The 144179-nt window shown below is 43.3% G+C and overlaps 3 protein-coding genes across 7 annotated transcripts in view; 1 reads left to right on the top strand and 2 right to left on the bottom strand.

Annotated features, from left to right (window-relative positions):
- The first annotated feature begins 26827 nt into the window (after positions 1-26827).
- On the top strand, positions 26828-117886 carry adgrl1a (adhesion G protein-coupled receptor L1a). 4 transcript variants are annotated; one of them, XM_047571651.1, is made up of 26 exons: positions 26828-27661; positions 64597-64789; positions 76309-76522; positions 77870-77979; positions 84862-84876; positions 92338-92545; positions 92740-93004; positions 93659-93986; positions 94973-95266; positions 96522-96625; positions 98629-98814; positions 98971-99009; positions 100677-100857; positions 101038-101160; positions 102002-102210; positions 102298-102471; positions 103020-103223; positions 103709-103929; positions 104241-104307; positions 104485-104576; positions 104717-104885; positions 105161-105316; positions 106337-106433; positions 109036-109158; positions 111412-111429; positions 111522-117886. In XM_047571651.1, the coding sequence occupies exons 2-26, from the start codon at positions 64720-64722 to the stop codon at positions 112436-112438; spliced, it is 4584 nt and encodes a 1527-aa protein (XP_047427607.1). In that variant the 5' UTR covers positions 26828-27661; positions 64597-64719; the 3' UTR covers positions 112439-117886. The 4 variants fall into 4 exon arrangements, with proteins under 4 accessions (XP_047427607.1, XP_047427610.1, XP_047427609.1 ...); XM_047571654.1 differs by having other exon boundaries at positions 109036-109185; positions 111522-111635; XM_047571652.1 differs by lacking the exon at positions 26828-27661 and adding an exon at positions 41918-41986.
- A 2077-nt stretch (positions 117887-119963) lies between these two features.
- On the bottom strand, positions 119964-123979 carry LOC124997350. 2 transcript variants are annotated; one of them, XM_047570997.1, is made up of 13 exons: positions 123865-123979; positions 123648-123754; positions 123436-123564; positions 123297-123339; positions 123153-123200; positions 122997-123063; positions 122770-122880; positions 122552-122617; positions 122370-122459; positions 121855-121911; positions 121412-121501; positions 121040-121139; positions 119964-120953 (listed from the first exon to the last, which is right to left on the bottom strand). In XM_047570997.1, the coding sequence occupies exons 1-13, from the start codon at positions 123923-123925 to the stop codon at positions 120915-120917; spliced, it is 1008 nt and encodes a 335-aa protein (XP_047426953.1). In that variant the 5' UTR covers positions 123926-123979; the 3' UTR covers positions 119964-120914. The 2 variants fall into 2 exon arrangements, with proteins under 2 accessions (XP_047426953.1, XP_047426954.1); XM_047570998.1 differs by having other exon boundaries at positions 123648-123779; positions 123865-123950.
- A 9986-nt stretch (positions 123980-133965) lies between these two features.
- Positions 133966-144179, bottom strand: part of ppap2d (phosphatidic acid phosphatase type 2D) — a 15023-nt gene continuing 4809 nt past the window's right edge. Inside the window, exons 2-6 of the mRNA XM_047572133.1 lie at positions 137883-138040; positions 137473-137759; positions 137315-137372; positions 135647-135823; positions 133966-135452 (exon numbers count right to left, since the gene is read on the bottom strand). Coding sequence (XP_047428089.1) covers positions 135348-135452; positions 135647-135823; positions 137315-137372; positions 137473-137759; positions 137883-138040 — 785 coding nt within the window. The 3' untranslated portion in view covers positions 133966-135347. The remainder of the gene's footprint in view (positions 135453-135646; positions 135824-137314; positions 137373-137472; positions 137760-137882; positions 138041-144179) is intronic.

The raw sequence follows: 144179 nt of genomic DNA, 5'->3' as shown, positions 1-144179 counted from the left end.
AATGATATATGAATCTTGTGATTCTGCTTCCTCTGCGTAGAATATGTCTCTGTCCACTGCACATGCCAGATGTGTCATACGTCCACCAGGTTTTCCGCCATGCGTAGACTGGAGCGGATATTTATCTGATCTACATATGTTCTTCTGCTCTTACATATGCAATTGTGCATTGTTGTGCCCTCGCATGAATGTGGGCATTTGTTTCCTGTTTCGCGCTGGTGTGTGCGCTGCGTTCGGCTTCGTGCACGTGTGAATAAATGCACAGATGGGACTCGAGTGGCTAGAGCAGGAAAGGCTGCAGTGGGAGTAGCAGCCACGCTTTGCCTGTCTTTCATTTCGCAGGCGGTGCAAAGGAAGTGTAACATGACATGAAGATAATTAAAAAGGCTCATCTATATTATTAAAGAAAAGCAAAGCCCACAGCAGGAGGGATCATTAGGATTCTGTCCGTGTTGTAAACTTAAACAGGAGAGTGGATATTTCATTACTCCAGTCTGGAGGGACTGGCCACCGCCACCTTCCCAGCTTTCAGGCTAGATGTGTACCTGCCGTATAGAAGGCTGGGTGCTCCCTGTGGGAGCTTAGCACAAACTGTCTTGACATTTTCATTCCTACCTACATATGACATGACTGAGCATGTGTGTGCGTGCGCTACCTGATGTTCTCTTAACGTGTAATATTAAATGTTTTCCAGGAAAATAAATGAAGTACAGTGACTCTAATCTAAGCCTCGTGCTATGAACACCAGGCAACCAAATAAAGATAAGATTGATTTGATTTAATTTTAGGCCTGAATTCACATGAGTTGTAGAAATCTGAGCAGGAAAACTGAGTGAAAATTAGAATAGTGCATACGTACAGCCGAAAGACAGCTTGTTATTAACACGGAGCTGTCTGTGCTCCAGATTGGGTTCGTTTACTGCTGTAAGCAAAGCTGCCACTTTCACTTCCAGCTTGCAATCATTGTTCAGTAACCTTTCTACGGAATGCATCTCTCTCTCCTTAGTGTGTACATTTCCTAAAGTGGACTGTTGGGTACATGGCAGCCCCTGGCCACCCTTAGAGCAAAGGAATTGTCTATGGGAACAGCTGTAACAACAGAGTATATGATCTAATAGGAGCCCAGTTGTTGGGAGGTGAATATATTTCTTGAGGGGATGATTAAATGAGAACATTGCAGAGGAGGTGATAGATGAAGAAGAGATAGAGATGTGCTGGGAAGGAGTGGGAAGGCAGCAGATAGTGAGGGAGAGAAGAAGGCAGGATGAAGTGAAAATTAGCAGGTGGGAGTAGGAAAGCTGAAATATAGAAAACGAGTGAGACAGGTTGAAAGAAATAGACAAATCATGGAGCAGAAGGGACGCAGGGAGGAGAAGAGTTCGATTGCCGGCCAGAGATGGCACAAGACTATTAGCTGTATCATCATTCCATGCAGAAAGGTTTGAAAAATCTTCTTGAAGAGAGCTCTCACTCACAAAATACACTCTGTTATATAGCTCCTTTTTTTGACCCTAATTTTTCCTTCCATTCACCTTGAAAGCAGGGTCACAGCAGAGTGGTAAACAGTCCCACCAGCCTGTGTGTGTTCTTCGGTTATGAATTCAATACATATTTATTGGTACATCAAGATATTTAAAAGTTATTCTGTGAAAGTAAAGTTCTTGGCATTTCAAGAGGAACTACTGTTTATGAGGATACACCTATCTCAAATCGATAAGCGGGGCAGATATTATGCAGTTGAAGCCGGAGAATGGTTTTGCTGGTGTGTGTGTGTTTCTGTTTTATTGGATCTGTGAAAGAAAGCGAGAGAAGGAGAGCTGCAAGTGACTTCATCAGTCAGAGAGATGGGTGGGTTCCATCAGTGTGACGGCCTCGTCAGCGGCCCATATTAAACACATTAAACACTGGGCCGAGCTTCTCATTAATCAGCCCAGAGGGATGACAGCCAGCTTAGCTATCGGCCCTATACATGCACGCATGCCCAGGGCTGTCTGGGCCCCAGGTAATATACCCCTTCCGCAGATAACATCATGATAAATCGACTGTAGCTGTTCTGATTGGGGCTTGCTAGTGTAATACCACCTTGTCTGGCTTTATCAGAAAAGTCCAATGAGCAATCATGGCATATCTGCCTTTCAAAAGCTCCATGATTCAACCAGTTTTTGACTGGAAGGGAGTGTCTTGAAGTTCAACTGATTTAGTGTTAGACCTATCAGGTGAGACGGCTGCTTTAAAGGTACCATTCAATGGTAATTGTCATGTCTACACCCTCTTGGAGAGTAATGGCATGCTGTATGCAACCTGTCACATTAATTTCAACAGTGTTATTAACCCTTCAAGAGACCCTCTACCAGCTTGAGAGGCGTGATTGATTAGTCCTCTTTTCTACATTTTGCCTGTCTAAAGCCACACTGCAGAAGCTGGAATTATTTAGTGTAAAGTATAAACTTTAAAACCCTAGCAACTATCCATTGGCTTTCCAGTAACACAAAGCAATTCAAGGAGAAGAAAATGTTATTCTACATGTTAACTTTTGAGCACAGCTGTTTGGGAATGCCCAAATTTAGATTTAGTTGATTTTAGTTGATTTCTAATTACACCACCTACCTTAAGGATGGCTTTTAATCGTTCCTGGTCAATAATCTGAGTCCCAGCCTTCTCAGGTACCAACCTGGTCATTACTCTGTACCTACCCACCTCACAGCCTCCCTGACCTTCCATCCCAAAACCTTTATTCCCCAGGAAAGTTGTCTGTGGCTGATTGCACGTTATGTGCAAATCACAGTAATAATTGCTCCAGTTCAATTTGGCTGACATGGCATTGTTAAGAGGATCCTAAAAGAAAGGAGAAAGAAAAACAGCAGTTTGTGTTGAAGTCGGTTGGGATCATGAAAACGTGTTGTTGAGATCCAGTGGTAGATGGGAGTTTCTTTTTTACCACTAGGGGTCTCTCTTCAGATAGGTTGGAGTCCAGGCTTAGTGCTCGCTGAGGGGCTGAGAGAGGTCAGACTCAGAGAAGAGGACGGAGAGGAATAAAAGAGGAAAAGAACGAAGCAACGACAACTCTATTAGGTCTTCAGCTTCTCTTCGCTCTGTTGTTTGTACACAAACACGACTGCATGAGTATCTGTGGTTGCCGAGGCTTTAGGTGTATCCCGCTCACCTATATATTTGCCTAAACTCATTTGTAAAATTCACAACTGATGTTTTCTAAATTTGACAGAATTATAATCTTCATAAAATGTTGTTGCCAGTGAATCTCCTTTTCGCAATTTAATTTACTCAATGTACTTTCTATGTGATATTTTTCGCCCTTTTCACCTCCTCAGGCCTTTTGTTCTGCAACATGCATATCCACGTTCCCTTACTCGCTGGTTTTCTTGAGATATGCTGCCCTGCTTTTCTATTCCTTTGTCCTCCCCCCCTAGTCGGGAGGAACTCACACATTTCCTCCATGCTCTTTATTGTCTGCACTCCTATTCCCTTGTATCAACCACAATCCTGAGCTGCAGAGGTTATATCGTTTTGTATTGAAGGGTCAGAAGTGCAGAATATGTTCGCCCACAGGCAGCTTATCTCAGCAACACCATAAGACTAGATTCCAGCAAATCCCACTGAAACCACATAACATATTCATAACATCTTGGCGAAATACTTGCAGAATGAACCCGGAGTGAAAACTACAGCACAGAAAATATCCGTTGGCTCTCTGTCATCCCTTTGCGTATTTGGTTTTCTCTGTCTGTTCAGATATTCTGTACGTTTTATTTGCAGGTATCTGTGTTTTTCCATGTACCCTTTAACTGGGACTCTCCGGAGCATGTGGGAATGTGACCAAGCAGTAGTGGACATCATGTTGCCACAGTCTGTCAGTGCTGCTGTGCTGTGAAACAAACAAGGAGCCAGTGTAATTACTTCCATTATCAATGCCACACAACACAGCGCAGCAGAGACAAGAAAGACAAGAACTGGAAAATGGGAAATATCATATGTCAATACACCAACTTGTGCATGACGGCAAAATGAGAACGTGTGAGGGAGTCATAGAGAGAAGTAGTGTGGTGAGAGGGATGTAAACGAAGCTAAGAAAAATAAAAAGTATCCTGGTCTCTGTGTTTGTGCTTTTTGTGCTTTTTCATGCTTGCAAAGAGACGGGGGGACGCAAGCAGTGTCTTCCCTCAGCTTGTAATCAGCAGGCATGTCAGTAAACACTGTTAATGGGGGTGGACACTTTCTCCCTTCTCACCCAAGACCCCTGCAGTAGCTAATTGGAATAAAGGCAACTCCATGCTTCATTTACCCTCACACTGTCTATTTATTTCTGCCCCCCACCCCCCACCCCCCGACACACACACACACACACACACACACACACACACACACACACACACACATTTTCCTTTGCTCCTGCTTTAACCTCTTCTCTCCCTCCTGTCCTCTTTGCCTGCTCTCTGTGCTTGTTAAAAGCTTCCTAGTTGCTTGATGTCGTCGTCGTTTTTTTTTATACTCTCCACAAGGCGCTGCCTTCTCCGCCGTGAATGACTGAAATGAGACATTTGCTGCATTTAATGTTGATGGACAAACGAAATGGGTTCTGAATTGACCGATGCGCGAGATACCATGAACACGTAGTAATACAAATCGCTTGCTCTCATTTTCTGAGATTAGTGTAAACTACCCTGCAACAAAGACACACATCGAAAGCTCCGGCACTGAAGGATACTTCATGTACCTAAAGGAAACGACTTGATATCATTTATTATGATTTATTAGTTTACTCCCATGCTCTGTGTATATGTGATGTTATAATGTATTCATGGGTCTTACTGCACCATCATTGCTTTTGTGATGTAATCTCTTTTCCCTTGGCTTGGACCCCACCTGTGGGAGAAGGGGAGAGAGCTGTAAGTGCTTGTGTGATGTAAAATGCCTAATTTAGGGGGTGATTGATGGTTTAATATTGCAGCCTGCAACCTTGCTGCCCCCACCTACCCAATGAAGCTGCAGGCAGGTGTGAAACTGTAGCACTGTGTGAGTATAATGTCACTTTCTATTCTCACATTCAAACCCAGGCGGTGGAATTAAACCAATTTTGAGTTTGTTTGTTTTTGTGTGTGTGTTTGGATGTGATTGTGTTTGTGTGCACATTGTGGGCATGCTGGAGCCTTTATTCTGCCGAGGCACAGCTAAAATTCACTTAGATATATTAACTGTGGTCTAAAGTCAGTGGTCAGTTATTGCAGCCATTTCTGTTTTCCCCCTTTTAACAAATCTTCACTCATCTCCTCTGTCTCCTCTCTTTTCCCCGAGATACAGTGCCAGCTCATAGTGTCGTTACCGTTTTCTTAAAATCATTTGCTACTTTGCACTTTCATTTCTTTTTTTTCTATTTCTTTACTTTCTGTGCTTCTTTCCCAGTGTTTTTACCGATCTGTTTCTTTATGTTAGGATGCTCCAGGTTTTCATGCCCGGATGAAAGCAATCCAAACACTATCGAACACAAAATGCTTTAATTAAAAAAACAGACTGAGCATTGACCAGTTCTACATGAACACAAGAATACTTATAATCCAACAGGTAAATCGGAGAAATAGCAGGGACATTATGAAAAACAACACTGATGGTTAATTTCAGGATCTTGTCCAAAGGAAAGAACATTCCATTTACAAAATCGACCTAAGTCAAAAACTCATCATTATCCAAACATGAACTTGCAGGCTTCCAATGGTACTGGGTCACAAGCGCTTATTGATAATATGACAGAAGACCCAAGAAGCCAGATGAATTAATAAGTGGGTGGGCCTAGGAATAAACTGTATCCTCAGATTGAGCCAGATGAAACAAAATTGGTTGGGCAGTGCTTCCCAGCACAGGTGGACAATAACTCAAAGCATACTGTGAAAACAACCCAGATGTTTTCAGTGGTTAACAACTGGAATATTCTGCCAAAGTTGATTCTTAAAGGCTTTACATTTAGAGTTTTACTCTTTGTTTTATAGTGCCGTTACTTACTGAGCTCCTACAGTACCCAAGGAGGTGATAGAAAAATGAAGATCGCTATCACTTTCAAAAGTTGAAATGTGTTCATCACCACGTTGTTCATCTGTATTCTATACGGTTCTCTGTATGGAAATAAATCACGGTACTATGCCTCTGAGTCATCAAGCCGTGCAGAATTATACCGTCATTATGTTGATATTTTGTCTACTATTAGCCATTAGGAAAAACTGCTTACAGTGATATGCATAATTCCAGCCAGGGTGGACAAGTGCTGGGAAAAAACAAGAGGAATACTTTTTCTGAAAGTCACGCACACATACATCTGTATGGACACAGTCTCAAATGGTTGTTGTGCTAATATGTTTTTAATGTCTTTGGGTTGCAGTCGACAACTCTAATTTGTTTTTGTCTAAGCTATGTGCTTATGCGGATGGGGACATCAAAGCAGTAAAAATAGCATTTCTCATTAACCATCCTTTCCTTCTCATTTATTTCCCTCGTCCTCACTTGCCAGTTTGTCCACATGAGTGTTTTTTTTAGCCACAGCTTGTGAAGTTGCGAGGAGGAGTTGCTGCAGAAGACATAATGGGCCGATGCTCAGTGTCCGTTTACTGTTTCCTACATTCAGTCGTCAGCGGGCTTTCATCAGGAACTCCTCATCATTTGAATTATCAACTGTAAAAGGTTTGTGTCATACCAAGTCATGTAATTTGAATGAAATATCCAGTTTTGTTGTTTGGACCGACAGATCCTAGTATGAGATGAATAATACGCGAGACAACCAGAACTAACTAGTGAGTGCTTTGATAAATGAATTGTGACTTTCAGTACAAGAAATCCATTTCATTTCAATTCAGGGGGTTTTAGAGGAAGAGAACCAAGACATTTATCTTACCTTAGTCACCAGTAAAGTATAGTTAGGATGTAACGTTATTACCCGAATAATGTTTTATTTTAAGTATATATTACACAGAGTCAATAGAGACATTCACAATAACATAGAATACAATATATTCGAAGCATGTTTAAGTTTATTTTAGTATACCGACTCTAGCAGTGAGTGACACTATATATAACAACACATCCTGCACCATAAAGGTATTTGTAGAAAATTACAAATATAAGGGTATAGGACGGTTTCTGTCAGAACAATAGGTAGTTAATAATAGACAGTTAATATAATGCTGATGCGTAGTTAAGCGTTAAATTTTCTGATAAGGTTTGTTCAAGTTGCCATGCCCTGAAAATACTGTCACTTTGGCCAATACAAGGAAGTGGGGATGCATTGTCCATATTTATATACAGTCTATGGTCTACTCTAATGAACCCCAGTGTTGGAAGTCTGTGACTTTTGAACATATCTTGCCCATTAGCTTCAGTGTCGTCTGAATGAGGATTGTGTTCGCACCAGAATGCAGGTGTCTGTGTCTGTGTCTCTGTAACGTGAAGCCTTGTTGCAAATGGCAAATGAAAAAAAAGGTATAAATAATATTAAGTTTGTTTTCAATCTTTGAAATAGAAAGAATAATAAGAAAAGGAAAATCATGCGGGTGAATTGCCACACTACAAAGAATCCTTTAAATAGTGACATGAGTAAGGATTACTGAATATAATTGAGCGATCCCTCCTGCTATTTTGTCAGCAAATCTGATTTTACCTGTGCTACACTAAATTCTTCTGCTGACTATAATAAAAATGTTTTTGTCAAATTATCATTGAGGTGAGGAGAGAATTCCATTTGATTGCTTCAGTTGCTGATGAAAAATATTTCACCTCCACTAGGTATTACAGTCTTGTTATTCAGTTCATTGTGACATTTTCCTGTCACCTCTGCTGTTAATTCGCTATTTTCTTGGCATGGGAGAAATGTGATGGAGAGAAGCCTGCAGTGTTTATCACACCTTTAAAGAATTAACAAAAGGGATTATGTTCAAATTTCCTTTGTTTTAACACATCTCCAAATCTTGATTTGGTTGTGTGTTAAAAAAGAAGGCCGTCACAGCACTGATCCTTGGTTTTATGTGGCCGTCATCTTGTCATAGCTTGACTGAAGTTTAATTCTTTCAACACGTTCTGTTATACAATTCTACATAAAGGTTTTCAGACAACGTGTTCTACAAAAGAATGGTTTAAGAAGACCAAATGAATGTTGGCCATTTGGTCAAGTCAAAGTCCTGACCTTAATCCAAAATACATGCTATGACCTGACCACATGACCTGAAGCAAACATGTGAGGAAACATCTCTGGAAATGCTGGAGCTTTGGTTCTGTACTGAGGAACCAGCTACAATTCCTCCCAGACACTGTAAACGACTGATCAGCACAAACTGAAAACGTTTAGTTTCTGCCATTGCTACACAAAGGAATCACACCAGATACCAAAAACAAGGCCTCACTTGCTTTTTCAACTCACAGATATGTATACATATAAAATTCATGTTTCATTTGATTAATCTTGTTCTTTCTGTCTTGGTTGGTTGTGTTTTGAACTCCTCACCTAGAATGTTTGTTTAATTTAATCATGGGAAATTGTAGAATATACTTTCATCATCAGCTGAAAAGTGATTGAAATGTTATAATTAATTTTCAACAAGAATTTAAGTAAATTGATTAACTTCACAATTGAGAACAAATGAACTCACTTGTAGTTAGCAGCAGTGAACCTGTGTTCAATGAGCTCAATGCGAATGTGTTGGAAAGGCATTTCTTCTTCTTCTTGTCAGTGATTCAGTCTGATTGTGAGTCACGCAGTAATGTCATGTTGCTGCTGGAAAATAGTCAGCTCTGAAAGACGTGATCTTGGCCCGTATTTCTGAATTGGATTGGATGAGGTTTCCATAGTAATTGCCACGGACTGGTCCATCCTTTTAATGGTGCCAGCGGTCATGGTTTTTTATGACTATTCAGCCAGTAGACATCGTTGCACATGCCCTGCAAAATATCACTCATTTTTATCATGTACTGTAGCCACCGCAAGACTGGTGACTTGTTGTTTCATGGACTACACTACTGATGTGCCTCTCAAACGGTGTGAGTCTAACACTGATGTTGAAACAGAACAAGAATACATTATTATTAGACATAACAGAATACATTATCTTAGCTACTTCATGTTGCTGTGGAAACTGTTTTAGAGTCAGTGGGTCTGCCAAGGGTGAGCTGATAAACACGCCATAATATGTGTGTGTGTGTGCGTTTGTATGCTTGGCATACTATCTTTTATCAATTGAAATGACGCAATACCCAGAGGCAATGTATGTTTGACGGGTTAATTTGAAAAACAGATGAACAGATTCACAGAGATTCATGGTGGGTGAGAAAGAAATGAAAAAGTAATGATGGAGAGAACAGAAAGTGACAGATGATGATGGGGGTGGCAGGGCACATTAAGAGTGGCAAGGAATACAGAGCCAAAGAAGGACTGAAGATTAAAAAAAAAAAGAAAATAAAGAAAATAGAGACAGTTTGAAAAAGGAGCAAGTGTAGTTGTGACATGTACATACTGTATATATAAATTGTCATGGGGGTGTGGATTAAACCATCTTTTTGAGGTGCGATGAATTGGCTCTATTAATAAAAGTGTGAGCCACTGTGTGGTCATGGATCCAGGACAGACACACAGATGCACGCTATGCTCCCTCTTCAGGCTCATATCATTACCCATCATTACACCCCCCATTTGGCATCAGCGGGCCAGATCGATCACGGCCGATAGCTCTGTCTCACTCCGGCCCGGCCTATCTATCTCTATCTCACCCTCTCTCTTATCTGTATCTCTTTTTCACGCCATATCTCCTCTTTCCCTGTCTCAACCCCCTCACACAACTCACTACTGCCCACAAACTGTATCACTTTCAAAATTACTTAAAACGTCCGCCTACCTTGTTCCCATTGCTTTTTGGCTTTGCCTTCTCTGAAATCTATCTTCTCTTAACCAAACCTTGCCATCTAACAACCAGTAGCATTCCTGCTGTCTCTTTTAGGATTTGTATTTCATATTCCTAACTCACACGTCTCGCTTTCACCTGTGCCACCGGCACTACTCTCACCTTGTACTTTCATTTGTCGCTGACCTGTTTTCATATTCACTATAATAGGAGTCTCCTTCCACCGTACCCTCCCACATCCTTTCATCTTTCTCTCAGTCTCTGTCACCCATCTTGCTCTCACTCAGGCAGCATGATGGTCACACCAACTGTGTATTTGCGAATGACTCATTGTCGCTTCTTCCTTCTTGCACTCCTCTTCCCCGCTCAAAGTGCACACCCATCTTCTTCTTCTTCTTCTTCTTCTTGGCAAAGTGGTGCTCACATCAAGGCTTGAATGCTGAAGAGTAAGCTCAGCATTCACGAGGAGGTTTTTGTAGTTGTTACTGCTTGTGTGTAGACAGTGTGACAGAGCATGTGAAATGCAGATGTAAGGATGAATACATTCAGAATACTGAAAAACAACAACAACAACAAATAAAACAAACTGATTCTAATTTCATTTGAAGTCTTGATAAGGAGGAAGCTGCTTTTTGTCTCCTTCTCCCTCACTGTCCGTCTCTTTGCTTACATCTCTTGATCTAATGATGCTCTTGCTTGTGTATGCTCCACATTGATTCTAATTCAATTTGGATGGAATGGGTCTTTCAGACAATTGTCTGCAGCGATGGCCCCAGATGGATTTTTAGCTTCTTCTGCAGGCATTAGAGATTAATGGGAGGAAGGCCACGCAGGACAGAAGAGAGCAACAATCAATTTCTCAATAATTTCATATTTACACATTCTCATGTAAAGCTAATAGTAAAGAAAAGAAGAGAAAGGAGAGTACGTATTATGCTTAGAGTGGAGCACCTCTCATGGGATTAAGTATTGTGGAAAGAAATTTACGTCAAGACAAGGTGAGTCTGTTGTGCCTGTGGTGTTCGTTAATAATGGCATGTCCACATTATATTTCCATCACACATGGCCAGAGAATCTTGGTGAATAAATAATCAATTCTCTCTCAGGATTCACTGTAACTTAGTAATCGCTATAGTCATTTTAAAATCTGCAACTGACTTTTTCCTGTCCACGAAATGGGTTTTGGATTTAAATAGCACTTCCCTACCAGTTGGTACTCAAAGTGCTTTACAGTCATGATGACACAGCCTTTGTGCTCCTGCCAGGAACCTGCTGGTGTCGTCCAAAGGGGGTCGACCCACTAACCCTCTGGTTTGTGGACAATCAGCTATGCCCGCTGCGCCACAGGCAACATTTATTTTCATGTTAACCGTCTTCTTTTTTTTTTTTTCTCCACAAACATTTTGCGTTTTTTTTAAAACATAAGCTGTCTGTGGATAATCCAACACTACAAAACAAACGCATACAGTTTCTAATCGGACAAAATCTCTTTGAACGCTTCGCAAGAGAGAAAGTGCTGTGGCTATGATTTCACATGAATGCCATCATGCAACGACATGCAGGCTTTGCCCAGTAGATACACTGTTTCTCATATCCACTCTTATGACAGTTTTGCAACAGAGAACTAAGGACGAGCGCGTTAGCAAGAATGTGCAATTTTTCTCAGGCATATTATTATATATATATATATATTATTATATCGCGTCACAACATTGGTGACTTGCCTGATGTGAGCTGTGTGGTGATGTCACATAAAACAGCGAACAGCAGTGCAGTATAGAATCCCTGGCTCAATAATGTCCCGGCTGTCTGTAACGGCTATTGTTTTCGTGCTTTCCAACTGTTTGAGCATCTGGCTGAGATGGTCTCTGGAGGCCGCGCTATAAGCCCCCTGACTTGCTCCCTGCAGGCCGTCTCACTGACAGGAGATCAGACTACATCAGTATGTGTGAGAGGTACAGTGGGATCTGAGGGATGGATCCTATTTCAGCTGATCCAGCACACTGAGACATGGTTGCCAGACACTCACAAAAAAAAAAAAAAAAGTACTTTGTGCACCTTTGTGTGTGCATATGTGTGTGTGTGTGTAGCTGCATGTGATGTGAGTGGGTTTTTAGAAAAAGAAAGCGGTGAAAGACAGTCGAGGCTGTGTGTGTGCGTGTGTGGGTGTGTGTGTGTGCGAGACGGAGAGAGACAGACACGGAGAGTGAGAGGAGTGAGAGAGATATGGAAAATATGTTTGCCCTGTTCACACCGATCTGTTTGTGTGGGAGTGCATTAACATCTATGTGGGCTGTGAGTGAGGCGGAAAATGCAAAACAGTTTGAACAAAGGCTAATAATTCTGGAGCTGCTGTGCAAAAAGATGCAACATTTCCTTGACTCTTGTGGTAGCCAAAAAAGCTTTATTTGGTGGAAGAGCGGGGCTTTCTCTCATGGCCAGATAGCTTATTTGCACCACAGGAGGATAGATTTAGAACTGATTCTCTTTGATTCAGGTTCATGTATTATCCTCTAAAATAAGTTTCAATCCTTTAACAACCATAAAACGAAACCATCATTTTTTCCCTTAAATTCTAGTATCTATAGCAAGAACCAAAATAAATGAAATGAAAGTGACAGCAAAAGGAACTTATACTTAGAATATCTGAAGGTGCAAATTAATTTCACTAAAATAAGCTGTTTGAATTAGTTCAGTAAGAAAAGTCATCAAGTGACCATATTAGTAATCTAATGGGACTCGTTAATTCGGAAGAACAAATAAAAATAATTTTTAGAAATATCTTCCAAAACCGTTCGCCTTAGAAAACAGTCCACCCAGACATTGTTTTCATTGTCACTTTTGAAATGCCAGTGTTTTCTGTTAATGCCACGTTTGTGTGAATGTGAGCTAAAAACCTTACGGGTTACGTTGTATTTTGTATGTCATGTATCGGCTCAAGTTTGCTAGAAAATATCCAGCAGAGTGTAATGACGTGCGTGTCTGTACATCTGTGTGTGTGTGTGTGTGTGTGTGTGCCTTCCTTTATTTCAGTAGTTGAGGGTGCTGCCAGTAAAGGGATTTGAAAAGTGCGATTTTGAACTTCTTCATGTTAGAAGTCAGTTTGATCAATGTCTGCTGCAGCTCTCACTTGCTTCAGGGCACAGTGAACCACTGATAGATGAATTCCTCTGTATGAGTCCATGAACTGCTGTGTAGGTGTATAGTGAGAAAAAGAGAACAAAAGCAAATCAGTCTAAAAGTACGTGTGTGTGTGTGTGTGTAGATATCCTTATACTGTATCTTTTAAGTAAAGAGGCGTGGGCGTTGTGTATCTATGAGCTTCTGCATCTGTCTGTGTGTTGTGTTTACTGATTCAATCACAGATTCAAAGCCTCTAATTAGTATCATGTTACCCGTATACTCGTGGTGGTCTAACAAAGACACCAATGCGTCTCTGGACTTTATCAGCCAGCCCAGCCACAGAGTCCGCCGAGCAGTCAGGCCCCAGTGCCCAGTCTGGCCCCGGAGCCCAGTCGCCTTTAGAGGAACCCATGTGCAGAAAACCTTTTAGAGCTCCAGCAATCCGATTAAGGCAGATCTTTTTCTGCTGCACTGTTGATGCTAAGATAAGTGTTCTAGAGGACTCCTCGGATCCACTCTAAAAGCTCTATTTAATTAAACCACAAACTTTTGGGGTGGATCATTTTGGGTTTCCACACACACTTTTAGGAGGCGAAATGGGGTAGAGACGCTTGGAAGTGCGCGCACACACAGACACACACAGACATGCAACCGCCACCAAGATGTGAAACAATGATGCTTGATAAAAGCTACCGCTGACAGAGTGAGCAGAGCTTGATGAATAGCAATGGAAAGATTGCTTTTTTTTCACACTGATTTGCAGAAATAGATGAGAATTATGAGGGGTGTGTGTACTACGCGGGTTTATCATTGTGTGGTTTCTCGGAGACAGGTACAACTTGAAAAGCCTCCATATTTATCTCCAAGTGTTCTGGCAGAGCGTCAGTGGGATGATGGATGATGTCTTCGTCGGTGGCCAATTCTCTGAAGTTGTGGTTTGAGCGCCGGACTGAAAAACAAGATTACATTTAATGGACATTCACTCTCCTCCAGAATTAACTGCAGGCTAAACACATAGAGCTGCTCATAACACTGCACCCAATAAACCTTCTCAGCATCCACTGTTTAAGGAAAGAGACAGATGAATAATATATTTATAAATGAATATATCAATATAATGCTTCTTTGGTTATCCTCCCTCTTCTTTTGTTAGGCCTGTGTGAACGATCACTGCATGTAACACATCTGATGAAACAAAGGTGTCTTAACTTGTGGCGCAACTGAGTAATAATGTTTCAGGTCAGTTAAGACACCAAATAGGTATGCATGGCCAGTTGCAGCTCCCTATCTCCATCAAAGCGTGACCTTTAACACAGCCTGTTCCTGTATAGTTTTCCTCAGGGTGCAAGAACGTGGGCAGAGCTCGGCTATATACAGTGGGAGTACTCAGTAGGATCAATAGCTCTCTTTAAAGCTGTTCCCAGACACATCTGCAGTACCTATGGTGGCCTTTGTGACACAGAGATAAAGAGAAAACACTCCCCAGGCTGTTAGTGTCTGCCGATCTCTTCCTGTCACCGCTTTCCCTCATTCTCCTCTTCAACCCGCTCTAAGCAAGATGGATAAATCAAACTCCCCTGACAGAGGGGAAGGTATTGCTAATATTTTTGTGATCCACAACAATATTGTCGTGACTTAACCTTTTCTTAAAGGCAAGAAAAAACGAATACCACCATCCATCCACGCCAGACTGTGCTGAGACAGCTGAAAGAGCTGGAGGGTGGGGTCCATGTATATTTACTAACTCTGAGCTCCATCCATCAAAAGACACAGCATGTCAGCTCCATGTGTCTGTCAGTGTCCTCTCACATTCCTAGACAACTTCCTCTCCCCCAGCCAGTGCGTGATCTTTTTCGCTTGATATGTGCATGTTTAAAGAAATCGCTCTCCACTTTGTGTTCGCTGACTCTTTCCTATCCCTGGTCTTTTGTTGCTGACTCCATCTCCCTCCCTTTTCTCTCTTTTCCTCCCTTTCTACTTCCACCTTCTTGTCTAACTTCTGTGTGCGTTTTCCCGGGGCTCGACGAATGACAGAAGTGTCTTGTATGAGTGTGCTGTCCAAGCAGGTTAGAGAAGGGTAATTCGAGGCCCTGAAGGTGCTGTGATTCTTGGATTTAGTTTTGGAAGGTGTGCTGACAGTCAGCTATCTGGTACTGATCACACCAAAGGCACACAGATTGGTAAGATGTGTAAAAACCCTGGTGGGAGGAGGTTAAGTGTAAATGAGTTAAGGAGAGACTGAAGAGGAAGGAGAGAGTGTAATTTTATCCACACAGACAGAGATGTCACTTTCACCGTGGGCCATGTTAGCTTTTGAGCTGAAGTCCATTTGCACCTGACACAATGGAAAGGATTTGTTCTACCCCAGTCCATGAGCCCTGGTTGGTCATAGCCTTTGTGCAATGTGTGTAAGTGTGAGCATATTTATAAAGAAGAACTCTGATTGGGTTTATTATTTAAATGAGTTTGAGGAAATGATAGCACACCTCAGCTAAGAGCTTTGTTTTGACAGAACAGTTGACACATACACATTTGTACAAAGCATGAAGATGCCCAGAATGAAGGAGAGTTGGAGTTAAAGTTGGAGTTTGAGTGGAGTAGACAAACGTCTGGTATAGAAGCAGTTTTAATATGTTAGCCTGCCTCCCTGCTGGCCTCCCCTCCCCCTTTCAGGGACGGCACTAATGCCATTAAGTGTGGGACAGATCTGTTCCATGTCTGCAGGCCTGCCAGTCTACTGGTCTGCCCCGAGACCACTCTCCATCTAATCCTATCCTCTCTCTCCCTCTATCCTCCTCCTCCCCTCCACGGCAGAGACAGGAAGAGGCGGCTGGGAGAAAAATCTAATAAATAAATGAGAGGATGCAAGAGGAAAAAAATATATAAATTAAGTTCTCCATTCTCGTAAATCATGTTGCCAACTTCCAGTAGACAGGAGGGCGGAGCTTAGGGGGGAAGAGGGAGACCATAGGTTGAAGAGGGAGGGAGAGGCAATGAGTGTAAGAGAGAGAGAGAGAGAGAGGGAGAGAGAGAGAGAGAGGTGCGGGAAGCGTTTCTATTCCACCCTGGACCTAGGCTTGGCTCTGGAGACTCGGCGGCGAGGTGTTTTTAATTGATTTTTGATTAGATAGACATGGGGTGGGGGTGGTGGTGGTGGTGGTGGGGTCCATTAGCATGAGGGGAATGGGCCTCTGAGAGGAAGTGAGTAAGAGAGGAAGGTACAGTGACACAGAGAGAGAGGCTGAAAAAAAATTGGGAAAGATGCTGAGGCAAATGACAAGTAAATAAATATTATGCACATATTTGATGTGCACCATTGGGAGATTTGGGAGACTTTTCCTTAATTCAAACTGCTTTGTAGCTTCATTGACTAAATTATATGCTTTAATTACACCCTGATACTTAGGGACTCTAGGTTTCTGCTGGTACAGAACATTTTAGACCCTTTGGCAGATGCATTGCTTTTCTCCAGATTCATCCTGGTAACTTGGAATTTCAGGCCCTTTCTCCAGGGCCCTTCCCACAGAGAGACATGTTGAGGTCAACATAGCTGGATAATGTGTGTATGGTTACATTACCCAGCTGTAGCTTCGCCTCTGGCGACACCCACCTATTTTCGTATATATGTTAACAGAAAGGTAGATGTTTAAGTTCAAGAAGAAAGCTCCAAGGATTCTGGTGGCTGAGAGCTAAATACATCACACTGAATAACATTAAATGTGTTGATCAAAAGTGTTACTGGGGGGCATTATTATTCCACTGGATTCCAGTGGTCTTCGCATACACAAGAGATTTACAACAAACAATGTAAGAAAGAAAACTAGCTTTACGGCTTTTAATTTCATCTCACTAAAATCAGCCTAACATCAAAGCTGTATGAAGTTAATGATAACTGAAAATGAAAGTGAAAGCTATAATGGGGTTGCAATACAAGACAATTACAGTTTTCAGCAATTTATGGAAGAGCAAAGAGTAGAATCTGTGAACTTAATAAAGGTGCAAACTACCATGTGCTATGTGCTTAGTAAAAGCACATCATCTATGTCACCGTTATTTTCTTTGTTTTGTCTTTTGTAAAATTTCTTTTTTTTTTACTCTTCTGTTCTGACAAAGCGTTTTCAAAAAGTGTTGGCCCCAGTCACTCAATTGATTTGCATCACAATGGGTTGTGAAAAAAATCTCTTTTATCTAATCTCTTTTAACATAACATCTATCTCCATCCCGCCAGAGTCAATCAGATGGGTCCCTCCATATGAGCCTGGTTCTGCTCCAGATTTCTTCCTTTTAAAAGGAAGTTTATCTTTGCTGCCGTCACCTTTGTGCTTGCTCTGGAGGTTTCAGAACCAGTTGTGTAAATCGTCTCAAGAACATTTGTATTGTTATAGACCAAGGTTGTCAAATTCATTTTAGTTCAGGGCCCACATACACCCAATTTGATCTCGAGCCTACTAAGATAATAACCTTTAAGTGATGACAACTCTGATTTTTCCCCCATTTGTTTTAGTGCAAAGAAGAACACTTTTAATTAGGACAAAGTTTATATTTAATTAACTATCCTTCAAATAGTTTATTGCTGTCTACTGTTTAGTCCTCAAATAAAAAAATAAAACTAAACTAAAATAGAAAAAAATGTATGTGATTTCCACACTTTACAAATTAATGTTGCGGACCATATTTGTTCTTCTGGTGGGCTGCGTGTGGCCAACGGGCCATGTGTTTGACACATAGACGCCATATAAATATAACTGAATTGAACTGGATCTCAGAGTTATGACCATTTGTAAAAGGATCTAAAACAGTGTCTGAAATCTGTACTCCAGCTTCACAAAGATAGCCTCGACTAAAACGTGAGCCAACAAGTACACAGCAATTATAGAAAGTGTCGTGTTCTGTTTCATCGTCAGAACGCCCTCAGTCGCGGAGTAGTTACTGGCTAATATTGGAAGCTAGATTGCATTGTTTTTGCCTGCGATAACTATTCCACTGTTCCAATAAACTGCTCCAAACATGTTTGGTGTGATCACACTTTAAGTGTCCCTCCATGCCAGTAGCAATCAACACAAAAATCTCTCTTGCTAACTGAGAAGGTGATGAATCTAAAGCCTGGTCACACTATTTTGTGTAATTGTTTTTAAGCAGTAGACATGTGTACCCATCATTAACTTCATGAAACTTAAAGGTTGTGTTTGCCTTCTTAAAAATGGTTTGTTTTTGAATGTGACTTTCATAGATGAAGATTTAATAAATGAGGATGCATTATGGCCTGTTCCTTTATTATAAATACAATAATGACATGCATAATAATCAGCAGTTCTTCACACCGTCAATCAGTCATATTATAAACTGTGAGGCCGCTTATACTCAGATATTCTATGCATGCAAAGGCTCTGCTCTCATAAGACAAAAACACAGGGGGATCTGTTACATTTATTAAAAATCCTATAGGATCACCATATTGCCATCAAGAAGAAATCATCACACAGAATATGAAACTGACTAAACTTATCTCCCACATGTTGACCACTGCATCGGCTCACGTGCAGCATAGTGATAACCAACAGTGAGCAGCTGATATTTGTTGTGTGTGTGTTTTTTTCATATATAAAAATGTTTCATATTTGTCCTCGGGTTTAGTTTTAATGGCTGAGTGAACCGAGCAGAGAAACACAACACGGTATTCTCAAACCGTAAATTAGATTTGCACCTCCAGCAAACTTTCACTTTGCTACTTGGTAACTTATCTCAGTTCTCATAAGTTTTCTGGTCCCCCCACCCACCCCCCACCCCCCTTCTCGGCTCTCATCCTCTTGGTCAGTGAAACTGGTCCCAGCTGCACTTAAACAGAAACCCAGAGCTGCGGACGTAGACACATTCACACACTCCCGCTCCCTCACCGATTCCCTTTGAGGCACATAGGGTTAGAGTAATATCCAAAGTGCAGGTGGGACCTCGCTTTTGTAGCGTGGCTGAACAAACCAGGGCGAGAGCATGAGCCAAGTAATGGAGTGATGATCACTGCAGAGATTGAACAATCAAAGTGGGGAGGCCGTTGGTGGGGGCACTCATGGACTTAGGGAACTTGCGCACTAATTGTATCTTATGACTAATTGGTAAATTAGTGAAACCTATTTCAAGGCGCCAGGCTTAGCTCTGGGGGACACCCACAGCTCATTATAGACTCATATTCTGGGCAGAGGAGGAGAAAAATAAAGGAAATTATACAATTGCTCAGGTGAGAATGGCAATTAAGCAAGTGCTTAAGAAGAGCAGGAAATGAAGCCTCATACACGCATAATTTACTATACTCTCTTGTGTCTGGCTTTAAATCACCACTGATCCAGGGCAGGTATTTAAGGAAGCATCAACAGGGAATAAGCCCTGTATAGGTTTCTGTGTACTTATTTGCACATCTTTTTGTACATCTTTGCATCTGCATATGTTTGTGTGCATGTCAACAAGTACTGCAGGAGTAGGTTTTCCTCCACTGTATGAATACAAACATGTTTAATTCTGCATAATAACTGACTGGTCCGGATATTCAGGAACTTTTGACTTAATCACCAGTCCCAGATTTTTTCATAATGTCCCTTCAAGGTCTACAAATGACATGTATGCTCTCCTAGTTACAACTGCACATCTTTCCTGCACAGGTTTTATTTGCACATCAGTGTTGTTCATCATCGTTTCGAACAGTCTGGGCCGTGTTCTGTGGAGAAGCTTTTTGTCAATTCCTGCAGGGTTAAAAGCAGAGGAGGCCAAGTTTGTTGAAAAAGATACACTGGCCAATGAAATTCACTGGAGATATGACCATATTTTTAGATCCAGGGCCAGTTAGCTTGGGGGAAAAATAAACCTAATTTAAGTCTCAACTAAACAGTTTGAGTCAATGAAGATGGATGGCTGCATAGATGAGAACATTGTTCTGTTGTTTTTTTAAATATTAATTTACCCGTGTACACAGATTTCACTACAAATTGTAACAGTATGTTTAAGTACACCACAAGGCATAACATTATGACCACCTTCCTAATATTGTGTAGGTCCCCCTTGTGCCTCCAAAACAGTTGTGACTCCTCAGAGAATGGACATATGCTGCCTGCCTTCTCTTATGTTGCCTTTGTACCATGCCTTCACCACCATTTTGGGACATTTACAGTATTTCCACAAGGACACCACTGATTCCTCCAAAAAACCCACACCCACCCTCCCTAACCAATTTGCGAGCAGTAAAACTAATATTGTCTTTAATCAGATGCAATTAGGTCTGCGAGTTAAGATCTTCTCCCAATTAAAACTCATTAGGCCTTTAATGTCATTAGCGGAGTCATGAGTAACCACCACTTGCATAGGGAGCCAATTCGTCACAAACAACGGCGCCAAAGCCAATAGCTCGGAACCACATGAACGGTTTATTGCAGGATATTGCAGAGAAAAGGAAAGTGAAGTGTGAAGCTTGAGGTTCTTATCCCACTCAGTCACTTGCACTAAAGCCAGAGACTTCCCAGACTTTCTTGATGCAGCAACAATTGTGCTATCGGAGACAGACAAATTGTGTGATGCTATTACACAACTCTCATCAAAAATAATTTAATTGCTAAAGGAGGATTTGGCATAAACGCGGTTTAAAGTAAGCAAATCAGATGAAGGTCTTACCAACCTGCAGCATGCAAGTCATCATACTGCTTATAAAGTGGTGTCATTTGATGTGTTTGTTGTATCCTGGAAGAAATAAACAGTCAGTGATGATTCAGCGTTTAGCAAAAATATCATGGTGTTAGTCACTGCTGTATTTGCCATCAATTCATTCTTGGACTCTTGAAATACAGTGACAACAAAACGTTGATATGTGCATGTGATCTGTAGAATGGGTGCATTTTCTGAATGCCACTTCTAATAGAAGTATCGTGCTTACTGCACACACAGTATTACAAAGAGAGAGAAAGCTGTTATGACTTGTAAGTTAGCAAAAATGGAACACACTAGTGATTAAGCAGTGATCATCACCTTTGTTTTTTGACTACCTTTTCCAAAGTATGTGTGTAGTAACTGCGTTATATATAATCATCTTTTCTCCAAGAATAAACAATTGATACCATGGGTTTTATGTAATATAGCTATAAACAACTTCGGTACATTAGCAATGTCAAATTTCTAATTTTCACTATTAACCACAAAATAAACTAATATATGCATCACAGAGCAGAAAATGTAATTAAACAAACCCTACGTCAAGCTCCTATAGGCTGTTCAACAAACTCAAGCAGCAAAACTGTTGAGGGTGGTTGAATATGTGAGTCTCACAAGCAGTTCATCATTGATTACCACGCTCACTGCTGACAAGGTTTTCTGTGGCCTTGAGCCAGAACTACCTTGACGTTAATGTGATAAAGAAATGTTAAACGAGATACACCGATCAGGCTTAACAATATGACCATCTTCCTAATATTGTGTAAGTCTCCCTTGTGTCTCCAAAACCGTTGTGACTCATTAGAGAATGGACATGGGCCTTCTGAGGGTGTCCTGTGGTGTCTGCCAACAGAATTTTGTTAGCGGAAGCCTTTGGTCCCTAAGTGTTGATCAATTTGGGATCTAGTGAATTTGGAGTTCAGATCTTGCGCTGTCTTCTTGTGTGTCTAGTAAGGCTGCTGTTGGAGATGGCTGCTGCCATCAAGGAGTGTCATTGCTATGGGGTGGGGGTGTCTGGTCTGGTCTAGGTGGGTTGTACGTAAGTAACATCCACATGAATGAATGCCAGGTCCAAATTTTTCCCAGCAGCCGTGAATTGTCACAAGATGTTCAATGTTATTTACTTCTCCTGTCAGTGGTTGTAATGTTCTGGCTGATCGGTGTATATAGCACTACTGATAACATAGAAGTCCACACTACATCTAAAAACTGCCCTTTTCTTGGACATATAAAGACATCTTTAAGCATATTGTTATGCAAACTTTAAGAGTCGAGTACTACACTTTGTAGTGTATTGTCATGAGGCAAAATTAATGGTGAAAAGGGGCATTTATCAATACAAGGGCTTCAGTTTTGTGTGTACAGGGCCTGCAAAATGTCAGTGTGACACCAATCAGCTGTAATTACCGTAGGGGTTAGAGTTTTCCTCCTGCCTCTAATTGGCCTTTGCTGTCAATCAACAAGTGATTTCTGCTCACTATTGAACTAAGGGGAATGATAGAAGCAGCGATGGCTGGATAATTGAAAATAATTGAGCAAATGGTGGATTTGAGAAGTTGGCTTCATCAGCACTGCGGGGGCGGAATATGAGCATGTGGAGAAAGGAGAGGTGAGCAGAGGCAAAGCCAGATCTTAATGATAATGAACAAAACACTCGTCTCCATTTTGCCTCCACCCCCGAGGATAGATCAGCTTATCTGAATAATCAGCCCGTACATGTCTCAATGTCACATGCATGGGAGAAGATGAGCACCTTTGATCTTCGTATCCTAACTTCAGCAGATATTCACCAGCCTGAGGGCTTACATCATGGCCCCGGTCTGAAAAGACCCTAAAGCACAGAGGAAGTGGAAGTCTCTGCATCTCATTTAATGTGTGAATTCATCACTGGGCATGTGTGAGTTTCCCAATAAGAGAGTGTCCATATATGGAGCATGTGTGCGTCTAATGACATTATCCAACATAAAGTCACACTTGGAAATTTACAGTATCACAGCTAATTCACTTCATTTATTTGTGTGTCACATTGGGTTTTTTATGTGTAGTAGTAAAAATAAATCGATTTCATTCTATGAGATCCTCTTCCGTGGGTGGATTCCTATATCTGATGGAGTAGCAATAATAACAAGCTTTTGGGACGAAAGGCAGCCCTTCGTTTTCATTTGTTTGTTCTCTCTTTTCTTTCTTCCTCCTACTCTCCCCATCCTCGAGAGCTGCTTACCTTACACATCTTTCAAAAAAAAAAAAAAAATCTTGCCTGTAATTTACATTTCCATATGCTGCCAGTGGCGCCAGCCAGAGTGGATAATTGGGAGCAAAGTGGTGACGGTGAGAGCAGGATAGAAAGGGATACAGAGAAGGCCAACAGAAAAAAAAAAACAAGCCATTACAGGAAGGTTTCTTTTTTCCCCCCCTTCACTCGTCATTTTGCCGTGCTGCTCTTAACCACTTGTGCAGCTGAAAAGATTTACCTTGGCCTCCCATTCTCTCTCGCTCTGCACTCGCCTCCCTGTGGCTCGGGCCCTCTCTGCTCATGCCTCATCCATATTCATCCTGTGTCTCTCTCTCTCTCTCTCTCTCTCTCCGTCTCACTCTCCCCTCCTCTCTCTCTCTCTCTGTGTCACCCACAGCATGGCGTTAATACACCAATTAGTACTAAGAGCAGATAATGGACTATGTCATATTGCAAAAGGGAAAGAGAGACACAGAGACAGACGGAATGAAAAAGAGAAAAAAGAGCAAGATTGAGATTGTGAGTGAGAGAAATGCGAGTCACACACACAGAGAGGGGGGATGGGGGGTGGGCGGGAGGAGGTGTCTGTATGGGTGCAGTCTCTGAAAATGTTGAAACGGTGCATTTACCGTGAACATCCCAATGGGAGCAGTGCTCTGGTGGTCACAGGTCGCTATATAAAAGCAGAGGTGTTACACCAACGCTTTGCTGGCGTCTAATACCGATGTCTGTTTGGCTTTGTTGGACTCTTGAACCGCTTTCATTTGTTTCCCTCCTGTTCCAGCACGGAAAATATGGCTTCTCCAGTTTCCTTTCCTGCCATTTGTGTTCATACCTCCGCCTACAGGCCTTCTACTCCGCTCAGCCACGTACACAGCTTTCATGAAAGGCTACAAAGGCTTCCTCCAGTAGCCGTGGTGGTGTAGTGATGTTTTTATATTATATTATATTATATTTTGCTTTAACGATATAGCAGCATGCTGGGGAAAAGGGCAGGTAATTGGTGTGTTCCATATACACAGTAGCTAGTAATCATTTGTATGAAAACAGATTAAGTAATGCATTCGTTTTACTATATAAGAAAACTTTATCAGTTATAAAACTCTTCGTTTATCATGAATAATAATCTTACCTTAACCAAAACACACGTTATTCTGTTGATTATCTTATTTTTACTGAAATCTGAAAATGACTTTTTTATGTGTCTTGGTTGTAAAGGAGATAATTTGTCAATCAGTGCAAAACAAGAAGCCGTACAACTGAAAATAGGAGCCATTTGCAAATGGGGTAAGGTGTTATGTAAATAATGGTGCCGCATAAACATGAGCTCTGACTAGAAAGAATTGGCATTAATCAAACATGAGCTGGAACAAATTAAAATATGCCAGCTGTATGAGTCCATTTTCTCCTCCTTTTGAGAAGAAAACAAGAAAATATTCAGGCAAACAGCGATGCTTTGTTGATAAAGGCTGTCTTATCATGCAAGACATCGCCGCATTGAGAATATAAGCACAACACAGAACTCAAACGAACAAAAAGAATGGTTATTAACAATGACAAAGATTTTCCGAGTCACGGTGGAGCCCGCATGAATATATTCTGTGCTAAAAATCCTCACAAAATAGTACAAAACCATCACAATGCTACGCAGTGGCAGGCTGTTATCTACATGTTTCTTTTTTTCTTTTTTTAACGTCTTTGGTGTATTTTAACCAGCACATTTATCAACACTTATCTGGATCATTTTATTTGGGTCGAAAGCAGGAAAGTAATTACGAGGTGGCGTCTAAGAATTGAAGTATATTTTGGAAAAGCCGGACTTTTGATTTGTATCTTCACCCAAGAAAATCTAATCTGTGTTTAATTTATTGTAGAAGCACATTTGCAACACATACATTCAGAATTATACTTTAAAAAACATGGTATCTCTACTTAAGGTATGCATATGGATAAGTTTTATGATGAACTGATGTGTTTATAATGTAATATATGTAATTTCAGCTGGTATCCAGCTTTGTAATAAATTTCTGTTTTATCCCACTGGACTTCCAGAGACCACTTTCTTAATAAAGTGAGTAGTGAGGGCTGCACTCTTTTAAAAGGACCATTGCTTGTGTTTAGTAAGCCAGCTCACACTTCATAGTAACTCCTTGTTGTTGCTAAGAGACTGGGCTACAATGGAAAAAGTTCTCCAACTTTGCAAAATGCTTCCAAATCTGTCCACATTCAGGTCTGTACAGTAGGTGTGGTGATGAGGTTCGCAGAGCACATTGCGACTTCGCATGGACGACACTGGCTCTTGACAAAAGGGAAGAGTAGAGTGTGAGGCAGCCACGTAGCAAAACTACCTACTGCTTGCTGCTTATTGATACAATGAGTCAGATAGCCCATGAAGGTCAATTGTCTACGTTTGATAGCAGTATAACAGAGCAGCCACTGTGTGACAGAAGGGTAAGTGGCAAAGGCGTGTAGAGCCTGTTCAGTAAAATAGGTAGTCGTAGCAGCATTAGCTATCATAATAGAAAGTGACAAATACATTTTCAGAAGGTAGATAAATATTGCAACATGAACTGTGCAGTGGGGCAATTGTTGTACAGGATAAAGAAGTTAGATGATTTCACCTGGTGGTATCTCAGATTAACCCAGAGCTACTGTGTCCAGATCAGTTTGGTAGTTGCTTCTGAAAGTATTCTGTAGCCCTATATTTAAAAGGTTTAAATCAGATACAGCAACACAGTTTAAACTACACACATAGACACCAAAACATGGGCAATTGAAGTTTCATAGTAGATTTTCAGGTTTCAGTTACTTTACCAAAGCCAGTCACTATTAGGTGACCTGAAAACTAGTGGAAATGGATCTCTGTCTGAGAAGAGTTGGATGTCCAGTTCTATTTTAGCTCCCTATTGTTTTGATATCAGGTGTAACACAGTGTGTACAATAGGCAGAATGTTTCTTTATCCTTGTTGCATTTTCTTCAGTGTTGTGAAGCTGAGGTAATGTGGCACTTTATATGATAAATATACAAGATACATACTTGAGTGGGAGTGTATACCCTGCAGCTTGTGCCATAATATATATATACACACACATATGCTGCTGTATACAACGTATATTTATTTATTTATTCTGAATTAAATTACTTCAGATACTTCTACACTAGGCAAGTGACAATTACTAACAAATGGTGTGAGTTAGTGTATTATTGATTTGTCACACAATGCTCAGTTCCTGTGTTGTCCAGTTTCAACTGTTGCTGTTTGTCATCACGCCTCATTCTGTTCCCACAGAGCATCTTGTAGATCGCGTTCCAGTGAAGGCCTTTAAGTTGTTCATGTCTTAGTAGTCCAAAGATTATATTCTTATTCGCTCTCATCTGTAAACATCACCTGAACTGACAGTTTACTTTGCACTATGCTACTAATGTTATTTTAATAGCTGTGAAACATGTGGAATAATGAAATTCATCATGCACAATTGCAACTGTTTTACTGTTTCAGATACTGTTTTTAGTAGTTTTGTGGGCAGAGCACCGTAAATATCTGGCTTAAAAATACTGCCATAAATTATTCTCATTTGCAAAAATGTTTAAAAAGAACACGTGGGCCAATATGTGCATCCATAAGAGTTATCTTGTGAATAGAATTGCCTATTCAGTATTTTGTTAGCTTTTTCCCCCAAGGGCATGTAGTTTATTTAATGCACACCACTTCAATTAGACTAATTTTGCAGGGCAATCACAGCTGGGCATTTTTAGGAACTGGCTTTTATTGAACCCCACCTTTGGAAACCACGTGGGTTAGGCAGTTCGGGAAAAAAATGCCCGTGTTATTTCAAGAAAGCTATTTAACGGAAGGGGCACATATTCCTGCACAGTCAGGCAGGGTTATTGCTGCATTCAAAGTGTCTACAGGCTGCTAAACCGTATGTGAAAGGCAATGACGAATGTGCTAGTTTGTGCTGTGCCCGATGCAGAACTGCAGAGGTTGAAAATACCATGTGAACGGTCCCGACCAGAGTGTGCGCTGCCTGCCGTCAAAGAGGGAAACTAGACACGAGCGATCCGCTCGGTGCGTCAGGACGCATAAGACAACAGCATATGGCCCGTGTAGACTATCCTAATTCCAACGGGCGATTTCAAACAAGAACTGCGCGAATGTGACCAGTCTTCAATTTGGGGGAAAGGCGTGAACAGAACAGAGACACATCTGACATTCAAGAGTCGGATTTGCCTTACGCAGACGTTTTGCGACGGTGACACATTTGCTCACATGCTCACCATCTAACCAGCGACGGACGAAACGATTACAACTTTTTTTTTGTTAATACTCCACCATAGTTTAACATTTCACTCCTCCACAACGCTGCAGCGAGTCGCATTTCATTATTTCTTCCTAACAAGGACAATGGTGTCCTTACTGTTCATTTTGATGCCCAAACGGGCGCATTTTCGTGAGAATCTGCTCCTTCCGTGAGGATTTTTCCGCCACTGCCTTGATCATATTTTAGACGGGTGGATTTTGCCCCCCTTCTCCCGTTTTTGTCGGTTTGTCTTTAAGATAGCCGGCCATTAATTTTTAATTCTTATGCATCTGCACGAAGACGGTACCAGAAAGGAGCAAGCGAGTGATAACCTGAGGGGGAGAAAGGGAGAAGGAGGCAAGTGAGGAGAGAGGCGAGAATGAATGAGACACACTGAGCAATCAAGGAGAAGGAGATTGGCGGAATCAAGGTAAGACGCACCGCTTCAGTTTGATGTGTTCTTAATAGGCTGCATTTCATAATAGTGCGACAATATTATACGTGTAATGTGCACCAGCCAGGAGTCCCGTGTTTGCACGCTTGGCGTGTTCAGGCGAGTAATCCGATGTATGTGTTTCGATTTTATGATATGACAGAGAGTTCGTATTTACGGTGCGTCAACAGCAGCCGCTTATATTTTACAGTGCGTGCTGGATGTCCTGAAAGGGTCGAACCTTTGAGCAGGACTCTCGTTTGTGGGCCTATACATTGCACAGCGGCCTGCATACTAACAGATTTTTTGCAATTTTAATTAATGCACACAGGCTGGGAGCTTGGAAACGACTTGTCGTTAGCCAAGTGATGGAAAATATTCTGTTGACGATGGAAAAACCAAGACGAATTATCCGAGACGAGTCTGTTAAATAGCCCATAACACAAGTGATGAACTGTTTATCGCCCCTACCAGAGAAAGTAGAAACAAAGAGATCCAGGGATGTTGGATGGATACATAAGTGGGTCCAACAAGCGTTCGCGTTTTTCCTCCCTCTTTAAATGTGAGCACAACTTCCTTTCAGGAGAGAAGAAAATGAAGTAGCTCACTGGCAATTAGAAGAATAAATGCATGTGAGGAGAGTGTACAGCCTCAACTATTCTAGTCCAGTGCTCCATTTCCAAGACACAATCGAATCATTACCTATACTGCTCTCAGAGTTAAAGTGAGCTTGAATAATGTCTAAGTGTGTCCCCACCCAAGTAAAAATTTCCTTTAAATTGCAGTATTCCAATCTGAAGATGTATACAAATTGCATCCCAGAGGTTCATCTGTCACCTCCAGACAGTAGCCTATAAAACCACACCAGCAAAAATATCCTCATACAACCAAATTTAATCAAATGTGACCCCATAATATTTAGGGCTTCATGTCATGTGAAAACTGAGGGGGTATTGTAATACGGCCACGCTGAGCTAATTCCCAATTTAATAATAAAACATCTAATAAAATAGCTTATATTATAGTTATGAAATTAGAGCTTTTCTCTTTGTGTGTTATTATGATAAGATTGAACCGGAGGAGGCATACAATAACGACCCCGAAAACAGTTATTTTCAGCTTGCGAGGCTTTTCTTTATTTCATCGGGGTGCATTGTGTTTGTCCTGCCAGTTCTTGGGGAAGAATTGGCATGTCTGCTATTCTGATGGGGCTCAATGAAATTCAAATTCTTCAGGTGGTAAAACAGCAATATTCCAACTGTCTGATTGTGTTATCCGGCCATTCAAGAAGCCAGACTTGGAATTGGTTTACTGCCAAACACTCCCCGGGAAGACAGAAGGATTTATTTCCCCCTTGTATGTGTGTCACATCACCTTCAGTACAATTATTCTTGGCTTTTCAGTGGTTGAATATTAGTCATATATTAGCATGGCATTAATGATCATGAGATGTTTAATAAGTCGTATTGCAGTGTGAGTTTATGGAGTTACTGCAATGCTGTGATAAGGATTAGATGACCAATTTATACTATTAAAAGGAATTTTGTGTACAGAACCCGCTGGGTTGTCTGCATGGAAAATGGAATAACTGATATTCATAAATGAAATGTTGTTGTTTAAAGAGTATGTGTTCAATGCCTGACAAAAGCCAGACTTGTGCTGTAATTTTCAATACACACGCACACGCGCACACACACACACACACACACACACACACACACACGCACACACACACACACACACACACACAGCTCTTACATTTATTTTGCCCTCCTTTGTGTACGTATGTCACTCATGTATGTTCCCTCGCAGCTGTGTGACAAGGTTAACTAAAAGTCTGTGTTATAAATGTTACATACATTGTAAAATAAGCAGAATGACAAAACACGCAATTTCATAAAAGGAATTACAGCGTACCGCAGTGTCGAGAAACCTCAATGGATTCATTTTGTTCTGGTTCAAACCAAAAAGTATGATTTAAAAAAAAAATGCAGAATGCGTTTGCTATCGTGGTAGCGATTCACAATGTTCAGATTTTTGTCACCGTGGCTATTAATTAAAGCAAGCATCACATACTGAGCGCTTCATGACGGTAAAACCATTGATTCTGACACGGCATGGAAATGTATCCTTAACCTGTGAAGGACACCAACGTCTTTTTCACACATAGGATGGTGTGAAATGAAAATGAGTGTCGCTTTTAGTAACACCATAACAGTACATTATTCTACAGTGGCGGTGAGCAACCGGGTCTAACCATATTCAAAACGAATATTTCTTATATTTCGAAAGTCAATATTGTTCAAAAATGTCTTCATTTTAATTACATTGTGTGCATTATTTTTTAGCATATCATGTTTAAAACATTTAACAAAAAAAAGCACTAAGAAAAAGAAATAAAAACGCCTAAATAAAAAAGCACGTTGGGTACGGCGACCATTAATTAAATCCGCCCGTCAGTTCGGTACTGCTCTATTTAAGCTTGTGTACAACAACATGGAAACCATTCCTTAACCTGAGTTAAACCTGCATATATTTACAAAAACAAATCATGTAGTATTTAAGTATTGATCCTGTGTCTATACTTTATAGTAGATATCAAATCCTTTGCAGCCATTTTAGTCTTCAACACACATTCACACACACACTTGTCAGCGCACATTTCAGTCTACACGCAACACACCACTGTAAGCTTGTTCAACCTCTGGGGAATTATTGGAAAACATTTAGTCCCAGTACCAAACCGAGGATTTCTGTTGCAGCACTGCAGTATATGTGGATGATAAACTTAATCTTAGAGTTGCCTTTGGATGATAAAAGGTTTTCCCGATAGGATATACGATTAGAACTTAGAGCCTTGCATGCTCGTCTGTCCGTCCTCGTCCTCGTCCTCTCATACGCCACAGAACATGGCTGAGTTTTCATGTTCACGGTCCACATACGCTAAGTGCATTGTAACGCTGAAGATTATCTGCAGTGGTAATGAATGAAAAACAAATCCTCACAAGATTGAATTGAATCTGGATATGATTTTTTTTTTTTACCTTTTTTAAATAATCTTTTTTCTGTATTACATTGCACGAATCATCAGTCTGTAGCATAATTTCTATATGTGATTACAGATCTTTCTTCAGCTTATTCCATCCATCTCATTAAGTTTGAGGTAGCCTGGTGGATGCAGCATATACATATATATATATATATATATATATATATATATGCACTATATTTGTGTAGCAACTCAAGGGACTGTACCCCTTGTGCATCAGCAAATACCCCTTTCTGTTATGCTTGTGCTGGGCAAATCTTCTCCGGACTGAGCTAGAAGCTGTTTTTTTTGTGTGTAGTGCCAGGTAGTTTTTCTGTTGCCCTTCCGTTTTTTGTTGGCCACACTGTTTACCTGGCCGTGGCAATTCTGTGGTTGTCACCAGCCTGATAAGACTTGTCCTGACGGGGAAGCCATTATGATTATAATGACAGTCATTGTGGTTCAGTGTTTTACCACTGTGGACAAACACATTGGAAATGGTTTTTAACAGCTGTTGTCGGACTAATTATTGAAATAAAAAAAACCTATTATTTTTTCTATGGAAATTTGTAATGCGCTGGCTGTTTCCCCCTTAAATGCTAGATTATGTTTTGGGAGCAAACGCATTCAATAATGGATTGGAAAGAAAGAGACAAGGAGAGAAAAAGAAGAAACAAAAAAAAATAAATACAGGGCTTGAGGAAAGAGTGCAATAGCAGGGGCAGAGGTATTGTACATAATGAACAACAAGCAGTTGCTGTGGCAAAAAGATGCAAAAGCATTTGACAGTGTATTTTGAAGCGCGCCGTTCTCTGTGGACGTAGCCATGCACTCATGCAGCGGCCTATAACTGGAGGTTATGTGCCCCGTGCTACATCTGGAGAAAGTCTGGAGGTGTGGGCTTTGAGAAGTAAATGTTACAGGAACCCTACCACGCACTAATTCAATCCAATTGCTACCAGGCTTGAGCACGTGTAGGCGCCTGCATGGCGAAAATGAACAGGGGCATTAAGAGCACATGAACAGAAAAAATCGATGAGGACTCTTTTTCATAAATGGAGTGGGTGTTAAATTAGCTGGATTGGCCCATGTAGCAACACATTGGATTGAGTGCCTGTTGTATTTGGGTTGTGTCTATCGACTGAGAGACAACTTGGTGTGCAGCAGTGAAAAGACTCAGTGATGCTCAATCAATGGGACCAATCAGCCCCACCTGCAATTCATTCACTTTTACACGGATTTGTCAGGGGAAAAAAGTGTGTCACTGCAATTTCAATGACCAGATGATGACAACGACGGTTTTAATCTCTGGTTTAAGGTCTCACTTTACGTTTTTCATCAACCCAAGATATGGTCCTAGATACACCAACTATAATGTAAAACTAATACAAAGTTGGCCAGATTTAAATTCTTATCAGAATATGAGTTGGTTCCATGCAATATGGTTTTGCTTTGTTTGTGGGTTGGGTTTTAACCAGTACAGAGAAAAAACAACCCGGTACGCAATCAGAGCTGATTTGTTGTTAACGAATTCAACTCTATGGTGCTCGGGTTATGTGTGTGACTACGTCATCCAATGAGGCCTGCCTAAATTAGATGTATTGATTTGCTCTGCAGGTCTGTGCTGGAGCATAATCAGTTTGCAATGGAGGGGTAACAGGCTAAATTTCCGCTGCAAAATAAAAAAATTAAATAAATAATTATAAATATATATAGGGAAGTTTGTCTGGCTTTCAGGCTCCAGCTGTGCAAGAAGCAGAACACAACTCAAGTTCAAAGATGAATGCGACCCCGTTGCAATATTATCAATATTTTTTTTGTTGTTTGGCATTTTCTACCTTAAATAGATAGTCACAGTAGAAACAGCTCGTGCAGGGAAAGATGTAGTCTAATCATTCAGCTATCCAGCTTAGTTTTTGTAAATCCTCTGAGCCTTTGTTGATTTGTTTGATGTTGTTAGAAGCAACTTCAAATACCAGTTATCAGCTCACTCTGTTTGCCGGTTTTCATTTCTTGACATATATCTCATAGGTTTTAAAGGCCTTGTGTTAAGATACAATGCTCAATGCATGTAAGAACAATTGTCAAGAAAAATGTATAATCCTGCCCTGTGGGTTGTCTCAAGTTGGAGGAATTAGTTATGGTGGCTCCTGCCAAAAGTTTGTGACAATGATGTTGTTTTTAATAACACTGTAATATCGAGTCTTTCTGTAGCTATAGTAAACCACACATGACATGATGATAAGTAATGTTTGAATACTGCAATATACTGGACAGTAACACATCTTTGGATGCAAGAATGAGCTGAATGAACTGAAAACTACAATCCCAGAAGGGTGGAAGGATGCAATTTTAAAATGAAAAGGCTATATACACAAAGAGACAATTAGCATGTCCACTTAGTTAAACCCTTGTCCTCAGGTAATTGGAGTGGATTTCCACGTCTATCTGTTTCATCTGAGAAAGGAGGAGCACACAGATGAAAGGAAACAGGGATCAATTGACCTAATAGCTTGTCCAATCAATCCTTATGTTTTGCCTCAAAGTTTGATAGGATGTGCGGACCAGAGTGGCGGTGAGCTCTTCTAATTGGCTCGACCAAAATGGACAGAGTGGGAGGCTGAGTAGTAATGACAGGAGTAGTTGTCACTCCTCCTCACACCTGATGTTCTCATTCTACCACCGTCGATACTGACACCTTTATCCTCATTACCTTCAGCTTAGTGCCATGTACGGACCCTTCATCTGCTCCGGCAGGACTCGGGTGTTCCTTCATTACTCCTCCATTTACACAAGCCTCCTTCTGCCTCGCTTTCTGCCGCTGACCCATCACACTCACTGGCTAGGACAAGAGTTACTCAACGTTGTCAATTCCATCAACACATCTTGTAAACCAGTAGAATTATGAGAGACGGGTTTATAAATAGGACCCTTACAAGGGATGATCAAGGGAGACTCGCCTGAGTTATTCCACGGAGGATGACTGGTGGGTTTGTATTTGTTTAGGCAGCGCTCCCCTCGGAGTATGTGGTGTTGGACTGGTGTGAGCATGTTTGTGTTGATATGTCTTTGTGTTCCATGCTGTGAGCTGGGAGAAGAGGCAACAACCAAGAAACAACATGGGACCAAAGGAAGCTGCTTATTTTTCTGACTGCCAAGATCGGAGTTGGAGGGGAGCAGATAGAGAGAAAAGATAGATGAGGTAGAGGGGGGAGAGGAGGGGGAGGGGAAACAGAGCTCCTAGAGAGGTGTGAAAGGGCACATATATTCATAAAAAGCTGCAAAAACACAGCATTATATATACAGTAGGCTAATGCCAGATTAGACGGAGAGAGGGAAGTGCACCATGATGGAAAAAGTCCATAAACACCTAGAGCAATGAACTTCAAGGGGGAGAGAGAGGGAGAGAGAGCATCCGGGGTGGTTTAATTAAGGATTATAATTATGTTGGGACTATGCATGTCTCACCTGAGAGTATCTTGTGCTGCGCCTCTCTAATCCTCATGCCCTCTGTACATATGGACACAAACCACAGGAAAATATTATCCACGCTTGTGGTATCATAGATTCACCTTTCTGACACTGTGCACAAAAATGAATGAGTCCATCGGCGCATTAACCTTTTTGCTCCTGTTTTTTTTTTTTAATCAGTCCACTACAACATTGACCTAGCGTTATCCTTCACGCTGGAAGAGTGGCAAATGAATCGGTGTGCTGTGCATTAAATTACAACTTTTTTCGAGCTGACACTGGTTCAAATCCTCATTATTTGGTTGATAAAATGAAGTTAGTGTTGGTCTTCACAAGTGCTGGCGTTAAACAACATCCACATATTTTGCAATCTACACCTGCTATAGTCAGTTGAGTTCGAGCTGTAATCACTGCCGTAAGGTTGCATTATGTACACATGGGCTGCGAAATCCAAGACAGCACAGTACCAGTAATCTACAGAGTGAACTGATTCAATTACAAGTAACCAGCTAAAAATACATGATCCACACCTGACATTTTAAATGTGCCTCCAAATGCACCCAGAGGTATGACTGTAGTTTGTGTGCAAATAAACACCTACAACACATAGAACATTGTAACAGCTTCAGCCTTTAACGAATCTCTACCTACTGCCGTATCAGAACCAGTTGTTTTTTTGAGCGTGTGTGACAATGACAATTGTCATGACAATTACACACATTGTGGAACTAGAGCTGTGAAGTTACTATAGCACACTATAGCAACCTTCGAAGCACCCATGCAGATTTTGATTTTACCACCGTGCTGTATGTAGAAGTGAAAGAAAAATCTCCAGTAATAAAGGTAAATGCTGACGCCGGTCGTTGCTGAGGAACTAAAACAACTCTACTCCACATGTCAATCTATATGATCTCATCTCATCTTCTACTACCGCTTATCCTCACTAGGGTCGCGGGATTTGCTGGAGCCTATCCCAACTGGCATCGAGCGAGAGGCGGGGTACACCCTGGACAAGTTGCCAGTCTATTGCAGGGCCAACACAGAGATAAACAACCATTCACACTCACACTCAACGGTCAATATAGAATCACCAATTAACCTAATATCTTTGGATGGTGGGAGGAAACTGGAGTACCCAGAGAAAACAAACGCAGACACAGGTAGAACATGTGAACTCAAAATCGGACCATCTTGCCCTGGAGGCATCAGTGCTAACCCAATCTATATGATCACATAGATAATTAATGAATGAGAATAAACGGGAAAAACAGCCCTGTTGGCTAGGTGGTCTTTAATGTGAGGCAGGACACATTGTGTGTTCACACTACCAAAGGAATGCAGCGACGCTTTCCTTTCATAGTGGGAAGCACCTTTAATTGTGATCTGAGGTTGATCGCTCAAATGCGTTCTCAGTGTGTCCTGGGTGCGTTCACACTTAATCACTCTGAACTGCCCACTTGTAATGAAATTATTTAAATAAATAACCCACTCTGAACGGGCCCATTGTGACATTACAAAGATAGGATTAAGACTATAATGCCTCCTTAAGTGCATAGAGCTTTGTGTTGAAACCTCTCAACGGTCACCTACTACAGTAGGACCCAGGTGTTGTTTTAAAAGTATAAATGTGAGCCATAAGATGCTACTAAAAGTCACCATGCATGCTCAGCAAAGTGTCTGCGTTATGTTATTTTCTCTTTTTGTCTGTTTCTAAAAACTACACTGCAGTGCAGCAATTTTTAGACACCTACTGTTTTCCACCTTCCTTCTGAAGCAGGAACAACAAATGTGTGTATGAAAAATGTGAATGTTATGGGTTACTGTGAAAGGCTACATGCTGGATGGCTGGCTTGGTTGTCGGTACATTAATGTGCTCGTAATCCAGTAACGATCACTATCACAGCAATTGTCCTCCTGTTTAGTGCTATTAGGGTATGAACATAAACCACACATGATATGTCATGTGACCACAAAAGACGGTTGCTAGACCACAGCTTAACCTCTGGTCACCTCACACACAACATAACGCGAACCAACCGCACGTACACATGCTTTCTGGAGGCACGGAGGCATTTAGGGAGCAGAATGGGAAAGGATTTAATTGAGTCTTTGATCATTATAGAATTACCATGTGCCTTCTTGGCACCCTGGTTATTGTTTCATGGATTAATCATTTTCATTCAACAATTTGTGGAATCCACACAGCAAATCAGTGCGCTGCCTGCTTCACACAGATATGCAGCTGGAGCAAGGGAATTTTAATGCGTTCTTGTCCTCCAATTGGCTCTAGTCGTCCATGCGACTTGATTTATTTGACAGATTGGTTTTATTGATTTACTGAATTAATGTGGTGCCAGTTTAATCAGTGTGCTATGGAACTATGTGGAATTTGACATCTCTGTGAGCTCAAATGAGTTGCGTGTATAATATTGATCTTGTTATCTACACTATTTGTTCAGCTATTTGTCTAAGAGCTGATTAATTCAGTGCGTACAAAATAACCTAGGTATGTGTTTATGTGATTGTGCAGTGTTTATATGTGTGTCTTTCCCCCTCTGCATATTTTGTGGCTGTGCATCTGGACTAAAGCAGAACCTAGTTATTGTAATAGTAGTTTTTAGAATTCATCTCTTTGTTTTCTGCATATGCAAAACAAAAATCTTTTCAGCATGCGTGTGGGTGTGTGCCGTGTGTCAGGTGTTGTGGTGTAACAGCAGTATATGCTGTGATTGCAGACCGTATATTGGAGGGTTGGAGCGGGTTTCCACAGTGTGGTGATTGAGAAGTATCTGTCAAAGGGGCCTAGAAGAGGGAGAGCAGTTCTCTAATTAGAGCAAACTCCGGACGGATATGGATGCTTTCTGACAGCTGTCTCATCTGATTCGGCTGCCTCTGGAAGAAGAGCATTTGTTTGGAGATGTCTGTTTAGGCTTATTATGGATAAAAGTAGGAGCTTCACACATCTCTTTCATCCTATTCCATGTGTAATGGAGGATCACCAATGCTGCTATTACACAGACTCTCAGTTGCCAATTGGTTGGCTGCATTTATAGAACTAGTCAAATCCATGAAGACATTTTGGAGTTCTAGATGTTTGTGTGCTGGGATTGGAATCGGGTTATTTTTACAGGGGCACATTTTTAAAGGGGTAAAAATAAAGGACTGGATTAAAGGCATCGTCATGATTCATTTCTGTGGCTTGGCATGCATCTCTATGGAAGAAACTGAGGGGGGTTGTAGGCCTTGTAAGTTATAAAAATTAAGTGGTAGCTTTTAACAGAGAGTAAACTCAACCATGTGTTGTAATACGACAGAGATCAAAGCTCTTTGTTCATGTGTTTACTTAATCACATGACATGGACTACAGCTCAGGTCATAATTACCATATAAGTTCTGACAACTGCAAAGGTCAGCATTCTATATTCGGGTGACGTTTCTACTGTACTATGTGCAGTACCTTTAATGTCAGTATGTATTGTGTTACTGATTGTTTCACAGAAACATGCTACATACACATACACACTACATGAACATTTAGCAATCCTGGCCTCCCATAGGTCCACATCCACAGTATATTAATATATTCATATCCACATGAAGATGGATATGGATGAGGACACTGATCGAACAGCAAGTTCAGCTTCAAATCCCTGCAACTTGCCTCTCTCAGCTTCATTATCGACAGATGTCTAGATCCGTATTAGGAGGGCTGTGGTTGAGGACAAGGCTCAGTGTGGGTGGAGCCCCGCGGAGGTGTTTCCAGAGCATGCAACACCTGTGGTAAATCCCGCTGAGGTGTCCTTTAATAGGATTCAGTATTTTCCGACGTTTGGCATGGAGTCCAATGGATTTGGCGATCGTTCCTCCTTGCACCTACGCTAAAGTGCTCATCAGGTGCCAGGCCCACAGCTGTTGGCCTCCCTTTTGGAAGGAGCCTTAGACAGTGCGTCACTGCACCAAGAGAGCTGCCACAATGTCCCAGCAAGCACCTGCACCATGTCTGGGAACAATTGCACACATTTATGCATTCCAACACAATGACTACTAGGGTCTCCTGCTGAATTTGTGCACGGTGGTAAGGAAGTAGGGGAATTGAAAGAAAGGAGAGCTCTGACCTAATGTTGATTAGCATCCACTCCCCTTTGTTGACTGACTTGTGCATTCATGGTGAATGACAGTGTGCATGCTGCATTCTTTCATGAGTTGAAGAGATCCACTTCCATCTACCCGGATCTGTCCCACAGCATCTGAATGAGTGTGGGACTCAATTTCCCCTCACTGATGGAGGGACCACACTGACATCAGGGCAGTTCTGTAATCTTAGGATGTACACCAATTTGATGGAGAGTAGGTGTTTCTGAGGTCAGATATGTATATCAAGAAGGTGCCTTGTATTTCCAGTAACCATAGATAGCATATGGCCCCTGGCAGTTGTTCTTATGACAACATGTCTGATTGTAACCAGCAGCATGAAGTGTTTCAGCACTTTCAGGACCTTGGACAGCTACAGACAATTTATTTAGAGAGCTAGAGGCTTCTTCCACCTTCCTCTGACAACTTGACATGTCACAGTCACCCCCAGCCCAGTAGGGATGTATCCAAGAGTGCTGCAATGTGTGACGTAAGCCCAGAGCGGATCCTATGGATGTTTTTTCTAATATGCTAGCTCTGAGTGAAGTGAAAGAGGAACAGATGCACGTAGCCTATTAGTGGTTCTTGGAATTTTATTAATGTGGTGGTTCAATATGGAGAAAACACTTGACTTGCATACCCTGTGCCAAGCAACTAGACACCATGTGGGGCAAGATGGACATGATGTGTCACAGAAGAGAGTTGAGCTCCTCCTGTCTGACTGAGGATAGCTTTGCTATCATAGTGGTGGAGGTGAAATGCACACTGAAATAAATTATAATGACTGATAAATGGCTGAGAAGAGGAAAAAACAGCTCCAATAAGTGCAAGTTAAAAATAAATAAAAGTCTACTGATGCCTTTTATTTGTAGGATCCACTCCATAGCTACACATTCTGAGAATGTGTGTGGGGACAGAAGTAAGGTACAACAATTCAAAGGTAAACATTTGTACTAAGACAACACTTTTTGGAAGGAACTTTCTGTGTCGATACCACACTTTAGCACACGTATTCACAGTAAATGCATCTCTAAGGATGATAGATGTGAACCATCCTCCTGGGGGATTACTGTTCAAGTGTGTTGTCATTAAGTTCCACAACACACATTTGCAGTTGGAATTAGTGCTTCTTAGTGAACAAGTGAGGATGGAAAGAGTTGCATCTGTCAGACTGTGACGCAACTGTGGTTTGCTGGGATGTGTGTATTAGTGCAAACCTAAGCAAAATGCTCTGTAGAAACCAAGGTGACTGTGAGGGAGCTGTTCTGTAGAGGCAGGAGGCCGCCCTGAAAATGGTCATTGTGACAAAGACGCATTTAGGATGTGGTGAGGGTCAGCACAGCCATCATAGCCTCATCCAAGTCCATGGCTAGCTCCAAGAAATGACCCCTGACCTTGGTGGAGACAGAGGAAGATAGCAATGAGATATCACTTAGAGGTCACATACCGGTGTGAGGGAACATTGAAGCAAGCACAATCATGATCCGAGAGGCACAGTAGTGTGGACTTGCTTGTTTTGGAAAGCAGGATGGATGGACTATGCATGAGAATGCAGGGAGCCCTTTTTGTTGTAATGGTCAGAAGCTCCTGGTGATAGACATACCACAAGGCTGCACGAAGATATTGACTGTTCTGCTGGCATTGATTGATATTTGATTAGTCAGGTTTCTTTGCCAATAGCCATCTTTTAATATTTAGTAGTGGCCGATCCAAGTTCCAGTCTGATCTTAAGTAAACAAAATGTCTTTTCCTGGAGAATAATAAAGGGATTTCTTATCCGTCTTGTATTCTCCCAGAACTGGAATTAGTCCAATAAATAGGACTGTCAAAGTTAATGTAGCGAGGAGAGTTTAGCTCGTACCTTGGCTCCAGACAACCTGTGGTCTCTACTACAGAAATGGGATGGTCATCCAACACTATAAACTCTTTTTTTCTCGCTGATGCTCTCTCCAGGAAACCTTTATTTTAAATGCAGTGTTCAGTAAGTGTTCCTGAGTGTACTATACACTGTATTGCATTTATTTGTTTCTGGTGGCAAATCACGTTGGTAGTGTTGATTAATGATCTCCTACTACCACTTTGCTAAACATCCACATTACAAAATTTACAAATGTGTGAATGACTTTATTTTTCAGAGCAAATTTTTTCCACACAGTAGACACTGGATTTTGGTTCCTCTTTTTCTTCTTCATTTAGATGCTACAGGGAGATGGTTTTGGTTTGTGACAGACCTAAAATTAACAACTACAAAAGATCAGACCTAACTTAAGGCTGATAATGATCCAAACATTTGAAGAATGTCTTTGGAACCCTTGTTGCCAGACTCCAGTGCTTCCAACAAGGAAAAGTGAGACCTAGGTAGAGGACTCAAGATGGACTCTTGCTTAATGAAGGATGCAGTTGAAGCTTGAAGTTGAAGAGGTTCAGCTCTGCTCCCTGAGAGGGTTCCTCATAGTCTTCCCAGGTGCCGTATGTCCTCATATAACATAGGCAGCTCTTCCACATGCAAACAGCCTGAGGAAAGACCAGATTTCTGTTTGTGTGCTGTCAGTGCGGACTGACGGGACGAAGCCAGTATTTTTTTTGTGTAGCAGTCTGAGAGCATCTACATAATTGTATTTCTCTTTCTGCTACCCACTAAACATTTTGTACCTCCCATACAGACTCTATTTGTCAACTAGTCTAAATAATTACAGTGCTTCAGCCCACATACATACCTGTTTGCTTTCTCTCCATCTGCAGTTTACAGACCTAAATGGCTATGTGCTCACAGGTTGTCCTAATACATGCCTGTTTACACTGTCTTGCTCCTGCACCCTGCACTTACATGCACCTGCGTGGACTCTCTTTCCTCTGTGAGTGTACTAGCGTTTGTTCTACACTCACCTTCTCTCCGGCTCGCGTGCCCCCCTCACTCACCTTTCGATGCAAGCAGATATGGATGGAAATACAAATGACCCCTGATGAACCCAGATATTGAGCTGTTTTAGAGCCAGAGGCTTTAGACAATATCCCTTCCTTGCTCCAACATGCAGGAGGAGGGGCCAGGCTATTTCACTACAGTGGGGTTTTATGGGATTTATGACCCTCTTCCCCAGCAGCCATTTCTACCTCCACTGACTCTTCTCCCACTGGGTAGAATTAGCAGTCGAGGAAAACAAACAAATTATAGGGAAACAAACACAACATCTAATAAGCATGCAGTGACATGAAGATAAGACTTTTAGTTGGTACTGGCTGAGAGGGCGAGAGGAAAGGCAGAGCAAGGTATAATCTTCACTCCCTCGCCCATGTCCTCTGTTTTTGCATCACCCTCTAATTTCGTCCAGCCCCGCTGTCCCCTCCATCCTCTATGACTCGCCAGTGGGGCTCTCGGAGGAGATCATCGCTGAGCATAGGCAGTGGGAGACAGATGGGCGGATGATGGATCTGACGTGATAGACAGCAGGGTGATGGATGGCTGGCTGGCTGATAGGGGATTAATGCAGTGCTGAGGCCGCTGCTGCACAGCGGATGGCTTAGTGATAGATAGATAAAACTGACGAGCAGATAAACAAGAGAGCACTAATCCACGCCCCCTTGATGGACAGAAAATCAAAGCGAGGGAAAAGAGCCACAGAGGGAGAGTGAACCTTTATATTGCCATCGCAGGGCGTAGTGCTTCCATGGGAGGGAAGGCAAGTGGATGCAAGGTGAGACGAAGTACGGTGTTGGGGACAGTTAAGGAGGGGCATTGTGTTACAGTAGTGTGAGGACGGTGTGTCAGTGATAGCACGTCTCTGTTGAAACAGTTTTTTTTTTTTTTATTGGACAAGAGCATGAGTTTTGGTGATACGGCATGGCGGGTGACAGTGACAGCTGGTGATCTGCTATTTCAAGTGACGGCGAACAGTTGGACTGCAGAGGAGAGATTAGGCATAGCAGCGAATTGGCCATGTTGGGGTGTGATGGGATGAGTGGACAACAAAGAGTGTGCTGGTTAGATAGAAGACAGGAGATACTGTTGCAGCGTTTGGTATTTTTTAATGCGCTTCCCTCTGTGCAGCAGTTTAATCTTCTGTACAGTGCTCAAAAGTAAAGGTTTGGGGTTTGTGTTTATGCAATTTTGGTAACTAGTGTGTGCAAAAAAATACCTGTCGCGATGAGAGGACAAGAATAAAATGTAAAGGGGAGTGGAGGACAAGCCCAGGGAGAGTTACTCTGAAAATAGGGAGCAAGTGGCCTATCCTTGCGTTATTATCGAGCGCTAAGCTTTGTCTCTGTTCGCCGTTTCAGGGGACCCCAGGGGTTCTGGCATCGATCCCCTGTGCTTAGAATGCACTCCAGTGTCACCTATTTAAACACACTGAGCCACTAGCCAACAGAGACAAGCCTTTATTTATCAAGCCTCTGATTTTGGCTGCACGGATGACAACCTGATTAGCACTTAAAGGAGCTCCTTAATCTTATTTTGCAATGGGTTGAAGCGATCTATACAGAGAGGGAGACAGCCGGGAGAGATATGGAGGATGAACAGAGAGGTGAGGGACTGTGTCATTCACGAAGTTAATGAAAGGGGAGGACGGGCGACTGACTAGATGAGAAATGTGTGACAGCGACAAGCAAAATAGGAGGAAAAGGAAAGAGAGAAATTGTATGAATGGGACCAGTGGGACTGGAGCAGAGGAAGAGCAGATGAGAGCAAGAGGAAGCATGTGACCTGAGCGTGGTGGCAAATATCCGAGGGCCGGATGAGAGCGAAAGTGGCTGGAACTAGATGTTGAAATGTTAAGCGAGTAGGAAAAAATATCGTCAGCAAGTGAGGGCCTGAGCAAATGAACAAAGTGCTGAACAAATAAGTTGGAGATGACTGCGTATTTGCGTGTGTTCATGCAGACTGTGGGGGCACCGGTGCACATGCGCGTGTGCGGGCAAATGAATGAGTGAGGCATGATGGAAGAGACTAAGTGAGTGAGTAATGGAGGTTAGTGATGGGTGTGTTGACAGAAAGTGTCAGCTTTAACCACACTGACCTGTGAATACAGGCTGCATGCACAAGTGGCTGAATTTGAGTGCCAGCTCGGACGTGAACCGACTGTAAAATTGGATGTGAATTTCGGGTTGGATGTGAACCGAATGTAAATAGGAAGAGTAGGTGGATGGTGTTTTCACATTTATCTCTGTATCAATCCCCGCTGTTTCTACCTCATTTTAGATGAGGCCAGGGGAAGAGCATCTGTCTAGTCTTCTTGGCACATAAACGCAGCAACATTTGAACATCTAATACTGTCTTCTGTGTAATTATAGCCAGTGGGTTTGTACAGTGTCATTTTTCAAGGGAAGCCTTACAAACTTGCCCTTCGTCATCATCGCGGTGCCGAAGGCTTTGTATTTTTAGTTAAGATTAAATTCTATTAAGTTATTATCCCAACCATCTTGGCGCGCTGCGTGCGGGAACCATTTTGTTTTATGTAATAGATGAGTATATATACTCTCATACAGAGAGGAGCAGTAAGCGATGCCACTGCTCAATTAGTGAGGAGCTGTTACTAGAGAGCGCAAACATAATTTATTCTTGATTTTTTCCCCTTCAGGTGCCAATGGACAAGTCGCTTTCAGTGGAAAGAAGTATGTGTGCAATTGTTTATGTATGGGTCACTGGTAGTGGGTCAGTGTAAGGACATTTGTGATGAGGCTGTTTTCTGTCATACAGCCTGGGATACACTCAAGTCCTCCCCCTTCTTCTCACCTCGGCTTCGTCAGTTGCAGTAGCAGCTAAATAATGCTACTAGTGAAATGTCAAGAGAATTTGCATGGCATAAATACGCAAGTGTCCCCCTTTCACCTCTTTCTGCTTGCTTGTCTCTCTCACCTTCTTGCCTGCCATAACTCTACTTCATGCCCTCTCCGCCATCCCTCCTTGCAGCATTTTTGTTTGCCCGGTCCGTGTCTCCTTCAGGGTCTGTCTCTTGGTGATTGAGCTCCATTATTTATGTGCGTTGCGTTACCATGAATTCGCACAATGGAACAACTGAGACAGATTTCTTTGACTGTCACAATGGCAGTGAAACTCAGCAGAGGTTGGAAATGGGATTAGCCTTAAACGGAATTTAATTTTCACCCTTGTTGTCTCAGAATCCTGTCTACCACACAGACACCGCGACTCCCTTTGCCAGTGCTTTCACCTCTGTGTGTGCTGTGCGTGAGTTTGAGACGAATTGCTATTTCACCGCACAATGGCAACTGTGGAATTTGTAATGTGCCACTAATGTGCGACCGCTTCTTTTTGTTTTTAACGTTCCATAATGCCGATGTGCCGCAGTTTTGCTCGGGTTTATTGAATAAAGTCTTACACTGACAACTTGCAGTTAAGACTGCACAATGCCAATACCTCGAATTCTGCGGTTGTTGTTTCTTTAGAAAAATACGTGGCCTAGCGATGTCTTCCATAGCAAACAATAGACATTACTGTGTCCGATCGATAGAGAAAAAACATTCTACATGAGTCAGTCAGTTACCAGGTTTCAGCCGTGGCAGCTGGCGCTTCTTTGATGAGAAACGTATAAACGAATGAATGAGTAAATAAATAAATGAATAAGAGCTGTCGAAGAGTGAATCAATGTTTATGGATCGGTATCCCAAGACCTGCTGCGCTGCAGATGAAATGAATGTGCTAGTAGTTGTGTGCATCTCAGTGTGTGTTATCTGTGTTGGGGAAGCTGTGGGGATGCTTTGAATCTTTCTAATCTAACCGCTTGTATGTATAGTATATGTATGATGCATTTGTCCCTGGGCACTGAGGTATGTGTGTGCGCGTGTGTGTATGTGCGTGTGTAAGCAGCGTTTCTTTTTCCTTAATGGCGACGGGCGGACTGTTGTTTCTGATGAATTCTATTCTGTGTTTCGGTGTAATGACTTCTCCACTCTCCTTTTCCCCACATTTAACACAAACATGATCAATACTTGAATTAATGTGTAACTAAAGAGGCAAAACATGTCGCACTGGCCTTGGCACAAGCTGTGGCCCTGCCCCCACCCCAGCAACCTCCTAGTCAGCTGGGCCGAGCTGAAGTCAAGGGGAGGGAAGAGAAAGGAAAAGCCAAAGTGATGTTGAGGAGAAGAAGTAAATGTAATGAATGTGATGAAGTCATTGTGGAGGCAAATTGGAATACATTAAGAAGACGTCTTTTTTCACTTCTGCATTAATTTGACTAATTATTAGTGAAGAGGTAATTATGTCTTGTTGCATGGGTGATGTCTCTTGACAAGGAAGGCAGCAGCGTGATGAATGATCTCAAGTGCTGAGGCCAGTGTCTGATACAGAGAGCGCTGGCTACAATGTGGTTAGACATGCCACAGGTGTGCGCGGCTCAAGGTATGTTGTGTGTCTATATGTGAGCATTAGCATTTGTGTTGCGATTACATGCATGTGACTGGGTGTGAGGCTCAAGAGGGAGAACAGTGATTTGTGAGTATTGTATTCCTGTAATCTGCTCAGAGCAGATCAACCAGAGCCAATAATGCAACACTGAGCCAAATAACACACTGCTCTTTCTTTATCTCACACTTTTCTTCCTTTCTCTCAGCCTCTGTGCCCTCATACTCTCTCCGATTTTTTTTTCTTTTCACTGCAGTGGGAGCCAGCTTTGCTGCAGAGGGAAAGATGGAGTAAAGATGGAGAGAGACACAGAGAGAGAGACAGACTAGAAAAGAGTTGGGGAGATTGATGCTTAGAAATGGAGATAGGACTAAGAAAACGGGGAGAGCAGAGGAGGAAGGTGGTCGGGATTGAACAGTAAACGATTACTTCTCTCCTTGTGTGTGTTCCTGTTAGAGCCTGATACTGAATCAAACAGTGCTCTTTCTCTCTATTGACACACACACATACAGGCGCAGACAGACACAAACACGCACACACACAATGGCCACAAGCATTTGAGTTTGTTTTTGGCCGGTGCTGGGTGGTGCTTGGCAGAAGAAATTAAGCCTAACAACCATGGCATCTGTCTCAGCAGCAGGAGAGTCCCGCCTCCCCACCCACACATGACCTGCCCTGCTTTCATTCACTGAGCTGCCTGCTGCCAGCCACAGGATGGGCCGCTGCCTCCGCCACTGCCCGCCACCCCCTTCTACCCTGGCCTCTCAGTGCTGCCAACCACTCTGTGCCCGCGCCCATGTTTGCCCCTTGAGCAACAACTAGGAGCCTAGCGATATGCTTCAAATATTCATAACAGCCACACTGCAACACAGAGCTCCCTGCTCCCCTCCATTTTGAGAGGTAATTCTCATGTTGTAGCTGCTGTGGTCCTGAGCACAGTATCTGTGCTCTCAGTCAACTACTCTGGTCGGTGTGTAAGAACAGTTTGCACTGTAAGTATTGAGCAGTGCTTTCAATCTCGAGCCTAGCCTCCCAATTGAGCATGTGTGCAGCTATTAAAATGCCCCTTTTCTCTTTTCCACCCTCCCTTCATCCACAAGCAAGCTTCCCTGTCATTCAAGGATGAGCAAAAACAACCAGCCTGGTAAAGGGGTTGTGCTGTTTTACACTACACTGAACCCCAGCCAGAGCCAGGAAAGAGCAAACTAGTACAGAGGCAAAGGAGACTGCAGTGCTATATTTAGGTGCAACCATACCACTGGGTCTGTGCATAATACATGCAAAGACTATTGAGAACAGAAATGTATCTGGGCTTTTTTTCACACAAATACTCAGGTCCATATAGTGATGTGAGAAGTGGTTTACGGTGAAAGAACTTCTACTGAGTGTCTCCCAGGGAGCCACAGGCTTCGTAAACATCCATGTGGAGCAGCAGCAGATGCCTCTGTCTTCCTCCAGTGCCTTCCTTTCTCTCCACTGCCATCCCTTCACATCCTTCCACATACTCTCTCTTGCTCTTTCCTTTCTGCATCCTTTAATGAAGGACATCGCTTTACTTCCTCTACCCTTTTTTCATTTGCATTGAGCCTACTTGAATTGTAGCAAATGTTCCATAATTTTCTCTCCTCTGCTCCTGCTGGGCCAGGGTCCTGCTGCTTAACCCCCATATTCGCTTGCTGTATTTTCAGCTTATTCCTCGGTATCGTGTGTACACACTCCGCCATACTGTGTTATCTAGCTCACCGATTGTAGGGTATTGGATCAGAATGGGTGATCCATAGGGACAAACACCAACAGCGATAAGTACAAAGGCATGGGAGGATACGTTTCTGCAGCAATCTCTTCTGAGCTGGCATGGTTTCCAAACAGCAAACCATTATTTGTTAAGGCGTTCCATCAATATCGCAAAGTTGTGAAGCACAGTGGGTGCACAACCGCCACTGAAACACAAGGTGGGATGGCAGCTGGAACAAATATGCATTTCTGGGCATGAGCTTGAGTAATATTTGGCTTAGCACATAAGTTCTAGTGATCGCTTTTATGTGACCATTTTAACTGCAATGGGGTTCCCCAAATTGGCATTGATCATTGTTGGCTGGCAAGTTTGGCCACTGTTTAATGGTCCAGTCAAGGAGGGGTTATCATGTAACCTGTTTCTCCTGTCTCCTGTCTCTACTTCTTTCTAAGAGAGAAGGGGAGCGAGTACAGGGCAGTACAGGGCCCTTATTAAAGCTGTCCTCCAAGGCTGCCCTCACACTGATTCCCCCTGTAAATTTCCCCGTTAATTGGAGACGGCCCAAGAAGAAAGGTGTTCCCTCAATCACAGTGCATTCTGTCAATCTCTGTGAGTTAATAGATAAGAGAGACAAGCAGCGTGACAGACAGAGATGCTTTCAGAATGGAAGGATGGATAACCAAACTAAAGTAAGATAAACACGTTGAGAGTTTGAGAAGTACGGTGGCATATTTACATTCACTTGGGAAGTGGGAGGCGGAATGTGTTGCAGATGAAAAGGAAGCATTGTAATGGAGAGAGACAGGCAGAGAGTTGCACCAGGGGTGATAAAGGGAGATGAGGAGAAGGACAATGGGTAAGAAAGAAAAAGTAATGGAGGGAGACAAATAGACAGGAAAGGAAAGGTGTGTGTACAGTATGCGAGTGAAAGAACGTGAGAGGAATGTAGAAGAGAGACAGGCTGATTTCACCAGAGTTGCAGCCTGACTGTCCTCCCTTAATGGGGTTGCCATGACAACAGTGTATAAGAGAGTGAGGCTCCAGCAGAGTGTGTGGTACGTGGATGTGGATGTGAATTTGTGTGCGCGTGTCTTACTCCTCAAGTGATTGATTGTCTGTGAGACAATATATGGTACGACAACACAGGTGCAACTTGGGTAGTTCTTATGAAAAGGTAGGCGGAAGTTTATTTCCTTTACCTGTTTGTTTGGGTTTATGACCTTGTTTGATGAAAGGAGAGAGGAGGAGAGGGACAATGAGAGGAGCAGCTTCTCTGTCTGTGTCGTTGCCTATCTTGACAGAGCCAAGTAGGTGTGCAGTAGCTGTTGTGTAGTGGCCATGTCACTTGTACCACTGGCAGCCATGTTGAATGAGGTCAGGTGATATCATGCCAGTCAGGTGACGTTGGGTGGAGGACCCATCTGTCACTGAGCAGAGGCAGTCCCACAGGAACTCCAATCTGTCATCATTATATTAATGACACGCGTAACACTGCAATGTCATCTCTTGTGTGTGCCAAAGCTAATGAGCAGCGCCTTAATTGTAAAATTAATTGAAAAACATTTTGATTAAAGACCACTTTCCCCACCTAGACCTTACTCTGTCTTCATCAGAAGCCCTCTCACTTTCTGCTGCCATCTTTCTATCCCCTTGGTTGTGTCCTTCTGAGTTTTTTCCCAAGCCTCTTTCATTCACACATTATTCTCACTTTCTTTGTCTCTCTCTTATTTGCATCTCTGACCTTCCATTTTCATCTGTGCTCTATTTCTCCTTCAGTCCTTTCCAACGCACCAACATGTTCCCTAGCCCGTCATTTTCTTTCAACGCACCCATTTTGTGCTGTCATTCTCTTCCTTCGTTAGGCAAATTACAACTCTTTTATGTGCTCAATATCCATCCCCATCCCTCCCTCCATCTCCTCCTCTTTGTCTTTTCCCCTCAGACTCGCCTCTGAGCTGATTTCTCTCTTGCCTCCGTTACTGTCTCCTTTACATCATCGGTACATCAGGTTTCTGTGTTGCGGTGGTATAAAGATGGAAAGGAAGGTCTAGGTGGGTGGCACAGTGATGTGGTGGTTGGCACTGATGACAGGCAAGAAGGTTCTAGGTTGGTTCTCTCCGGGTACCTCTTCCTCCCACCGTCCCATGCTCTGTATGTTCATTGGTGATTCTAAATTGGCCACAGGTGTGAGTGTGAATGGTTGTCTGTCTCTCTGTGTAAGCCCTGTGATAGACTGGTGACCTGTCCAGGGTGTACCTCCCCCCATCACCCAATGACAGCTCCGATGGGCTCCAGCCCCTTCGTGACCCTCGCAGATATGGATGACAAATGAAGAAGGTCTTGGTGCTTGGGTTTCATATTCTCCCCCTTGGCCTTTGGTATCCTTAGAGATTGGTCAGTCTCTTGTGTCTGCCTCTGACTCATTCATCCACTTTCTCCTTCCCCTCTTAAACCCATAATTCTGAGGGAAAAAAGAAAATCATGATTTATCGTTCACACCAAGATGTATACCTTTTGTGTGCGCTCGGGCGCATGAATGCATTTGTGCTTTTGTTTTCTTTGCATGTCATGATCTAATTAAGTAAATGACACATTAGTTATTGAAGTTCCCTGTGCATGCCTGAGAGTGTGGAGTGCAAGTAAGTGCAAGACTCAAATGTGTGAGAGTATATATAGGCCGGAATAATGGGAACACCGGGGCTCATTAAGCAACTCGTTGGATAATTACACAGACGGGGAAGAGGCACTGATCATCAGTGAATGATCAATAATGGGCCGTATCAATCAGAACAGCAGTTCATCACCATGGAGAACAACGTCCCTGCAGGACACCAGTCTCCTAAGGGAGGGTGTTACTGCTTCACCACAGGCTCTTATGTTCATTTATTCAAGAGGTAACACAGGCACCAGACTGCCAGCTTTGTGAATTATTAGGTACTCAGGAGCAGAAAGGGTTCATGAAATAGATCTTTCTTTGTCAATAATATGCCCTGAACGTGGGTATTAATTAGTGCAGTGCATCCCGAAACTATTGTATTAGCCTTAATAGCTAAGCAGAGAACAAGAGAAAAGGAACATTAGGGAAAATATGCCTGTACAAACAGTACCAGTTCCCCAGACGGGAGAATGAGGCCTTCCTTTGCCCAGCTCACTATCCACTGACCATTCCTGTTGGTCCCTTTTCCAGGGACCAACAGAACTCAGAGAATAACTGCCAGTGAAAGAAAAGACAGCAAAATGACTGTAATACCGGGTGGAGTGTTGCCATAGAAACACACCGTCACAGCGCCTAAGCAGATAACACATTCAGTGCTATTCCCTTCATCGTGATTCCCACATCCGAGAATGAAGCGAGAACAGGTGTGATCAACAGCTTTCTCAAATGAAAGAGGGGACGGGTACGGGGGTGTTTGGCACCAGGAGGCACAGTCTCTCTCTCAGTGTTGAAGCTTGTACTGTTGGAGTGGCAGCCTCGGGGAAAGGGCATGAGATGAGCCTGAAGCTGTGCCAGCATCCACTGAAATGCACAGCAAGGTGACGTAAGTGATGGGACAATTGCAAAGTCAATAGTTAAAGCTTATATTGTGTATATAATCATTTCAAATCAAGGATCTATTTAACAGGCAGTGTTTGAAATTAGGGCTTCAATTGTTAACTGTGGCCGTCATTTCAGTCTTTTGCCTCAATATTTTCTTCTCTAGAGTCTCTAGAGAGAAATGAGGAGATGGGAGTGTTGGCCAAGATGTACAGTGTGTTCCTCTTCCACAATAATGTGTGTATGTTTGTGTGTGGCTGGCCCAAAGGCAGATCACAAAACAGCTGTGTGTTACTGCCAGTGAGTAGACATTTGGTCCACTCGACCTGTAACGCTGGCACAGAAGGTCGAGAACGGTGTCCAAGTCTTCCTCTCAAATCCACCGTCCATCCTTCCATCCCCTCTCATTGTCCCCGGGGCAGCAGGCGGCCTCGGCTAAATACTGATCTGCCTGAATAGACACAGGTGCAGCAGGGGGTCTGTCCCACTGCCAAATGTTGTGCCTCTGTTTCCTTTTGGCTTATGAGAGGGTTGTGCTTCTCCCTCCCTCACTTTTGGATTGACTGAAAAAGACGCAGATGCAAGTGTTTGATCAGCCTGCCAATACAACACAAATGAACATAAAGAAAGCAGGAAATATTGAAACAGCAGAGGAGAAATTGTGATGGGGATTTCTGCAGGGCTGGAATAAATAAGACCAGTTATTGAAGAGTGTTCACGATGAGATTCACGAGAGGTAGAGCGACGATCTGGTTGCATGTATGGACACCACAGAATGCCTGCAGCTGTCCCCGGGGAATTGTGTTTGGTGTGGATCTGTGTGCCAGGGGTATCTTTAGAGAGGCAAGCTGCAGGCATCCCTTTGGGAATGCAGGAAGGGGAGCGAATAGAAAAGAGCTCTGGTTTCATGTCTCAATCAGAGAGCCTTCAGGAGTGCCTCTCAAGGCTCAAGGAGAAGCTAACATCCATTTGTACTGTATTTAAAAGAGAATGCCTGCACTTAAGGGTTGCTGATTGGTTCATGTAGCTGAACAGAGACAGTGAACGAAAGCAGATACATGCGTAAAAGCCTTGATACACTTAGAGATGGACACATAGCACAGCAAACATCTCTCTCTCTTTCTCTCTCTCTCTCTCTCTCTGTCTCTCTCTCTCTCTCTCTCTGTCTCTCTCTCTATCTCGCTCTCTCTCAGAATGCCCTTGCTTTCTCATACACTTTATGTCTCCCAGGACGGTGCTCAGTAATCTTGAAATGGGGCCTAACCCACGAACCAAAGAGGGAGAGTCATTTAAGCTAAGTTAAACAAGGGCACTTAGATTTTAAAGGGTCATAATCTTCAAAAAGGGGCACTTTAAAATCAATTGACAAGGCATATAAAAGGTAAAGGCAGAAGGTACAGTTGGCAATTAAGTGACTTATTTTTATTAATGAGCACGTCTAATCGAATGTTACTGACACATCCGTGCATGTGCCTTTGCCGATGTGCCGGCCTGCGTCCCTCGCTTCTGTGTGGAGTGTGTGTTTGCTGTGCAGGGCAGGTGGGCTGGATCAGCATCCAGAGTAGCACTGAGCCAGTGATTCAGTCCGCACAGTTTGGGCCAGAATCCAATCAGGGCAGCCATCTGGTAACCAATCAGGGCCCTGGCTGTGATGTCACAACAAAAGAGATCTGGGTTCCATGGGAGTTGGGAGGGGTAAATGCCATGAATCACACTGGACCTCTGTGCTGCTGAAGCTGGATAGTCGGGGCATAGAAGAGACTATCAAGCAGACTGAGTTATGACGCATGAGGTTGGCTAACTGTGCTGCTGACCAGTACGCTGGGTCACTGAAACTAGACTGTTGTGATATAGGTGTCTGAAAATGTGGGACGTGTTGCACATGTCTCTACTGTAGATGGCATTCCTGTCTTCATTTTTTAGATTGTGTCAGCGTCTGGAGTCATGGGACTCGGTGCAGCCGGAGCACAAGGACAATGTACTCTAGCAGGTGTGATTGACAGCTTTGGTAATTCTAGCACGATTAATATTTCAAGACTCTTCTCCATATGAATGCCTTTATAATGTTAAACAGTCTCACAGAGTGCAAATAAGGTGTCTAGGACCAAGTGAGTCACCTCACCCGGACCTACAGTGGAAGTATTTCCAGCTTTCACACCATTTGCAGTTAGCAGGGCAGAGGGGTGACTGGGTGACAGAAAGAAGGAAGTCACAGGAGAATGACTGTCACTATCGAAATGCCCTCTACAAGGCATCAGAAGGGAAGCGGGACAGACTGGCAAGAATTAGCTGACCTTAAAAAGCTTCACAGCACCAGATATTGTTGTAACAACAAGCAGGTTGAAGTCACAGATTCTGTCTCAGGCTGCATAGAAAACGGTGCTTACAATATTAATGCAAGCCTCTCTGATGGGATGTACAGCTGCATGGATATAGGAGGATGAACTGTTGTGATTACTAAAACCAGTTAAATCCACCCTCATTCCCTCTGGTGCTTATCTGATCAGTCGAGCAACCAGCTTGCCCCTCAGTACGGGATTTAATATCAAACAGTGGGCATAAGCCGCGTTCAATAGGCATGACAAGGATAAACATCAGTGGAAACATGCAATGTACTGATCGCCGTGCCTGCCGTAAATGGACAGCAGGGGTGAGATGAGTGCAGCGTCTTGACATCAGTGCATACGTAAGTAAACAAGGGCGACCCACAAACTGCACCTCACGTATACTTCACACAGGGAGTGTGGGTATATGATATGGAGAAAAAAATGTAGGAACGACATGCAGAGAGAGACAAATGAAGGCCGGCGGTGTAAGAGCTTGTGGTACTGGTTGTGCATGACTATTTGTATACTCCATGTGTGTATGCCCACTCTGCCACCCTGGTGGCTTCAGGTGTTATCTTCTTGGTCACCAGACGTGACAGTGAGATAATTAGAAATGTTAACACTCACTGGAGCTTGTACTTCTATTAATTCTCAGTTTCTTTCTCCCCCTCTTTCACTCTGCTCTGTTTTTCTCAAATGCACACACACACACACACACACACACACACACTTGAATTCTATTATCTCCCTTAGTCCGCGTTATGAATAACACACTTAAAGTCTGGAATGACTTGGCCACGTGGCAGTAGATCACAATTAACACCGGTGTCAGCATATGTGGAAATAATTGTCACAGCTTAATTTAATATAATGACTACATTTTTTTCTTACATTTAAAAAGAAATACTTGTTCGAATTCAGTATGCATATTTGTACATAGCATTGATAATTCATTGGACACATTTGTTACATATTTGACTTGAGGAAAATTCTGACAAATGTCTTGGCTCAAGGAAATGGAGAGAGATACAGAGAAAGACATGCTCACTGGAGTGTTTCACATGGAAAAATGAAAAGTGACAGAAGGCTGACAGAGGGATGACAACCTTGTTTGTCCTGTACCGGATGATCAACATGTGTTACGTGGATTTGGGTCCCCAAGGTGGACATGGGCGGCTGATACAGAGAGTTCCACGCTCCACTGGAATCCCCCTGCCTTCAAATTAGCATTCCAGCTCCGCTTACTCAGCTAGCAACACAAGCTGTGGAGCAGTGTGCGAACACCAGTCATAATGAAACTGCGCACCGTCAACATCATTAAAGATAATCTTGGCTCATTTTGTGCTGGGACACATAATCCTAGGAAGATGCCAACAACAGGAAGGCCTAAATCTGCCTGAGCAAGCATGGCAAGACTTTTTCCTGCTAGCATCCTACTGGCTCTCAACACTCTCCACACCTCTGATGCTTTGTTGGAGGGTTGAAGTACAATAAGTGGGTTTGGAGGAAACATCCCAGGTCAAGGCAAAGGCTTGGCTGGAGGCGTCTCCAGCGTGTGTCTAATTGAGCGTTGTGTAGTTAATTGTTTGTGCGTGGGAGGGGAGAAATCAATCTGTTTTCTCATCGCCATGACTTCTGGGCCCTGGGGTGAAAGACTGAAGCTGGCAGACACAGATGCACACACACACACCAACAGCACTGCCAACCCCCCCCCCCAACTCACCAAAAGCATGCCTTGCAAGCGCAAACTTGCACATGCAGACCCACAGCCTTCCTCCGCTGGCACACACAATCAAACACGCACATACGCTCGCGGTCCTTAGAGAAAGGAGATGCATGAAAGGTTATTGCGTCAGGGTAAAGTCAGATCCATGTATTGATCGGCTGCTCGCTGAGAGAGGAGTCAGGAACGTGAGACTTGCACAGGTCAGAGGGCCAAGAGACAGTGGGGATGAGAAAGACAGAAAAAGAGAGATAGCGAAGCCGGCTGAGCTCACAGCTAGCAGCACTCTTTCCACACCCATCCTCTCTGAATGCAGAGCCAGTATTCTCCTTTGGCGTGGATATTCAGAGAAGCTCTGTTCAGCTTCATGAATATTAGGATGAGATTTCTTCAGTTTGTTATTTAGGTCAGTGCCACATGTCAGAACAGTGCGACAGAAAGAGATGTATGAAGGCACCTAATTGTTATGTTTATGTTTTTATCTGTATGCATTACAATAGATTATTTTATATTTAATGTATGATATATATAATTAATCTACAGTGAGCTACTGTGTCAATTAACATATAAATGCCTTCTACAAATAATGAATTGCTTTGCATATTCAGCTAATCAGCTCATTTGCATGTGTTTAGTTATCTTTAAGGGTGTTTCAGTTTATGACTGAGTGCGGCTGTCAGTGAATTCCTATTTGCATTTTAAATCTTTCACCGTGTGGAAAAACATCGGTTTTCTTTGATGAACCAGTCTTCCCCACAAAGCAAAAACAGGGCTTGTTTAGGGGGAATTTGCAGCAAAGTGAGTGCCATCTGAATAATTTACTTTTTCTTTCAGTGCTACGAGAGCCCAACCTCACTTCTCGTTTCTCTTAAGGCACCAGAGCTCCTTCGGTGAAAGCAGCCAGTGGATTGCCTTTAAGTTCCCCCTTAATTTACTCAGAGAATTATTATTTTTTATATTTATTATCATAAATGCTTCTATTATTGATGAGGATGAAGCAAACTGTGATCTGATGATGAGATGCGATGATAAAATAAGAACTGCAGAGAGAGGGAACATGAAAGCACAAAACAGGGAGTGTGGTGGTGAGGGTGACGGGTGGATGGAGGTTGAAGAAAGATATACCAGGAGGGAGGGGCACCTAAGGTAGACGGGTACACATGGTGCCATCCTTCACTCGGATAGCAGCAGCAGGCATCATGAGATGTCTGTTGATTTATCTCCCTTTATGCGCTTGGTTCCTTTTCTGCTCTGAAACTTTTTACCCGAACAAAAGCAGATGGACAGAGCAATTCAAATGCCTGAGACTCCCAGAACGAAGGGGGGAAAGGTCACATGGAACAGGGGGCTCCATAGAGACCACGGCCACCATCATGTACTTAGGCCTCTAGGGACACAGGGGCATTAAAGGACAAACATGTATTTCAAAAAGAGGCAGATTGGTATGTGTGTGCAATGCTCCAGTATGCATAAAATCTCAAAAATGTGCCACCCGATGTGTGAGATGAATGTTTGCAGTTTTTACGGGTGCATTTTTTCTTTGAGCTTATGTATGTGTCCTTGCTTAAAATATGCATGCAGAAAACGTTAACAATTTCTGTTAGAAATGCATATTCCCCAGAAATATTCTGGATTGTAACTTCAGTCATAACTTCAGTCATACCAAAACAGCTCCGAACCACATCTTTGGTGCAATCTGTAGAAGAAGAAGAAGAAGAAGAAGAAGAAGAAGAAATAAATGGAAAATACACTTTTCTGTAGTGTCAAATTTGAAATAGGAAAATGTAAGACTTCGAGCTGTGGTCCCATTGTGCTACACTTATTTTAAAGGCAAATATTATTGGAGAAAAAAAAATAGTCCGCGTTAAAATCCTTCCTTTTCAGTGTTCAGTCTCCTATTACTCAGTGCCAGTAGCACTAAGCCAGGTTAAGAAAAAAAGAGTGCTATCTTTCAAAAGAGACCAAAACTTTGTACTCCAGATAGTTCAAGAACTACTTTCAATACCTTTCTTAGGTGTTTCAGGCAAACATTAGAGGAATGTTAAGGGGTTAAGCAGCCAGCATAAAGCAGCACCAGTCAAGGCCTCGCTGACTGAACGCCCTGAGCTCTAAGGTCTGGGTTTTTTCAGACCACTACCACATATACCCCATCCAGAACCTCAAAGCCTGAATATATATACATACGCTACTTCATTGTGTGTGTGTGCGTGTGTGTGTGTGACCTGTGTGTGTGTGTGCATGTGACAAAGGCGTACAGAGATAGGAAGACAGAAAAGAAGTGACTGACAGACATGTTTTGGAATGGGGGCATGCCAGGCAGGCCTGCAGTGTCAGAATATCCCGATGCCCATTCTGAACATCCAGATGCAGGATAACCTTGGCAGGCAGATTGGGGTCACTACTATCAAATTAGATATATCACTCACATGCACACAAACATGTATACAAGCCAACATGTGCATTTGAAGAAAGGTAGATGCTGGAGGTTTGCATTGTTATAACACCCACTCACTCACTACTCTTACAATGTGCAACAAAACCTGCACTTTTGACAGTTTGGCTGAATTGCAGAAACCGGCTTAAACTAGATAATCTATTACCCAGCTGTGATGATGAAAGAATTGACATGAGTTCATATACACTAATATAAAATGGAATTAGACACACTAAAAGTGAGTAACACATAGCATATATAATTATTTTGCATGTATTCTTTGTCAAAAACCCAAGCCATGAAAAATACTAGCTTGGAAAATGAAGAAACCATTGACATTATACAAAGGTAATGACCAATTTGTTAGTTTCGACCAATACAATGGCTGCTCTTTATCAAATTAAAGCTTATTTTTAAATCCTTAGTGTTGGTACAACCTTTGAATCACCACAACAATGTACAGGATGCATATCAGTACACTGGACCAAACCAATGCAAGTTGAAGATGCGATGGAATAATTAGCTGATCATGCCACTGACACAAAAGATGGATGCCTCCATTGTACGAGTCTCAGCAATGAGATGAAAAGAATGTCAACCTATTTTTAAATGTCACTGTCTCTTTTTGTTCTGAATCCCTGCTCCACTTTGTGTCACAGATCTAAACTGGGTCAACATCACATGTGGTGCCCCGGTGGGCTCTTCGCTGTGTGTAAATGTGAGTGTGTACATGCGTGTGAACACGTTTGTGAATGCTTCAAGCCATGATCATGTGCATCTTAGCATACCAACATCAGGGGTTGGTGTCTACAGTTTGCCTTGAGTGAATCTCAAAAGCAGCTAAACGTGTCATTATTCTCTATCTTTCCCCAATCAGGAGTGAAAAACGCTTTATCTGCATAGGATAGGCTGCTGTGCAAAACTTAGCCTTGCATGTGTTTGTGCAGTGCGAATGCTGTGTTTGCACATCGGCGGGTGGTTTGTTATTGTGTATTGTAGTGTAACTGTTAGATGGGGGTTGCCCTGCTAGAGCTTTCAGATTAATAGATACTGATAATAACACACACAACTCACAGTGTTTCTGCCCTTAATGAAGATGGATCTAGCTGGGCCTGGCTGTGCACAGGCATTCGGGGTGGCAGCCTGCCAGTCACAGCCCAGTGACATCTGGGAACAAGCTCATTGCAGAGGGTGGGAGGGAGCTTCACCAGAGAGAGTACAATTTCATAACATTATCATGTTATATCATAATCCATTGTTGGTGGCTCATAAGATTAATGTTAGAGCCGGCAGTTATCACTCTTGTTGTTTGGGCTTAATGGTCATAGTGAATTATTCATTTCATTTCATTGATTTGCGACGCAGCTCATACTGACAGTTGACAGCCCAGGTTGACGTATATGCAGTCTATCTAATCTGATTGCTGGGTTGGGAAACATGGGGAAGCCAATACAGTGGAAAACATGACAAACAAGACAGAGTTATATGAAATGAAATGCCATTTGTTATTGTAAAATTCTCGGTTTGAATCAATGTGTAATTTTTCCACTGATTAGCAGCCTGGTGTAGAGATGACTGCCGAATTGGCTCAGAGGTTTCATCCTCTGTACGATATTAGAGCTCATTAGGAAGGGGCTGCAACCGGGGTTTGCGTGAGAAGACAGGTGGGTGCTAAGGTCACTTCCTCTGGCAGCTGTGGCGGGCATCACAGGGCAAGCCTTGATGGGTGGTGGCATTGCCGCCTGTTGCATCAGTAATAATGAACAGTGACAAGCTCTCCACAGCCACAATAAATCACAGGCCGTGCTGGAGACTCAGAAGAGCGGACCGGGTAGCAAGCTCTCGCCGCTGTGTTGTGTCAGCGCTGACGAGCAGACTGGCTGGCTTGCTGGCCAGGGGCAGACTATCTCTATCACTCATTCACAGATGCAACGCCGTGATCACACGCAGTCAACTCCTGTAAGACGCTCATGCTCTTTGATTAGCACGCACAGCTGTCACCCATGGTGGACTCTTAGTGGCTACTTTTTTTTTTTTTTTTAAGACCTACTACGGCTTCAAAAATAATAATAATAGTAATAATAATAGGCACTGTCACTCTAGTGATGAGGAAGTGTGTGGGTTGGGGTTTGTGGAGAGCTGCATTCAAGGGTGGATACTGAAACGGGAAAAAAAATGTACAGGAGTGTCTATTGAATAAAGTGAGAGGAGCTCTTTCACTATCCCCCCCTCCTACATTCCGTTTGCCTTTACCTCTTTGGCAGGCACACTAGCCCTGTTTGATATCCCTTCGCTGGTTTCTTCAGCACTGCAGATTCCCTTGTCTCATTTGCATTCCCTTAAAGCACGCTTCCATTAAAGTCTCCCCCTTTTTGTTTCTTCCCTCTTTCCTTCTGTTTCTTCAAATAGGTCTTTTTTTTTTTTTTTTTTACTCTGGGTTGCTCTTTTGGAGGGAGCCTTATTCCCTGTTGACTACACAGCCTATCCTTGCTCTCCGTGAGTCAGTAATCAAACACATTGGCCCTAATACACAGGCCATTACAAGAGCTCTGATGTTCCATCTGCACACAGACGGCACAATGGTGTCATTATATAAACAGCCCTGCTGCAGCAGCCAGCGAGATACTACCACACCAGAGCCCCGGCCTGAACTGACCTCCCCCAGTAAATGGAGGAGTGTTGGGATGATCTGACCTAAATGTGCTTGTGTAGTTGCTGCTAGCTTAACAATATTATCCATCCCAATTGACTGTTCTAGTGTTAACATTACAGCAGTCCATCACTTCTTACTGTGGTTGAGACCATGTGAGTCATTGATGCAAGTTGTTGTGAAATATTAATATATAAGCACATTATGTTGTTGGGAGGGTAACAGCTACAGTGAGAAGAGGGTAATGGGGTTTTTAAGGTGGTATCCCATTTTTTTCGGTTGCAGTGACAATAAAAAATGTTTTCTTCTGTCAAGCTTTAGATGTAGAGAGCTGGGATTTTAGTTTATGGATGATTCTTTTGGCTTAGCTTTTTTTTTTTTTTTTTTTTTTTTTACTTGAGAACGTTAAAAAAACTAAAATGCTGTGACTTCTTTGTTGTTTTTAATCAAATGTATTTCCCCGATGTCTCTTTTAGCCGTGTGATTTAAGCAAACTCCAGTGTACGCATCATGCTCATTATTATTGATCCGAATCCATGGTCTCAACTGATGGGCAATTGTGACACACGCGCTGGAACTGTTCACTCCTGGGATAATTTGAATAATCATTCAGCTGTCATATCTCAGTATCCCTGAAGGCAGGTTTGACAGTAAAAACACAACCTCCCACTCACCATAGCTTGATTGCAGAGGTTGATGGTAGCAATATTTCATGGTGTGTCTGTGACATTATCAAAGGAAAAGTAGGATAATTATATTCACTTTTGCAAGTGATTACTTTTATGGAGGTGAGGAAGTAATTAATGAATTCTACCCTATTCCTCATTTATTGTTACACTTCCTTCTATGGCTCCCTCTTGCCTAACTCAAGAGAGTACAAAAGAGTATTGAGTGTGACAAAGCTCCTGCACAGATGAGTCACAGGGAGAATTACTTAAAGGCCCCCGGGCAAAGCATAGGTTTTTGTCATTCTCTGCAGTCTCATCATACTCTACACAATACTTCACAGCTAGCCTTCACCGACTCTTATGATAATTTCCTCTGAAATAAAGTGCCTGTCTTGGACATGAGGGATACCAAATAAAACTGCTCTGAGTAAAAACAGTTGTTTTCAGATTTATAGAAGAAGTCTATTTGATATGAATTTTGGCTTGGTAACATATATTTAATGTGGTAGTTTGCATAACTTTCTGATTTGTAAGTGAGTGAGTGCCGTTCAGTTTGCCACGCTTGGCTGTGTTGTTTGCCAAGAGGCTGTCACTTCCTTCCTAGTGCGAGCTTCGCTGCTGAACCAACTATTCGCTGTTGAAGCATTTGAGGCATCAGTCCTAATAGCACGCGCTACGCTGGTGCTTCGTCATATGACAAAACTTGTCTTTGCATAAAGAAACTGACTGTCAGGATGTATGACTGTCAAATCCTTATATGAGTGTTTTCCCAATAGAATAAATTTGTGTTTTCACGATCCTACTTGCCCCCTATTGGCCTGCATGATTTTAACTTGTTCACATGGAGTACCTCATTTTTAAATGCACTGAAATGCTAATTAATATGTCAGATGTTACCAAAAACACTTATTGCATGCAAAAGACCTTTTGCAGGCTCTCCGTAGAAAAAGATATTAAAACCTGCACATTTAAAGTTGTGTTAGCCCAGTCAGTGAGGTGGATCTATAATCTGCCTGTTCATGAATTTTCAAGTGACTCACACTTATCATACTTGTTTCTTCCACCTTGATATCAGCTTTCATTGGTGGGGGATAAACAAGAGAAAAAGCTGTAGCAGCTCTGAGAGTTGCACCAGCCTTTCTAATGATGCAGTAGAAACTGTCTACGTAAACTCTTTGTTCTCTTTCCTTTTGATTCCGGTTGGGTAATGTTCCTAAATGCCTCTCACTTGTGCACAGAAATGATTGGAGTGGTGGGGTTAACATGAATAGTTCTGGTGACAGACACACACAGCCTGTACTAGAACCCTCCACACAGCATAAAAAGGACTTGTGACACCCTGTTCTTGATGAGCATGTCTGCTAAGGCAAACAGAACCTAATGATCATGGTGATTATCGTAATGATCCAATAGAAGTGGATAATGAGGTTATTTGCTGGGGATCAAGGCAGCTTGTAAATTAATGGCTAAAGAAACAGAGTGTAGCATTTGAAACAAAATGATAGCGCCGTCTACTTGAGCGTAACTCTGCTGCTATTCCATTTAGACAGCTGCGCGTTTGTCTTTGTGGACACAACTGCTGTTTGCCTACCTCCCACTTTCTCCCCCGCGCGGTCGCTGTCGTCACCTTCCGCCACTCTTGTGATATTGCTGTCCGTTCTCTCATTTTGTGAGCTCAGGTCTCGCGGGATATGATGTTCTGCACTATTCGAAGAGAAACAATGATGGTAATAATAGTGGATGTGATCAGTGCAATAGGTCAGCCTCTGGCCTCAGGCATGTAACATCCTCCAAGAAGGGAGAGCACGAAGGGTGAAGACACCCATTTCACACCCTCCAAAGACTCTAAACTTTTTTCACAAAGAGGCTGATCCACTCATAGACGCAAACAGAAATCTCCATTCTCTTTACCTCCTGGTATTTAACCATTCCTTTGCTGTTCTCACGAGGTTATTTTCAGCCTTTTTTCCTCCCATTCTCTCACAGTCATTTTCTCATGCAGACAGAAAGTCGTCTTTCCTTACTTTGCTACCTCGTCTGCTTGTATGTTAGTTACTTAGCTGCATGATGCTTCTTCTATTTTTCATGACTTCTTCACATCATTACTTTGTTTTATCTTGTCTTCATTTCTCCCTTTGCCTCCACCCCTCCACACACACACACACACACACATACACACACACACACACACACACACACACACACACACACACACACACACACCAGCGGTTTGAGTAGACTGTTGTGTAATGCCAGCTTTCTTTTTGAAAAAAAAAATTAAATTGATTTATCCCTGCCGCATTGTTTTTCTTCTTCCTTCCATCAATCCGCTACATGTCCTACTCATTTTAAGAACCTCATTGAGAACACAGGAGAGCTAGTCAAAAAAGACAGAAAAAAATCTAAACCAAAAACTAAACAGGTGTCACGTGTTGACCATTAGTATTACAGTAAGATCTGGAGAGAAGTAGTTCTGTAAAAGACTTGGATGCTCGGCACTGCATTCCATGTTCATAGCAGCTTGTTTACTGCATTTTTACACCTTCATTGTTTCTCCTGCCCTCCCTCTGAGCGTGTCCTTTCCTCTTAGCTGCTGGTCATAGAGGGTGGTCCCAAATAAACCCAAATTAAGGTAGAAGCTGCATCAGTGCAGACATCGCCTGTGTGTGTGTATATGATAGAAATAAACCATGGCGTAAAGGACAGCTGCTACATATGCGCCTTGCGCATTCTGTTCTTCTTTTGTTCTCTCTCACTCTTCGCTGCATGCCCTCCGCATCCCGCTCGCTCTGTTTCGCTTGTACCCTACGACATCCAACATACTAATACAAGCGGCGGCGCCAGGGCAGGTTGATGGCTGTGGGCCGGCGTTGCCACCAGGGAGGAGGTTAAATATCACAGAAGGTCATGAAGAGGAGGGGCTGGGGAGATCGAGGGAAAGCCAAATCAGTGGTGATGAAGAGAGGGAGGGACTCAAGATCTCAAGATCTCTGCTAACAGGAGGAGATGGCTTAGCCATGCCTGAACAAATTTGTAAAGACGAGAAAACAAACAGAGAAATAAATTAAGATATCGTATTAGTATTATTGTTTAATGCTTTTTATTATTCTTTATTTGAGTGGTTGGGCTGAGCTGGTGATTTCATAGGTGGGACATGTCATATTAAATGCGTGATCAAATAAAGGGACAATCCAACCACCTGTACACACTAAAAAAAATCTGTCACACACATACACCCACACATACAGACTGCCAATCTGTCTGTTTCATCAGCAAACTCAGCAGGAGGAATATTAGCTCTAACAATACTGTCTCTCCTGTTTTATGTCGTCAGCCCCTGGAGGGCCGGAGCAGGCTCTACTGTCAAAAAATCAGAGCTCAAGTTCCAGATTGTGATTTATTTCATTAGGCAAATGAGATGTGTGAGCCCTAGAGCGCTGCTGACTGAGTCACCACTTTTCACTGTCTTGATTTGCATGCATGCCTGTAAACACCACACACACACACACACACACACACACACACACATTAAAGACATGTATTTTTCACATGAATATGGCACTGTTAACAGCCCCAAAACATATGTAGCATGTCTGATTCAATCAAGCATCCAAATACTTGAGAGTGATGAGCTGGTAGTGGCAACAGCTGTTGCCATGCCATTCTGCACAAAATGGCCTCAAATCTCCCACTCTACCTGACCACCACACGGGGAGCTTTTCGCCTCCCCCTCTCCTCTCCTCTCCTCTCCTCTCCTCTCCTCTCCTCTCCTCTCCTCTCCTCTCCTCTCCTCTCCTCTCCGTCATCCTGAACACCGTTATGTGACATTTTATGTATATACCACTAACCTTATTGTAACCTCTTTGCCTGCAGGATCACCCCCACACCCTCAGGGAGGGTGTACGCTGAGGAAGTGCCACCCCACTCTCTTGTGCCTGCTGACCGCCTCTAAGCTTTAGCCCGGTCTTTTGCCCTGCACCCTTCTCAGCCTCAAACATGGCTCTTGCAGCCTGGATCATCTTCATCTGTGCTGTGGCTCTCAGCAGCATTTCTCCGTCCTCGCAGGGTATGTAAATATTCTCTTTATGTTGATTCACCGAGCCAGTTCGTAATGTTGCACACAAGTCCCTGTCGGTTTCACTTTTCCCTGTAACTGACCTGGCCGGGTTATTGCAAATGAGGATGTAATATTTATACGTTAGCTGTACGTGATGGAGGTTGCAAGTATATCGACTTGCTGACCAGGCTAGAAACACTGCACATGATTAACCAAACTGTCTGTACAGGATACCGTGAGGGATTGAGGGATTGAGGGAGCGAGCTGGAAAGTGCATGTGTGAATGTCAATAAAATCTTTTGTCATCTCGATGTTAGGTGGAGCATGGCAAGTGAATGAGGGGGAATCCATGCATGTAATGGCGCCATATGTGTGACCTCCTTGAACATGCCATGTAGCATAAGATATTTAATTTTCTGTTTGTATGTGCGGTAGCTGTTGTAAGCCTGGCAGCAGGTGACCTGGTTGGGCTGCTGGAGGGAGTGCGCGTGTGTGTGTGCACGTGCTGGAAGATGTGTATGAGGAAAGGAGCAGGGACTGCAGGGAGAGGCAGTAGGTTTTTGGAGGGAAAGGAGGGGCTGTTGAGTGTCCTGCTAGTGGCCTGCCACACAGACAGCAGCACACCATCTGCTGCATGCTTTCAGTCAGCTCTGTGCCAATGAGCCGCTGGGTGATAGACAGCTAGGATGAGGAGGAGGAGCGTCAGGGAGACATGGCCTCTGCGAGGAGGGGCTAGCAACGAAGCAGGCAGAGTGGAAGAAAGCGAAGCGGTGAAGGTAACTTTAAAATGTGTTGCCTGTAGCATTCCCACAGTGGAAGCCCTGTTTGACTGGAAAATTTTAATTTGAGAAAGCCTTGTTTGTTTCCATATTAATTTAGCTGCTTTTGTAACATTGGATTTGTGTCGTGTAAACTCTGTTGAACATATTTAGCCTCTGGTGTCGCATGCTTTGTGTTTGTGTGTGGGTGTGTGTATTTGTATGAAATTAAACCTCCAACTATCAGTGTGACCTGGCGCTTTAGGAGTAATACAAATGCATTAATAATCAATTGACTCTTATCTAAATTTAGCCCCAAAGCACACGCACAGCATTTGGTTTTTATGGAAGAAACATTTTTTTTCTTATTGAAATCAGGCACATAGGCATGCCTATTGACACTCACTTAAGCACACCCACATCGTTTTGGTGCACACAGTTTTGGCAGTCAGGTGTTGGCTGAAACACATTCTCTCTATTGTAGTATTTCCAGAAGAGCAGGAGAGGAAGATAAAAGAGGCCAAGTGAAGTAGAATTTAAAGGAACGGGACAAGATTTTGATGTGAGAGCTGCAAAGATCCCTCTCCCACTAATCAAAGCTCATTTGAAAAACTGCATGATCATCACACATGGCTTCACTGTCTAATGTGTGCTCCTGCTCCTCCTCAGTGTCCCCACTAATCTGCCACACTTTAACCTCACTCTGCTTTTGGCTGCACATTCTAATATTTACCAGTAACGTTCCCACATTGATTCCCTGGAAGCAGTTCTTTGGTGCAAATGTTCCTAACCAGCATGAGCTTTATACACACAATTCTTTCTTGCTCTTCCCCACAAAACTCCCAGATTTGCCCATGTCACATGTTGAATATTTATCCCTTTATCCCTTTATCACAAGAAGCAAAAACAAAATCTTCCCATGCAAAGTCACGCCAATGAAAGAAAATAAAGTCACGAACACGGTGGTTTATAGAAACGCTACAGCTCCAGACAGACGGGCGCACCTCGACAGACAGAATGTCCCGCCGATTCCACAGAATGCTCAAGTATGTACCACCCTTCATACGCAGTGCTCTTGATCTGAAGGCCCATTAGGCCTGCTTAATGTGGCAGGCATTGCAGGCAGCTGTGCTGTACTTGATGAAGCCCCGATCTACCGTTGGTTTGGCCGTGTGTGTTTGTATTTATGTGCACCAGTGGTGGCAGCCAGACCATTACATGGCTATTTGTAGGTCCTTTCAGTTTGCAGTGTGCATGTGATTTGGGAATTTTCAGTATACTGCATGTATGCATTTGCAGTATGTCCGTGAATACACGGTTATGTGTACATGCAAGTGTCTGTGCGGATCATTGTGTTTACATGAGTGTGCTCACATGTCCAGATGGGTGTGTGTTTGTGTGTGAGCATTTGTGTGAGGATGTGTGTGCGACTTGTACTAGGATGACAGCGCCAGCTCTGACTGGTTGAATCTGTTCTCATCTCCCCTGTATTTAAGCCTTTGCTCTCAGATCAGTCACATGGAAAGGCCCCTGGTCCTTTAGTGCGCACACAGACATTTTTATCTGTCTTCCCCTTCTCTCCCCAGCCTTTTTCTTCTCTGCCTTTTCCCCTGAATGGTAGCTATTATTTAAGGATCGAGGACTAGCTGTTTTTACACATCTTCCCAACAAAGTGCTTAGTCTCTTGACTGTCCTTGGGCAGTGACAGAATGTCTGAATGGGGACCAGCCTCAATGTAGTGTTTTGCTTTATATAAAGCAGGGGTGAGAAGCTATTTTTTATGTGGGGACACATGAAGAATTCACTATGTACCTGCAAACCAGGTGCTTTTAGATGACTGGGCTGACAGTTATTTTGGGTCTAAGTGTTGCTCAACCCTTGGCTTAAAATTTATGGTGAAAATCTAAAAAAATGTTCATCTGAAACCTTATCAGTATTTGATTTTTGCACAAGGAACAGGAGAAAACTTTAAGTCTTGAGACAACAACAAGATGGATAATAGTAGAGCTTTTTGAGTGTGGTACTTAGGATGCAGATATGATGCACGCTATCCCTCGGGTGGTTCTTCTACCAGCTCTGTTGACCTTCGCCTTCTGTGACCAGCTTTCTTGGATGTTGTGTAGTTTAACTCAGATTAAGGCATATACATTCTGTTGAAAATCAGTTTCCAATCTCATTATCTGGGTGTCGTAGTCATATAAGGAGAACTCCAACATTAATCAGAGTAATACATTTACGTGCGCTGTCCAAGATGTCCAGTTAGAGTCGGATTAAGGCAATAATTCACTTTTTTTCGTGTAAACATACTGACTGTATTAACAACATAAAATGACTGAATCTGTCCTGAAAAGTTGTAGTTGCCTATAGTTCATCGTTTTAGTTTGGCTCGTCCACTGACATAGAGGAGGTGGAGCTTATGACCTATACTGAAGCTAGTCACCAGGGGGAGCTCTACTTAATTTGCCTTCACTTTTGAGGAGCTGTTCCATCACCCATCTTTATACTGTCTATGTATAAACCTCACCAGAGTTGGGAGTTTGGATGTAAGCTCTGCACTGAGAAATCCTTTGCTTTGTTTGCAACCCGTGTACCCTGGGCACGACCGTGGCAACTGTGGTCTAGCTTATAAATGTTTCACTTTGAAACATTGCCTTTGAACAACACCAAACAGTGATCATATACATTTGCAACTGCACTAAAACTGGAAAAACAGTTTGGTAATATCAGTTATGTATGTATTTCCCATCTGTGATGTGTGAGCTCTCTGAGTATTGAATTTAAATAGGAAGCATTATGGAATGTAAAGTTTCTTTTTGACTCAATGTAATGGTTCATCTATGGATGGCTATGGCCCATTCTACTTTGACAGAAGTATTATCTGCAGAAACAAAGATAGCCAGATGTCTTATGCTGGAATGATTTTATCTGCATTTTAAACTTCACCGACAAGTTACATTTTCAAGTTTCTAATAGCTCAGACTTTTATGGACTAAGGCCATCAGAGCTGACTGGTTGCAAATAATGCTCCTATTTTGTCAGAAAATGACCTTTGAATATGTTTTACCATGGTTTTTCTCTTTCATAAAGCTCAAATCCGCAGGCTTCACTGACACTAATTGCTAATCTAGTGGCTTGTGAATATTGTGTATCGTCTGGATTTCGCAATAAAGAACTCCTGTAAAGCCTTTTTTTTTTCCTTCTTCACTTTCTCACTGTGGCTTGCGCATTTTCAAGCTTTTGTTGCTTCCCCGTCTTATTAGCAACAGTCACTGCTTCTCACTTCTCTCACTCCTAACACTCGCCTCTCATTTTCATCCAATCTCTCTGCTTTCTCTTCCCCAACACCTTGGCTAGTAGCCCCCCCTCCCCTTATACTGGTGGTCCATCTCTCTTGTGGCTCCTCTTTCTGTTCAATCTCTGATAGTTTTAGCTTTCCTCCTTTTTCAGCCCACTTCAGCCCATCACTTTTCCCTTCGTTCAATCCAGCCTACTTACTCGAGAGTAACCCTGATGCCTTCCTCTAGCTGTTCTGTTTTCCAGTTTCACCCTCTTTCTGCCATCTGTTAATAGAGCACATCTCTTGTTGTTGTCATTCCTTTTTCTTTCCCTTTACTCTCTTTTGCCTCTTTTTGTCTTCCTCTCATCTCTCGTTTGCTACCTCCCGCACCCTCCCTGGTGCTGGAGGTTGCTGTGCTCTTCAAAGCCCTTGGCTGAGAGCAGTAGATCACAGCGAGTCCTGTGTGAGTGAAAGGTTAATGGATGGCCTTTGAACATATATTGGGAGTTGGGGGTGGGTGAGGAAAAGCGGGAGAGGCCCAGGCGGTGTGACGGTGTGTTCTTTCAGACCTCCCTTTGAAGATGACGCGTGCCTCTCTCATGTGCCTGTGCCTGTGTGCAGGGCTGTCCATTTTTGTTTATTCATTAGTTCACAGTATTTGCAACCATTTTGTTTGTGTGTTTGTTTGCTTGTAGTTGTGTATGTGCATGGGCAGTTCATGTGCATTGATTTGTTTAGCACAAACAAGCTCTTCCATAAAGAATTGGGGACTGGGTTCCTGTTTGTGCAAACATGTGATAGCTGTCTTTTCTGTCTCAGGGGCCTCAGTGTGTAACTTTGAGGTTTCATAGCCGTGAAGGACTGTGTGAGTCTATCTGAGTGTTATTTCAGTGTGCAAGTGTATCTGTGTGTCAAAAGCGTGTTATATGCTTGAGAATGTGTGCATTTGCTCCTCGTGTGGACCGCTGATTAATAATTACCAGTAGAGGCTTACAACTTGCAGCCAAGGGCAGAGAGAGTATAGAAGGGGGACCGGGCGGGGGGTGGAGCAGAGTGGAGAGGCAGATGAAATGGTGAGAGGAAATAAAGGAAAAGGGACGGGAAGGGAAGAGGGGAAAAGTGAAGGTGAAGGGTTAGGACGACACAGAGAGAACGACGGGAAGGTGAAAAGGATGAGCGGGGAGGGTAAATGAGAGAGTTTCCGTGTGGTTGAAATTGGATGAGGGATTGAGGGATGGTGCTGAGGTGAAAAAGAAAAAAGCACAAACTGAGTAGGAAGCATATGATACATGTTCATTTCACCGCTGCCGATTAAGATGGCATACAACAGGAATTAAGTTTTTTTTTTATAGCTAAATGCATTTTTAATTATATATTGATATAAAAAATGCGGGATACTGTAACTAACTGCAAAGAACAGACTGTCTGATCAGCTCATACACCAATACACTGATGCATGCTGTCCACGTGTCCGAGCTGTTGGCCTAGTGTATAAGGAGGTTAATTAAGTGTCTTTCCTATCAGGTCTCTGGACGCAACCTGCAACTTTTCCAAATGCACACACTCATCTTTCTGACAGCACGCCTTGTCTCCCACTCTCTCCTCACTCATTCTCCTTCCTCTCCTCCTCTCTTAGCCGCTCCCTTTTCGTACCTTTTCACGTCACTTTCTTTTCTTCTCTCTCTGTCTCTCTCTCTTGCTCCATTCTCTCCTCATCCCTGTGGCTGTTTCCCTGCAGCACCTGCATTTTTACTCAACCACAGTGTTTATATAAATCTAGGTCTGAGTCACTGTCTGCTGGCCTACCTCCTATGATACGTGCTGGAAACAGAGAGCAGAATAGAGTTGTCCTGGGCCTCTAGCACTTTTACCTCCTTGGAGAGATACAGGATATTTTACACTGGGTGAGTCTCCTAGTTTGTAGGCAGGCTGATTTTTATTTTGGGCTATGCCGATTCCCCCCGTTGAGGCGCTTTTATTGCATAATTAGACGCCAGGGCCAGCAATGAAGTGGTTTGACAGTATGAGCACGTCTCGTCTTGCCTCCATCTCAAGTTTGTGTGTATTCGTGTGTGTGCGTGCGTGCGTGTGCGTGTTGCTCAATGTCTCAGTGACTTTTTTTTTTTTACCACCCGTCTTAATCTCCCTGCGATGCCTGCTAGTTCCCCCCGCAGCAAAGTTTGTCAACACACACTGAAGAGTTTTTGAGGTTACGGATGGATGAGGATCAGGGCTTCACTGGGTCTGCCTGTGAGAATTTGTGCGTGTGTGTGCATGTGCATCATTGCAAATGCATGAGAGTGTGTGTGTATCTAATTTCCAGTGGGGGCATGTTTAATTCTCTTATGAATGATGTAATGTTATGGGCTGTGCTGTAATTCGGTTGAGTTAGAGGGCTGGGCTGTGGAGAGGGATTGTCTGTGTTAAGCAGACCCAAATAATAGGAGGTCTCAAACTTGTCTGCCTCGGCCCTTTTATCTCAGTGACCTTGTCCCTCCACAAAGAGTGGCCTTTTGCTCATCTTCTGCCAGCATCTCATTTGATGCGTTCCATGCTTTTTTGATTGTTACCCTGTCCCATTTGCCCTGCCTTTCAATTTCTCCCCTTCTGTATTAGCTTGACTACACTCCATCACAGTGGATGTGTGTCATTTTGGTGATGCTTTGTGTTCTGACCTTATAGCAAGGCTGGTGACTCCCCGTATAGTCACTCCTCATCTCATCTCCAATGTCTTCTTTGCCTGTAGCAGACAGGCGGAGGAGTCAGAGATGAGATGCCATCCTAGCTCTGAGGACAGAGTTACCCCATCCCATCCGTACACGCAGACGCACTCACACTCACACTGTCCCACAGCCTCCCGCTGCCCCCACCCCCCACCCCCTGCACCCTCATGTTAGGCCTTTAGGTTTGTCTCACCATGTCACTTTGTCACAATTCCTCAGCTTGAAGGCTGCCTGGATGTGACAGTTCTGGCCGCGTCGTCTGTGGTGACAGGCCACGCTCCAGCAAGTCATTACGCTAACTCGCAGTGCTAAGTGAGTCGCTAAGATGCAGCGTTAAGCTGATAAAGGGCTGTAGAAATTGGTTGGGACGATTCTCTGCCAGAAAGGGATTCCTATCACTGAGATCTTTCAGTTCTATCCAGTGACTGTAAAATGACTTATTCTTCCTGGCCAGCTCTACTAAGGAACTAACCTGAAACTCATAAGGGAGTATTGAAGTTGAGGTTATATTTTATACTTTTAAAGTTGCACTGCTATACCTCTATAAAGAGGATCATAACAGTTAGCTACAATGCCTTAACTTAAAGTTAATTTGCAGGGCTGTCAGCAGCATGCCCAGTTTCTCAGCTATTGATAATTGTAGTCATAAAGGTTCTCTGTACTGTGCTAATGAATAGCATTAGAAAAAGAATGCTGTAACAGATAGAGGGGTTGATCACATCTCAGTCCCCAAAGACAGTCTGCCAGCCAACAAGTCAGCCACAGACCTCCACAAGTGCAATCTCCTACTTTGACTCAATAGCAAAGTCCCGGCTACCTGCAAGGCCGCATCATTTTAGTCAATTACTGCTGAGAACACACACCACAGAGCTTCTATGATACCATAGCTCAATTTCAAATGGCTTGAGATTTGCTCTTATATTTAAAGTAATATTTCTGATCACAACATTCGATAATGTTTTCCTGAAAAAAATATCTCATCCATACTGTGCTCTTAAAGTACAGGATCATAAATACAATCTGCCCAGTCTTGACAAAGAAATATTCATATATTCTAATGATAATGTTCATATACGTTGGATAGTAGGTAACAGTGTGCAGCATTGTTAGAGCTTTCATTATTTCCAACTGTGTACATTAAAGGAATAACTGATGTGATTAGATGTGACAGAATGAGTGTGCGAAGACCAGTTCGGTTGCTGCAAAATGATGTTCTTGTCTGATGTCTTGTCTGGTCCAAGCATCTATCCACCCCCAGGCTTTAATTACTCTGTGAGGATAATGAGTCAAATCCAATCAGTTTTCTCTCATACTCGTAATTTGTATGGAGCTTCTATTTTCAAGCCGACTGGTTTAGCCTCTTGCACCAGCTGCCATGGAATGACACCAGGCTCCTGTCTGTGTGTGTGTGTGACCCCTGTTTCCAGCTTGTACGATGACTGAACTGACTCATATCATTATCAGTATGTGTGAAAATTGATTGCCACTTCTGTCAGATGACAGATATTAACAGAGTTTTACATATCATAGGCGATGAGTCATGGTCTCACCATGGGGGATTGCAGCTACCTACACATATGGCTGCTGCTGAAAAAGACCTTTTGTCATTCAGCTTTTATGAGTCTGAAAGGCAAGACTAAATGGCCACGTGTGTTTGTGTGTGCGTCTTTGTCTCTGTCTGTTGTCTAAAGAGACCCTGAAACCTTAATGGATTCCTGCAGAGTGAAGGACAATCGTAGCCCATGGCCGTTCCAAGCTTATCCCCTCCTCATCTCATCTCAGCTCAGAGCCAGCCACAGCTCCAGCTATGCCTCGGGCCATCTGGCTGACATGTTACCTCACTTACACACACGCATGCACGCGCACACACATACATGCACACACACTACCTCAAGTAAATTCTGCACTTATTTATATATACCATAAATGAAAGCAGCATCTGCACTCAAGACATTTTATAGACACTTTAGACTTTAGATAACACCATACTAACACACTTTGGATCTGCACTGAGTAACTTTGGGACTGAGACACTATGTATATCTCATATCTGTACATAAATAGGACTGTAGATTGGACTGTATATTTCTTTTTATACAGTCATACAGTCTTTTTTATACAGTATTATTTTTGTTTTTATTTTGTTTTACCAAGTTTTATTTTCATTTTGACTCTTATTCCTACGTCTGTGTCTGGTTCGCGTATGTTCTTTGTTATCCTGAGACTCTTGGACAAAACAATTTCCCTGTGGGGATCGATAAAGTGATCTGGAATCTTGAATCATCTTTCTGCATTCACACAGTGAAATCCAGAAGTCCACATTTGACATGTAACACGTCCGAAAATGTTGGGTTTTTTTGTGTGTGGGTGTGAAAAATGTTATAAACATTATACAATATATCATTCTTTCTGCAACCATCAAAGTGGCCTAGTTGCGGTTGTACTCAAGTATGACTAAAGGTAAATTGTAAATATCCACTAAAGATCGTGGAACACATACTGCACGAGTCCAAACTGGCTTTCATAACCAAGTCTACATCGTTGTGATTCAGTAGAGTTTAGGCACATACTGTACAGTGATGAAAAAACCCATTATTGATACGAGGTAGTGCACAAAGGTTCTAACACCATTGAAATAAATGGTGAAAAGTAACTCGGCTGGTATGTGAATTTGTTTTTGCTAGTGTTCAAGAGTGTGGCCTTAGCTGGCCCTGAATAGCCGGACACGATGCCATGTGAGGTGTGTGGGTGTGATCAGCTACCTCTGATGCAGACTAACATTCCTGCTGTGCAAGTCTACAGTCTAAGTGGACTAAGTGTGATCACTCCTGGTGGCCTCCTTCACTTTTACTCTCCTCTTGGCTCATTCTATAGTTCTAATCGCTGGGCAGCTGTTCGCTGTTGTGTATTCGCACTACAGGGTAGTTCAGAGAACAAGGCCACACACTGGCATTACGCATTGTAATCCCACTATGACACCAGAATCTTGTGTGAATGTGCATATTCATATATGTATGTGCATATTCATCGGCTCAGTATGCCCACATGTGTGCTGCTTTGCTTGTGTGGGCTTTTGCATTTGAGTGGACTTGTTTGTCTGGCCTTGCCTGCTGTTTGCATCTCTATGTGCTTTAATTAGTATGCGCTTATGCATCTAGGCCTTTGTGATTTGGCTCTGGCACTGCATGCTGGCGAGGCATAAAAGATGTGAAGTCTGTCTATGCTAGTCATTCAGCCTTAATGGCGCTAGTTACACAACTGAACTGAAGTCCCCACCGCATAAAGGGATGGCATTTAGAAATATGAGCAAGTCTGATGTCAGTGAGTCATGTAGTGCAGTGCTGCAGAGCATGTCTGGGATGACTGACATTGACATTGACCCAAATGGACATTCCTTCTGAATGGACAGTGGCTGAAACTTAAGCAGTGCGTGCTCAGTGTCAGGAAGGGAAAACAGACTCGCTCTGTGGGTTTCAGCATTAACAGTAGTGGGTCCCTTGTCTGCTGCTGAGGCTGTCTGGTAGGGGGAAGTACTGTGCGGTGAAAGCCTTAGTTTGTAAAGCACTTCTAAATTCTACCCTGTTAAGGTGAGCTAGCACTGCTCTGCTTAGAGGTGGTACTATCCCGACCGTCAGCCTCGTATGTGTCATGTCCTCCTGACTGACATGGTTAAGGAGATCTCAGTCAAAGGCCTCTGGTCCTTCAGGACAGCGACAGCTCCCCACCTAGCAGTCTCTGATGCAGCCTCAACTCGTGGGATGTTATTTTCCCCAAAGAAGTGTAGTCAGTTCAGAACCATGGACAGCAGCTCTCCCAGCCACTGACATGAGCCTCCCCACAGAGGAATACTTGCTCTCCTTCAACTTCACTTCCAGATCACTCACTCTCTTTCTGCTTTTATTCTGTTTCTGTGCCCCTGCCTCCACATGAGCTGTGAAAGAGGGAGGAGGCAGCCATTTTGTTATTTTTGTGCGTGAGGCTGAATGTAAAAGCAGTTGGAAAGGTATGCAGTTATGGAGAGAGTGGGATAGACAATGAGTGTCTCTCTCAGCACCTCTTTGCAGCCCTCTTTCATGCCACTCAGCCAAGCTTAGCGATTAACCCTGAGTACCCTACTGTCCCGTCTGACCCCTCCACAAAGAGCCAAAGCATTACATTGACTTGCCTCTCAGACAGCTGATTACCAGCAGTGGATGTGCAAATGGTGTACATACCAGAGGTGAAAGTACGCACAGATGCTATTTCTCTCTTTTTTTGCTTGTTCAGCCATTGCTTCCTCGCTCTCCTCGCTTTTGAATCCAAAGGTTCTGCTCTGATTCGCCGTTGAGGTGGAAGACACTGAACGGTGCTAGAAAGGACATACAGTTCCATTTGGCATGTGGATGAGGATGAGAAGATGCCGCAATGGTAGTGTGTAGGAGTTTGTTAACGTTTGAAGCTCTCACAGTTTGTCTCACAAGTGATGCAGTACCTCATTGGAAAAGCTGCTATGGCTGAAAATCTTTCGTACTAATATGTGATCTGTGATCTGTGTGGAAACTGTGTGCTCAGCCTGTGCATCCAGAGTACTGAATGCATCAATAACAGCAAGTTAATAAATGGCATTATTGTTCCACATGAGGACAATAGGGACTACTTTCATTCCACCGTCTCCTGTTAAGCATTAAACCTAATATTATAATAAATTACAACAAATTCGATAATAAGTGCCTCCTTAATGTGTAAAGGTTCATTGAATTGTCAGTAACTTTGCACTCTCCTTCTTTCTAGCCCTGAGCCGGTCAATGATGCCCTTCGGTTTGATGCGTCGAGAGCTGGCGTGCGAAGGCTACCCGATTGAGCTGCGCTGCCCGGGAAGTGACGTCATCATGATTGAGACAGCCAACTACGGCCGCACCGATGACAAGATCTGCGACGCAGACCCCTTTCAGATGGAGAATGTGCAGTGCTACCTCCCCGACGCCTTCAAGATAATGTCACAGAGGTAAATATTGATCTGTTTAGATCTTGTGTATGTGTTTGAGTCAGCGCCTATTATTGGCAGAGGAAACGAGATACTATTTCACAGAATAAATCCTCCAGGATTTCCTGCTTCTCCCCTTCTGAGATGTATAGTTAGGGCCCCCCGTGGGAAAATTGCACATTTCACAACCCATGCAGAAAACATGGGCAAGGCTTCTGTTTTTAACCTTTTCTAAGTAGAACAGTAGGACTTTAACATTCAAAGAAAGGCTAATCATTTAATGCCTGTTTGCTGCAGAAAGATCTCCTTGATGTGTAATTTGGCTAGAGGTACGCAAAGTTTTGCATTCAGCTTTAGAGTATCTTGTGGGGAAGTCAGCCTTCTGCCTGTGTGCAGAACGTGACTGTACATTAGTGAGACATTCATTCGTATCGCAGCATAGGTGTGTTCGGTTGCGTGCTCCGTACAAGCACGGAGTGGTTGTGTGAGAATACTAATGCCTGGGATTGTTGCAGTTCGTGGGACTTCCTACAGCTGCTCTCTGTTTTTACGCTCAGCATCTGCTTCCTTGGAGCACAAATCAATGGGAGCCCTCTACCAGCTATCCATCACACATGTAATGGAGGCACATGGTGTTGGCTGGGGGAGACAGCGAGGAAGGGAGGGGGGGATAGCAGGGGATGCTGGGGAGAATTGTGGGGGTGAAGGAAGAATTCCAGAAACGATGGGATGATAGAGTGAGTGCAGCAGAGATTTGAGATGTGAGGGGAAAGAAAGACAGCACAAGGGAGGAACGCTCAAAGCTGGATAGAGGAGGATTACGGGTTGAGTACATGCGTTCGTGGATGCGTGGTTCTCCTTCGTGTGTGTGTGTGCTGCTTGGGTGTACAAACATCAGAAGGCATGCAGCGATGCGGTTTAGATGGAGGTATTATGTGCATGCGAATGTTTTCCCTGTGCATGTGGTGTAGAGTATTTGCCTTAACCCCCCTTGTCCTTCCCTGTTCTCTCACCTCTAATTGCTCCCACTCACAATCCCCCAGGAGGGGAGGCTCTTACGTCACTCGCCCTCTCCCTGCCTCTTCCCTCCCTCTTCCCTCCCTCGCTGGTACTCTCTATCCTTCATCCCACACCCCACCATCCCATTCTCCCTCCCTTCCCGTTTCCCACCTCCCCTCGGGTGCAGCTGTCACATGATCTAGTCTAGTGTGAAATTACTCCCTTCCCTACCGTTCCCTCCGTCTTTCAGAGCCTGAAGATGTTTTTTTCTATAAGCACTCCTCTTTGTCTTTCTTACGCTCATCATTTTTTATAGCTTACTTCCTCTCTCTTTCTCCCCCCCCCCCCTACCCTCGTCTTATCTCGCAGGTGTAATAATCGCACACAGTGTGTGGTGGTAGCGGGCTCGGACGTTTTCCCAGATCCCTGCCCAGGGACCTACAAGTACCTGGAGATCCAGTATGAGTGTGTCCCCTACAGTGAGTACTGCCACCCCCTTCCCGCCTCCCCTCCGCCCTCACCCATTCGCCACCCCCCCTCCCACCCCCTCCTCTCCCCCCAGCTCAACCTCTTGTCCCCGCTTCAACCCGTCCCCCCCCCGAGTACCCTCAAAAAATGACATTCTTACACTCACATGTGAACACTTGCTCCCCCTGGATTCTCTCTAAACAACAAAAACAAAACAAGACAGCCATCCTCACCTGCTCTCTCTCTTCCCCTCTCTTCTTTCTCCTTTCGTACACTGCACATGCACACACTCGCACGGCGCTAAATCTTTTTTTCTTCATCAACAGAGTGACGCACCAGTACCTGAGAGGGATTTTCACATGGGGGAAGGTTCTCCACTAACGCAGGGTCCGATAAGCACTTCGCGCACACCCACAGGCAAACGTGGGGTCAGCCCTTATTGGCAGTCACAGCAGTGGAACACATAGCGCCCTGCACTCATGCAGTGATTAACCCAGGGGCAGGCTGCTGCCTTTATCTGGTGCCAAACACCTTTGCTGCCCCTCTGATTTCCAATAAAAATTAAAATTGGATGCAGTGAGACTTTGAAGCAGGGGGTGTTGTGTGTTTGCCGCAACTCACAATAGGAACGTTAACACAAACAGCAAAGGGCTTATTTTAGACCACATGACTTGGAGCGCGACACATTTTAATGTCCCCATGGAAACGGCTGACTTCCTCACTGCACTACTCCAAACTCTGTGGCAGGTGTGACACACACACATGCCTGCACACACACACACACACACACACACACACACACTATCTCACACTTTTAAAGGAGAGGGCGCACACTTGCTCTCTTTCTCTATCCCTCTCTGACTCTTCCTTTCCGAGCAATCATGTGCACACGAACAAGACACACCTACACACAGTCAGAGGAGCAGACACATGCGGGATTATGTGGTGCTGCTGTGTTGATCCTCGCTCATGTGAAAATCTCCACTCAGCCCCCCCTCCTCCCCATCATGTATTATTACTCAGCATCGATCGCCTCACGGTGCAGGAACACCTGGCTGGAGGGGAGGACATGTGGTGCTCCCCTTCACTGGGCAGAAGCAGTGGGGTGCTGGGAACGGTCAGGTGGCTGGGGCAGGGTTAGGTGGGATGAGGGGCTTGTTACATTTATTGGGGCTGGGAGTGAGATGATTGTCTCTACTTTTTCCTCAGGTGCAGATGTTGTGGTGAGCCACAGGACAGACAAACCACACCAAGGCTATAACTTCATTTTCTTTCCCTACAACTCTTCATCTCTTCTCTCTGAGGCTTTCCCTCACGCTCACCTCGCTTATTATCTCTCACAGTCAGCCTCACATCTTTTCATCTCCTGTAACTTGTTTTTTTTTCTCCCTGTGTTCTGCTTTTCTCTCTTTCATTTTGATCGCAGTCCAACTTCTAAAATGCTCATCCATCTTCCTGTTACTCATTATTTTTATCCTCTGCCTGTCAATCTGCCACACTATCTCATAATCTTTTATATTTCATCTTGTTCTTTTTACAGGTGGGACAAATATTCAAATATGCCACCATCCATGGACTTCAAATAACCTCACCTCAATGTCTGCTCTTCCTCTGCTCAGTGCTTTCATGGCCTCAGTTTACCCCATGAGAGACAGTCAGGCTACAGCCACAGTCAGAGATAGAAAGGGTTTTGTGCATTGGACATTATTCTCTGGTATGAATCTGTTCTTCAGAGCTTTCCAAGTGGTGATGAGTGTTATTTGTGATTGCCCTCGAGCTTCTGTTCCTTGCTTTCCACTCAGAATGAAGGGTGGTCACATTAACCATCTGCAGTGGCATTATTAAGTATTTTAGAACCCAGATATTCCTGCAGTTTATATTCTGTGTTGTATAGAGGGTCAAACTAGCATTGCTTAGCTGGACCTGCTCTCTTTTGCTCATGCATTCTAACCCTTTTCCTTCTGACTGCACAATAGAGCTTGTTCTCATTCTGCAAGGCAATCAAAGGGACGATTAAATAGCTGCTGACTTGCATTTTTCTTCGCCGTGTTTGGAAAAAACTTTGTTGATTGCGTCTGAAGCGTGGTGCAGCTTAGAAAATTGGAAGCTGATCCCTCTCTGATGAAAAGTCCCGCTTGTCTGAGGTGACAAAGAACGAGCAATTACCCCTGTCCTCTGTCACACTCCACCACTAGAGGAACGCGAGCGTACTATACTCACTCACACACCTACGGAAAAATAGAAACAGGCCCGTGTATGTGGGTGTGCACATAACTCTGTCTTCCAAAGGGTGTTGAATAAGGGCAGCTGGACTTAATTATTATTTAATAATAAATCTAATATAAATGAAATAATAATAATTTAATATATTATTATTATTATTTAATCCTCAATTTCCCACTAGGCTCTCAGAACTGAAGAAGAAGTAGCCTTTTGGATTACCATGACCTGGATGGCTGAGAACCTTCACAGACATAACTCTGTCTTGTAGTCTTTGAGAATGACTCTGTTGATAACTCATTTACACACAGGTATTAGAAATCACACCGAAATCAAAGAATCAAGCGTAAGACGCAGACTTGTCCGTCTTCACAGCCTTAGCTGTTGTTTATTTGTGACAAAGACGAGGTCTACGTGACAAAATCGTGAAACAACTCGGAACAAACACATGAGTGCAATTTAAATGACCTTAGTGTGTGTGCGTGTTCGGTTGATGCGTGTGTTCTGGGAACACATTCGGTTGCTCAACTTTGTTCTGGCAGTAGAATAGTTAGGACAGATGTTTGTTGTTAGGATCAAATGAGGTTCAAAGTACAGCTCAGTGCGTGTGAGGTCGCAGTGGCCTGAGATGCCCCGCCACACCACACACACACATGGTATAACTGATGTGAGGTCAGCCTTACCTGTTATTATCAGTATTTCCTTACAACCTGTTTACTGTATGTGTGTGTGTATAGAATTAATCTAACAGTCTCAACACTGCAGTCTGAACTATGTATTTCTGCTGCAAAACAAAATACAAAATGACACATTCTGACTCAGAGCTGGAACTGCTCATCCCAAAACCTAGTCACCACCGCGCCACACGCCGCTCAACTCGGCCAGTTTTAATTACCAGGAGAGGGGGCGCGTCGCTCTCTTCAGTTCTGCCTCAGTAGAGATTTGTCAAGATTAATTGAATTTGCTGCTGCTAATCGCTCTGTTAATGCCCCATCGTTCACGTCTGGCTGGGATTGCTGGCGACTCTGGTACCGTCCCAGGCTGACGCATGTCTTTCATCGGTTGCCTCTGCGAAAAGGTGAACAATTGAGAGATGATATGTAAATGCTGTGTAGCAGATGAGATGGTGTGCAACCATGTTGATGACTGCGTGGGATGTATTCCTCTGACAAGGTCCTCTGTGTGAGTGGCACCTGTGTCACACAGGCACCACGTTGCCAGTCACCTGAAACAGCAAGGTGACAGCTAGAGCCGAGCTGACGCACACGCACCTCTGCCAGCTGGGCTCAGGCGAGGGTCCGTAACATGTGTTTGTGTTGCTGTGTGTGGGCTTGCCTTCAAAAAATACAACATCCGCCAACAAGTCTAATCATATCTCATCGAACCAAAAAGCCCTGCAAGGCCTCCCTGCCACGTAGCGTTGTTTTTTTTCTTTTTTTTTTTTTGTCATCCGAAACAGAGCAAGACAAAATGGCTCAACTGAACTCTCATTTCACACTGTCACAGCCGGCTGTATCCTGCTGGATTCCATTAAGACATCACAGATACATGGCTACAGATGCACCGTGTGTTTGCTGCAGTGAAAACCCTACTCTGCAGTGTTAACACAGATGTATTCCGAGTCAAAGTAAATCTACCCCAGAAGAGAACTCTGCCTGTATCCCCTCCTCCTCCTGGAGACAGTGCTACATCATTATTGATTCCTCGTGTTATCCAGAGTTACCAGCCATGCTAGCCATGCCAGAGCCATTACACCTTGTGTTGTGCCTCTACTATTTCACCAGCTGTAATTTATCTTGTTAATATGCACTGTGCAGGTAGTTATATACGCTGGACAGTAGACGCCTTGGGGCTTCTTAGGTTTACTCCATACCCTGCACTTTTCTAGCCATTCAATTTTGTTACACTGCCACTGTTTTACTTTATAAAATTGATTCATCACCACAAGTATATTCAGCCCAGCCTATTCATTATGAGACGTTGCTTTTTGGACTCAAGGCTGCTGGAAATTATAGGTGACTTGTCATGAAGAGTTTGTCAGTAGAAGGAATAATGGTATTGTAATATGACAAGTTTTGAGGGGAGGAAAGGAAACGCTTTGATGTGGCTGAAAACGAAATGCTATTAATATGTACCGGGACACCATTGGACATGGGGCTCATGAATGCTTGGTGAATGAGAAGCGGGAGGCTTCGCTCAGGCCAAAGGGACGACTCTTTACCGTGAAAAATGTAATGTGCGCGAAGGTGAAAACAGAGACGAGAGGGGACAGAAGATGTGGGACAGGACGCACGGTCTGTCAGTACTGTAAAACAAACAGCGGAGGCTAAGTTCACCTGCAGTCGTGCACCGATACGTCTGCGTATTCTCAGAGTGTGAGTTTCTTGCTGTACTCATTAGTGTGGGAGTAATTGATAGGGTTGTAGAGAGCACTGAGCAGAGTGATTAAGGGAAGAGAGGGCAGTGGCTTATTTCTCAAAAGAACCCCGAAAGAGAGATGTTGAATGAATCAAACAAACAACCCGAGGTGGCCTTAAACTAACCTCCAGCTGACTGCGAGCGCAGTTTGATGAGTTTCTGTCTCTTCTTCCTGTGTTTGAGTGTGCGTGTCCTCAGGAATGTCTGATGATCCTGTGTGTGCCTGTGCTTTCTGTCTTCTTTTTTTTTCAGGACAGCCAAGAATAGAAGAAAGGAGTCAGCACAAGTCTTCCATCTTATTTTTATTCCTTCTTTCTGCAGCACTCAAGAATGTGAATTTCTCTTCCTGTCTCTCTTTCTACATGCCACTGCCAAGCGTCACGCATCTCCTCCTGTTTAGAAAAACATAGCGAGTGATCCATTTATAGCATTGCATTAAGCACACCCTTTCTCAGACCTTACACTTGCAAGAAGCGGAACATCTGCGCCCAGCTGACTCCTCAGACACACGGAAAGACTCCGAATGCTTGATCTCTTTTGAATTCTGGTCCCCCCATGCACCCCCGGCCACTCCACCTCTAACCTCGGAGCTAATGGTTGCATTCACAGTTGGTGGCAGGGGTACAGTGCTTTTTGAAACTACCCCGGCTTTGCAAGACTTGCACTCGTTACTTTGCAATGTTTACCCCTCTAGGCTGAAATGGCTTCTATTCCCCAGGTCTTCATGGAGGTTGTTTGTCCAGTTTGATCTTGGCACGAGATGATAAATGATTAGAGTGGTTGCTGATGCTGCCTCTGCCAAGGTGCAAGGCCATCCCCCACACAGCTCAGGCGATTGTTGCTAATGGCCCCTTTTTTTTTCTTTTAGTTTCCCTGGCTGTTTGTCTCTTTAAATCTCTCTCTGTCTCTCTACCTCACTATGTCTTTCCTGACGGGCAACCTTGCGAGGTGTCTTGACAGTTTCACAGGGCTCCCCAGAAACATCAGACGCACTATGACACATACACAACAATCATGCTCGCAGTTGGGCTCCGCCAGCCATGTGCGTTCTGACACGTCTCTTCCCAAGAGACGCAAAGACTCACTGGGCGAGCACCAGTGTTGTTGCGTGAAAGGCGGAGCTGAGATGCTTCCTTGCCCCACCTCTAGTCTCCAGCTGCTTGCGGACCTCCCCAGACGCTGCGACATCCAAGTTCCAAACAGCAGAATGGATGCTGAGGGAGGGAACCACGCCTTACCTGCTCGTATCAGCCCAGGCCTTAGTGCGACTTGACACACCAACCTATTGATTTGTGTGTGATGAGCCTGCTGTAGACGTTTCTCTCATCTTTCTTTTGTCTCGACCCTCTTCCCCCCCCCCCCCCCCCCCGACCGTGTCTCTTGTTTTCTCTGTGTTTCAGAGGCGTTCCACTCTGTCAAGCCCTCCCTTTCCCCTGTTGTTTGTTCTCTTTTCCTTTGATGAGCCAGTCTCGGCCAGGCGGGCCAGCAGCTCCCCATTGATTGGACGGTCGATGGGTTGAGTGTTTTTGCTTGCTTCTATAGCAGGCATCCTGACTCTGTAAATTGAGCAAAGCCAAAAGCACCGCTTTCTTTAGATCAAGGGACCCCTCTAATGTCAACACTGACTTTGCTAGAGGAGAGGGGATGCAGGGGAGATTCAGCGATCTCTCCGAAGACAACTGGTCACAGACATGGACATATTCATCCCCACCATCGTCACCATTTACCATTCATTCATCATTCCACTCTGTTTACTTCCACAGAGGAAGAGAAATGCAGCACAGAGATGTTCTTCCTCCGTTCTTCTCTCCCCCAGGTTCCCGGAGCTGCACCTCAGGCATAACGGAAAATGGGACAGTGAGAGGGAGGGGGTGTTGCAATAAGATGGGTGGAGGTGGGGTCGAGATTGTGTGGTTTGGGATGGATTGTGTTGTTGGGGGATTATTGATAAATCTGAAATGAAATGGAAATAGTTTTAAACCCAGGCCAGTCCATTTTCCCCTTCTCATTTTCCATTTGAGCCATCGTTTTTCTGAGTAGCCAACCATAACACAGGCAGATAACTTGCTTTTTTTTAAAAAAAAAAAAAAAGAGAGAGAGAGAGAAAAGACAGCGTTTTATTTAATCTCAATTTTCTCTTTTTTCCTGCACCTGTTTTTCTTTCATTCTCTTTACTTTCCCTCTCTCTCATTCTTACTGTCTTTCTCTTTTATCTTTCTATCTCCTTCTTTCTCCTTTTTCCGATGCTTGAATAGAAGTGGATCAAAAAGGTAAAGACCACAATGAACATAACAACCACAGCTCGCCCCTTCCTCCCTCCTCCTCCCCCTCCTCCTCCTCCTCCTCCCTCGTTTACCTTCCTACCCCCATATTCCCTCCTAACCCAGCACCTTGTGTAGTGGTCATGTTCAATGTTGATATCCCTCCCTCTCCTTTCTCCCTCTCTAATCGCCTCCTCTTCTCTTTCTATCGCTCTTTGACTTATAACCAAAGCTCTAAAATCCTTCTAGATTTCCTCCTTGGTTCTGATGACATCAGCTTGACCTGCACGCAAGCACGCACACTCACACACACATGCACTCACACACATACATGTGCAGAGAAATGCGTAAAGCGTCACTGATCTTAGTCCAGCATCTGAGAGACAAATTAACCTTATTCTTCTTGTACAAAGTAGCACAGCGTACATTTGTATCATTTGGAGGAAAGCAAATCTCCCCTCTCTCTTCCATCCCTTTTTCATCCACATTCCTCACACACTTGACAATAGACGTATCTCATCATTCAGAAATGTTGTAACATTTCTCAAGTAGCGTTCCACTCATTTCACTTCTGCCACTGATCTGTCCCTGCAGATCTGAGGAAAAAAAAAAACAGTTTCCCAGCGCACTCTACATTATTCATCTACTTCTCCATATTGTATGCTATATGCGTCACCTTTTTTTTTAGTTTCTCAGGAGAAATTCGAAGCTAGTCGTTTTTGTAATCTCAAAGCGAAAACATTGTGTTAAGATAAGTGTGAGATTGTTACAGTATCCAATTTCCAGGTTCTCCAGTGTCCTTCGCTCATTCTGTCTTTATTCATTTTTTAATTAATCACACTTCCAATTAACTCTGCCTCTTCCACTATCCCCTTACACCTCTGTTGTGTTCCTCATTCTCTCTTTCTCCTGTTCTCTTTCTCTTACCTTCCTCTGATTGGTTTATCTCTCAGATCACATCTAGCCTTCACAAGCAGCCGCAGGCTCTTTTGAGCAACTCTTACACTTCTCCTCCTCTTCCTCTCTTTTCCTTCTCTACCTCTTCGTACGGTTTGTCACTGCCACCTGTTTTCTTTACTGAACACACTGACCCCCCCCCCCCCCCCCCCCCCACCCCCCCCCCCCCCCCCCCCCATACTTGTTCACATCGGTATGTCCCTTTCAGTTTCTTAAGCTTTTCAACGGGAGGGGAGGGGATGGAGGAGGGAGGTGTATCCCTGTAGGGAGCGCTTCAGCTCCTTGTAATGGCTCCTCGGATGTAGCAGGGCCTTGTCACAAGCACTCCTAAAGAGCCACAATCAGCAGGGCCAAGCTCAATCACAAGCTTTTTTAAGAGCAAAGATAGACTTGACTCGTATCAGAGGCCAGAGCGGGAGTGGGGCCCATTATTTCCAGCTTTACAGTGAGCCCTGACTGCCTTCTCAGGTCCCTACCCTCCTCAACTCTCCCCCTGTTCACATCTGTCTCAGCCTCAGCCATGTTCCTGCTGGGACTATGGCTGGATCCATACGTTGGAGGAATTAACTCCTATGGAGGTTGCCATTTACTGGTTTATGGACTCCTTTGTCTGTCACTGTGTCCGTGGCTTTTCATTAATGTGGATCACTGTCTCACATTTTTCTCCCACCACAAGCAGCCATTTTAGCTCACTCTCCCCTGCTTGCGGTGGAATAGAAAGCTACAACACCCTCCTCCTCCTGCTACCACCTCACCCAGCTGATTATTTTTATTTACTACTATTACTCCCACTAACACTAAAATGAATATCCCTTTCCTCTGTCTGCACTCCTGCCCGTGTCCACCTTAATCCATACCTGCGCTGCTGCTAAACACACTTCCTTCCTCTGTTTATGGCAGAATTAATATTTCAGACTTGTGTTTTGGCCGTGTCTGTCAAATTAATCTTCACTGATTGATCAGCTGATTGACACATTGGGTTCAAGATGACGTGCAGAGCGTGGTGATGATACTGTCAGGCTATTGCCACGGCACCCATACCTTTGCTCCTTCTTTTGCCTTTTCTCACATTTGTTTTCTGACAGTCTAGCAGTGTAATTGCACAAATCATCACAGTATGCCCTTTATCACTGAAAACAGGAACAGGCCAATGTAGTCTTACGTCCAGTTTGTTTGCTTCAGTAGGAGAAGAGGCAAGTAAAGGAAGCAGTGTTAGACTGCTGTGTACAATCCCAGTGTTGCCATGGAGGGTGGGATCGGGCTGCACACAAGGACAGAACTAGCCTGTCACTCACACAAACAGCCGTCTACATGTGACTTGGGCAAGTGAGAAGGAATGAGTGAAAAATAAAGCAAAAAAACAAAACACTGCATTGTGTGACAGGAAAATACAAAGAATGGCTGTGAACTGATAAAGAAAGGAAAAGCAGTTGCTATAGAGACGATGAGTCAGGCAGCATCCCCTCATTAGGAATGACCCACCACACACAGGCACAGTCATGTGACCACGGCGGCGCAGGCATCCTGTTCAGTGGCACGCGATAGGGAAGAGTGTGAGGGTTCACTGTACATGCAGAAGTCACTGCTTTGTTAGAGTCAAAGAACGGAAAGGTAAGTGAATGATTCAGGTGGTCATGAATACAAGGCACGTTAGCTGCCTTCAGGACCATTACGAGGAGACAGCAGCTCTGGGAGCCCTGACTCCAAGCAGATGGGGGGGGGGGGGGGGGGGCATTTAGGGCGGTGGCAGGCTCAGATAATGTTACAGCCATGCAGGCTTGTTGTTACCCTAGCTCTCAAGGCTCAGTCAGCCAGTATAAGTTATGTCCCTCTGTCGCCTACTGTATCCGCAGACTTTGCTACAGTGTCCGATCAACTTTCCTGTCACTCAGTGTCAGCCTCACACCAAGGCAGATAAGACTTTGCTTTTAACGGATACTATCTCTTGCTGTAGCCCGCTTTTGGTCTCAGTGAAGGGTATTCTCTGGGGTGAATGTTTGGGTTGATAAAGGTGCCGGTTTGACACCTGCCTCTTCCAATGTCTGGAAAGCGTGTACTTGCATGCATTGTCTGAGAGTGTGTGTGTCCTAAGGGCAGTGTTGTAATGTGTTTTTATTCCCAAGACCTGACCCCCCCGTAGTCTAAAAGGAAGCGGAAACACATTGGGAGACCCTCCCTTTCTCTTCCCCTATGTCTTTCTTCTTCTTCTTCTCTGTCAGTATGTCACTCCTCGGCAAATTAACTCACTCCTAATTTTCATTTCACAGGAAATAACCTATTTACTCTCTCTTACTCCACTCTTCTCTCTCTTCTTGTTTGCACACACAGAACACGTTCATAACCTTCTTCATGCTTTCTCCCCTCTTTCTGCTTCCTTCTGTCCCTCAACTGCACACACGCACGCACGCACACACACACACACACACACACACACACACACACACACACACACACACACACACACACACACACACACAGATGTACAGTTAAAGACACCTACACACACTAATAGGAAGATGAATACATCAAACTCACCACAAACATGCTAACCCCTAAAGCCCACTAACTGGCCAACATGAATGTGGGGTACCATGGCATACTCTATTGTGCCCCCTGCTGCCTATTTGCTGCACCTGCCAGTAACAGGTGGGGGATTCAATTAGAGCAGCATGCTCACAGCAGTCAGTCCTGTGAGCACTCCATGGCTGTGGACTGGAATGGGCAAAGGCTCGGGCCAACAGAGCCCTCAGATCCCTGTAGGTAAAAACAACAACAACAACAAAAAGCCCACGCAAACACCACAAGCACGCCACTTAAGACACAGCTGCCAACCGTTGGCAGGGTGTGTTTAGATCATCAGAGTCCAACATTAACCATCACCGCGACGCTGTCACATCAAAAATGAAAACAGGATGAATTCCAGTAGACAACCAATGTGAAAACGTCTAAATTTAGCCTAGAGCTGTCAGCGTTCATTTTTAATTGTGTTACCAGTCGATCACAAATGAACACAGGACGCTAATGGGAGATATTTACTGTCATTTGCGAGAAAGTTGTGGAGCTTTCATCACTTTATACTGCTGTCTTATATTGACAAGCAGCAGCTGACCTGTGCCTGGGAAAGGGATTATGGAGATAAATAGTCAATTATTACTGGAGTATTTCCCAGTACGTGTGGCACTAATTGGCATGCTAGAGTATGATAGCCACAGCCTGGGTTTTAATCCCTGATAAGGTAAGCTTCATTAGCCATCTGGCTAGTTTATACAGTAAAGAAGTGTCATGGCTCTGTTGCCTGGTGATTTCACTGGGATGATCGTGACTCTAAGATTTCCACCGGCACCCAAGCAGGAATTAATCCATTAATCTATCTGTCTCACGTAATCCCAGATGGCTGTACTACAGCTAACGTGCTCTAGCCAGACTAGAATAATGCCTAGTCTCTAGACTTATGCCTAATGCTTAATGCCTAATTCCTAATACCTCATTCACACAGTGGTCATAATAGCCTCTATACCCTGCTATAGACTCCAGGTTGTGGTCACTCTGGCTTCCCGCTGCTACAGTCACCCCTTACAGTTACAAGGAGGGAGAGGGAGGATGAGCAAAAGAGAGTCAGAAGGAGCTGGTAAACAGGAAAGTAGATAGGAAGGCTGCAGAGCACAGGCCAGAGTTAATGAAGCCCCCCGGCAGGGTTTGCAGGGTGTGAAGTGAGGCCACTGTTTCTGTTTGACTTGTGAGTGTTTGACAGAGAGTGTGTATATGTGTGTCTCGTGGCCTGTATATACTGTATATAGGCCATGGAGTCTGTTGATGAGCCACTCTGACACCAGGCCCACCCAACGACTAACGCCAATTGATCATATTAGAGAGAAGAGAGGGGAAAGAAGGCAGATGATGGCTGTTTCTCCAGTAGTCTCAGCTGCACCGCTGTGTTATTTGGGGTTTGAGGCCAAAACCATACAGACTTCTGCCAATTTAAAGCGTTGCTGGAAGGTTTGGTGCAATAATGAGCAGAATTAGAACAACTATTTTAGAAAAAGATTGATGTTCTCTGTCCCTTACCACTGTCTTATCACCTGTAATGGCTTATCATCTTCCACCAAAGTTTATTATTATCCCATCTTTCTTCCATAAGCACAAATATTAACACCACTATTTTCACCTAAAACTGGTAATTGCTGTCATTTTTTCTTCAGTGTTCAGTGTTTTGTTCCAGTGTTAATACATAATGTAGAACACAGTAATGTGTATAATCGCAATGCAATGGATATTTATCTATCAGTAGCTTGATAGGTGACACATTTTAATATTAATTTAATAGTCCCAACTAGACCTTTTATAGACGTTAATCGCTTCACGCAGTCAACTGTTTTAACATAACATAAATCTTCCAGTGTTGCTTATGCTTTTTATTTGGATGTTAAATTCCAGCTTCCATCTTTTAACCTAAAACCTAAGACTGAATTGCTATTGGATAATGAAAGTTATTTTAATAAAGCCATTACACATTCACACAGCCTTGTGTTGGAGCTGCTGTATCATGTATACCACTGACTGTATTTTTAAGCTGAGATGGATGCTTGCGTGTCTAGTAGGCCATACACTCTGTGACAGGCTTGCGTGTTTATTTTGCTTTGTCCTTTATTCTACCTTGGGGTTGAGTGTCCTTTTATGGGTCACCTACATGAAAAGTCTTTCTGTATGCTTTTTATTTCCCATTTTGCAGTGCTATTTTACTTTTGACAGAGCATCCGACATATATTGGTGTTTTATTAACCACTCCAGTTCTCTGCTTCTGTAATAATTCAAGCTTCCCATTGCTCTTTTAAAATATTTTGGAGCATGGGGCAAGATGATTTAACCATTACTCAGAGCCTTGAGCATCATTTTGCATATTTCAGTCACCCACATTCATACTTGCCGAAGCAAACACCGCAGGCATCGGTACTTTGGAGCAAACAATTTGGTTCGACAATGGAGCATGACAAGCCTCCTTCTTGTGAAGAGTTTGGATGCAGTGTTTATTTGTGTCTGACTTTGATTAGATTCTTGTTTGGCTGCCGGTGCCAATCCCCTTTGGACCCCTCAGACAGAACAGGTTAATTCGTAAGTGGCCCTTCACCACAGTTCACCAGCACTATTAACAACAGCATGTCAGAAACCAAATAGATGAAGCTGGATTTCTTGAAGCCTGAAGTAACTCCTCCATCTCTTTATTGTTATTGTCCTCCTGCACCAGACTCCATGCAATATTCAAGACAGTTTAAGCCTAGACTGATCCATCACTTTAACAGTCACTGTGTGATGGAGTGCGTGTCTGTATTTTGTATGTGGTTTGTAGCGTGAACGGCAACAGTCTGTCTAACTGTGCATATGTGTGTAAATGTCCCTCCAGTGTTCAGTTAGCTCAGCGATGCATTCAGTCATGAGGTGACCATCAGGTGTCTGGTTCTGTTGCAACCCGAAGCCAAAGAGATATATAAATAAACCGGCAGAGGAATATATGGGGACTCCTCAGCTGTTTAATCTGTGGTGCCTCAAACTCTCCTATTTCTGTTCTTTGCGCTCTTTCTCTCTCTCGCTCTCTGTCGTTGGGACGTCAGTGATGTCAGAGTGGCGAGTACGCCAGCAGCCTTCCTCATAGATCACCTGACACACCCGTTGGTCCCAGGGCCCTCTCTGTCAGGCATGGACACACAGAATCAGCAGGCCAATTTACACCAGTCCCCGGTGGCTGACCTGCACCTGCCTAAAGTAGACATCCTCTGTGTGTGTGTGTGTGTACTGGTTTGCTGTGTGGATTGTGTGAATTCCCACTTGTTTTTTTTTTGTGTATGCATCCATATTGGTTTGGAATAGGCCCAGGTATAACTATGTGTGGTGTGTTTGTGGGTGTGTGAGTTGCAGAAGACGGGGAGGCCAAGCCAACCTCACATCCTTACCCCAGGATGCTTTTGTGTCTGAGGCATTACTCTTGACTGAGAGCCAAATCTGAGTCCTAATAAAACAAGCTCCACAATTACTGTTTTACCACCCAGTGGCTGAGAAAACAGGCAGGGGCCTTTGAAATAGAAAATGCACAATCAAATAAAAAGTAGGCCAAGATAAATTAGATTAAAGGCTACATCTAAGCCGCAGCAGCAGCCAGAAATCTCCCATTTATCATATCCAAACATTTTCCGACCACAATGCTGAAGTTCTACAAACGAGCTTTTAAATGTTCCTTCGTTTTAAATCTGATAATGTACCTCGCCTTACTCCCCCTTCCCCTTCTCTTCCCTTCTCCTCCTGCTCTGTCTCCTTTTCAAATCTCAACTTACTCATATCTACTCACATCACTCCACATCTCTTTCTCCTGTTCTATATTACGGTCTTTGCCCTTTTCCCATTTCTCTCTTCCTCCCTTGCCATATCCATGATATCTTTTATTTTTGCTGTACTTTGTTTTCATTTTGTGCCTCTGCCTTTTCCCTCCCCTCTTCTCTGCTTGGCACCCCTCTTCCACTCCAGTATTTGTCTGTCCGGGGACGCTGCTGCGGGTGCAAGTGCCCAGCTCTCAGCAGGAGGCCGAGCACCAAGCAGGGGCGTGGTGTAAGGACCCACTGCAGTCAGGGGACCGTTTGTACGTCATGCCCTGGACCCCCTATCGCACCGACATGCTGTATGAGTACGCCTCCTGGGAAGACTTCAAACAGAGTCGAGCCACCACCACCTACAAGTGAGTTTGCCTCCCACTGCCCTGGATGATCAAATAGCATTTGCTGCTGTATTGATTTATTGGCATCTGATGTGTTATGGACAGTGCTAGCAGAATGGTCCCACTGTGGTGTCTACATCTCGTGTGATTGTGCCATGCGGAGTAGATTAACCGATTTGCTCGTGTGCACCATTCATGGGATTCTCTCTCCACAGGCTGCCAAACCGAGTTGATGGCACGGGGTTTGTCGTGTACGACGGTGCGGTGTTTTACAACAAGGAGCGCACGCGAAACATAGTCAAGTACGATCTACGCACGCGCATCAAAAGCGGAGAAGCCATTGTCACGAATGCCAACTATCATGACACTTCACCCTACCGCTGGGGAGGGAAGTCAGACATTGACCTGGCTGTGGACGAGAACGGCCTCTGGGTGATTTATGCCACTGAATCCAACAACGGACGACTGGTGGTCAGCCAGGTGGGAGAGCAGTGGTGCACAGACGGGGATGAAATGAGGATTATAAATGCAGGACTGGATTATGTCAAAATCTCATTTGACTAGTCAGGCAAAAGGACATAAACCACAAGAGAATTACTTACTGCTGAGATTACACCGGTGCACTTACAAATTAGATTAGGAGATGTTTATGGCCAAGACAAAGCGTCACATAAACATCATCTGCAAGAGGTTATGCCAAATTTCATATCCTATCATACATAAAAAAAAAAAAACTAATTTCTACTACTCTAGTAGGATAAATGTTTCATTTGTTTTGTAGGTGCACCACTACAATTTTCTTTCTGGCTTCACTTACTATACCATCTAATGACAAAAACTGTTTTACAACCACATATTGCTCATAAGATGTTGTTAATCTTCTGTAATACAAGGTCTAATTACTCTTGACTTCTTATTTAGCAATCTCAAAATGTGATCCCACGCTTAAATTTAAATTCAAGGTTCATGTATTTATTTTCCATTTGTTCTTTATTGTTTAGCATTTGAGCTGCTATATTACTATAGACCTCCACTAAACCAAACATCAACTCAAAGATAAGAAAATTCAATCACTCATGTTATGACTGATGCGTTAAGTCTTGTTCAAGGTAAGCAGTTCCCCTTTTTCCACAGGTGAACCCTTACACCTTGAGATTTGAAGGCACCTGGGAGACGAGCTTCGACAAAAGGATGGCATCCAACGCCTTCATGGCCTGTGGCGTGCTTTATGCAGTGCGGTCAGTGTACCAGGACGATGACAGTGAAGCAGCCGGTGACCTGGTGATGTACGCCTACAATACCAACCATGGGCGCGAGGAGCCTGTCAGCATCGCTTTTCCCAACCCCTATCAGTACATTTCCTCTGTGGACTACAATCCTCGAGACAACCAGCTTTATGTCTGGAACAATTACAACGTGCTGCGCTACCCGCTGGAGTTTGGACCACCAGACCCCACCACTGGTGAGGAGTGTTTCCATTGAAAGCATACATGAACAAAGCACGTGTACCTGCACCTATGCTTGTGGTATCGTTATTTTTTTCATCTTCTTGTTTTGATCATGATCACAGTTGGAAATGGAAATGGAAGCAAAAGAATGCTGCAAAAAGTTTCCGTTTCCCCCAATTTCACTTCACGGAAAAACCAGACATTCCGTAATATTGACCGGTTACAATTACCATGAGCTAATAGGTCAAAATGTAAATAAATAAAACTCAGAATTAAAAAAAGTTCGGATGTACCCTGCTTCTGGTAACACTTTCTACTTCTGCTGTCTACCATAGATATGAACTTATTACATATATCCTCAGCCAGAGTTACAGTAAAGAGCAGACGTGCAGGTATGGTCGCTGTAGCACTTCACACCGACTCCAATGTGTCACGGATAATGAAAAAGTCATTCTGAAATGATAAGAAGAAGGATGAAATGGGAATGGCACACTGCATTCTGGCAGTCCATCAATATGAGAGGACTGTTCGGTTGTACTCTACATCTGAGTCACATAAAGGCCCGTATGAAGTCCGGATTAGGCCCAGAGAGAGACGAGGCAGAGACAGGCGGGCAGCAGCACTCACAAAGCTGTGCGTTTGATCAGTTAGGATACTGTAGTTGTGATGTGTTGCTTTTATCTTTGCATTAGTTTTGCTGTTAGTGATGGCGACTTCTCCGATACATTTGATAAATAATTTACTTCTCCCTGACTTGTGATGCTACTTCCTCCTCTGTATCTACACTTTGAGCGCCTTCAAAAAGTATTTGTCACCCCAATTATTGTCAGGCTAACTTTTGAACTCGGCTTCTGAGAGACATCTTATATTCGTATCCATGTGTCCATTCTCTTGATCTCTGTTTTAGCTGTCGGGTTTTGTGACTCACTCACAAAAGCCTCACAGCTTTTAAGTCTCCAACTCACCCTTCTCTCTCTGAATTACTCTCTGGTTTTCCCAGGTCCTCTGACTACCACCCAAGTGACCACCACTCTTCCAGCAAGGCCATTCACTTCCAGCGCCAGCCCTTCTACCGCTCGCCCTCTGGCCCCGACATCTCGTCCCATCGGATCTATCAACAAGCATCCCGATCTCCGACCAATCACCGCCACTGTGCCTGTCACCCGCCGGCCACCACGCCCTCCTCAAGGCCCTGAGCCTCATGTCTGTGAGGCCAAGCTAGTGCGTGGTGTCCAGTGGCCAACCACACAGCGAGGAGAGACAGTAGACCGCCCGTGTCCCAAAGGATCTCTAGGTAATTATATTTAATTCAGTATATAAAAATAAATTGTAGCTCCTCCATGGATGTTGTGTTTACAGCAAATACTGTACATCTGTGCATATGCTCAAGTGATCACCATGTTTGTGCCCTGACGCTTGTTTTTTTCCGCTGTTGTCTTCTCCTGTCCCTGAGTTGGTCCCACCAGTAAGCACAGTCCCTGAGGACTCGCAGATGAAAGCCTGTCCTCCACAAATGAAAGGCTCATCTTCCATAGAAACAGCACTGATTGAAAGTAGTGAATAATAAGGAGTGAAATGAAAGACCAGACAACACAGACGTCACCTCCCTTCATGTTAGCTGCTATACCCCTAAACATCCAGCCTTCAAAAAACACTCTGGTCGCAGAGTGTTTTTTTTCTGGAAAAAAACGAATGCCTCTCTAATGCCTTTCATCGTTTCTTTATGTTCTCGCGGTGTTAAATTAGCATCCGGCTTAATTACCTCATCTTGGCAGAGCTCTCAAACTTAATCTGTGTTCGATGGAGGAGAGTATAGAGAAACGTGAGTGAAAGGAAAGAAAAATCAGTTGGAGAGAGAAAAAGGGGGATATGAAATGCAACGCCACATCTGTTCTGATCCTGTGAAGCATTGCTGCATTGTCTCTGTCGTCACTGCTCTTCCAATCTGCTCTCTCTCTCTCTCTTTCTCTCTCTCTCTCGTATCTGTGGCTTGCTGTTGGTTGTTTGTGTTAGCAGCAGCAGATAGGCGCGTTCACCGGTTTTATCCTAGCATGGTGTCCTTTCTCTGAACCCTCGTAACTAAACAGAAAAAGCTGGAAATGAGGTTTTGTGGTAGGTGCTTCCCTCAGGTCTTTTATTTGACAGTGAGGAATCATACTTGATGTCTTTGGTGTGTGACTGTGTGCACAGAGTAAATGTTACGTGGTACGTGACCATGTTCTCTTTAAATCATTCTTTTTACAGCATGAAATCCTGTTCCGGCCCTTTTGCTTTCTTCTTCTTCACTTTCCTTCTACCCCTGTACTCCATTATTTAGCCTTTTTCACTTCTGACCCATTTTTACTGAGATGTTTTCTCATCCCCCTGCCCCCAAACACTTGGAGTATTGCATTTTAAAAATTCATTCAATTCAATTTTTATTGTTAAAAGAAATCTCTGTGATCATCTATCTCCTCCACCCTCTCCTTTACCTTCTAATTGAAGGCACCTAATGCATTTGATCTCTTTATACCTCCCACCCCATTTCTTCTTCCTCTGCTTTTCTCCAGGCATTGCTTCATTTCAGTGCTTGGCGGAGCAGGTCATGTGGAACCCGCGGGGCCCTGACCTGAGTAACTGCACCTCCCCGTGGGTCAACCAGGTGGCCCAGAAGGTGAGACCTGGAGTCATACCCCCTGGCCATGAGCCTGCCTCAGTGCCCCAGCCAGCCTCCTTGTCCACCTCCCCTCACGCATTAGCATATCTCTAAGGCAGTCCTGATTAAAATACAGACTTATTTCCACTGACCCTTTATTACAAGGCATCTGCTCTTAATGCTTAATTAACTATTTTTTCCCCCCACTAATATACTTTAATTACAGCTCGGCTAAATCATTTTTTAAAACCGTGCTTAGGGTCTCACAGCTGACAAAGAAGTCGCCCATTTCAATTTCATTTTGTTTCGCTTCAATTGCATTCTCATATAATCAATTATGCTGATGCAGAAACTAAACATCATAGTCACTAGATGATGCACAATGATTTTTATTTAGCTGCTGCGTAATTTATTTATTTTTCAACTTTCTTAATTAAAAAAGTGTTTTTTTTTGTATACAGACATGCAGCAGTAACAGTTATCAAAATAATTGTCCATCCATATACAGTTATACAGCTACAAAGAAGGAAAAAATTATATGAAAGAAGTAATATATATATGATATTTAAATGTCTTGACTGGACTAGTGAGCGTTACATTAAAGAGCACTTCCTTAATCCAACAATCATGTGTTCTGGGATGGGCATGCCTCCAGTCTAACAAGATCAGCCTCTGGGCTAGCAAGGTGGTAAAAGCCAAAACTCGCTTTGTTGCCGTGGAAAAGTTATTTCTAGGAGGAGCGCCAAAAATGGTCGACAATGGATATGGGGAAATGATTCAGTCATAAGTTCTTCACTGTCACAAATCAAAATCACCAAAATGTCACCAATTTAGACCAAAAGATCTGAGTGTGACTATGACTGTTTATTACAAGCATCACTAACAGTGATGTAGATTCTGGCTAGTTTTGCTTTTGTGTGAATTTTATCATCGTTCGTATTCGTAGCTCATCCTCCTACGCACTCCCTATATATATATACAGTATACATAATACAGATGTCCTTTGACTAGGCCCTACTCATATGAGGCTACCTATCAATGTTTCGAGAAGACAATTTGAAAAGTGAGGGAAGAGATTTTTTATTCAAAATTATGAGTTTGTTATATTTATGTGACAATTCCTCAAAAGACAAAAAAAGTTGTTATTATTATATACTTTGTTGATACTGGTGATTGAGCCAAAATCTAGAATCTTTGAGGGTTTAAAGGTGTGATTTGTAAACACTAGGGTCAGAAGGGAGGACCCATACATCCCAAAATTCCTCCACATCTGGGCAAAAAATCTTAATCTTAAAGAATCGAGCAAGGTTGGGAACATAAAATGGAGCACAGCGGGAAGGGCAACTTTTTCTAAGCGCATCCAGGCACATTCGCTGCCCAACAGTACTGGCTTTTCAATTATGGAACTTCAAGCCACCATCACTCTTACGAGACTGTAGAGTCATGTTCTGAATTCTTGACAAACATTTGTATATTATTTTATCTAATTCATCAAAAAAAAAATTAAAACTATGTCGGTTAAGTACATTGCTATAGTTTCCCACTGTTGACAGTCAGATTCCACTCATTCCTTGGAAAAATGAATTAAAAGTTTACGCTATATTTCTCCTGGAGAAGTCCTTCATTATTCAGCCGTGCATCCTGTTGACTGTTTGTGTGTTTGTGAAGCGTGTGCATGTGCCTGGAAGGTAAGTAGCACCACTCTGAAACGTAAGGAGCCATTCTATTCTCTCCTTTCAGCAAAAATCAATTGCAATTGAAAGGTTGTTGCTAAGGGTGTGATTTGCAAGTGACTAAAAACTTAATGAAGTGTTCCACAAGGTTCCTTTTTGTTTACGATGATGCAATAAGAGCAATCAGAAAGAAACCTGATTGCTGAGCAAACGACATATAAACATTTTAGTCATCAGGAGTCTGGAGGTTTCAACAGCCTTGAACAAGACTGCAGCCAAAGCAAAGCTTGTTTTGTCGTGGTTAGAGAGTCACTGAAAGTGTGTGCATTTATGTGTGCTCATGTGCAGATAAAGAGTGGGGAGAATGCCGCAAACATAGCTGGTGAGCTAGTCAACCACACTCGGGGTCGAATCCAAGCTGGAGATGTTAGCTCTTCTGTCCGACTGATTGAGCAGCTGCTGGATATACTGGATGCTCAGCTTCAGGCCCTGAGGCCCGGAAACAAGGAGTCAGCTGGACGAAACTACAACAAGGTAGAGGAAAGCGTAAACATATGCTACCTCAAAGAAGCACTCATGCTCCACTCAAGAGCACTGGGGTTAATGTGATTTTTACCCCATAGCACGTGTGCATGAACCAGTGTTTATGAATAGATGTTTAATTCCAAGCTTTGTATTCTCCCTTTCCAGTTTCAGAAGCGAGAGCGGACCTGTCGGGCATACATCCAGGTAGCTCTTCTGGTTTTATCTGCCTGCTTTAAATGCTTACCGAGTACAACTGCTCTGTGACTTAGAATAACTCCAGAAAGATAAATCCTTGAGGAGACTAGGTTGGTGAATGAGATTCCTCAGTGCGCTGCATCATGATTGATATCACCTTTGGAATCATCACTTATAGGTTTTCTTGTTTGTACTGAAAAGCAGTGTTCCAAGGTTTGGACTAACTCCCAGTGTACACCCTTGTGCAGCGTTGCCGGTGTAGTATTTCCATAAGCTTAGGTTGTGCATATATCTGAAATATGGGTTCGGCTAATGAAGAAGTCAACAGTCTTATTATAAACCAAGCTTTTACACTGGGAAGGAGCTTAAATGTATAATGCAGGCCTTGGCCTCATTGTGTTGCACAATAAGGTGCAATATCTGTCACGCTGAGAGAATGTAATTTGACTGTAGTATCAAAGGCACCAGTGTTACTACACACTTCTGTGCGTTTTCAATATTTATGCAATATCTCTAGTTCTGAGAAAGCTGTAATTTAATATCATGAAAAAGCCTTGTGTATGCTTCCCTGTAATGATGAAATGCAGCACTCTGCTGCGCATACTCTTTTATGCGTCTTGACCTGTCTGCAGCATACTGTAATATGACCCCACATCTTCTGATCTCAGCTGGTGCAAGATGAATGTAAAGGCTGCAGTGTAGTATGTAACCATATAGCTATTCTTTGTCACCCGCCGCTGCACCGTTCCAAGGATAAACCAAAAACATCTTCTGTCTTTTTCTTCCGTGGCAGATGGAGTGCATTCTGATACTGAATTAATGTTGGTAACAGCAGTGGTCTTTATTCCACGCAGCAGTCTATCCTTCATTTTGAGAGGCCTGAGCAAGGGAATTACATGATTCATCAAGCAGGCTACTCCAATAAATTGGATAGCTGATACAACCATCAAAATTGCCATTAAATGAATTGTAAGTGTGAAATAGAATGGTGATATGTCCGACATAGCACAGTAATAAAGGTAGTGCAGAGAAGTGGGTGAGTTTCTTGGAAATTCTAGTTGAACAGTAGACATGAACACAACATGTTTAATTACTAAGAAAGTGATGAACAAATCAGGAACTAACAGGTAATTACAAAATAGCTCATTAATAGTTAATAGTGTTTCCTGAGAGTTGGGAACACACCACTAGAAAGAGTGTTAATGATCCGGTGTCTAATAATGAGTTACTAGAGATCCATTATCCGGAATTGGGTTTACTCAGAATTGGGCGCAAAATCACACAAGACCAATAAGCAATAGTCGTTACTGTCTCATCGTGCACGTGTTATTTTGTGTTGCCTCGTGCAGTTGAGCACGATTTCAAGTATTTGCTCAGACTGCAGCTGCACTTCATTATTACCTTCATGATTACCTCATGTTTGCGTGTTCTAATCAAGTGCACGCACTTCAAAATCCTAGAGAAGTGGTGAATCCCTACTGAGAATAAAAGATTAACCAAAAAAAACAAAAAAAAAAAAAACGCAGTGGATGCGGAACTACGCACGAGCCATCAGATGATTAATTCGTTCTGTTGGTTCCTCATTTGTCACTTTGTTCTCTGTTGGGCTGTGTGTGCTTTGTTGTGAGCTGTTCAAATGAAATGCTTCAAATCAGTGCGCCTCTCGCATGTGCCAGGCGGTGGTGCAGACAGTCGACAACCTTCTCCGCCCTGAAGCTCTCGAGTCGTGGCAGGACATGAACAGCACAGAGCAGGCGCACACCGCCACCATGCTGCTGGACGTGCTTGAGAAAGGAGCCTTCCTGCTGGCCAACAACATGTACGGGAACCGTTTTTCTGACCGAGCCCCCAGCGTTGGTAAGGAAGCAGTATTAAAACTTTGCATTAATTATAGTAGGCACAGTTCAGTTCACTATTTTTCTTTTGTGTAAACTGCGCCTCCAGGTTGGGGCTCTGAATTTCTCCTGAGTGTTTTTTGCGTCTTTCAAAGCAAAGAGGTTTTAATAAAATTCCTGCATGCTGTGCTTCCACCATCAGACCTTGAGGTGCACGTTGTAAACACAGAGATGGACCTGCAGGACTTGTCCTTCCCGCAGAATTACGCCAGCGACAGCACCATCCAGCTTTCAGCCTCCACTATTAAACAGTACAGTCGCAACGGTCAGCAACCCTTACCTCCCCCCGTCCACACCCCCCACCACTGAAAAATTGCACTAACCTAGGATGCCTACTCTCTTATGTTTCCATTTGCATCTTCCTGCAAGCTTAAAACAATCTGCATGCAGTTGACTAAGTTATTGGTTCATAATAATAGGCTAATAAGATTAACAAAAGCGCTGAGACAATTTCTTTTCTTGATGGTTTCTTAACAGCAGACTTAATAGAATAGCTGGGGAGGCGTGTAGATTACAATCGGCCCCAGTCTGACAGAGCAATCTCAGCACTCCCTCTTCTCCTTTCCCCATTCCGTTCCCTCGCTCCGTCTCTCCACCATCTTATCCCCCTCTCCCATCTCTCCTTTTCCAACCCCCTCCCCTCTCAATCACTCCCCTCCTCCCCACGCTTTTCTGTTTTCTGTCTCTGCTCGGCTCTGCAGCGGGAACGAGATTAGAATGATTGAAACAAACGCGCATGAAATATTCATATGGAATAATAAGAGATCTGTGAATGCTTGAGGGATGAATGTTCCATTGCCCTCCACATTAAATCTCGCTCTCTTCCACCAGTCAAAATGAAACGGTCCTTACCATCATTCTAACCTTCACTAACTCTCTCTCTCTGTCTCCTTTTCACTCTCCCTGTCACTCCATGACTCTCCATCTCTGCTGCTCTTGCTTCCGTTAACATATTATGTCCCCATTTCTGTATTTCCAACCCCGTACTCCCTCCTTCTCCTCCTTCTCCTCAGCCCCCTTTATTACCCTTTCTGTATTTTCCTTTTCATGTAGCATCACTGCTTTAATTTTGTCCAAATCTTTTTATATTTGACTCCAATCTACAGGTCAAGTCAAGGTGGTGTTCATTCTTTATAAAAACCTGGGATCGTTTCTATCCACTGAGAACGCCACAGTGAAGATGGAAGTGGAGGGACCCAACCATGATAAGAAGCGCCTCGCAGTCAACACCCATGTAATTGCTGCCTCCATTAACAAGGAGTCCAGCAGAGTGTTTCTCACTCAGCCGGTGGTCTTCACCCTCAAACACCTACAGGTAGCCCAATTCAAATTGCAGTTCTTAATCTCGACGCCCAAACTTGCGTCGACATTTTCCTTCATCCCCCTGTTTGCTTTCCTGCAGCTGGAGAATTATTACTCTCCGAACTGCTCCTTCTGGAACTACTCTGAGCGCTCCATGACAGGCCAGTGGTCGTCACAGGGCTGCCGGCTGCTGGACACCAACAACACACACACCACCTGCTCATGCAGCCACCTCACCAATTTTGCCGTGCTCATGGCTCACCATGAGCCCGATGTAAGTAAACAAGGGCGTGGCAGACGCACAGCTAAAATGAAAGGCGGGTAATTTATGCAGACTTTCATTCGCGGAAGCATTAGCATAGTCACACACACACACACACCCTCACACACACACACGCACATTAATGTTCCCTCTCAAGGCTGACAAGCTCTTTGTTTTGAATTGTCTTTTTTCCCTCCGACACTCCGACATTCAGGGAGGCATAGACTTACAAATTCACGTCCCTCTTCTTCTAGCTGACATTCATGTGAATTTGAATGTCATGCATTTTATTGTCAAGACATCCTGTCTCTTGTCTTTACACTTTAGCTACTTGCATATATTTACAAATATTAAATTAGGCAATTTGTCTCTACCCCCCCCCCCCTTGTTCTCTCAATCCTGCTATTGTTTCTACCGGTTCTTTCCCATCCCACTATTCTTCTAACACTTTGTCCTGTATTTTTCCCTTTCTTCCTGTCCGATTCTGACTCTGTGTTTCCACCCCTCCTCCCCTCCTCCCACCTTATGTAAATCCGACACTGCCCGGACCTCAACACCAGGGGCGGATGCACGAACTGATCCTCTTTGTGATTACCTGGGTGGGGATTGTCATCTCCTTAGTGTGTCTAGCCATCTGCATCTCCACTTTCTGCTTCCTGCGCGGCCTGCAGACCGACCGTAACACCATCCACAAGAACCTCTGCATCAACCTCTTCATCGCTGAGCTGCTCTTCCTCATCGGCATCGATAAGACGGAATATCACGTGAGTCTGTAGCCGCCCATTCAGGGTTTCATCGTAAAGTTGTTGTGTTTTTATTTTTTTTGTATAAATTTCTTCTGACTTATATACACTTTTGTTCAGCTGATATGCTTGTGCCCCTAATGAAAGTGAAAGTCACTTTATATTTTCTAACTTGAAAATGACAGTGTAACTTTTTTTTTATCAAATACCTGTGAAAACAGAATTGAGGCAGTCTGTTATTACAACACTCTATAAAACTTTTACTGCCCTGTGTAATGAATTACACTCAGTAACATGCACAGAGCCAGTCACCCAGGGGGCAGCTTTTCATTTTCCCTGTCAGTGTCTAGCAGTACCACAGTTCCTGATAGTGACTCTGTTCTATCCTCTACTGTTTTTCCCTCATGCCTCGATCTTAATCGTGTTTCTCCTCGGTCATCTTAATATTTTCCTTCTTCCTCCTCCTCCTCTCGTCTCTCTTCTCTCTCCCCGGCTGCCACTCTCAGATCGCCTGTCCCATCTTTGCTGGCCTTCTGCATTTTTTCTTCTTGGCTGCCTTCTCCTGGATGTGTCTGGAGGGTGTGCAACTGTATCTCATGCTGGTGGAGGTCTTTGAGAGCGAGTACTCCCGCAAAAAGTACTACTATCTGTGCGGCTACTGCTTCCCCGCACTGGTGGTGGGCATCTCTGCAGCCATAGACTACAGGAGCTATGGGACCAAGAAAGCGTACGTGTGAAGACAGTCCTTTTGCACCTGAAGATTGAGAAGTAGGATTATGCTATTCCCCCAGCTGGAAATATAATATGCAGTGCTGCGTGAATGGCTCTTGCACCTCCCCACAGACTGGGTTTTCTGAAGACACTTAGCCAAAGCCTGATGATTAGCCCTCATAAGATAATCCATAGAGACAGGAAAATAGTATGCCTGCCACTGTGTGTGTGTGTGTGTGTGTGTGTGTGTGTGTAAGTGGCTCAGTGCGTCTATACATTTGTTTGTGGGCTTAGTAACACCCTCTCCTCTCCTCTATACCACTCCAGATGCTGGCTACGAGTGGATAACTACTTCATCTGGAGCTTCATTGGACCCGTTTCGTTCGTTATTATGGTATTAGCTTTACTGTCAGACAGCGTTATTCACCTCTGTTTTGATATCACGCAGTCATACCGAAAGTATTGCTCCAGTAGACTTTCTTTCTGAGGTTATGAACGGTGCAGCATTTGTCGCGTAGACTGTAAAATCCATTGCACACTTATTTATTTTTTGCCATCTTTCTGTCCTCAGCTCAACCTCATTTTCCTCATGATCACTTTACACAAGATGATCCGCAACTCTTCAGCACTCAAGCCTGACTCCAGCCGCCTGGATAACATTAAGTGAGTCCAAATGATTTGATGAGTCACACATCTTACTATTTCAAGAAACAATAATCTTAACTGCGAGACATATTCCAAATTGATTCAGTTTTTCAGCGCATGACTCATTATTTGAATTTTTTTTTTTTCGCTTCTGTCAGGTCATGGGCTCTAGGGGCTATTGCCCTGCTCTTCCTGCTGGGGCTGACATGGGCCTTTGGCCTCCTCTTCATTAATGAGAACACTGTAATCATGGCCTACCTCTTCACTACTTTCAATGCCTTCCAGGGCATGTTCATCTTTATCTTCCACTGTGCCCTGCAGAAGAAGGTAATAATACAAACTAGTCCTTTAATTTATACTTTACATTATGACTTTAAGCAGATGAAATGTAAATGCACGGATGCACGGACACATGTGTGTGTGTGTGTGTGTGTGTGTGTGTGTGTGTGTGAATAAGTCTGTTCTGTATTGTGTACATTTTGTTGCGGCTGTGCGATAACAGGTCCTGTAGCTGCACATTTGGTGCAGCCCATTGGAAATGTTTCTGTTTATGAGTGACTCTAAAACCTGCCTTCTGTGCCGGTGATAATATTTATTTACAGGTCCATAAGGAGTACAGTAAATGTCTGCGTCACTCGTATTGCTGCAGCCGCACCTCCACCAGCAGCTCCCACGGCTCCCTGAAGAACTCCGGCCTGCGTGCCAACAACCGCTACTACAGCGGCAGCCAGGCACGCCATGCAGCAGCCCACAGACAGGTACAGGCAGGACAGGCCCACTCAGAAAGTAACGGCACACACAAGGCCACGCAGGAACACATGTTTACACATAAACCAGGCCACAAAAAAAATGTGTTTTTACTCAACGAGTGAAAATACGACGATTTTACTTGTATTGAACAGCTTATGATATGAAAAATGTTTCTTTGGATCAAATGAATCTCTTTATACTGTTTGACTTATTTGAAATACTGTCAAAATTTATATCTTAACTGAAAAGCAGAGCAAAATGTCCTCACTCTGGATCCACATTTATCCCATCTGAAAAGATGTGTTACGTAAGAACCTGCGGGGGTTTGATTGCTGATCAATACCAGTGACTCACTGATTGCTTTTCAGAGCACTTGAATTTACTTACTTAACTGACTCGACAGCCCACGCCTAAGTGAGATGTGCATCAAGTGAAACACCAGTGTTAAAATTCCGTTGTTCCCAGTCACAGAGCGAAAATAAATGTGTTACATCACGATTTATGACTCGTTCATTAGATAATTCTGCTGGAAAATCTTGTATAATCAGTCAGTTTAGTCATGTCCGTTGTAAATAAATAAATAAATAAAAGACTTTTATGGCACCATCCATTACTGGCAGCTTTGTGCTTAGCAAGGTAGACTATTCATTTATAAATGTAGTACTATTAAGAGTAAAAGTACACTCATGGTGTAATACATCCAGAGATATTGATGATAATCTGACATGTGCGCCCAACTATCAACATGAGCTTTTCCCATAATGTAAGAAGATGAAAAAAGAGATTGTATCAGCTACGGCACTCATGCCCTACACATTTCTTGTTTGTTAGCTCCCCTCGTGATAGCATGACAAAGCCTGCGTGTGTTTACCTATTGTTCTTTGTGGATTAGAGCGAGACCCGCAGTTCTGATTACAGCTGCCCCACTGAGTTACAAAGTCTACCCGCCGCGTTTCTATATTTAACTTGTTGTGTGTTTGCTGCCACTCGTTGACACCCACTGTAATCAAAACTGCTCCCTTTCCCAGAGTCGAATCCGCAGGATGTGGAACGACACGGTTCGGAAGCAGACGGAATCCTCTTTCATGGCGGGAGATATCAACAGCACCCCGACGCTCAACCGTGGTGAGACCTCCCTCCGTTTACCTGCCATTCAAGTGTTCACACTTAAATGGTCACAGATAAGCACGCGCTAACTCACTGTTTACAAATCAGGGGTACATAGTGGCTAAGGCGAAGCAGTGTTTGTAGAGTGAAATGTGGACATACGACAGCAAAGAGGATGATGAAATATATGGCCACATTTGTGGTGCTCTAAGGTTAACTACCATTGTAATTTGCCTTATAGCTACTGGGCCAACCAGCAGATCCTGCAGCAGTTAGTAGCAGCAATCATTTTACTGAATGGCATAATGGTTAGAGCCTGGTTGGTGGATGGTGGATTTTAGTCTGGAGTGTAGCAGTAAAAGCACTTAGGAGTTCAGCTGCTACATTATGTGAGTATGTGTGCACTTGCTGCAAGTGTGTTCGTGTTCCTGTATGAAATCTCCCACATAATTGTAAATAAGATTTATGCATAATTGCACTTCAAAAAAGATGCAGTGAAGCCACTTCACTCCATCACATTTAGGATATTACAAAGCATGTTTTTCTACATTTTTACCATCAGAAAAGGCTACGCTGCCTTTTTCAGGGAGTCCAAGTTGGCATTTGACTGATTTTTAATTAAACAAACATTGATTTTATGTTTTGATCTCACTGTAAATGCGTAATTTTTTATTTACTAATATAGAAATCCTTGTGCCTGTATTTTTTTCTAATTAAAATATACCACAGAGTACATTTTTCCATATGAGTTGCACTTAAGTAAAACTCTGTGTCTCACATAATGCAACGCAAAATTGCTTTTTTGTATTAGCAGCACATTATGAGTCAGCCTAAATTGCCACATGTAGCCCCCTGTGAACCCAGCAGAGCGCAGGATCGGACTCTATTAATTATTTAAAACCCGAAGACATAAAATATGTGTGTAGAGCCATTGATTGTCTCAGCCTCAGCAACTGGTGGCGTCACTGGCGCAGCAATCAGTGACACTGAGACGATCGAGGTTGGCCCAGGTTCCACATTGGGCCCAGGGTTGGTGGGTGGTGGGGGTGTTGATCATGACACACAGGCAGTTGCTAAATCAGCCGTCACTCTCTATGCTAATTTCATCCATTTTGTTTTTAATGAACTGATTAGCGTGTGAGCGTACAGGGGGTAATTATTCTAATTGAGGAAAGTGACAGGAGAAAGGCAGGGGGTGAGGAAGAGGTGTGCTACGAGAGAGCAGGATGGATGAGATGTGTGTGTGTGTGTGTGTGTGTGTGTGTGTGTGTGTGTGTGTGTGTGTGTGTGTGTGTGTGTGTGTGTGTGTGTGTGTGTGTGTGTGTGCCATTGGGTGGGTCGGTTTCCGGGGCTTTTTGTTGCGATAGAGCAATCACCAGGCCTGGAGGAGACACACTGTGTGGATCATTCCGTGGTGCGCTGTCATACACAAACAACTGGGCTGTGAAGCCTTTATTTGCTGTGCCTCTGAGAAAAGTTTGGCAGAATTTGAAAGACGAAAGGGAGGGAAAAGAGAAATGCGTGTAAAGCTCTATCACGGAAGAGTAATTAAACAATCTGGATAGATGCTGCGTTGTTATCACTGGCATCTCTGATCTCTTTGATTTCCCCTCTACACTACTTTATGAACCACAGTCAGTGCTAATCTGTCCAGAAGAAAAGATGTGCACTGCACGCACGCCGCTTCCCATGATTCCCCTTGCACTACTTATTTTCCACAGTTGAAGCTAGTTTCCTTAATTTTCTGCATGATATTCCCCTGAGGTTCACACGGACAGCTAATCCTAGCTAATTTGGTGGTGTTTGAAAAGATTCTGGCACAAAGAACTGAGAAAATGTGGTGCAGTCGACACAGGAAAGCAAGCCAGAGAAGGAAGGGAGAGGATTTTTGTATGGCATGCCAGAAAGATGGACAGAGGAAGTGTAAAAGGAGGGAAAATGACAAATAAATAGCTGTGTGTGAGTGCATATTTTACTTTTTTAGAACACCCTGCTCCCTTGCTGTGTGATGAACGGCAGGCTGGAGACCTGAAGGTTGCACTTTGCCTCGGACGACTCTCCGTCATGCTGTCCTATTTTTAATTTCATGGCATTTCTGTTCGAGTTGCCTCAGGCTGGAGCCATACATGGGCATTATACAACATTCTCAGTGTGCCATTTCTTTGAATTATATTTGTCTTGTTGTGGCATTCACATTTCACTGTGAAATTAACTGTGTTTCAATGGCTGCACCCTTAGACTACATAATGGCACGCATTACTGTTCTCCCCATCTGACTACATTGTCAGGAGCCAAAGGGAAAAAAATGAATGCTCGGTACCTTTCCCATGCAATTGTATTTTTACTCAAAGGTTACAATCAGCAGGCATACACATTGAGGGGAACACTGTGAAATGCATTACTTGACATAGCACCGGCATCGCAAAAATAACCCCATCTGAATAAACAGTAAATATTTTTATGATTCCCAGTGTTATTGGTCTGGAATGTCTGAATGTGAATTTCAGATTGTTACACCTATTGTGTGCCATGTTTCTGTGCTTGGTTTGCATACATCTGAGAAAATGTGTTACCATGTTTATGATTGGGTTCATTTTTATTTTATGTGTGTGTCTCGCAGCAACCATGGGCAACCACCTCCTGACGAACCCAGTCCTGCAGACTCGCACCGGTACCTCTCCTTACAACACGTTGCTGGCTGAAAGCTTCACCCCACCCTCACCTGGTGTCTTCAACTCTACCGGTTAGCTCCTCATAACCACTTCGGCCTGTGCGTGCATTCTTGTCAGCAGTAGCCGCGCCAAAAATGACCATTGCCGTTGTTGTGATTTTGCCTGCTCCTCATGTACGCACACGCGATCGCACATAGACAACACACCAACTGTTACATTCATTCTGTGTTGGCCACAAGGTGAGATATTGAGATCAAGAATATACTGTATATCAGAACTCAGCATTTTAAGCAATTTTGTTTCTGCATGTTTCAGCCTCCGATTCTGTGATAAGAAACTCGTGTTGCTGTCAGGTGCCTACACCTTACAGTGCCATATGAATGAACCAAGATAAATAAGATAAGGAGGGGAATGTGTGCCTCAGCTGTAGACCTTATCTGTTTTCAGTCTTGAGCGAAAGAAAACATGCTTTCACCATTAGACACCTCCATAACAAAACGGTGCATCGTGGTGAGATGCAACGCGTCAATGATTCTGTTTCTGTCCTGTGCCCTCTTAATGTTTATAGACCACAGTACAGGTGGAAGAGTCTGTGGAAGAGTATGCAGGCAAGAACAACTGTGCTTGCCTTCTGTATATTAGCTTTATTTGTTTCACAATCACTCTGGCTTGCAGGTTTTCACAGAGCCTCCACAGTGAACGTTTATGGAGTTTTACAAATGATCCATTCTGCTGAAATGCCGGCTTTTTGTTTTTACATGTAAAAAATGATTGGTTTGACTTAGTAATGGATCGATACATGATATAACTCATATAACCGACAAATCAAAACTACAAAAAAAAAAAAAAGATGCCACAGAAATGTCTTGTGCCTGCTAGGACTGTGCTTTGGCTAATCTAGAGGTAGCTATGCCACCCACGCTGCCGCCCATGCTTGTCAGAACATGTGTATATATACTTGTTGTCCTACTGTCTGTTACTCTGTCACTAGTTTGACGTGGTATGTGCGCTCTCACTGCTGTGTGTGCGGCACATTCACGTGTTTGTGGGGGTGTGTGTGTGTGTGTGTGTGTGTGTGTGTGTACTTTCAGACCATGTAGCTGTCAGACAGATTCACTAGGCTGAGCAGAACAGAGCCAAACAGTGCCTTCAGCCTAACCAGCCATCTGGTCAAATCTTGAATCTTCATGAGAACAACCACAAATTGATTAGAAGTTTAGCTACAGCTGTGACTGCCAGAATTCTTTAGGACGGCTTTCTTGCCAAGCAGAAAAAGCTGTTGGCTTTAAATCACGATGGCCGTGGAAAGGAATCAGACAGCTCGGTGGCGAGGGACAGTCCATCTGGATGTAGGTCGGTTAGGTCAGTGTAAGTGTCTGTGTGTGTATATCCTAGCTTCTGTCTCAGCATGGGACTCTTTAAACAGCCTGACAGCATATTTCTTTGATTCCTGTCAACTCTATCATTTCCTAACTGCAGAATTAGACATGTTTTGTTAATTGCTCCACCACAGTACCGATGTTCATTCGGTAAGTACGGCTGCGTGCGGCTGCTTGCTGGCTGACTGTGAGCCCGCAGAATATCAGGCTTAGTGTCTGAGGACTCAAGTTTAAGGCAGCGTTTCTGTTAAATATTTTAAAGCCTCTCCCCACAAGACGTCAAGTCTGATAGCCACAGGCCTGGCAGCCCAGTCATTTTTAGAAGAGAGAGGTAGAGGATAGGGAGAGCACTTCATTAGAATGTCTAATTAGCCACAGCACCACCGAAGAAGACCGTTGATTAAAGTCATGCCGCGCATTAAATTTTAAAAACTGAACGCGCGTCTCTGTTTTTAGGCAGCTGTGGCTTTTGCTTTGCTCTGATGGTAATTTGGGAGCACAAAAAAAGCACAAGAAGCACAACATCTTTGGCTGCTTGAAGGGAATTCATAAAATAAACATTGCTGCTACTGTAGGTGGCTTTTGTATAAATTATTTGTGCTTAGAGGTATCGCTGACGGTAGTAGATATACAGCAAGCATATTTTTCTGGATCTTGGACGTACTGTTTATGTTGGAGGAATATAGTGTCACACAAACTGGTCTCAGTCCGCATAAATCTGAGTTAATGTGACAGTGCGTGTATTTGGGTGTGTGGTAAGAGTTGGTTAAATGTGAGAGAGGCAGAGGCAGAGAAAGAGATAGAGGGGGAAAGGGTTGGATCAACAAGAAGGACAATGGCTGCCTTTTTGCAATGTCTTATAAAAGTTATCGTTCCATCAGTAAAGAGTATTGTTAACTGTCTTTTATTTTATTCACTACACATGACTTTCTCTGGAATGCACAGGAACCTTCCGTGACCCAAGTAAGTGTAATTAACATTTCCTTTTCTTGCTGACATTTGAATCCAATTGCTTAACATTAATGGCAAAACACTCTGTCTGTGTTTGGCTCCAGAGAGTACATTATCCAAGGCACGTGAACCCTGCGGAATGGAAACCTTGCCCCTGAATGGTAACTTCAACAACAGCTACTCCCTGCGCACTGGCCCAGCAGGTGGAGGTGGGGGTAGCTGTGATTTCCTAGGCGGTGGGGGAGGAGACACTAGCCCACCCATCTTCAGCCAACGCAACTCAGAGACCATGGGAGGGGGAGGCATCCGACGAAACCTCTCCGATGCAGCAGCCTTCGAGAAAATGATCATCTCTGAGCTTGTGCACAACAACCTGAGAGGTGGCGTTGGAGCAGGAAGTGGAGGAGGTGACGTAGGGGACAGAGTGTATGGTAGCCTCGCGAGGGGGCGATCTCACGGCGGTGTTGGAAGGGGGTCCACTGCGGTCGGACCAGAGCCATCTGTCAGCATGGACGAAGATGAGGACTTTCTAAGAGACGGACTCCAGCGCACACCACAGGATGTAGAGCTACTTTATAAAGCCCTGGAGGAGCCCCTGCTGTTGCAGCGTGCCCAGTCAGTCCTCTACCAGAGCGATCCCGAGGAGTCAGAGAGCTACACAGCTGACCTCACGGAGAGCCTCGGTCACAGTGGCCACAGTGGCCAAAGTGCTGGCGGGCAGGGAGGCAACAGAGGTCCAGAATCCCCCGCCCGTGACTCCCTGTACACCAGCATCACCAACCTGCGAGACTCACCCTACCCTGACAGCAGTCCTGAGCCCCTGGAGGTGGTACCCCGTTCAGCTCAGCCCCCAGAGGAGCTGTACTACAGCTCCGGGAGGCCCGCCCTGGGCTCTCGCGGGGCCCCAATGCAGACCTTCTACCAAGCCCCACCCCGGAGGCCGAGTGGGGATGGACATCAGGCTCAGGAGCCTTCCCACAGTGAGGGAGACGGACAGATGCAGCTTGTCACGAGCCTGTGACTGGAGCCGCAAGGAGGAAGTTGGGGACTAATGTGATGGCCAGAGCCTCCTCCTAGCCCATGTCTTTCTCTCGTCTCTCCACTTCCTGCTTGTTTGGTTGCCTTTCTTTCTCTTGACATTTATTTAACTAACATATGAGCAAACAGAATGACTTTCTGGGGGAGTCGTGGCTAACTCTGCAGAAACAGCCTTCTATCTCCAGTCCCCCCCCCCCCCCCCCCCCCCCCCCATCTTATGGAGACAAGTGAAGGGTGTTTTTCCACAGAGTGTTCATCATCGGCTCTCTCTGACCCAAGTCCTCTCCAGTTCCTTTGGTATTCTAAGGCCAAGTCCAGCACTCTGAATGTACCAATCCATCCCCTTTACCTTTGGATATTTCAAAACTTTAAAACTTTGTTAAAGTTGTTTTTGTCATGTAATTTCTCTTCAGATTCTCTTCAGACATGTCTCCGGATATGGGAATATCATTTTATATTTTATCTCATTTCCCTTTCGTACCATGCATAGGTCTTTTTCAAGTCATAATTTGATAGGAGTAGTTAGCTGTGGAGACAGGGAATATAGTACACTATTATAACCTAAAAAAAAGTCTCACAGAAAGCTCTTCATTGTTGCCAAAAAAATATATATTTTATTGAGCCAGAACAGAAACAAGAACACTGAGAAAGCAAACACACACACACACACACACACACATACACTCTCTTATCTAGAAGTGCTCATTAATGAACATCAAAAGTGAAAACAGTGCTCATATAAGTAAAAGAGAGCAAGAGCTTTTGTACCAAGCAGGCTGTGGGAGCTGATTCAGTGTAGTTGCCTTCATTATCTCTTGCTGTGAATTGAACTCTGTACACAAGTGGAGTAGAGGTGGAGACAGAGACTGAGGAGGTTCCTCGCGACCCCTCCAGAGCAGCACAGCCTGCCCCCTTAAGACTGGACAATCCTGTCCACTGTTCCCCGGTTGTTTGCTTTAGGCATTGGAAAAGTTAAATGACTGCCTTGCTATTGTTTTGAAGAGAGTATTAAATTTGTTGACTGGGTCTACGTCCTGAAGGGGCTGCAGAACGGTGTCGCCCCCCCTCTCCCTGTACTTTGCTGTTAGACCCTAGCCAGTGGAAAGTGGACTTTCGGTGTGTTGTCGTGACAAGCGAGACTGTACACGTCACAAACACACTTGCAGACCAATTGGTATAAATGTGTATATAGGAACCACACATGAATCCACTTTATTCCTACTATGTAAATAGAGACACCAGATGATCAAAAGCAACAAAGGTAATAAATAATATGAAACATGACTTCTTGTACTGCAACAAACTGATGAAAGAAAAAAATAAAATGTTTTGGAGTTTGTGACCTGAATGATACACTCTATCTCTTTCCCGATTTGCTTGATCTCTTACTCTTTCGCTCTTCTTTGCCCCAGTGGTGTGTCATTCAGTGAAATTCCTTTGTAGTCGAGTGGAGAGAGAGAGAAAAAAAGGCAGGGATAGAGAGAGAGAAGAGGGAGAGAGATTAAAATGTGTAGTAGGTTTTATTTATGAAAATGAAAACTGGAACAAATCAATCCTGGCTCAATTTTTACGTGATATAATCCAATACATGTCGTTAATGTTTGACCTTTGACATTCCCCAGGGTGGATTTACCAAAGGCAGAGAGAGCGGGGGAGGAGGAGGTGCGGGGCAAGTGAGATAGATGTTGTCAAATGTCACTCTGTGCCTCACAAGTAAGATGACGCATTGTGGGTGAAAGACAGCAACTCTTAAGTGGTTTTGTTTGTTTTTGTTTATTGGACAATATATCCAGGTGGCATACATTTAACAACATGGGTTTTTAGCATGTGAGACAATGAAGCTTGTTTTGCTATCAGAGAGTATTGCATTTTGCTGTTACTTGAATATAGTTTCAGCACTACTCCGGAGCCTAATGTGACAATTTGTTATTTTCCTGTGCGCATGTGTGGAAGTATGAGTTGAACTGGGGGCTCGGTTGCGTGTGCACGAGTGTCGCGGTCTGTGAGCATGTGAGTCCTCAAGTCGTGTTCCAGGCTTTTTGTGTGTCTTTGAAAGGCAAGGAGGCCCAATCATCTCTAGATCTCTGTCGTTTCCTTTTCCGCCTCAAACGGAAGTTGCTTTGTCCATGGTGTTGAGGTGCAAGGCGGACAGGGGAAGCCTGGCTGAATCAAGAGAGTTCACACTTGACTGTACCTTGAACATGTGACCTTATGCAAGAGAAATTAGCCTTCAGAGTCACTCAAGAGGCTTGCTTCATCCAGCTAAAACCAGTTTTGACCTTTGCTTCATTTATTGGCATCTGTTATGGTTTATTTATAAGTTGCTGTATATGTGTTTGAAACATTTATTCACATTGATTTATTCATGACATTGTTTTTTTTTTCTTTCTTTTTTTTACTATCTCCTTCTAAACCTGTGGCAAGCAAAAGGGTGTGATATGTGGGCACAACGTGAGCAGAAAATAAATGCGTCCACTGCAGTGTGACATTTGGCTGAGGTCTGAGTGTCCCACATCTAAGAGAACCCAAAGGACAGCTTTTCAGCTGTGGCTCCTGGGGCTGAAAGAGAGAGAGAGACAGAGAGAGAGAGGGTCAAAGACAGATAAGGGGAGGGATTACAAGGATTTGCCATCTTTTCGTCTTGTTATTCTAATCACTTGTGCGAGTAACATTGTGCGGGCCACAGAGCCCAATGAGGCTCTGATAGAAGGCCTTGGGATCATCACTTGAGCCATAGGGGGAATATGTGCAATACTGGTTTGACGGTACAAGACTTACAGCTTAGCTAAGGAAGTGTGTGTGTGTGTGTGTGTGTGTGTGTGTGTGTGTGTGTGTGTGTTTGCAAATGAAAATACAATACTCACATGTGTTCTGCCCTGCTGCAGCACTGGACAAGTGAAGTGCAGATGTAATGGCTCAGTGGTGGGGCCCTGTACCAAGGCAGCACCCACTGATCTGCTGAGGACAACTGAATGTATTTTAACAAACAGGATTGAAGATAAACCAATTCACTCAAGGGTGGAAGTGTTAATGGGAAACTCAAGACGGCAGCCATTATCTTTTTTCCTCATCGTTCTCAACACCATCATCATTAGCTCCGTCCCACATTGTGTTTGACATAGCTTGCTGACGCTGATTTCGAGTGCTCAGCTGGGACTCGCCCCGGGGAGAAACACTGTTTAGACCGACACTACCCCTGAGAGGAGGAATGTGCGTCACCTTGGGCCTGCGTCTCCTCTTTCCAACCCCTCCCAGCTCCTCTTCCTTTTTCTCATACCCCCCCCCAACTCATCCACATTTTAATATCAATCTCAGTGGACTCCATTAGTGCAGCACTTTTTTGGAAGTGTTAATTTGCTTTGTCAAAAGCTTTGTTTACCCCAGATTAATATCTCAATAAACAGAGGAGGGCTGTTCCGTGGTAAATGATAGTGATTATACAGTACAAGGTCTACGGCCCACGCTGTCGGACCGAGGCTCACACAATAGAGTTGTTCCACCATTCAACGCGCCTCCAAACCTGTGATTACAATAACAACTCTGTGGGTACTAATTTTCTGCAGTGAACTCACCCCCACTCTCTTTTATTTTCTTGCTTTGTGTTTCTATTTGCAAACATTTAACACAGCCTCACTTTGCGTGCCAGTGGAAAACTTGACGAGTGCGCTTCTGCGTTTTGCGGGAAGTTGTTTAAAAGGTGGGATTTCTGATCTTTGACACGGTGCTGTTTCACCCCTCCAGCTCAGTTTCGCTGCAGAGTGAGCCGTGCCATTGCTCAGTCTATCATTAGACGGTAGTGCCAACAGGCATACAGTCTGTTCAATTGCAGTTGACCCTTTAGCGCACGGACAGTTTTGTGTGGACCACATCACACCGGGAGGAAGGTTCAGAGGCAGCGGGAGGTTGGTGTGTCAGCTCAACAGCGGCAGAGAAGCAGATGGTCATTATATATCTGCGAAGACTGGCCAAAGAAGGAACAGAGCAGGGGCAACATCAGAAGAGATGTATGTCACAAATGCAGAGCGTAGCCATAGGGAGGGAGCAGAGCTAATGAGAGGGATGTGCAGTGAGGCCGTGCAAGGTTGTATCCGGAGATCAGGAAACGGATAAGCTACTTTGTTTCCTATGGTTTTATGTTTGTGGTTTCCAGATCAGAGGTTAACGCTTCATGGTTTAAATAGATCCAGCTAGCATGTCACTTCTCAACTCAATTCATGAAACAAATCTGCCTGCGAAGGGAGAAGGATGGTGTGATTGTTTGGTCTCAGACGCGTCCACTGCCGCATCAACCAACTAAAGCACGATTTTTTAGAGTGCCTGTAAATGGAACAGGATTTTCCTAAAGAGTTTTTTTTAAAAGACATATAAAAATAATAATAATAATAAAGTAGTACTATTTTGTTAATGATTTCTTGTTACATGTCCACATAACTACTATACAGTACTTTTGAGGTAGCTAAGACGAGTCTGCTCTTTGTCTTTGGTGTTATGTCCGTGGAGCTGTGCCAGCATTTCAGGACAACTTTAATGCATGGGGTGGGACCTACAACACACAGAGACTTCTTGGTGGTACGGGGTTCTCCACCTTATGGTAAACTTATAAGGCCTATTTTCATAGAGATTCCAAGATTCCAAAACATATCTTTTAACTGTCACACTGACATGTATACAATATACACTTCCAGCCAGGTTAAGTCGTTTTGTACAGTGACGTGGAGAAAGATATGGATCTAATGTTTATATTTTAACCTTTATTGAAACATACAGCAGGAGGCATGACTTTTTCTTCTTTTCTTCCACTGGGTGCACTGTCTCTGAGAGTGGGGAGGAGCTGGACTGTGCCTGCATGAGCCTGTCCGTGGTTGTAGTTCTCCGTCTATGATCACCCGTCAGACAGTCCGAAAAATTTACCACCGCAAAATCTGTCTGTCTTCAGAGGAGGAATAATAGCTGGCTACAGCACGTGTGAATGGAATGTGCTGAGTATCAGCTAAGGACTGTATTAATTAGCTCAGTAGAACTTGGTCAGTATTAGTCATCTCTGAAATGCTTAGATTCATGAAATCAAATTGTTGGGTGCTTGTGGTTTTGCATAGCAGGCTGTGTGGTAGAAAGAATGGTCGCTGACATTGTGCCATATGGGGTCCTACATATAGCACAATTTCTAAAGCTTTCTGTGATTTTTCTATGAAGTGGTTAATTTATCATGTACCAAGACATTTGTGAACTGAGGTAAATATAACTTTTTGGTTCTGTTACTGTTTTCTTGCAGGAATGATGCTCATGTGTCTTACTGGATTTTTTTTTTCCTCACAGTCTTTGCTCTGACAGGTGTCTGGGCTGAAAAGGAACGGTTTTCTGTGAGTGTTTTCCTCATTGCAGGTCAGAGCGACCTTGTATCAGCACATATTAATAAACTATTGAAAATACACACTGTTCATGCTTGAGGGTTTCTCTGGCAGCACCCTGAAGGGGCCAAATTAAGATGTGTGTATAGATGTGCAAGGAAGTGCGGTATAATTGCTTTTACACTTTTGTATGTGCCAGTGTAATAAAATGATGACAGCAGATAGAAATGATTATGAATCTTTTGCTATTTCGTATGCATATACATTTCAGTATACCTACCTCACTATTCATGTCTTTAAGCACTAATACAGTGCTTATGTTTTATTCATGGTTTTATTCATGGCTGTCCCACAGGTCATAACAGTATTATGCTTTTCATTTGACTACCATGGGAAGTAGAGGACTGAAGCCAAGCAGGCCAGCTACTTCCTGAGTCAGCTCACCCTGAACCACACAGTATGCATATGCAGATTTGTCCTGGTGGTTGGAATGAATGATTTTGTCAAACGTTGATCTGCGTCCAAAGAATACTTTGCAAAGTGATCAAAGGAGATGCAGGAAATAAAGTCATCTTTAGGAGACACCACCCAGACCTCTGGTGCTCGGACGGAGACTAATACAAGCTTTCTACATCTGCAGGGAAAGGGCTGAGGGCTGGTCCTGTACTGATGTGTTGAGGCTTTGTTTCACTACAGTAACTCCAAGTCTGTATTACTGAGACCAGCTACAGTGGTGCTTTCAACCATCTCATGTGAATGTGCATGCACATGCAATCTAGTGGCCATGCTTGATCTGCTGGATTTGGCTTTGCAAAGCATCAGTCAAGGTTAATTAATCACACGGTGTAGTGTGATCCCCGATGTAATCTTTTAATAACCGCAGCATGAGTATAGATCAGTGACTTCTGAATGCAACACAATTCTCCTGCCGCTGTCCGCGGCAGTAGGCCACAGCAGCAAGCTACCTTTAGCACACTCCAGACTAATCATAAAGACTGTGATCAGCTTAAGTAAGTAAGTGTGGGTTATTTCAGCCTTACTGCTGTAGCTCGCTTAAACATTCTTGTCCCCAGTGTGTGGTCAGTGTTCAGCGTCCACTCTTCCATGACAGCTTATACTGTAATCCTGTTCACAGTCAAGTGTGATTGGTTAGTATAATTAAGTCGTTTTTAGATTAGTATATGCAACAGGGCATAAAGTATTTCATAATTACAGCCCCCTGCAACTTTCCCTTGCCCAGAGGCTCGTCTTTCAGACATCATACTTTGTGCTGTACATGTATGACGACATCCAATGACTCACCCCCTGCCTATGGTCCCATCTGCCCAGCCCCTGCCTCGATCATGTCCTCTCAGTGAAACTCCCCAAGAGGGGAGGCTCTCTCATTGACCATTCAATCACCCTCTTTTCACCAGTCCTACAGTAACACTTTCACACACTAACATATAAAATATGAGCAACAAAGCCTCCAACCTCTGACCGCACTCTCTTCCTGCCACTCCAAGTCCATCTAAGAGGTAAAAAAGGGCTTTTTCAAGGTCACTGCACATTTAGGGGAGCTTAAAATAGAGGCAGGCATTGACAAACCAAGAGTCACAGCGACTGTCAGCAGATCCCTGGAGATGGAGAAAAGAGATGCGTCATGTGTAGTTCAAACCCTTGTGTGCTTGTGTGTTGCTATAATTACTCCCATACATCAAGCCGAACGGGTAGTGTACAGTACAGAACACATATACAACCGGGCCACGTGTAGTGTATTTCATGTCCCTTCATTAGAGCACTATACTAGAAAATAACCCAAACACACACAGTGATTGCATAAAAGGACGACACAATAGTCAATCAACAGCATGTGAGGGTTCCTTGATTTGTTCAAACCAAAGCATTTTTAGCCCTGCACGCAGTGACTGATCCCTGAAATTCAATCCATCAAGACAGATATATTTTGTAGATTTGGATGTAGATAGTCTATTGCAGAATGTAATAAATATGCATCAGTTGCATTTGCATTACCCAAAATAAGTGCTTTGACGTATAATGAATAAGCTTCCTGAGTTCTTCTGTGTTGCAAGACTCCTGTGTATTTACTGCCCCCCTGTGGTATAAATAAGCTTGCATTCAGGGATTAAGAAACCAAGGTAAGAATGAGTTACACTGGAATTCACTGTTGAGTAAATTTATTAAGAATACATGATACCTTTAACATACTACATTTCAAATCAATACACTTCAATTATACATATATAGCGCCAATAACAATACAAATTGTCTCTAAATGCTTTAACACACATCTAAACATGGCAATTAAAAAATCAGCGCAACTGATTGAATAGCTAAATGTAACAGGCTTTGTTGTTATTACCACTACTAAACTAATCAAGAAAAGAGCAATGGATTAAATGATCATTGATAAATGAAAGGAAGCAAAGCACAAATTAGAGGCAATATCACAAGATGCCAAAAAAATCAAATGACTATAAAAAAAAGCCAAAACATTTCACCTACAGCAACTATAAGCAATATAGCAATATCAAGAAACAACCAAAAAAAATATATGTATATACACACATTATATCATCCATAATGTGTGTATATCTATTTCTATATCTATATATCATAAGTTGAATAACAGCAGTGTACGGGATACTTATTCTGAATTTTTGGTCCACCCATCCTTTGGCCAACAAAGTAATTACTATCATCAGTGACAAACTTCCCATCATGCAGTACGTACAGTATACAGCATTTTCAGGAGAGAGCAGTGTCTTACATTCCTCCCAACAAGCTTTACTGTGACTGCAGCCAGCTACCAAACATTAATAACTAATGGTCATGTCAGTGTCTCTGATTTACTGACTTGATCATGTTCCTCTCGGAAAACACTGCATACGTCATACCGGGAATTACATAAAAGTCTGCACACTGGCCTTCCCAAAGTCTCTGTAAATACTGGTTGAAAAATTATTAGAAACAAAATTCAGAATTTGGTCCCAAAGGACAAGTCAGAAAAAGTATCCCGTAGTGCAACTGTGTGAATATTGAATGTGTATTATTATTATTATTGTTATTATTGATATTATTATTATTATTATTATTATTATTATTATTGTACTAGTATTGTAGTTCTTCATTTGACTCCACGTCCGTGTCCTACAAACAAAACAAAACAAAAATTTAAATCTTCCCAAACCAACAAAACAAAAAGCATTTCAGTAATTAAAATTGTTCCTACATACCAGTGCATTCGAGCACCCACTGACTGGTTCATTTTCAAAGCTATGCTTGTCCACCAAAGCTATAGCTTCACCTCCCTGGTCAGAAGCTCGGTTGGCAGCTCTGGAGGCAGAGACAGAGGAGAACAGAGACATGAGCTACGTGCGCAGTGGCAGCAAAGCTTAGTTTACGCTCACTTTCTGAGCAGATGCCACACAAGTCCTGACGTTCATACTGGCCCTGTTTGTGAGGAGCAAGCAGTGCATAAAGTTACTCCCGACAGCTGCCCAAACAGCAGCTACAGTCCAAGACAAACAAGATGTGAAGGGGACTAGAATTGCAAAGTGACATACAGTAGATTTCTCTTTAGTTAAAGTTTCAAGAAGCAGTCTCACCGCTGATTCAACAACAGCTGTCGTCCTTCAGTCTCATGTTCCTCAGCGTCCAACCCACCAGCACCAATGGGCCATGCACTGGCCACATCCCTGGTGGAAGAAGAAGGATTCAGTCATTGTCTGTAGTCATCATCACTACATGATGTCTGTAGTCATCATGTAGTCATGGGTGAGTGCTACAGGTCATTTTTACTAGTGACGTGGAAACTCAGTGGAAACCTGGAGTGGTACATGTGCTTAAATGAATGCCAAGTTTGGTTTTATTTTTGCTTTTATCATGCAAGTGTTGCATTGCCTTATGAAATGCTTTTAAACCATTTATGTTGATGACAGCATCAAATTTTAATTTATTCTTCAAAAGGACCCCTCCTCCACACACTAAGAATAGGCCCCTTCCAGTAATAAAGCTGCAACTTAAGGAATTGTTGAGACCGCAGACATACCTAGCAATGTCTTCTTTGTTACAGCTATTTACTCCTCCTGGATCATGCCCCAGGTTCCTGAAAGAGGTACAATTCAGTGTTGACAATTAAAACATTCAGTCCATTCATACTCACTGTTTACCTGTTCAAGACTCGCTGATGAGTGACTTTATCTGTGTCAGGGACTTCTATGGTCCCATGGCAAATACAACAAATACTAGGTAAGAACGACATGATCTTCTGAGACATTTCATTCAACACTTGGTCTAAATGTTTAAAGGAGAACAGGCTACAGCAACAAGACAGTAAACAATTCTCTCTTTTTAGTTGGCTTGATCCTCTCAGTGTTCAAGTGATGGTTCAGACTAAGGGACTGATGAGTCTGACCATCATCCAAAGTATCAGTACTATGGAGACAAAGGCAGCTTCTACAAAATCATGTTACTTTAAAAGAGAAGCGCATATACATTTTGTCTGTATTGTCAAGCAGGATGGTGAGAGTTGAATAAAGATGTTTTTGTGTTACTCAGCCTAACCTCTGAACAACCACTCTTTCAAGAATGTTGCTTCGCTCTGTGTTAGCTGCACCACATCCACGTGGGTTCCTGTCAGAGGATTGTTCATTCCTGCAGTAACAAGGGAGAAATTCACTAGAACGACACAGGACCATGCAACCACACTGATTCCTTCTGAAAGGGCTTGTGTAATGTCAACTGACCGGATATCATTGTCGTGTTGAGTACCCAAATCACCGGCTCCCCCCGGGTGGGATTCATTGTAGTTTCTTAAAGGGACACACAAAGAAAAACAAGTTAGTTCAGTCTTACTAGAAGCAGGATAATTATTATGTTTTTGTTTTTTGCCAATAGCCTTTTATTCTCTCTAGATGGGTTTAGCTAAATCTAAAACATGTAGTAACCTAAAAGTGAGAATGACCTTGCTTTGTCTCTTTCTCCTCTGTTTGGCTGGCAAGTGCCGTTTCTGGCACAACAGGAAATCTGGACCTCTTTGAGTAGCCCAGTAGCTGTAGCTCTGCCACACCGCTTCCTGAAGGTGCGAGACATAAGAGAAGAGATACTCAACACAGGCTGAACCCAGGCAACGTTCTCAGTTAGCGACAGTGAAAGTGACATTAACAGTTGATCGTTATGAACAGAACTCACTTCAGCTTCTTTTTCCACATAACACACCACCCACAAACCAAAGCGACCACAGCAAGTACGACACCGACTGGATGACAAAATGTAAATATGTTATTATCGAATGTACATTTTAAGAATAAAAATGCTCAGGGCACTAGATTAATACATAATACTCACTGATAAAGGCCCATGATGTGTCTGAACTGGTTTCAGGCTCTGTTGAGGCTGAGAGAGATGAGATTGATGCATATATTCATCACCAGTAATGGAAGATAACATATCATAGTTAAATAGTTCATTCACCACATGACACTGACTTACCAGCAGTTTTAAAATTCACACAGATCTCTTTTACAAAGCGCCCCTGACAAAAAAAAAAAATAAAAAATTAAATCAAAGTCTGTAAGAGGAAGGATAAATAAACATTACAACAGCATGAGGTAAGTTCATTCACACTCACATTAGGAACGATCAGTTTTACTGTCAGGTCTTGACAGTCTCTGGTAATGACAGAATCCTTATCCATCTTCAACACTCCATTCCCCAGTTCGAATGACTGTATGTGTATTTGCCCATACGCAATCAAGGTCTGTGGGAAAATAACACCACAGTTACATTTCTGTGACCCAGCTCCAGGAAGCGTTCTTCAGAACACAGAGCAAATTAAAATACCTCATTATGGTAGATATAAATCGTGCTTCCTCCAGAGCCTCCATGTGGGAATTTATATCCAGCGGTAGTCTTGATATCCTTACAGGAACAGTTTGTCACAGAGCACTCTACAAAATGAGTAGAGAGAAGTAGCTATATGACGCCATTTACATATTAGTTATTAAAATACTTGAAAGACAGGAGAGACATGCTGTATTTGCAATGATCCATCTCTTACCTAGTGTCTGCTTGACAGCAAATGAAATCATGAGAAGAACTAGTGAGATTTGAGGGGACATTGTCGAAAGAAACAAAAGAGCCAGCCAACACCCAGGTTGCTACAAAATGCCTGAACCAGGAAGAGGAAGTTGCGTACTTATTTTTTTTTTTCTTATCAGGTGATGTAACAGGAAGTCTAAGCCTGTTATTATTCACTCACAAATAAACAGAAGCATTCTAGGTTTAGTAGAGAAGCTAGCTTTCATATTGCTTGGTTTCATTTTAATTTTTAAAACTATAGGTATAGAATAACACTTAATTATATAGTTCTTTGGTTTTCCTCCTACTGTCATCATTGAAAACCACCTATTTATTTTTTGTACAGTTCTAAACAGTCTCACTTCTATCAGCGGTTTCTGAGATGCCTGTACTATTTGACTGTTTTCCAGCAGTACCCCAGTATGATGTTGAGAGAATTGTCCTCTGAGAGAAGATTGTGTCAAGACACAGACACTAAAGGAGTCTAAAGGAGTGGTCCGCGTCTGTGGCAATAAACTCAGAATGGCATGCTAGCCTCGATCATTCTCAAATGGAACGATGTTTGGAAAACCAAACAGTCTGGTCTGGTCTGGCCACAAAGCCAAACTGAGTTATCACAGAGACAAAAGTCAGACAGATCACCAAGGACCCAGTGACACTATGAATGGATTCTTTTATGAAGTTTATAGAAGGATCATCAGAGCATCACCCCAACAGTTGGGTCTTTATGGTAGTACATACACAAGCCAGTCCTCACACTCAGACACATCACAGCCCGCTGGGAGCTGAACAACCCTGAGACCATTAGAGAAAACCTGACAGCATGAACTCAATAATACCGTCCCTGCAGTCAAACACGGTGGTGGCAGCACCACGCTGTGTGGAGGTTTCACAGAGAGACTAATTGATGCAACTGCAAACTGCAAAATATACAATATGTTAGCTGTGCCTTCAGCTGAGCCGTTTCCAGTTAAAGAGGAAGTCTTTCATGCTAACAGGTAACTACCATGTTTTGAGTTATGCTTAAGCAGCCAACCAGACACTGGAATGTATTGTGAAGGAAAATAAAGGCATGGTTAACAGAGGTTTTACTACAGTGTCTCTCTCATCCTCCCATTACTTTCACTGTGGAGTTTTAATTAATTTAGTTTTTGTTTTGTCTCTGTTGTGTGTGTATTCTGCTTGTTTAAAGAGGAAGAACTCTGAAAGTTAACAAATGAAAGTGAATTAAAGTGAATTAATTACTGTACTGTATGACTGGGTATGGTATATCCAATAATAATAATAATAATAATAATAATAATAATAATAATAATAATAATAATGCATGTTTTTACAGCTCAGAATACCTGTCCTTCACTCATCATCTCCAGTTCTAAGTCCAGTTATTTAATGGGCCATATTTGGGTCAGTGCTGTGCTAAATTATCCAGAGTTATAAATTGTTCAGTCCTTTTACCTTGTTGTTTGAACTGCTGTGAGCAGTATGCTGCTAAAATGCTGGGTGTGTAGTTTTGCACACCAAACACAAGGGGAGGCCCTTGTCAAATGGGTCGAGGAAACACTTCGACCAGATGATTGTGAACTGGCTTACCACACACTGGAAATCACATTATTTTCATTCTCACTGAAATCTCAATGAAAACAGTAAACAGTCTTTACAATGCAGTGCCCACTACGGATACTGTATTGTACCAGGAAGTTTTAAACCCAACAATTATTTCAGTATGTCAAGGTTCAAATTTGAGTTGCAGACATGCTGAAGGAAGGCGCCTTCTCTTTCACACACACACACACACACACACACACACACACACACACACACACACACACACACACACACACACACACACAAATCACACAAATCATACAAAGATAAAGCTGAAGCATGCTTCATTTCCACTGCATCTTCTCTGGTCCACTGAGAAAAAACAAACCGTAGCCTGTGTCTCTCAATATGGGCCTCTCTTTATCTCATTTATCTGGTCTATGTCTTCCTTCTCTGTGTCCCTCTCAGCCTCTCTTTCAACCTGATCTGTCTTTCTCAGATGGCAATAATCTTCCAGAGCAGGCGGGCAAAAATTTGCTTCCATAAAAAACAATTAGGTTCCTACCTTAAGCGTGCTCAGATTAGATTAAATAAGTAAAGTGATATTAAAGACAATGAAAATGACATTCGCCAACCTGTCTGGTTAATGAAACAAGATACCACAACAGGCTTTCACAGGGACAATAAATGGACATAGGTCAGGTTTCCTGGGTGGGGAGCTAAGTGGAAGTGGACTTGTCCAGTCTGATCCATTTTCCATTGATATCCAGTGGCAGTGGGAGGCTTGGATATCCTGCCGTTCCTTCCCATGTCCATAGAGCCCCTGGATAAACAAAGGAGAGCTGACGCAGGACAGAATGAAAACACGCACAAAGGTACGAGCATAGATTTTGCATCCAGGTCGGAGTTTGAATGAACAAATTCCAAACTGTCTAAGTAGGACTTTTAAGGTAAATAATTACAATTTTGCTGCTCTTGAGTCATCTCCCCATCTACCTCAGCTCTTTTAGTCCTGTTCATAAGAGCAGTGAGGAGAAATAAACAGCTTTCTTCCTGCTTCACAACCGCTCAACGTCCTGTTGCTCATTCACTGTCCACATGGAGAAGGCTAGTACAGTTTTGGCTGATGTATTTTCTCTCATATAAAAAAGGATAGTAAATGAACCCCCCGTGAAGTCTGCACATTTTCATGAACCACGAGACTGAAACAAAAACTGGGTGGACCATTTGGGGAGTGTGAGTCGTGGAGTTGGAGCCGATGCAAGGCAACATCCCAAGAATCTTGAGTGGGCCTGAAACAATTGTGCTGGCTGCTCAATGCCCCGCTTGGCTCGAGTTCACATAGCTCCTCAACGGTTTCAACATGCAACTGGTAGAAAGTCAACCACAACCAAAGCAGCGTATACAGCACAGGAGGGACTGCTTTTACGAAAACAGTGTCATGTTCACACCCTGAGTATTTTGACTTTGGCTAGATTTCACAATTTCCCAACACGCACAGACTTCTAAATGCCAATGCCACCAGAAGTAGAATAGAACTGTGCCTAGGAAAAGCTTTGAGTCAGTGGGAGTGCTTTCAAGTGAAATGGTAATAAGCATAAGCCCTCGTTCTGAGAGAAAGTCCAAAAAAAAAAAAGAGAGTTTGGAGAAAGGCAATCGTGCTGGGACTGTTACAGACACTTTGGTTTGTCCAGTTGGCTCAGCATGAAGTCTGAACCCCCCCACCCACTGACACGGTTTAATATTACAAAGGGACATCTACACACTGCCAGCACACAAACCACGCCAGTACAAATGCACATTGGCATACTAATGTGCATATTAATGTGCGCACAAAAATTACACTCATCCACCCGTGGTGCAGCCATGTATCACTGTGTTCTGCTGGACATAAACATACAGTCATATTTTTTTTCATGGTGGCAGTAACAGTCCAAAAACTGAACAGCTACTAAAAAGTAAATTAGCGAGTCTCATCAAATATTCATCATGGGTGCCAGGAGTTCATGGGAATATATGAAATCACAGGGCCTCACACAATACCGTGTGCACCCCCAACCCCTCTACATTTCCTACAGTATACACACCCTTCCACGGTCAGCCAACTCTCCCCTTCTTAAACCACAGCTCCCCTTCACACAACTCAGTTGGTCTGGGAAAGTGAGAAACTCTCATAAAAGGAAACGAATAAACCCAAAACACCTCTCCTCCACGATGCCAAACATGAAATATCTGAGAGAACTTTGCTAAAAAAAAAAAAATAAAAATAAAAATCAGTCTCTACCTTAGGGTCTATGACTGTTGGAATAAAAAAAAACTTGATGTTTGTAGCAAAGTTATAACGTACATATAATCAAGGCATTTCAGTAGAATTCACAGCAGCTTTAGTTCAAATGGTGCTGAGGCACATGTTGCGCAACTTGGACTGCCTCTATTACTATAATCTGTTTTCCAGCTTAATCTCCTGAGAGGGATCTCTGTCAGAAAATAAACCTCCGTTTGAAACATTGCCTCCAGTTAAAGTTAAAGTTAGTTTCTCAACTTCTGCTTCTCTCTGTGTATTTACTTCACTTCTCATCTTCGCTCGCTGTTTTCTATCACTCCACTGCTCCTCTCTTTCTGCTCTTTGGTCTCCTATCTCCTTGTGTTTTATTTTCCTACTGTCTTCATTTCTTTCCCTCTCTGTGACTGGTTTGTTGAGTAAGTCCCAGCGCAAACCCAGGGTGAGCGTGTCTTGTTACAGCAACCCAGCCTCTCTGATAAAGCGCTTCATTGTGAAGGATAATCCCTCCAAAACAATCAGGATTTTTCTATCTTCCCTTCTGTTATTTCAGCAGCCTAACTAATATATACTGTATATCTACAGCATGTACACACATATACAGTGCAACTCAGTTCACAAACAACACTGTTTGTAACTTCTGGCGCACACACACACACACACAGACAAGTACATTTGCAAGCACTGGCATGCAGTGAGTGGACTCATGAGAAACTATGCAAGATATTCACGTCAAATTACCCACTTGGTTAATTTTGTTTATGAGTGAATGCCTTTGATTCACAACATCATCCACGGCTGTCTAAAACGGTGAGTGACATGACAAAAGTGAAAGGGGACGCGGATCTTGTAAACAGGGGAGCTGCCGCTGTGCCACTGTGAGAATGTCAGTTAAATCAGTATGTCTATCAGTGTCATGTTTTGTTAAGGCAGCCATTGTGTTGCTGTTCACACTTGGCTGATCCCTATTGTTAAATAAACAAAGCCTTGTGTTCGGCTGTGCTGCAGATCAGTGAGGCACTCACCTGAAAACCTGGGGCAGGTAGAACTGAGACAAGGGACAGGAGGTGACACACTGTCAGAAGAGCATGTTGCATGAAAAGCACAGGCAAAATTGTGGACACCGAAGAGGTCAGGTGTGAGGTGTGCCAGTTGCAAGGTGCTGGTACCTAATTGGGGCACTCAAATTGTGTGGAACAGACATTACAATTAGGAGTTCCACCTTTGGTTTCCTTGCTTTTATGACTCATTTTCAGTGCAGTGAGAAAGGTCTATTGTCTGCTATTGAACACACCTGATTTGCACGGTCATCAACTTGAGTTTTTTGTTTTGTTCTGTTTTTTTTTTGCAAGGTGCTACTTCCAGGTGTTCAGTGTCTAGACAGATTCCTCTGCAGTTCCTGACTTGGGATTGTCCCACTGTCACTGCTCATCATTCCTAATCATTCAGCTGGAGGCCCCCTTCCTCAGCTTTTCCACTGCTGTCATCATCTGCCATCAAGTAAGGAAGCAGTAACATAATTATAGGACAGAGGCCAGGAGCAGAGCTGTAGCTGTCAGACTGACGTTGTTCAACAGTTACACCTAATAACCATCTGTCATGAAAGTGATTGCAGTCCATCTATTAGCAAACACTGACAGGAAAAATAAAATCTTTTAATCTCGTAGACAAGAATACATAATAAAAGACAAGAACAGGCAACTGTAACAATAAACCCGTACTGTATTTGCTAAACACAATGCGTCAGTTATGCACAACCCTTCCTTGGCAAGTGACGTTATTGGAACAGTGTTACACACAAAGATTACTCACTAGTTCGCCTCATTCATAACCAGGAATTAAAGGAGTAATGTCGGTTTTCTGTTGTTTGCAATGGCCATTATACTAACAGAACTAAGCTACCACCTTTACTTACATGCACATAAAATGAAAAATGAAACAATATAACAATATACTGTACAGTATATATACTATACACTCTATAAAGATGTAAATGGGAACAGCTGCTCAAAGGTGAAGCCAAATAGAGCCATATATTAGAGTCTGGCCAACTAGGGAATGGACTGTCTGAGTTATCCCTCTATGCTGATTGGTTCTGAGCTGGTCACGTGTTTCATGGTAGCCATGTTAGATACATCTAGCCAATCGTCACCCATAGAGAAGTGACAATAACAGAGAATAAAGTTGGATTAAAAGTTAAAATATGTCACAGGGCTCAGCTTATGGCTCCAGCACAGGATCAGGAAAACACGGGGGAAACTCCATTGTTTCCTCAGTGAACAAAAACGGAGAAAGTTATGGGAGCAGAAGATTAAAAGGAAGAAGTGGATGTGAACTGATTTCCCCCTATTATGTGAGGTAAATGTCAAGGTCTCTCTGATTTTTGTTAAGATATGTTATATAGGAAAAATAAAGTCATACCATCATTAATGTGAACCTTGATCTGAAAAATGCCCAACACCGCTTTACAGATGAATGAAGTTTGAAGTTAACCTAGCCTTATGCTAGCCTTATGCTAGCTAGTTATCTAGACTAAAGGCTTAGAAAAATTGCAGCTACCTTCATGTAGATAGCCAAATTTAATCGACACATAACTTTGCTTCGGTTACTAAGTAAGTTATTATGGCTAGCATGCTAATGTTATAATGATAATACTAAATAACAGTAAGACAAGTTTAATTTTCACTATTTCTGTGTATTTGTAATTTTTCTGAGTAATTTCAAACTTTTAACGTCCCATAAGGTTACACTGTAGAATCTTCTCTCTGATGTATCAAACATGGCGTCAATGATTTGAGTTGTAGACTATATGGTATATACCTACAGTATATGCAGACACACTGGAGCACCAAGAGAAGCCAACAGTGTACTCAACAATGGCTCACTGGTACTGCAGTATGTCTTGAATCAGTGCTTCCCGTTTTTAATGTTTGGTTATAAGGTCAACATACAGTATACTACTTCACAAATACTATCCTTCTTTCTCCCCATCAGTGATAGATACCATATACAAAACTATAGTATGTACAGTATATGAGCTTGTGAAGTAATGTACCCTGCCTCTAGCACAAGAGACAGCTGGGATAGGCTGTTACAGATAACGATTGAATGAACATGTCCTCTAGTGTACAAAACAGACAGGGAGGCGTGCTCTACACAGAAGCAGCATATTTTCTACACACTCCAAATGATGACTGTTTTCCCAACATGTATCCCTGATATTTTTTTGTTCCTAGTTCCCTTGCGTGTATTAACATGAGCTGATTGGCATGTCACTACTAAATTATCAGCATGCGTGAATGTGTGTGTTGCAGCAGGTTTAGCTTGTTAACTTGGAAGCCAGGATCCTCCGCCCAGTCCTTGATTGCAGTCTTCACTGACAACTCACTGGTTCTGGCTATTGTTTTTATTCCCATGGTCTTGTTTTTGCATTCCAGTCTGACTTCAGCAGACTTGTCGAGCAGTGTGAACACAAAGACGCACACACTCAACATCCTTCAGGGTGCACAATATAAACAAATGATCTCTTTTGGTGTCTCATCTTGGTCCTGTTTGATAAGCTTGTTTTATGAGAGGATGATATGTCAAAGTCCAACTTGCTTGTTACGGTTATGGGTGAGAACCTACCTGTCAGCTTCATTATTGTTCCATAAAAAGGCTACAGAAATGTGTTTACTTCTGGTTTGTTTCATCAGTGGCACTGAAGAAGAAAATCTTAAAAGCTGGATAAGAACACCTCCTCAGAAAAGACAAGCCACAGGTAGCTAAGGTCACCCCACCCTGAAACATTCAATTTCCCACTAAAATAAACACATCGCACATTATGGCGCCTGGTGTTATCGGATAACCTTTTCAATTGTAATGTACTTTCTTAAAGCCTCCTCATCCTCTCAAAGACAATAATTTGACCTTTAAGACAGCGAATGTTGGATTACGGGGATTTGCTTTTATGGTATGTAATGGGCTATGTGTGACATCGTTTAAATGGTTTACTCTTCAAGGAAATGTCCAAAGCAATCCTGTGTTTGTTTTTTTCCTTATAAAACTATAGGTTGTAACATATAAAACACATGTTCAAATTTGTTAAGGAAGAATCTAAATCTCTGCATCTCATTAAGGGTTTATGTAGTCTTCAAAACTACTTCATATGCAGCCACAGTTAACAGGCAGTGTCTTGATTTGCTAAATGATGCTATCCTGATCAGATAGCACAGGTCCTCATCAGAGAGCATGTGTGCTATCTATGTGTGCACATATGCCGACCTGATAAATTAGGTATGCTGATGTTTTAAGCGTTGTGTATTTGAGGAAAGGCACGCACATGTGTTCTGGTGGTTTCCACATGTGGAAGTGATTGCGGCCCAGCTATCCATCTGTAGCTCCCTGTCAGTTCTTTGCGGGTATGTCTTGGACACGATTTCTTAGGTCACTCAGTCAGCATGCCTTGGCACATCCTGATGCCCAAAGAGCAAAGGCAGAAAACAAAGGGAGAAAGAAACCAAACAGAATGCAATCCGGCGTTTTTCATTTCAGGACACGCTTGCAGTCCTATTGTCTGCAGCTAATGCGTTGACTATTCTTTACTATAGGAGATTTTGTTTAAAAAAAAAAAGCATGGCAGGGAGACTGTGGGAGTAGCCCTGAACTTGAGCATACTAAAGAGCCCATTAATCCTTTTTAAATCTATTAAGAATTGGACTATAGGTGAATAAGAGACCAGCAGAGTTCCAGAGACCAATTCTGTAATGCCTTGGAGAGCCAGGGTAAAAATCTCTTGCTTAACCAAAATTTGCGTGCAAGGAAATTTCTTTTCCTCTTTCACAGTTAAATCAATTTATAGTCTTAAGGACTTTTTCCCTGGCAGTAAATAAAGATAGACTGAATTAAGTAAGGGCTGTGGAAAGCAGTGTTTTACATCTCAAGGTTTTTCACTACTTAAAGCATGGACTAAGTTTTGTAAATGAAAGTTGGAGGATCTGCAAATGCCTTGAAGATGCTATCATGAAGAGTCCTTTCCTCACAGGGGGCCACATGCCTTCCACTGAACTCTTATCTGTATATTGATTTGAATCGGCTCCAGCATCCGGCCTGATATTGTTGCACCTGACCAACTTGAAAAAAATAAATAAAAGAGAAAAATCATAATCTTATCAAGGAATTTGAGGAAGTTAGGCGTGAGGAAGAGGGAGAACCTGGCTTGGATTTTCTTTGACGGTGAAGCATGTGGACAGTAATGACTTTCACCTGTTGAGATTAGGGTTCAAATACTCCCTGTTCTAAATGACCTCAGCGTCGGGCTACTGTTCCCACTGTGTGCTCAATCACAGCAGTGTAAATAGTGAGGCCCTTCTGACCGGACCCTGGTAATCTGAACATACAAAATCTGCCTGTGCTTGTTGACTCCTATTCACCAGGGCTAAAGGGTTAGTGAGGAGCGCGCCAGTCACAGCGTAAACGAGATGTCACGTTTGACGGGGTGCATAAGCTCAGCTCAGTGGAGCCTTCCTTTTGGCGTAGCTCAGTCACACACACCTAAATACAATAACAAGCAGTGAGGCACACAAGGACAGACAAGAACCTGTCACACAAGCACAGGCATTGACATTCCTGAGAAATTAAATTTGTCTCCTTAGTTACGTACAGTATTGTGAAACAAAAGGGATCACATTCCTTCCCTCCCTGGCGTCTCATCTCTTCTACTAATTGTTCTGTAACACCTTCGCTTCATTACTGGATCTCTTTCCTGCATACCACTACCTTACCGTCGCACAGCCCCTATACTAAGCTCTCCCTTTGGAAGTGGATTGAAAAGAGACAGAAAAAAAAGAAACGAAAGAAAATGCCTGAGACACCACAATCTGTATCTGGCTAAACATCTCCATGGTAGCATAACCCCCTGAAACAGTGCACCATGCTCCACTGCACTTGAAAAGGCCTGAGTGCAGGGAAGGGGCAGAGGGGAGAGAGCCAAGATGGAGGATACTAGAGAGGAGAGCACTGGAGTAGAACGATGTTTAAATCGCTTATCACTTTAACGATGTTTTGTTTCACCTTAGATTACTTACTTTCTAAGGGTGGCTTGTATCCTGTGAGTTAAAAAATGATAGGCTGTAAAGTTACTGAATGAATTATTTACAGACGGGGCTTCTCCGTAGCAAGAGACAATCAAAGCGACATAAATACTGAGATTAAGACGGATGTGTCATTACGTGTTAGTGAGTTGATGATTAAAGCAGCAGAAGACAAAGGTAGTTAAAAATATTCAACATTCATTTTAATGGTTTGGTTTTTTTGAGTACAGTGGTTATTTCTGCCGTCGCGGCATTCACAGACAAAACACATAACAATTACTGGGAACACACAAAAAAATATAGCTTTCTGATAATATCTGTGGCTCAGTCTAGTGGTTACAACAGGCACGAGAGCAGCTCTCCGTACCTGACCAACACGGACGTAAATACAAACACTTACACGTAAAAGCTGTCCAAAACTTGAACTAATACTTTTGAAATTTCTGTGTGGTTTATAAAATGACATAAAATGCTATTTACATTCAGCTTGAATAATTATCATTCAAAAAAAACAAAAAAAATTTACTAAACAAATATAGTGTATGAGTCTGACATTTACAAAATAAACACTGATTAATCCAACTTGTGATAAAATATATAATATTGATTATAGTTAGAAGTTTCCACTATCTATGTTCAAGTGCTATTAATAAAGTTGCACAGGAGGACTGCTGGGGTCGCAGCCACATATATCCTGTCTGAGTGGCATAAATCAAGGTGCAGCTCAGAGATTGGAGTCCAGGGGCAACATATATTATAAAATTCAGTCAAACCTCCCCCTCTGAGACACAGTCAAAGTGGTTAGAACAGAAAAAGGGGAAGGGAGGTAACCTGGTCAGATCCCTCCCTGTCACTGCCTTAGATAATCAAATAATAAAGATAAGATTGTTTAACAGCACAACATTTCTTTTCTTTGCGTACGTACAGGTTATTGTTTAGTCACGGGGCAGTCTGATTAGCATGGTAGCACATCCGGCGCTGAAAGTAAAGATGGTTAGAAGTTGGAGCCGGTGCCTGATCCTCATCACTGCCAGTCCTCTCACTTTGTACAGAGCTCTGTTTACACATGAGGTCTGATGGTCTTGGTTCACACATGCTGGGTGATGTTTTCCAAGCTGAGAACACATCATTTATTCATCTCTTAGTCATGTGCTAAGAGCGATGAGTTCTGCCTGGAGACTGAATGCACTCACCAAAGGCCCCCATTCCCCAAAAAAGTTCAAACTGGCAACTTTAAACATTAGCAGCTTCTAAAAATCCTCTTGAAGAATACAATATATACTATGCAGTATATACAGTAGATAGAAAAAAGATTATTGCTATGCAGTTCTTTTCACTGGACGGGTTTGACTTGCAGTCAAATGTGCTTTTTATATTTCTAAACGTGTTAGATGTATGTTTGTATGTGTCTTTATATGTCCAGAAGTGGAAGCATGTGTTTCTCTTGAAATGATTCCCTTACTTACAAATGATAGTTCTCCCTGCTTCTCAGCTTGTGCTATCTGTCATTCTCCCTATATTATTGCAGTCCATCTTCATTCGTGGAACGATCGCAAGCACCAGCTAACAGACAGTCTGCTGGCTGGATAGCGGGCTCTCGAGGGACAGAGTAGTCGGAGACAGGTCTGGACGGGCGCAGGGCTTAAACATGGAAGAGATGTAGAAGGCCTGCAGGCACAGACGAAACAACGCGTCAGGAAATATACACAAACCACACTTGCTGTCAAACATCACGAGAGATTATAGGGAGGAAAATGAAGGAGTGAGCGTAAGGATAAAGGTAACTCAGTCAACAGAGAGCACACAGCAACAGATCCCATGAACAAACTGATAACCAAGATTAGAAGCGACGTCCAGCATACCACCCAATACGCGGTGAGCCCTCCTTGGACGAAGCCTGTGAGGACGTCAGTGGGGTGGTGGCGGTAGTCAGAGATGCGGCTCAGGCCGGTGTAGATGGCAATCATCACTAAGAGGAACTGTATGAGTGGACGCAATAGCCGAGCTCCTCGCCACGATAACCGGGCTTGAAGATAGAACTGCAAAGAAGAAGAGAAATATTGCTTTTATAGTCACTAGCGACAAGTGAATATATTAATTTGTGTGTATGACCTATAAGCAAATGAGTCTAATGAGTCAAGTTCTAAACCAGGCTAGTGTCCTTTAAGTGAAATATAGACACCCACCATCTTATTAAGATTACACTAAACACTATTTATTTTCCTCTATCAGCTCTGAAGTAAACAGCTGATAGTGTGTAGTTTAGGTTACAGGAGGTGGCGGGAGTTCTGTCTGGGCCCGCCACCAACTGGGGAGCTTGTGGCCTACATTCCTACGGTGAAGCTGACCCACATCCCGCCCTTTCTCTTCTTCTCCTATCCCAAGAGCCGAGAGCAGGTGTGTTGATTCCTGCTCATACGCTAGCAGCTGGCCGGCGTTCAGGTGGCGTGTAGCTACAGGTTTGACACATTCTCTCCAGGTAGTCTTTTTAAACGTTATCAAGTAACAAACCAAAGTGTGAGGCTTGCTTATTCCTGCCTGCAGTGTGTGTATGGAGAAACAATGGTGAAAGACAGCAGAAAAACTAGGGGTAACAAAAAGTGAGGCCCTTGTTTTTTTTGTTTTTTTTTATCAAGTCTTGTTTTCGCTTTTTCAATCCCACCATACATATTTTAGTCCCCAGAAAGGACAGTCAGGAAGGAGCTTTTGCATTCGCTTAGACAGAAGAGGTTTTGGTTTTCTTTTTGCCTCTCTGGATAACTAAAAATCCAGCTGTATCAAACTACTAGGAGATCTGCTTAATAAAGGGTTCATTATGGGGAATACATGTGAACTGTAAACCTTTCTGGACTAAAAAAAAAAAACAAACAAAAAAAAAACACTGGACAATTATGTGCTTTTGTTTCCCTCTAACTATTCTCTCTCACAATGTACCCATGGCTGCTGGGCGGTTCAATGGCAGAGAAAGAGAGAGATGAAGAATGGGGGAGGCTGGGGGGGGGGTCGAGTGGGTGTCCATTGCTGAAAGAAGCCTGTCGATCTCTCAGCAGGCATATTCAGCCAGCCGCCCCCTCCCCTAAATAAGACCCACAACAAGGCCTCCTCTGTCTGTGGACTCTCTTCATCTGTTCATGTTCCCTGTGGAAAACATTCTCCCTCACCCACACCCTCCCCGTCCCCTCCTGTCTATCGCTCTGTCTCACTAGTTCATTCAATTTGAGGCAGGATGCCTGTGGAGAATAGCTGCTCTCAACAATCGGCCCGCTCACGATGAGGAAGTGTGAATTTATTTAGCAGGACATGTCTCGTTGTGTGTTTGTGTGTTTAATCAGTTTAGTTAATAGATGCACACAGTGTTCTTGTCCTCTAGGGATTGGCTTTGTCTTTAATAACTGAAAAAGAGGTGATAGTTGTAATATTCCCCCAGCTCTGTAAACACAGTGGCTAATACTGTAATTACACAACATGAGCTCAGGTGAATGTGAAGGTCACGTTTGTGTGTCAGTGTTTGTGAAGCAGAGGTGACTTACTGCCAGATAGAGCATGGTGTACATTGCGAAAGAAGCATGGCCAGAAAAAAATGACTTTCTGAAAGAGAAGACCAAAAAAAGACCATGAAGGTTACATATTAACTCCACGGGTTAAGGTGAACAAGTAAAATAAACAAACATGCACACAAACCACACACCTTGCCTCCTCCACCATCTTATGGTTGGGCTGCCGGCACGTGACCTGGGACACGTAGTTGCCAGCAACGCACTTAATGGACTCATAGGTGACGTTACAGACGGACAGGAAGTTGGGTCGAAGGCGTCCTACACTCAGCTTAGCCATGTTCGTAAGAGACTGACCGACGCAACAACCAAACAGGAAGCTTCCCAGTTCCTTGTACAGACACGACACGTAGTGGTTTCGGACAAAAGCCCGCGAGTTTACGCCTCGAAAGCGCACCCTGTAGCATTCGCCCAATGCGATCTGCGAAGGAAATAAGACAGAAAGAGAAATTAGTCAACATACTAGCAATGTGAAATTTTTAATTTAATGTGAGCACATGCTCTATTCCACCTTATCGAAGAGATATTTTAACGTATAACTTACTGTGAGGCCGGTGATGGCTATGCCACCAGCGATAAGCAGGCTGTCAGGGATGGCCTCTCTAGCCACGTAGGGATAGGTGATGCTTGAGTCTCCACAGAAAAAGCCCCGCCGGTACGGAGTCACTGCCTTCAGCTCACATGCAAAAAATGGGATTGAGGCTGATGAAATGTGGGAGAGAGGGGAGGGGGCAGACAGAAAACAAAAGATGGCTTGATGAATGTCTGTGATGTGGTCTATGCAACGAGGATCACAAGAAGAGAGAGACAGACACATCAAGATAAAGACATAGCTGATACTGTTGGCATTCATGAAAGTGGAGTTCTCCCGTCTCACGGGCAAAAGGCACAAGACGCCACAAAATAGGGATGGCTGGGTGGTGAAGTCAAATTCCAGATTACCTGGCGATCAAGGAAACCACACTAATAATGTGTTTAACTCCACCACTGAAGCACTGAGAAGGAGAAGGGTTGACTGACAGACAGGAGATACCAAGAGAGCATGTTGCACAAAACATTTCAGTGTGTTAAGAGGAAAATAAAGTCACAGTCCAAAGGACAAGGTAATCTAACAATGACACTTTGATCCAGTAAAAAGCAGCAGTTTACAGTTTAATCCATGGTAATTTACAGTAATGAATGTCCCACACTACTTCCTTCTGGTCACTAATTATTAGGACTCTATCAGTAATGAGTCAAGGCCTGACTCGCTTAAGCAAACAAACCTCCTGGTGAAAGTTCATTGGGAAAAAAAGTTGCACAACATTTTAATGATAAGAAGGGAGATGGTGCTTGTACCTCGACAAACGAAGGCTGAGCTGCACGGCTTTTATTGAGCACTGCACTTCAAAATAAAGGGCAACGGCCCCGAAAGACTTGCCCAGCATGCTCCATTTCTCTGTCCCTTATCCCATGTCCTCTTGTCACCCCATGGAATGCAGCAAGAACATGGGACTAATCATTAACCTCTGTGCCTCTCCCTGTCATCCCAGGCCTGCTGGTTGGCTGGAACGCACCCAGGCTCAAACACTGCTCCTGCCAGGGAATCTCTCAGACTACGTGACTGAGTAGTGCACAGGATACACGTTTAAAATCCGGCCAAAAGGAACAGCACAAAAATACACACTCGAACATACTACAAACAATGGCTTAGAACACGTCTTTAATCACGACAAATCAACAACTTGTGCCTGACAAAGGGCAGGAAATTAATACCTGGCTTATGTCCTCCTGGATATTTGAGGATACCGGCTTCCGCATTGGTTTTCTTCAAACTGAGCTATTGTGTGCCATTGTGTGCTACAGCCATTCAGTCCACAAATAAAAACACTCATACCTTTCTATAAATTCAAGGTCAGCGGAGGAAACATGCGCAGACGTAGTCAGACACAGTCAATCAGTCTGGATTAAAAAGTCACGCTACAGTCACAAGAGTGCGCTGATGAATTCCCATAGTCAAAGTCAGGCCAATACAAAGACAAAACATAGACAACAACAGTCCCACTTTTCAGGAGATGTCAAGGAAGTCGGGGAGGGAAGGCGAGAGGGAAACGCACCGAGGACAGATAGCACAGGCTGTGACGCCAACAAAGAGAGAGAGGGAGAGATAGGAAACACCTCTCATCTGACCCTGATCTCTCACTCGTCTCATTCAGTTGCCACGTCCACAGGCGGCTCACATCACACATCTTCATGCATTCACCTTTAATTTAAAGTTCTGATGGGAGTTTATTAGGTGACATAAAGGAAATAATTGTGTATTGAATAATGCAGGATTTGGGGACACTGGTCCTGTGGTCTCTATAGAGGACTACATCATAAAGGAAGGAGTACTTCAAGTTGGCTACATTAAATACCTTTGGGAACAGCAAGACTGCTGGCTTTAAATGACTCTCATCTGAATTTGTAGTAGTTGAGATTTCTGAAATATTAGAGAAATACTTTGTGTGTGTTCATGTAAAATGAATGTCCTTCATAGGGTTCTCCTGATTTTTTTGCACCTGCATAAAAGGCATGTTTCTGAATGCCTTAATCAAAATCTTATCTGCAAGCAGAGACATACAGGGATCCTGGTATCCTGGTCTGGTTCACTGCTGGCTCAAACTTGCTGGGTGTGGACAGATATTACACAACACACTGCATTCAGCTGCAGTCATGCATTATTGTCCAGAATTAAATTGTCATATATTTTAGAACTATTGACACAAGTCACATTGTCACAATCATTTCATACGAATCCGACTTAATGGGCAACTATAAAAACATGTCATACATGTAATATGTATACATATATATTGGGGTGGTTTTATGTTAATAAATACTACACACAAAGTATTTAAAGTTCTAATTCTGTGGCACATTTTGCAGCATTTTAGAGGTTCTTCATTTTCCATTTCATCCCTTAACAGACGTTCTCTGCATCGTGATGATATTCCACAGTATTGCCAGTCCTCTGTCAATAATCAGTATGCACTGACAGAGCGGTAATGGATGCAGTCTCCATTACGGTACAAGAACTCCGCAGTTACAGCAGGATCACTGACTTCTTAAGAGATCATTTTCAAGGCATATGGCCTAACAGGATGCATCAAGTGCTGAGCCAGACAGATGTATATTTTATTACATCATGCCTGCCAATACCGGTGGCTTGCGTAGCCACCCTTTTACTCAGCACTACATAGAGTGCTGCAGCTGTTCTGTTGCTGCAACATACTAATGCTTCATAAATAATAAAGAACACTGAATATGCAAACACACTGCAAACCCACATGTAGCGTTATTTTGCATCCGCACAATCACACACAAATCGTAAGCTCCTTTGTCACAGTCAACCTCTGTGCTCTGCAACTACATTCAAAAATGTTTTCACAACAAGACACAAAAACACTCCTGAGACCCTCACATCATCTGTCAGGCAGCTGTGAGCAAACTTCTGCACCTGGCCAAGACATGCTTAAAGGAGAGCTGGGCCAGCATGAAGTGCGTGGGGACCTAGAAGGAGGCAGGAGTGGGTCGCCCAACATTCAAAGCAGGAATGCTTTCAAATAGTCAAAAGGGACAGAAAGAAAGAACAGGGAGGGAGGGAGGGAGAGGGAGGGAAGAAGGAGGGGGAAAGAGAAGTGGGGATATGTGCCTCACTCTGAGAAACTCTTCTGGTTCTAATTTACACATCTATGACCACAGCCCAGAATGAGCTCACTGTGAAAGCAGAAAAACAACAACCAAAAGCAAGAAAAAAAGTCTATGTGAGTCTATGGAGAAAGTGATTAACGAAAACAGGGCAAAGGACAGTTGTTTATTGACAAGATTTGACATCACATTTCATAAGCTGAGCTGATCAATACACTATCCGACTAAAAACTAGGTTAAAATGCACGGTTGGGAGGGAATAAATTGACATTGTTGGGGGTGAGGGTGGTAATACCAGGGTGAGAGAAAACTGCAAAGATGGAGCCAAAAGAGATGCAGCGAGGGTTTCTATGAAGAACAGCAGACGGAGGCGATTAGCGGTGGTTCTGGAATGTGAGGGTCAGAGATCTGGGCTCTGCTGGGACCCGCTCTGTAAACACGACCCCGCCTCAACCAGCAGAATACCCCCACCACACATTCACACTGAACACTCACATACACATAAAAACCACACTTGGATGCAAACAAACCAAACTCTAAGCCACATAAACTAACAGACAACCAAACAAACCACAAAATAAGCCACTAGCACCTGGGGGAAAACAATTATGTACAACTAAACAACCCATGGTGGAGCTAGTAAACCATACAAAACCAAACAGCTCTGAAGCCATGCATCAGACCAAACAGCTCATTCCCAATCACAGGCTCATCTCCTGTGGATGCTGCACTCTGACAAAAAGCCTGTGCATGCTCATAGATTAGCATGACACAGCCTCGAGCTATATGTAAGCCACAGTAGTGGCCATCTGCTTCATTACACCCAATAATATTTGAAGATGATGCAGGCCTCATTCGACATTTGCCCTTTGATAGAACTGGAGGACAGACAATTAGTGACCTGTCAACGCAGGTCCATCTGGCTGGCAGCTTAGGTCGGGTTTGAGTCTGGGGTCTGCACCACCTTTTGCGTGTGGTCCAACCTCACTGGGCCCCTCACCAGCTTGCATGTAGCAGCGTTTCACGGCCAAATTTTTAAATGGCTTGTTTAGCTTCAAGTCACGCTCCCAAAAAATAGAAGCTAGTGAACTGAATTGAACAGTGTTGCAATTTTAATCACCGTAAGCAAAATAATCATGGTAAGACATTACAAGCTGCAACATGGTGGCCTGCCTTAAATGCTCATAAACAGCAGTCTGCAGTTGGACTGTGTGGGCTAATGTAATTGTACAATGACTTAACTCGCACAAAGCTGTCTCCATAAGCCAGCCTTGATTTGCTTTGTAATCAGTTTGGGCAGCACATTTTAATAGCAGTAAAATACTTGTTTTATACTTGATATAAAAAAAGTCTTTACTTTCTGGGAAGAGACTGTATTCCTTGTAACACAGACTTAAGTACACAAAAAGAAAAGACACACACACACAAAGCAGTGATTATGATTGGCAGTCATAGACCGCAACAACCTCAGTTAAAGTACTCAGTGTGAGTGCAGAATGTCCTTCCTTGGTGGCCAGATCCAAGCACGGGACAGGTGGGAAAAGACCGAGTGTCAGCCTCCTGCATTGACAAACACCCATTTCTGTTTCCATAATTGGCTGCACATTGTTCTGGGAGACTCACCTGTTTTGTCTGCCCTGATGACATCACAAAGCCAAACCAATCCTGGATCTTTGTTAAGCATCTCCTATCATCAACATCTGCTGCAGCTCAACTCCACACAGCCTCTTGAGTTCACCCACCTCTTCATTTGTCATCACCCATCCATCTCATTGAGAGACAAAGGCCCACAGAAAAACAACGAGGCTGCTCAAAATACCTTGCTGGCAAAATGGTAATATTTATCTAAGGTTCATTGAACTAAATCTATAAACCCACACAGAAAAAAAGGAAAACAATATGGTTATGTAACCATGTAAACCAAAATCCAAGGCTTTGTAAGCATGTAGTTCCAGCTGTGTTAAGTTGCCTCACCTTCCACAAGTGCACCAGGAGACCTCTTGCTTACCCTCGCTTCTCTAACTGTTGCCACTGGCCAGTGGAGACATGCTTCCCACAGCTGCTTCTGTTCTCTCCACACTTCACTGCCCTTCTTCCTGGAGCCTGGCTCTGGAGCTCAGGGCATGAGTGGTGATGTTTGAAGTGGCTTGTCTGTTTGTCTGTCTGATTCAGCAGGAACATAAAGGACCCACCTCTGTGGTATACCTTGGCACCTCCAAAGAGTTCTCTGGTGGTTTCTGTGGTGTGAAGGTAAGGGCGTGCACGGTGAGGAGAGGGCTAGCTGTCTTAAATGTGAGAACAACGCAGGCCTGTGGTCTAGACTGCTGGGGAGTTATTTAGCATGCAGTAACCTGACTGTGGTAGTACTCCATGTATGGAAAGTTGAGGGCTAGAGTGTTTGGGTTTGCAGGGGAACGTGCAGTTGGAACAAATTCAGAGTGAGGCTTGAGATGATAAAGGGATCCCAATGATGGATAACCATGCAATGGCAACAAGAGGTGCGGTGTAAGTGACCTTATAGTGGGACAAACAAAAGAGTGCTAGTCATTTATGACAGATGCAAAGGCAAAAGGCAAGACTGCAGCCTGTATTCAGAGTCAGGTAGATAGTCTGATGGTAAACCTCTTCAGACCCATTCCAGGTAATGAGCACAGAGGATTAGAGTGCTGCACACATCGTTATTCACTCATTACGACTAATACCTATGGACCACCCTGGGCACTTATGGAACCATCATCGTGTAGAAGATTGCAGCTGTCTCATTAAAAGTACATTTAAAGCTATTTGCTGTCTGAACCTTTCCAATCCCTTTCTGAGTATTACTTCCTCTATAGGACATAAACAGACAGCTGTGTATACGATCCCTAAGGCGCCCATGGGTCTGACCTCTGACCCCTACAGTAGATCCTCAACCCTTCTCTCTTTTCACATCTCACTCTGCTCCCCCACCCTGGGGCTGCTCAGTCATTCAGGCTCTCACTTGCCCCTCAGCCTTTAGGCATCGGAGACATTTCTCAGACCTGGTCTGACTAATGGGTGACTTAAGACGTACAGCAAAGTACAGTGGATGGGCCCATGTGGTCTGTCTAGGCAAAGAGACACTTAATGGATTCCTGAACGTCTGCAGTGCTGTCACATAGGAGGGAGATGCATTAATACACTAATGAGGGGG

Source organism: Mugil cephalus, chromosome 20, assembly GCF_022458985.1.
Source record: "Mugil cephalus isolate CIBA_MC_2020 chromosome 20, CIBA_Mcephalus_1.1, whole genome shotgun sequence".
NCBI classification, from domain to species: domain Eukaryota; kingdom Metazoa; phylum Chordata; class Actinopteri; order Mugiliformes; family Mugilidae; genus Mugil; species Mugil cephalus.
Note: the sequence above shows the minus strand (reverse complement) of the source record. Positions and strands in the feature narration are given on the sequence as shown.

Excerpts from the sequence above, each read along its gene's own strand:
- LOC124997350 (XM_047570997.1), bottom strand. The coding sequence starts at position 123,925 with ATGTCCCCTCAAATCTCACTAGTTCTTCTCATGATTTCATTTGCTGTC. Across the intron at positions 122,881-122,996 it reads ATGTGGAAAAAGAAGCTGAA|GAAGCGGTGTGGCAGAGCTA; the intron begins GTGAGTTCTGTT and ends TCGCACCTTCAG. Across the intron at positions 122,618-122,769 it reads GGAGAAAGAGACAAAGCAAG|AAACTACAATGAATCCCACC; the intron begins GTCATTCTCACT and ends TGTCCCTTTAAG.
- adgrl1a (XM_047571651.1), top strand. The coding sequence starts at position 64,720 with ATGGCTCTTGCAGCCTGGATCATCTTCATCTGTGCTGTGGCTCTCAGC. Across the intron at positions 99,010-100,676 it reads CCTGTCGGGCATACATCCAG|GCGGTGGTGCAGACAGTCGA; the intron begins GTAGCTCTTCTG and ends CGCATGTGCCAG. Across the intron at positions 104,577-104,716 it reads AGCCGCCTGGATAACATTAA|GTCATGGGCTCTAGGGGCTA; the intron begins GTGAGTCCAAAT and ends CGCTTCTGTCAG.